General features: G+C 36.7%; 7 protein-coding genes across 14 annotated transcripts; 4 read left to right on the top strand and 3 right to left on the bottom strand.

Moving 5' to 3' along the window:
• The first annotated feature begins 923 nt into the window (after nt 1–923).
• On the top strand, nt 924–18,120 carry cactin (cactin, spliceosome C complex subunit). Of its 3 annotated transcripts, none has more exons than XM_085197429.1 (11): nt 924–1,151; nt 6,275–6,622; nt 6,866–7,103; nt 7,362–7,536; nt 8,541–8,674; nt 8,920–9,072; nt 9,156–9,279; nt 9,755–9,941; nt 12,741–13,148; nt 17,262–17,406; nt 17,796–18,120. In XM_085197429.1, coding segments are annotated over exons 1-11 (2,103 nt in total). In that variant the 5' UTR covers nt 924–1,149; the 3' UTR covers nt 17,985–18,120. The 3 variants fall into 3 exon arrangements, with proteins under 3 accessions (XP_085053555.1, XP_085053554.1, XP_085053556.1); XM_085197428.1 differs by lacking the exon at nt 924–1,151 and adding an exon at nt 1,994–2,151; XM_085197430.1 differs by lacking the exon at nt 924–1,151 and adding an exon at nt 6,063–6,205.
• Nucleotides 18,121–19,602: 1,482 nt separating this feature from the next.
• Nucleotides 19,603–20,592, bottom strand: ND-30 (NADH:ubiquinone oxidoreductase core subunit S3). The gene has a single exon (XM_085197431.1). It carries the CDS (start codon nt 20,486–20,488, stop codon nt 19,694–19,696), a length of 795 nt encoding a protein of 264 aa, XP_085053557.1. The 5' UTR covers nt 20,489–20,592; the 3' UTR covers nt 19,603–19,693.
• A 157-nt stretch (nt 20,593–20,749) lies between these two features.
• tej (tejas) lies at nt 20,750–37,294 on the top strand. 5 transcript variants are annotated; one of them, XM_085197426.1, is made up of 11 exons: nt 20,750–20,922; nt 21,063–21,279; nt 21,474–21,580; nt 21,966–22,158; nt 23,091–23,262; nt 23,515–23,626; nt 24,850–25,096; nt 25,936–26,126; nt 28,016–28,157; nt 31,392–31,739; nt 33,534–37,294. In XM_085197426.1, exons 2-11 carry the CDS (start codon nt 21,091–21,093, stop codon nt 34,467–34,469), a joined length of 2,637 nt encoding a protein of 878 aa, XP_085053552.1. In that variant the 5' UTR covers nt 20,750–20,922; nt 21,063–21,090; the 3' UTR covers nt 34,470–37,294. The 5 variants fall into 5 exon arrangements, with proteins under 5 accessions (XP_085053552.1, XP_085053550.1, XP_085053551.1 ...); XM_085197424.1 differs by having other exon boundaries at nt 21,042–21,279; XM_085197425.1 differs by having other exon boundaries at nt 20,750–20,969.
• Nucleotides 37,295–38,600: 1,306 nt separating this feature from the next.
• Nucleotides 38,601–45,679, top strand: LOC146531811 (uncharacterized). The gene is made up of 5 exons (XM_085197197.1): nt 38,601–38,759; nt 38,843–39,217; nt 40,817–40,990; nt 41,143–41,265; nt 42,140–45,679. Exons 2-5 carry the CDS (start codon nt 38,891–38,893, stop codon nt 42,287–42,289), a joined length of 774 nt encoding a protein of 257 aa, XP_085053323.1. The 5' UTR covers nt 38,601–38,759; nt 38,843–38,890; the 3' UTR covers nt 42,290–45,679.
• A 140-nt stretch (nt 45,680–45,819) lies between these two features.
• Nucleotides 45,820–49,064, top strand: LOC146531810 (uncharacterized). The gene is made up of 4 exons (XM_085197200.1): nt 45,820–46,291; nt 47,050–47,220; nt 47,573–47,674; nt 48,930–49,064. Exons 1-4 carry the CDS (start codon nt 46,190–46,192, stop codon nt 49,062–49,064), a joined length of 510 nt encoding a protein of 169 aa, XP_085053326.1. The 5' UTR covers nt 45,820–46,189.
• A 14-nt stretch (nt 49,065–49,078) lies between these two features.
• On the bottom strand, nt 49,079–50,309 carry LOC146531809 (uroporphyrinogen-III synthase-like). 2 transcript variants are annotated; one of them, XM_085197199.1, is made up of 2 exons: nt 50,253–50,309; nt 49,079–50,052 (listed from the first exon to the last, which is right to left on the bottom strand). In XM_085197199.1, the coding sequence occupies exon 2, from the start codon at nt 49,964–49,966 to the stop codon at nt 49,223–49,225; it is 744 nt and encodes a 247-aa protein (XP_085053325.1). In that variant the 5' UTR covers nt 49,967–50,052; nt 50,253–50,309; the 3' UTR covers nt 49,079–49,222. The 2 variants fall into 2 exon arrangements, with proteins under 2 accessions (XP_085053325.1, XP_085053324.1); XM_085197198.1 differs by having other exon boundaries at nt 50,144–50,283.
• A 45,821-nt stretch (nt 50,310–96,130) lies between these two features.
• LOC146531808 (trypsin iota-like) lies at nt 96,131–96,959 on the bottom strand. Its single transcript, XM_085197725.1, has one exon. The coding sequence runs from the start codon at nt 96,944–96,946 to the stop codon at nt 96,131–96,133; it is 816 nt and encodes a 271-aa protein (XP_085053851.1). The 5' UTR covers nt 96,947–96,959.
• Between the last annotated feature and the right edge of the window lie 24,937 nt (nt 96,960–121,896).

The following is a 121,896-nucleotide window of genomic DNA, read 5'->3' as shown; positions in this document are numbered from 1 at the left end:
CCTTATTTACACCCGTAGGGGAACAATTCTAGAAAACGATGAAACACGTGTTCAATTAAATACTTTTAAAAATCTACATTTCAAATTTTATAAAAATCGGTGCCTATTTAAAAAAATTTCCATACAAACTTTCAGCACCTATTTCACCCCTTTAGGGTTAAAATTTTTCAAAATCCCTTCTTAGTGGACGTCCAGATTACAAAAAAAAACATCTGTCCATATTCCACGTTTCTACGCACAGCGGTTGCGGCTGTGCGTACGTCATACCTCAGTCAGTGAGAACATGTCCTTTTATATATATGTATACTGTTTTTTGAAATACGTAAGAATAATTATGATTGTAGACCAACAGGAACTTTTCTAATTAAAGTTGCATTCATTTCATTTGTATTGTAAGTTCTCACTTTTAGTCAAATTTTATAATTGTAGGTCCACAGGCAGTACCCTAAAGGGTTTGCACGCGGTGAGTTTCAAACAAAATGCAGCAAAAATTATAATCACTCGTACTTTAAGATTGCGTTGGCTTTTCATTTTCGGAGTTCGAAGAGATCGTAAATCTGGTTATTTGATATTAATTTCAGTTTAACATATACGATACTCGATCTAGATATAAACAGTCTGGGCATAAAAACAGACGAAAATCGAAATGATCTTATTGGTTTTTTACGTACGTTAAAAAAATACAACGTGAACGTCGACAGCCGCAAAATTAAAAATGTTGCTAAAATTAATTATTTTAATTAATCAACGTTAACTTAATTATTTTTATAAAATAGATATTGAGCTTTAACTTATTTTTTTTACAAATCTAAAAGTAGTTGTATAATTGTTAATAAGTTAATGTATTTTACTGTTTTCTATTGTTTTTTAAGTTGCATATATGCTGTTTTTTGCTTTTCTGAGGCTGGCAACTCTGTTTGTCTATGATAAATTGACAACCTGTGTAATCGAGTAAATACGTCTATCATTTACTTAAAAATAATATAATATAAACATATAAGCAAATAACGATTTAATAAAAGTATTTTACTATTTACTGTCAGTAATATTATAATTGTAAATTTTAGTGTCCCTGTTGTTTAAAACTGGGAAAACTTTTACCAAAATTTAAGTTTTAGTTAATATAAATTACATTTTACGGATTTCGAAATGTAAGTGCTCACTTATGCAGTAATATTTCTGAAATGCTTTTTATTTCTTAATTTTTTTTCTATACAATAAAGGTTAAATAAAATTTCAACTAACAGATATTCATTGAGGTTATGTTGTATAGTGCGAAAGCTAGTAGTATAGTTCTAGCCAAATCTTTTTTGTATTTATATTCTAATACTAGCGGCCTGCCAGCGGCTTCGCCCTCTTGAACCACATGATTATTCAAATTGATGAGAATTGATGGACAGTCATATGTGTTGATGTCAATGACTAACTTAATTTACTCATTCAGGAGTAGCCTTAAATGTACTGTTATTGATTTGTGTAGGGATTTATAATAATCTTTGTAAAATAACTGTACTGATTGCATATTACAAAAAATACCCAAATTGAATCGAATAATCCAATATCAAAATTGAATTCAAAATATTTATATGAATCGTATATATTTAATTGAGAACTTATCCTTGTTTTAAAAGTCTATTAAAACTACAAATTTATCACAAACAAATACAGATATATTTTAAGTATAAGTATAGATATGGATTGCTTTATATCTGCAGGCAAGCTCATTGAGAGACTGAGATCATTCAAATGCCGATAACATGTTTTTAATGAACCCATTTTGATGAAACAAACTTTAGATGTTAAGTTGAGTTAAAACATAGCAATTGGTGAAAGTTTGAAGTAAATCGGTTCAGTACTTTTGAAGATTAGCGTGATCATACATACAGACAGACAGATAAGAAATTATAAAAAAATATTTTTGCTTTCTGTTATATATAATTTATAGTGGTAACATTGTGCACCTACATTGACATTTATATTTTATAATTGTAGTGTGGGGTACTTTGAAATAAATCAGTTTTGCTTCATACTTGAAACTTGTGTTATCATTTTATTGGCGATGAGGAAAATTAAATAGATTTTTGTGGAAATGGCGACTAATATCGCTAATATAGTATTTCCGGGACATTTTAACCCCAAGACAGACAAGTGGTGCGATTATAAAGAACAGTTGCAGTGCGCTCTCGACGCCGCGGGTGTTTCCGAAAGTGAATTTAATAATAAGGGACGTTCTCTGTTTCTATCACAATGAGGAAAAGAGACTTATTCGTTGATTGCATCATTGTTAGCACCCGCGAGACCGACTAGCGTGGAATTTAATGAAATTCTTAGTGTACTGGACAATTTTTTCGAACCAGAGGTTAACGAAATACTAGAAAGTGATAAATTTCATAAACGCCGGCAGTTACCTGATGAGACCGTACAGGATTTTGTGGCTGCTATCAGTTTATTGGGCGCTAAATGCAATTTCACAGACTTAAAGCGCCAACTGAGAGACCGACTAGTATTGGGTATACGAGACGAGCGCTTGCGACGGGATTTGTTGAAGACGAAGGAGCTGAAGTACGAGGCGGCAGTTTAGACGTGTCTCAACTATCAAGCGACGTTTCCGGATTTATACGGCAATACTGCGGGACTGAAGCAAACTCCGTCTGACGTCACAGTACCGATGGAAATCGGTAGAATTAAATCAAACGAGTGTCGGCATTGTGCTCGGGTGCACAAATCGGGCGAGCGGTGCACGTTTTCGAAGGCAAGATGCTTTTACTGTAAACGTTTTGGACACATCGCAGCGGTTTGTAATAAGAGACCTAACAAGGTGCACCAGACGAGTGATGAGGCACAGAACGGCCCTATTTGCAGAGAAGGGTTTTCAACTGAAAACATGATGGGTATTTACGTTTGTGCTGATAATTATAGACCTCCAATAGTAGCAGATGTTACTTTAGATGACGTCAAGCTGTCAATGGAAGTGGACTCTGGAGCTTCGAGGACAATAATATCTGAGGAGACGTATCACAAACTGTGGCTCACCCCCCCGCCTTTGAATTCTACCAATTTAAAACTCATGACGTGGACTCATGACCCCTTGAAAGTGTTAGGTATTGCGAATGTACGCGCAGTACTCGGAGACAAGGCAGCCCAATGTGAGCTCGTGGTGGTCTGCGGTCGTGGACCAAGCCTGTTGGGGAGAAACTGGTTTCAGGCATTAGGACTGCAGATTTCAGGCCTGTGTTGGTCCGCCGAGCAAGTTAGGCCTTATAAAGAAGAATTCCCTGATTTATTTATGGAAGGTCTAGGGATGTACAAAGGGCCGGAAGTTTCGTTAAATGTTAAGCCAAATATAACGCCACGTTTCTTGAAAGCACGCCCCGTTCCGTTTCCATTGAAACATCAGGTTGAAGATGAATTGCAACGCCTGGTGAAAGAAGGGGTTTTAACACCTGTCAGATTTTCGAAATGGGCCACGCCCTTAAGAATTGTCAAAAAAGATGATGGCTCATTACGTATCTGTGGGGATTATCGTTCAACGGTAAATACAGCTATAGACACGGATACTTACCCCCTACCAACATCAACTGAGGCTTTCGTGAAACTTAGTGGAGGGCGTGTATTTACTAAATTGGATCTGAAACAAGCCTATACTCAATTAAAGGTAGATGAAGAAACTGCGACGCTCTTGACACTCAACACACCTATTGGTCTGATGAAGGTGAATAGGCTAGCTTTCGGTGTGAGTGCAGCCCCGGGTATTTTTCAGAGAGTGATGTCGTCTGCCCTCGCGGGGATGGATGGAGTGGCATGTTTATTGGATGATATAGCCATAGCAGGAAAGACATTACATGAACACAATCAACGCCTAAGAAATGTGCTATTGAAACTTCAAGAGATGGGCTTGCGTCTTAACTTAAAGAAATGTGTGTTTGCAGCTGATAGTATAACGTTTTTGGGACATATGATTGATGCAGAAGGCCTGCACCCATCCCCTGCAAAGGTGAAAGAGATACAAGAAAAATCGGCGCCAACTAACAAAGAAACTTTAAGGGCTTTTCTAGGCTTATATAACTTTTATGAAAAATTTTTGCCAAACAAGGCAACCGTGTTGGAACCTTTATATCGCTTGCTTGAGTCAAAGAGGCCTTGGGGATGGGGTAAAAAGGAACAGGAAGCATTTGAGACGGCCAAGGGGTTACTGTCGTCGGATCGAACGTTGGTTGGCTACGATATCAACAGAGAATTACTCCTTATATGTGATTCGTCGGAGTATGGTCTGGGGGCTATCATAGCACATGTCATGGACGACGGTTCAGAAAGGCCGATAATGATGGCATCACGAACGATGCAAGCGCATGAAAGAAGATATGGCCAAATCGATAAAGAGGCACTGGCTATAATTTTTGGATTGACAAAATTTCATGACTACCTAGCGGGCCGGAAGTTCTCTATTGTGACGGATCACAAGCCGTTGATAGGTTTGTTCAACCGGGAGAAACCTATACCGGATCAGATTTCACCGAGAATGTTGCGCTGGTCTTTGAAGCTGGGGTGTTACGATTATGACATTAAATATAGACCCGGGAAGCTGATTGGTAACGCGGACGCGCTTAGCAGATGGACTGCGCCGGATACATGGACAGCGACTACAGACATTGTTAGAGACGTTTTACTTTTGGAAGAGCAGCCTAGGGGTTGGAATTTGGACGTGCGCAAAATTGCTGAACTCACCAAGAAGGATGCTATATTGAGAAGAGTTTCGTTTCATGTTTTACATAGTTGGCCAACACGTAATAGCGACCCTGTGCTGCAACCATACTGGACGCGGAGAGAGGCTCTTTCACACAATAAAGAGTGTTTATTGTGGTGCAATAGAGTCATTATACCTGCGGCTCTTCAAGACCAGGTACTTAAATTATTACATGCCCCACATGTGGGGATCGTCCAGACAAAGGCATATGCTAGAGGGTACGTATGGTGGGTAGGCATGGATAATCAGATCGAAAGAACAGTGAGTGCGTGTGAATTATGCCAGGCGGTCAGAAATAATCCACCAGCAGACCCACAAATGTGGATTACCTCAGACAAAGCGTGGAACCGTGTTCACATAGATTTTGCGGGACCATTCCAAGGAAAAACTTTTCTTGTGTTGATTGATAGTTACATCAAATGGTTTGAAGCTGAAATCATTCCCTCAATGAGTGCATCCACTGTGGTCGTAGTTTTGAGGAAAATATTTGCTGCACAGGGACTTCCAGAGGTTTTAGTGTCGGACAATGGAAGAACATTTTGCTCTGATGAATTCAATTCATTCTTATCTAAAAATGGAATCAGACATTTGTACTCACCGCCGTATCATCCGGCAACTAACGGGCAGATCGAACGTGCCATTCAGACGTTCAAGAATAAATTAAAGAAAATGTCGTCGTCTGAGATGCCTTGGAGTGAGAAATTGAGTAAAGCTTTATACTATCTTCGTACGGTGCCAAACAGCGTAACAAATAAAACGCCTGCAGAGTTATTGAACGGTCGTAGATATAGGACAGCGATATCATCTCTCCACCCGGACTCAGTACCCTCTACTACAGAGATGCAACTGGAAGCAGCGGCACACAGAACACCCGCTCGCACCTTTGCTGAGGGCCAACCAGTGCTAATACGGATGTATGGTCCAGGTGAGAAGTGGCAAAGAGCTACGATCGAGATGATTGAGGGTCCTAGCTCCTACAGGGTGCGAACGGAAGATGGTGAGCTGCAATGTAGACATGCTGACCAGATCTTAGCACGTACTGTAACATCACAAGTAATTGATCAGGATCCCATTGTTGATGACCGTACTGCTCGCAGCTCAAGATCTGGAACAGCTACACCGGATATGCCTATTGAGATACCACCACCAGAATTGTGGCCAGATATAATTGGAATCCCAAGCACTGATTAGATTAATATTTTGTAATTAATTATTTTGTTAACTGTTTGATTGTATTGTAATGATTATTTCAACATGTATTGGTATGGGGGAAAGATATGTTATATATAATTTATAGTGGTAACATTGTGCACCTACATTGACATTTATATTTTATAATTGTAGTGTGGGGTACTTTGAAATAAATCAGTTTTGCTTCATACTTGAAACTTGTGTTATCATTTTACTTTCCATTATTCTTTTTAAGTGTCCCTCTATCCATTTCAGTCAAAAATATTAAATGTACACACAAAATATTTTTAATGTTTTATTATATATAGAAATCCTTTAGTAAATATCTTATATTTTTAGGTCATCAAGACATGTAAATAGGTATCACGAAAATTCGAATAGCCGATCGTTGGAACGTGAAGATAGAATATCAGGTAAAGACAGATCTAGATCCAGTTCTCAATCATTTAAAAAGAAACCTAAATCTTCAAGTAGTGAGAGAAAAAAAGAATCGAAACATAAGAAAAATAGAAAAAAGAAAAAGAAAAGGTCCCACAGCAGTAGCAGTAGTTCATCAAGTAATACTGATAGTGATGAGGAAGAATTGAAATTGTTGAAAAGATTAGAAGCAGAACGGATAAGGCTGAAAGAAGAGAAAAAAAAGAAGAAAGAGATGTTAAAAGCAAATGAAACTCCTGAGGAAAAGAGGTATGTACTATTTTATATAGGTTTCTGAGTAAATTCAAGTATTTTTATACTTGAATTAAGTAATTAACAAATTAATTAATTAAAAATATAGCTTTAAGTAATTAACTATTTTACATTAAACAAATGAACAATATCACATTCTTATCACATATACATATAAATCTTCAGACGATTGTGTCAAAGTGGGAAAGTGTGATTGTAAACATGATGGCTATGTGGTATTCTAAAATTTTTATTTTACAGAACAAGGCGACTAAAAGAAAAGCAAGAGAAGGAGCGTAAAAGACGAGAGAGAATGGGTTGGGACAATGAGTACCAATGTTACACTAATCAAGACAATCCTTTTGGAGACTCTGCACTTACAAATACATTTGTATGGAACAAGAAGTTAGCAAAGGAGGGTGTTAAAAATGTATCTCATGATGAACTGGATGCTTTGAATAGGCAGAAGCAACTAGAGAATAAGATTGAGTTAGAAAAGGTGTGCTCATTGTGGTATTTTACTATGAAATTACTGTCCTGGTTATTGTTTTCTGTTCATATATGAAGTGAAATATTTTCTAATTGATTTAATAATTAAGTGAATGCACTCAATATAAGGTTACAGAATGTAGTTTTTTAACAAGGAGTACAATTTTCACTTGTATTATTTTGAAATTATGTAATAGTTAATAGTGAGATATGTTAATTCTAAAAAAAAAATTTTACTTTTTTATTACATATTATATACTATGTCCAGGTAAAGCAGCGCCGCCTGGAGCGCGAGGCGGAGCGCGCGGCACGCGAAGCGGAGACAGCGGCGGCGGCGCGCGCTCGCGAGTCGGCCCAGTTCCACAGCTGGGCGCGCCACGAGGACGCCTTCCACCTTCAGCAGGCCAGGCTGAGGTCGCAGATACGGATACGGGATGGACGAGGTATGCACGCTAACACTTAGTACGTAAAATTTAAACTACTTAATTATTTACTTAATACACTGAATTACCCCGAAATCGCTATGTATCTGCATTTTAAATCTGTAATATCTTCGAAAATATTTATTCTAATTATATACTGTAAAAGGCCATATTTATGAATAGTATAATTAACAATGTATTTAAGGTACCTCATTGGATAAGGATTAGGTATTACTTAAAATCGCTTCGAAAATTGGCCATTATTTCTCGTCAAAAGTAAATGACTATAAATTGTTATTGTGAGTTATCCATAAGACATAGACATATATCATTGCAGAGTTTTTGTAGGCCTTTACAAGGTGTACAATACTTAGTCGTTTATTTTGATAAATCTCGTAGAGTTCAGGCTCCATCTGAAATGTAAAGGGAAAACTGAAATTATTTACGAAATCACATTAGAAACCTTAAAAATAACTGTATTTCTCTACTATATAATCGCATGAAAATCCGTTCCGTAATTTTAAAGATGTAAGCATACATAGGCATAGACAGCGACTTCGTGATATACTATGTAGTGATGTAGATTACAGGTGATGAGTCCTGAAGTTGCCTGTAGATAGCTCCGCAGATTTCATTTTAAGATTTTTCTTCGTTTTATTATTTCCTTCTGGGTGAACAATACCCAAAAGTTCAGCCAATGTAACTTCAGGGCGCCCACGACTTACTGACCATACTGTACACATGCTCATACATACAACAAAAAAATAGTGACATTCTTATGAGACAGTGGAAAAATATATAACTGGCAGACTCTTCTTAACAGAATTCGATTGCTAAGCTGGGGGTAGAATTAATTAAGACAATCCTAACGTGTAAACAAAGTATCCTAAAGAACCAAAAAAAAAAGATGAAAAAGAAATCTTTCAAGTAAACGAAAGACATGTATTTTACCATATTTAAATGGTTATTTGTATTTAATTTTTAATTTCAACAAAGTACATAATTTTATTCTGATATGATTCCAGCCAAACCCATAGATCTGTTAGCATGGTATGTCAGCTCCGAACAATGTGTGGATGCTTTAGAAATGCATGAACCTTACACTTATTTAAATGGACTACATGCACAAGACCTAGAAGATTTACTGGAGGACATAAAGGTAGGTCATCTGTCTTATAGTCTGTATACAGGTTATTGAAAATAGTTATTGAAAATCATTGAATGAAAAACAAGCTAAACCAATAAAGGTGACCTAATTTGGGCATTTTTTACAAATTGTTGTCATCATTGTAAATCAAGGAACGTTATTTGGGGTTGTCACTATGTATGTATTCTACCGGTCATTTAAGACATCTCTTGAGGCTCTTAAGCACGTGTGTTCTATACAGTACGACGTGTGTGCAGGTGTACAAGGAGCTGGAGCAGAACGCGAACCAGGCATACTGGGAGGACGTGCAGACCATCGTGCTGGACGAGCTCGCCAAGCTGCGCCGCCTCGCCGCTCCCGGCGCGCGCCGTGACGGCGTGCACCAGGCCGTCGCGGAGGACGTTACGCAGGTACGCCCCCACACCCTACCACCCACCACCACCACTCCCCAACCTCTATTACTACATCTACATAAGGATGTTGCGCCTTACAGATCTTCAAGGGCAAGTCGGGCGGTCAGCTGGCGGCGCTGCAGGCGCAGATCGAACGCAAGATGAGCGCGCGCCGTGACGGCGTGGACGTGCCCTACTGGGAGAGCCTGCTCAGCCAGCTCAAAGGTAAAGCAACCCTTCTATTTCTTTTTGTCATATTAAGTACAAAAAAATTGCTTGGTATATTCTGTTTAACATTTTTTTTTTCGTTTTAACTTTTTTCCCACTCGAGGAAATGAAATATTTTTATATTCCTCGTTCCGGTAACGAGACATAGCGAGGCGTTTAGTTCCATCACTAAACACGAAATACTCTCAGAACTCGGCCGAAAGTGGGAAACCGAAGTGTCTTAAGAGTCAGCGTGAAGTTAAAAAAAATTAAGACTGCAAAATTTTATGGAAAAATAAATAAAATTTATTAGATCTTATTGAAATAAAGAATGCAGAAAAATATAAAAATAAAGAATGATTGACATGAAACATGACTATGAAACAAACACAGTTTAAAATACAGAATACTCTAACATTCCGCCCCAATCTTAAAACATTTGAATATGCAGAATATGCTAATTAAGTAATATGTATGATATATTGCACTACAGCGCACATGGCTCGAGCTCGTCTCCGTGACCGCCACCAACAGAACCTGCGCCGCAAGCTGCAGCTGCTCAAGCGCGAGCAGGGTGTGCAGCCCGCCGCCTCCGCCTCCACCGCCATCGCCACTGATGCTGTCACCACCACCATCACTACTGCAATAGCGTCTGACAGTGAGGGTGATGCTAAACCAAGGTACTTTTGGTGTATTAAAAGTTATATTTTACATTGTATTAAGACAGCAATTTGTATGTTTAAAATATATTTATGTACTTAAATCATCATCATATACAGAGTGTCCCAGGAGTCAACGATAAAACGAAAACAGGTGATAGACCAAGACATGACAGTTATGAGAAAAATATAAAAAAAATTCTGTGTCATGTATTTTTCATATTATATTGATTTTAAAAAATATCGGAAACACCGACACTCTGTGATGATTTTTCAAGTCCTAAGACTACAAATATTACTCTTTTTTATTTTTTTTTTCTGTAATGTAATCATGAGTAACCCTTCTGTGAATTACAGTTTAAGATTGAAACATACCTGCATCGCTTTTCAATAAATTTCCGTGTTTTTGCCAATCATTAAATTCAACATATTTAGTACACCCAACTTTAACCGACTGTACTATAAAAAAAATGTACTACACTGGTTTTGCAAGTTATTTTAAAAGTTGGCGCATTTAATCTGGATTCCGAAATGGTACGATACTTGCTGGATTACTTCTTTGTTGAAGAGAGAAAAATCGAAATACACGATAATCGGGATGACGTTCAGCGTTTTGGTATCTTTTCCGATACATTCTAGCTGCAGCATTAGCATTACATAACCACTCTCCATGAATGAAATGCATATTGGCAATGTATCAAAGACCGAGTATATGGCCTGCGAGAGCCCGGACTCGAGGACTATCCTTATAAGTCCTGGGCCAGCCCCTAAGTCGAAAAAGTTCAGGTATCTTAGATCCGTCATGCACGAGTCTGGAGGCATCGATCACGATATCCATGGTCGGATAAGCGTTGCCTGGGCTAAGTGGCGGGAGGTCACTGGTGTGGTCTGTGATTGCAGGATACCGTCCAAACCTTTTCCGACCTAGGGGCTGGCCCAGGATTTATAAGGATAGTGCTCGTCGGCTAGTCCGCGATCTCGCAGGCCATATACTCGGTCTTTGACGCATTGCCAATATGCATGTTATTCATGGAGAATGGTTTTGTAATGCTAATGCTGCAGCTAAAATGTATCGGAAAAGATACCAAAACGTTGAACGTCATCCCGATTATCGTGTATTTAGATTTTTCTCTCTTCAACAAAGAAGTAATCCAGCAAGTATCGTACCATTTCGGAATCCAGATTAAATGCCAACTTTTAAAGTTACTTGCAAAAACAGTGTAGTAGATATTTTTTATAGTACAGTCGGTTAAAGTTGGGTGTACTAAATATGTTGAATTTAATGTTTGGCAAAAACACGGAATTTTATTGAAAACCGATGCAGGTATGTTTCAATCTTAAACTGTAATTCATAGAAGGGTTACTCATGATTACATTACAGAAAAAAGAATGAAAAAAGAGTAATATTTGTAGTCTTGGGGCTTGAAAAATCATCACAGAGTGTCGGTGTTTCCGATATTTTTTTAAATCAATATACCTAATATGAAAAATACATGACACAGATTTTTTTTTATATTTTTCTCATAACTGTCACGACTTGGTCTATCACCTGTTTTCGTTTTATCGTTGACTCCTGGGACATCCTGTATATATCATAATACTCATTAATATTATTCTCACTTGAATTATAAACTTTTAACGATCATTAACAGTATGATTGTACTTGTGATTGAACAGATCTTAAACTTTTAATTGCTATAACCTGTACATATAATAAAACAGTAAAAATGGCGCGTCTGTACATTGAATATATTTACAAAATAATAATTGAGGGAGGTTTAGGAACAATAATAGAGCCCAATCCACAAAAAAAATGTCTATTTATTTGTACGCGCTAATCTGCGGAGCTACTGAACGGATTTGAATGAAACTTTTTTGTTGTATAGCTAAGTCTAGCCAACATATAAGCTACAATTTATTCTGAAAATCTCGATACCTGACGTGGAACCTTAAAAGTATGTCTAAACATAACAAACATTTTCTGTCCACATAATAAAAATTAAGATCTAAATCAGCTGATATGGAACCCCAACAGCCCAGCTAAACCTTAAGAGATATGAATATAATGGCTTAGGAATAGCTGTTCTGCGTTTTCAGTGTCGAATGAAATGAGATTATTATTCTGACCTAATAATTTAAAATATAATAACATAAGCTAGGAGTAACTCCACGTGGTGAAGTCGATAACAATTATTTCTATTTTATAATGATAAGTATATTATTCAAGACTTTGCCTCACCCTTGAAGATTAAGTACGATCTTTGATGGTCGCTTGTGCATCCCCCGATTAACACAATTCTATAAGATTCTTTATTAACACATAATAAAACATACATTACGAAAAGACATACACAACGGTGGACTTATCTCTAGAAGAGATCTCTTCCAGTCAACCCGTGGTAGTGGATAAGTGCAAAGTAGCTGGAAAGACAAGATAGTGCAGGGAAATTGTGAAAGACAAAAACAAAATAAATAATAAAATAAAACTAACAGTAATAATAAATATAAAAAAATTCTATTGCTTTTATAGTCGTTTTCACCTACATCTACCCTCTTTTACACGAGTTCGTTAACAGTATATTTATATTTAATTTATTAGTATAATAAATAATGAGCTTTACTTATCATTGCTCAATGTATATCAAGTATCAACATTGGACCTTATAGAAATTACAATAATGTAGAAAAAGAACATGTAAGAATTCAATATAGATGTCAGTCAATTCTGTTTATTAAATGAATAATCAAGTAGTTCAAGCGGGCGAAGCTACGGCCAGGTCACTAGTATATCAATAAAAAAGTGTTAATTTTAAATAACAGTGGATCACAACTAGCGGAACCAAAGACAGAAGACGGCTGCGAGGGCGGTGAGGGCGGCGGTGAAGAGTCCGGAGAGGAGGAAGAGGCGTGGGCGGTAAGCCAGTATGAGGCGGGCGGGTACTCGCCGCGCTACCTCGACGCGGGCGCGCTGGAGCCTGCCACACTGGTTGCGGAGGCGGCGCACGACGCCCAGCGCCTCGCCTACTTGCGCGCGCGCCTGCGCCATGCTGCCGCCCCCGCCCCCACCGTGCCCGCGGCCGCCGCCGGCCTCGAGGAGGCTGCGCGGCGCTCCATGGCGGCGGGGGGCGAGTCGGAGGGCGCGCAGTTCAGCGTGGAGCACGCGCTGCCCGACCAGCCGTGCTTGTGGGCTGATAAATACAGGCCGAGGAAGCCCAGATATTTCAATAGGTAATGTAGATTCTTTTCAGTTCGTTTTTTGCTTGCGCGTTTTACAATTTTTTTTAGCTTCACGTTGTATCCCGCACATAGAAGAGTAGGCAACGGGAAACTAGGAGCCTCGTGTCCACCGTTGCCAGATTTTTTCTATATGAAAAGCGGGACTGTGCAACATTTTAAATAATAAAACGGGACTATTTCACCAAAGGCAGGAAAAAAATAATTTTTAGGATTTAATTTATTATTTATCCATTTATTAAAGTTATAAAGTTTCCAATAATGATTTTAATATATTATATATAATTTTTTTATATAAAAACTTCACTATGCTTAAATACGATATTGTTTTGGTTTACCGTATGTAAGGCAATATAACAATAAGGTTTTCAGAAAACATAACTTAGAAATATACTTATTTGTATTTATATGAAACTAGTGGGCCCGGACGCGGCTACGCCCGCGAAAATATAAGCCTAAATAATTAAAATAAGTTAAAAAAAAATAAGTGGAGATTTATTATTAAAAAAAATATCTGAGTAACCGAAATGAATAAACAAAAGAAGTAAAAGTAACTAAAGGAAATTCTTAATATTAGAAAAAATAGGTACCTAAAGTTTGCCGTGCGCGCGTACTAAACATTTTTCTATATTAAATAATTATTAATTTTTGCGAACAATATTAAATAAAATCCCAAATGATTAAAATTATGATATTTTAAGTGTATAACATCGGTATAGATAACCGAACTGAGATAAATTAATTATAAGCAGCAAATAATTACATAAAAAATAATAGTAATTCGAAAATATATAAAAATTTACAACATCATCAAAGTCATCTGCCCGTTTGCGTCGGTCATACTATACCACTCGTAGGCTAAGTCATTTGGAATCAGTGACATCTCCTTAATTATTTATTAGAATGTTATACAGTAAACTATAATTTCCATCTAGATGAAATGCTAAAAGTGACTATTATATTTATTTTATAAGGATGAATATCAAAATATAAGTTCATTTTGGGTGAGGTTTTCTTAAAACAACAAACTTTGCAAGCCGTTGCTAAGCAACGCGTAGCGAGGATTGTTATTAACATGGAATAAATTGCATGTCAAATTATTTTTTTTAATATATGTATTAGTATATATCGAAAATATTACAAATATGAGAAAAAAAAGTATCCTATGTTCATCCCGAGACCCTCAAGTATCTCTATATGAGTATTTTATCACAATTAAATCAGCGGTTTGGGCCTGATTGCGTAAAAGACAGACAGACAGACAGACAGAGTTACTTTCGAATTTATAATATAGGTATGGATTATTACTATCTAATTAAAATCTTGAAGTAAAAAAAGATGTTTCACAATTAGTGGAATATTCCGTGAAAAGCGGGATAACGCCAGTCCCGATCGAGACATTTAATTTTTGGGCTAAAAATTGGGACGTCCCACCAAAATCGGGGTATCTGGCAATGCTGCTCGTGTCTGAACACAATTTCATGAAATTATTAAATATTTCATTTCCCCGATTGGGAATTGAATCCATAACCGTTGCGTTTACAATCGCATGCTTGTGCCCCTGACCACCACATCTTGATATCAAATAACTGTTTTTACAAAATGATAAATAGACATAATAGAAACTATAATTTTATTATCAACTAGCGGTCCCCGTGCGGCTATGCCCACTTGAAATATACGAATGTTTATTTAAGTGTATTTAAGAAGAAACCGTCCAAGCGCGAGTCGGAGTCGTTAACAGAGGAGTCTGCACCAATTTCAGGATGTGATTGGGAAATACCTCATAGGTTTTGATGATGCGGCGAATAAAATTAACTTAAGTCTACGGGAAGTACGGGAAGCGGTAAATTTCATACAAAATGAAGCAAAAAAGATCTATAAAAGGTCATATCTTTTGATAGCGTTGTATTAGAAGCTTAATTCTTGTGCTGCAAAAACCTGAAGTATAATGGTCTTCACAGACGGACAAAAAAGTGACCCTATAAGGGTTCCGTTTTTTTCCTTTTGAGGTACAAAGCCCTAAAATGGATTAATTATCTTAGTTTGCATAACGCATTAAATCAATCATAATTTAAGTGTTTTGGAAATTGATCAAAGCCACGCATTGCCTTGTTACCAAAGTGGAGAAATGAAAATTCTAAATCAAAACAAATTAAATCAGTATTGCGCTGTATCCTGCACACAGCACCCTGTTGTACGCACAGGGTGTGTGCCGAGTGTTAAGACACTCTGTTCCCTACGCTATGTCTCGACACCAGAGCAAAGAAAATGGAAATATAAATGTAAATAAATATATAAGTTTGTCGAGTGGGGATCGAACACACCACCACTCGCGTGTTCCTGTGCTACGACTGGTCTCAAAGTATTGATATTCAAATTCAAAATATTCTTTATTCAAATAGGCAATTATTATAAGCACTTTTGAACATATGAACAAAAAGCTACCACCGGTTCGGAAGGCAGTTCTGCTGAGAAGAGCCGGCAAGAAACTCAACAGTTGCTCTTTTTAAAATCAATGGTACAATCTATTACATTAGCTGGCAGCTATCCTGCCTGACATTCAATAGACATTAATTCCATACATGTTTGTCCTCTAAATATTCTTGAACAGTGTAATAAGCTTTACTTGTTAGAATTTTTTTTACAGATATTTTAAATTTTGGTAATGGCAAACTAAGAATACACTGCGGAATTTTATTATATACACGTATACTCAGACCCATAAAAGATTTATTAACTTTTTGGAGGCGAAAACTTGGAGTAACAATCTTATCTTTATTTCTCGTTCCTATCTTATGACTGTCGCTATTTTTTCTCTGACAATGTATATTTTGTCGGACAAAGAGAATGTTATAATATACAAATTGGGAAGCAACTGTAATAATGCCTGCATCTTTGAAAACATCTCATTCATCTTCTTAGATTATAAATATATCTCACGGCTCTTTTTTGGAGAATAAATATTGCAGCATTCCATAAGATAAAATACTATGAAGATAGCTAAAGTAGACTAATCGGTCAGTTTCAACGTCCGTCATTTGTCTTACTTTTTTATTGCGAACGCGGCAGAGTTGAGTTTATCCGCAATATATCAGGTAAGCGTGCTCCACCATCGTTCGCACTTACCACCAGGTGAGATAGCGGACAAATGCTTGCTTGTCTATCTACAATAAATAAATATATATATATATATATCCCCGAGTGGAAAGTGAACCCACAACTGTTGTGCTTAAATCACACATATGTACCACTGCGCTACGACGGCCTCTTCGAATAATTTAAGTCTTTTGAGAATTTATTTTATTTTGTTTAGCTACAAATTACTGTACTGTTATAGCAATTAGCAAATTTGACGATTTATGTACTATAAATTGACATAACTTTTTTATTTATGAGCCGATAGTAATAAAATAAGCTTGCCAGAATGTAATGGTGAAAACCGGATCTAAATCTTTTAAACCGATTCTGAGATTAGCGATAACGAACGGACAGACAAAAATTTTAAAAATAATTGTTTTGGGTTCTATTACGTTAATAAAGGTTCCCAATAACATTTCTTTTTTTAAATATCTTCCAAGTACAGATACCGACCTATAAACTAAATATTTTTACAAATTTGAAGTCGCAACAGGCTAAGCAAAGCACTGCCGTACCATCCTTTTCTGCAACAATTCTGGCGTATTTTGTGCTCCTATTTGTGAACGTCTGGATTGACGATTAGATTAGAGCTTTAAAATTTTTGTCTTTTAGTAAGCTATAAACACATACCAGAACCTCAAAATTTCAAATGTTATGCGAAAGCAAAGTTTCGCTATGACACTAATTCACTGGTCATCAAAATAGAACTAGTACTTCTCATAACTAGTAGCTCAAATTTGGTACAGGGCTTTATTGCTCACATAAGGAGAAGACTATCAAATATAGGAATTACAAAGAACTAAAGGACCTGGTGACGTTTCTGAGAAACTATAAGAGCCCAGTTAAGGTAATATAGATATCAACCCGCCTTAGCCTTAACCTTTGTAAAAATTTTTTAGCATAGCAACTTTTTTTTATGTAGCCTATTTCTATTTCACAAACATAAAAATGTTCCTCCTTCGACAGAGTGCACACAGGATTCGAGTGGAACAAGTACAACCAGACGCACTACGACATGGACAACCCGCCGCCCAAGATCGTGCAGGGGTACAAGTTCAACATATTCTACCCGGACCTCATCGACAAGCAGGCCACGCCTGAGTTCTCGTTGGTGAGTGTCATTTGTATTTGAAGCTAATTAATTCTGATTATTTTTTTATCCAATCTAAGATGTAATTATACCTAACATTTTGCATTTTTCATTGTATATGTATGAAATGTTAGCCATAAGTTCAATGTTTAGTTTTAAAGAATAAAGTAATAAGTCACTAAAAATTTCCATTATCTACTTGTTTTTATAAGGCATTGTATATTCTAAGTTTGATGGTTTGTTTGACTGGAACATTGAAAAGAAGAATTCTTGCTACAGTAGGCAAATGAAGATAGTCCACTCCCCCCCGTGGGGTTGAAACCACAACCGTCGTGTTTACAATCAGATACCCACTATGGCTTGAAAGCATAACTCAGTTGTAAAAGTATATACATATAATAATTCCTCAGAAACCCTGCCCAGAGAACCCCGAGTTTGCAGTCCTCCGTTTCCATGCTGGTCCTCCATATGAGGACATCGCCTTCAAAATAGTGAACCGCGAGTGGGAGTACTCGTACAAGCGCGGCTTCAGGTGCCACTTCCACAATAACATATTTCAGCTGTGGTTCCACTTTAAGAGATATAGGTATAGGCGGTGATTTGTTTTTGTGGGTTGTGTGTAGGCTTGCCACTACGGGGTTAAAGCTGTGGTTGAAAGCCAGTATGAATATAATATCCTGCAAGAAAATGTATTTTTAAAGTGGATATTAATAAAAGGATGTTTTATTAATGAGATATTAACTTTTTTTGCTTCTCCTTGATTAATAAAGAAAATATGCTTTCGGTCAGTAGGTCTGCAGCGGATATACAATTATCTTGAATAAATTTGATAAATTATTTTAAGCATTATTAAAAATTATCTTGTAATTTTTTGTCCTTTACTATTTCCAATATTTATTACAGTTAGCTATGCTGTGGTTGGCAACCCTAGTTGTGTTACTTCTATTTTGTTCAATACTATTGCATAAATGAAATAAAATTATTTATAAAAATAATTTTATATTTTGTTTATAAACTATCCTCTCAAGTGTTTTTCTCAAATATCAATATGATAAGTTACTTTACCTGTCAATACTGTTTTGGACTTTCATTCTATGATATATTATCTAAAAATGATGAAATAAATCATACTATTTATATGGAAATATATTTATTTCTCCTTATTGTATTTGTTGCCCTTATTTATAGATTGGTATGTAATTAAATAAATGAATTATTTAATTTATTTTGCACTAGGCATATAAAAACTCCTTACCTCTTACTTATCCATACCTATATTATAAATTCGAAAGTAACTCTGTCTGTCTGTCTTTTACGCAATCAGGGCCAAACCACTAATTTAATTGTGATAAAATACTCATATAGAGATACTTGAGGGTCCTGGGATGAACATAGGAGACTTTTTTAATCATATTTGTAATATTATCAATATATACCAATATATTAAAATATTTATTAATTTGACATGCAATTTATTCCGCCATGTTAATAACAACCGTCGCTATGCGACCGTTGCTAAGCAACAATTTGCAAAGTTTGTTAGAAAATGTCACCCAAAATGAGCTTGCTTAACGCATCCCTCTATTGAAAACTAAAAATTTTCTTAAATATAATTAATAAATATTCATATAGTTCAAGCGGGCGTAGCCGCGTTCGGGTCCACTAGTTATACAATAAAGTAGATAATTTAAAATAGTCAATATAATAGTTATTGATTATTTTAAATTAACTATTAGTCATTATGTAGGAGAAAAGAAATATAAGTAAATTATAACAAATGTATAATAATTTTGAAGTATCTTGACAAAAAACATATAGCTCAAGGTCTGAGAGCTTGGAAGGTTCCTGAGGGCAAGTGTTTAGTTCTGCTGTGTTCAAATATTTATACTTACATTATCTAAAATATTAAAAATTCTTCTCTCTGTAGGACTAACACTACTAACATCTCCATGTGACTTGAAAATTCAAAAGTGCTAGTGATAACCTAATAGAATAAATATTTTTATTTTCAATAGTAATTAAAATTATTTATTTAAAGGAAACAACCCAATATGCTTTTTGGGTGTTTTAGTCATTTTACCATATTATCATTTTTTATACTAAACTCTGGATTCATTATGAAATATGATTTATAGGATTAGATCTCTGTCTTTACAATTAAGATCAAGTGATTTAGTGGTACTCTGGTAAATATGAAGTTATAGAAAGGAAACTATATTCAGAGGGCTAATAGTTTTAAAATTTATAACTACATACATTATAGAATATGCTTTTGTTTATATACTTTATTAGACACATATTATTTTCACTACTCTTTCTTGGGTTCACCTGGACTGACAACTTCTTCAGCAACGGGATTACCACGGAAGTTAGGGAATTGCTCCCACGGAGCACTGAGTTCAAATCTTCTAAACTCTTGTGCCAGCTCTAGGGGTTCCACCACAACTCTCTTTTGCTCATCATCATAACGAAGTTCTACATAGCCACTGAGGGGGAAGTCCCTTCTGAAGGGGTGTCCTTCAAATCCATAGTCAGTCAGGATTCTTCTTAAATCAGGGTGGTTTGCAAAGAAGACTCCATACATGTCCCAAATTTCTCGTTCATACCAATTGGCAGCTTTGAAAACTTCGCAGGCCGAGTCAATGGGAGTTAATTCATCTGTATAAGTTTTAACTCTTATCCTAGCATTGTATCGAAGAGACAGTAGGTTGTAGATAATTTCAAATCTGTGGGCGCGGCTGGGCACGTCCATACCGGCGATGTCGACAAGGCTGGCGAATTGTGCGCTATGGTGATCTTTCAAAAATTGAAGTACAGGGATTACACCATCTGATGGGACCAGGACTTCTAATTCATTGCCAGCTGTTATTTGCACTTTTTGTACATATTTGGGCAAACATTCTGCAACATATTTACCGAAGTCAACCAGCTGAGATTTCTGTAAAGGGTCTAATTTAGCTACCGTAGGCCGAGTCTCAACTTGCGGTGCGGCCTGATCGGTTTTGGTAGCAAAGCGTTGCGCACCTGGATATTGGTTATTTTTAAGAATAGCGCAGCCGAGTTTACGGCCAGCACCCAGGGTGCGTTTTAGGAAAAAAGACATTGTTATTAAGTTACTTTGCTCGTTTAAACTTACGTAATTTACGTTTCAGTTTTCGATCGAATATATTGCAGTTCAATATGTCAACATGTCACTTGTCATTGTCAAATTGTAGTAAATCAAATAAATAAAAAAATATGTCTGTATATAATATTTGAATATATGAATATACTATTTGAATATATGAATATACTATTTTAAAAGAATACTATTTGTATTTTATATGTAAATAAAAGTCATGCTATAAATTTCATTTGTAATCTGTGGTTGAAGCATAACATCAACATTCAACAATGTGATATTTGGCAGAGTTAATTAAATTGTTTTCAGTTTTGTTTAGATTTATTATTTTTAGTCTAAGTACTTTAAATATTTGAAATTAAATATATTTATAAACTTGATATATATGTGACCGTGGTATATTTTATATTGTTGCCGTATGTAACCGTGGTTTATTTTGATATTGTTGCTAGGATCTTTTTATGTTGAGTATTTATCTTTTAAATAAGATATTTTATAAAGCACCTTTAAATTTAACTTTTTGAGAATGTTCTAGTTTTAATTATTTCTTATATAGTGGGTAGTAAATATATAGTGTAATAAGCATGGATGAAGAAATTAATAAATTGAAATCGGTGTTGAAGTCGCTAGTAGTGTCTAGTCCAACACAAGTAGATGTGCGTACATTAATGAAGGATTACAGAAACATGATAGGCACCCAATTACCTATATCTAAATATGGATACAAAGATCCTGTGACTTTTCTCAAAGAACGGTGTACTGATTGCTTTTTGGTAAGTACCCTGTGTTTATGCCACGTGCCTATATATATATATATATATATTGTTAGTATTAAGGTACAACTAACATTATATATTATATATTTTTTTTCCATGATATCAGATCAAAAAATATTTCTTCTATTTTATTATTTTGATGGTCAATATGTAAATGTTTGTATGAAAATTGTTTACTGTTTTAATTTTAGGTCAATGGCACTTCAACAAACCCCACATTGACATTAATAGTTACTGATTCAATAAAACACATTGATAAATTTGTGCAAAAACAGAAATCTACACCAATGGTTAAAATGTAAGTAGCTAATTATGTATGTCTAAGATCTTTAATGTATAATTATATAAAATCTATATTATGAATTACTTACGGACAGTTGTAGGGTAAATTCCCACTTGGGGAAATGCAATATTTAATATTTTAATTCCAGTGCTCCTTCTCTCCAAAGAGTGGCATTGAGTTCCACCTTTTATTTTTGTCTTTCTATAAAGTATTTCACACAACAAAGGATTTTCAATCATATGTAACAAAAATACAAAAATATTTTTTCTTTATTCATTTCTTAGTGGTACCTTTTTTTTTTCAAATGTACATAACAATAATTCAACATTATATACTTTTCAGCTTTCTAATATATTAGTATATTTAATCGTTTCTGCACAAAAAAAAATATATCTTTCAGGAAAGGGAAAAGAACTAGTATAGCTGAAACAAAGGTGAACCCTCCCGCAAATAATCTTATTGCCAAAAGTTTTATAAAAAGAAAGCTAGAGCAAAAAACTAAAGACACAAATGAACAGAATAAAGTTAATGGTAATATAAGGACTGAACATCCACTAACAGATAATATTGTACCAAACACTGTGAATGTACAAGTAAGTAAAAAAAAAGTCTTGCTGAGTTTTTTGTACCTAAAAAGAACTTTCTTAGGTTTGAGGCAGTAACATCAGTAAAATAGTATTGCATTATTTGACATTCATAAAATAAAGCTTGTAACTTCTTATAGCTTATTTAAAAAAGATATATTTGAATTTAAATAGTAAATTTTAATTAACTCAACTGTTTTGTATTTTTGTATTAGGATTTGGAGTTTACAGTTAAGTAAGGATTATACATAGTTTATATATATATATATTTATATATATATATGACGGTGCACTGCTATGTATTAGTTTTAATTATAATTTCGCAATTATTACATTTTGATTTTAATTGATTTATGTAATGGATTATATTAGAAGAATATTTAAACTGGAGCGGGTAACCCCGAATAGGGTAGTAGGTGTAGCCACGAGGAATAGCAGATGTCATGGGTTGACAGCTATGGTGTGAGATGTTCGTCAACTAACCTATTGGCTCCTAATCTATTGTAATTTTGTTAATCTTGTGATATTTATTGTAAAACTTTTATGTAAACGAATAATAAGACATTGTAGAATATAGCTGTGACTTTTATTTAAACATCACTGTTGCTACAATGCCCACAAATGAATAGTGACAGCCAAGACCGCTTTGAGGCCCCTTCTGATGCTTCTACATATATATATATATATATATATATATATATATATTTATTTATTTAATATTTGAAGTACTCACTTTATATTAATTAAATAGTAATATTTGAAGCTGTCACGGCAAAGAAGCACATGCAACTGTAAACCAAACAGAATGAAATATCTAATATTTTTATTTCCACACTAGCACTAGTAAAGCTAAAAAAAAGTTTTATTTATATTTAGTTACAAGCCAAGAGTAAATGAAATAAATACAGGTAATATTTAAAAAATGTATATTACTTTTCTAGATAAAAACTAACACTGAGTACAAAAGATATGATGTACAAGAAAATGACACCGGCACTCAAAGTGATTTACAAAACTTCCTAAAGAAGCGGAGTGCACTAAACAGTCAAAGTCAGTCAACCAGCGACGGATCCAGTGAGAAAGATGAACAATCTGGCAGACTGACCTCATCTTGTATGTATTGTTTTCTTTAGCTTCACACTGTATCCCATTTAAAAAATGAATAACGAGTAGTTCACTGTGACACAATGATCTACCTTGTCTTCTAATTTAGTTTAATAAACAATAGTTAAAGTTAATTATGAAGAATTTTGATTCCTTTAATTTGGAGCTAAAATCTTAAACTAAAATTATATTATCAGATTATGAACTATCTTATGATATTAAATAAAATCCATGTAATCAATTTATAAATTATTTTTTAAGCTTCAAGCAGTACCAAAAAGAGGCAATTAGAGGAATTAAATGAAAAAATAATGTATGTTATAAATGAACATCCAAATGGCGTGTGGTGCACTGACCTGCTGAGGTTGTATAGGTGTGGGATTTTTTTTATTTTATTCACTATGACTATACTGACATTTTAAAGTTTGTTAATGACTATTTAATTAATGTGTTATGGTACTTAATACTACTACTACTTAATATTATGTAGTTATCTTATGAGGTACTTAGGAAGATACAAAGGTTCAGCAGGAGGGTTACAAGATCACAAAATTTTATACTTAATTATTTTAAAAAAATATATAAATTAAAACTTAAAGTAAATACATTTAAGATTATAGTCTTTAATATCGGAAAAATAATAATTAATCTTAACCTAACTTAATATAAATATATAACTGTCGCATTTGACTCTCTGTTTTCTCTGGCTACCTCAATAGGGATACAGCATAGGCATGTAAAATATGTAGGGAACTATTATTTATATTTATAGTTTATTTAATATATTGTGTCATTGATATATTTCAACACTGTATTTTATTTATTCATCATTTATATACATACATACATTTAATAGAATTTCTATATTTTATAGTAAGTATTCATATTTAGTTTATTTATATGAGAGCACTCGCTGCCTTAGACTGAACCGGTGAGGAGTCGTAATATTTACGCCTAGCCCCTTGTCGCCGGCATATTTTATTATAACAGTCGATGCTTGCCATTCAATACGCTTTATACTAGCTATTTCTTAATATTGTAATTATCGTGTACTCTTTTATATATATGTTTGTGGTTGACTTTTGTATAAAGTGTTTTTATAAATCAATTATTAATATAATCCATACCTATATTATAAATTCGAAAGTAACTCTGTCTGTCTGTCTGTCTGTCTGTCTTTTACGCAATCAGGGCCAAACCGCTAATTTAATTGTGATAAAATACTCATATAGAGACACTTGAGGGTCTCCTCCCAAAATGTGCTTACTTAACGTATCTTTCTATTGAAAACTGAAAATAATTTCATTAATATATTTAATAAATATTCGTATAGTTCAAGCGGGCGTAGCCGCGTTCGGGTCCACTAGTTGATTTAAAAAAAAGTCCCGCCGAGTTTCTTGCGCCGGTAGTTTTCAGGTCTGAAGCCATAACTTTAGTGAACTGGTGGTAAATTATTTAACGTTCAAAACATGAAGCATGCAGATTCTTGTTTTGACTTAATACAGCTTGTGCTCGGCCGTCTGTTGTGTGTACTGAATATGTTAAATGATTTTTTATTTTGAAGAGATTCTTTAGGGTCAGGGTTTTATGTTACAGAGCGCGCTTCAACCGCGAGTTAGATTTCATCCGCTTCGGCTTCACGAGCGTCCTCAGCTTGGTGTGCGCGCTGGAACATGTGCGCGCGTCCCAGCGGGCCGGGGGCGATTGGCTGCTGAGCGACGCACGCCGGCCCGCGCCACCCCGCGCCCCGCCGCTTGCCCGCGCGCCACTCGTGCCGACCGCCGCCCGCGCGCCCCGCGCCCCTGTTGACCCCGACGACGCGTTGCCTGGCGACTGGGAGTGTGTGAGTACATAATATGTTATATTAGTCGTGGTGCAAAACACAAGTCTGCCTTGCCTGACTGTAAACGCGACATGTTGTGGGTTCGATTTCCTAACTCGAGAAAATGAAATATTAAATATTTTTATATCCTCGCTCTGGTAACGAGACAAAGCGCGACGGTGAGTTCTGCTATTCAACACGTAATGCGTCCAGAATACGACGAATAGTAGGTAACGGAAGTATTTTAATGGGGACAAAGTATGTTAACTAGGTTCATATGTTCCCTCTGCTTATTACCCCCTGCCATGTGTAAGTTATAATGTGAAGCTATAAAAAAATATTAATTAAATATACCAATACTGTATGATCTTAACTGTAACAGTCTAAACTAAAACACCCTGTTTGTAATGATCTACACTCACTGAAAGTTATAATAAGTAACCACTGCTACTAAATAAAAAAAACATTCCACCATTCAATAGTGCTTGTAATAAATTTATTAAAAAAACCGGTTAAGTGCGAGTCGTACTCGCACGCCGAGGCTTTCGTACTAATTTCAGGATGGTAGGTAAACAGGAAATACACTATAAAACTCATAAGAGTTTACAAATTTAAGTTTGTAATGTTTTTTTTCTGACCTGAAAGACCTGAATATTTCTTATAATTAATATATTTGATATAAATTTCAACTTGATACCTACGTATCTACATGTGTATGTGTTGTGTGAATGTAGATGCGATCTTGAGATAAATGATCTTGACAGACGGAAAACAACGTGATCCTAAGTAAGATAGGGTTCCGTTATAACTTGAATTTATTTAGAGACAACAATTCCCATTATCAGAATTCTGTTCACCAGCAGGCAGACACGTACCCAGTGGACTGTCTTCACTTCGTGGAGAGCATCCCCTCAGCGTCGGTGGAGGGCATCCAGGGCGGGGACATGGTGGAGGTGGCTGTGGCGGAGGTGTACTCCCCCTCGCACTTCTGGATGTTGCGCCTGGGGCCGGAGTACAGCATGGCCTTGGACGTCATCATGGATGAAATGAAGTTAGTAACTAAAGGGAAGGTTCTCTCTGATTACCCTGTTGTGTGCGGGATGCCGCGTCAAGCTGATGTGATTTTTTTATTTTTTTTTATATACCTTCCACCAAGCTGGTATCAAGCTTAAACCTAACCAATGTTTGCAATTAAACACTGTATAATTCCGTTTCAATGGCACCAATCAATATTAAACTATATCAATTTTATACATATTTTATAAAATTTACAACTGGATGGAACCAATTTGGATTCATACACTACCACTCTACCATAGAACAAGTTCACCGAGTTTGTGAAGTTATAAGAAACATCTTCGAAAATAAAGAATATTTCTCTGCGGTCTTCCTAGATATCCAACAAACGTTCGATAAAGTTTGGCACAAGGGTCTTCTCTGCAAACTGAAAAAATCAGTTCCACATAGCTATTTTCTGTTGATGCAATCATACCTGTCAGACCGCATATTCCAAATCAAAGAGGATGGAGAATTTTCAGATTTTTATAATATAAAAGCAGGCGTCCCAAGGATCTGTACTGGGCCCGCTACTATACACATTGTACACGTCAGACCTTCCAGAAACATATAATATAACTACCGCTACCTTTGCTGACGGTACCGCTATTCTCGCTAGTAGCAAAAACCCTTCTCTTGCATCTGCTACCCTCCAAAAAGAGCTTGATAGGATAAACGACTGGCTTCAAAAGTGGAAAATCAAAGCTAGTCCTACAAAGTCCGCATAAATCACTTTCACTCTTAGAAACAAAGATTGTCCACCAGTTAAATTAGGAAACAACTACTTACCTCAGACTGATACTATCAGATACCTTGGAATGCACCTGGACCGCAAACTGATTTAGAAAAACATATAAAAACAAAAAGAGATGAAGTCAACTTACGATATAGAAATATGTACTGGTTAATGGCGCGCAACTCAGTTGTATCCATGGATAACAAACTTCTAATCTATAAGACCTTAGCCTATCCATAATATCTATCCATAATATCGATATCTATCATATCTATCCTTAAGCCAGTCTGGACTTATGGTCTCCAACTCTGGAGAAGTGCATGCAATTCCAACCTTTTAATTATGCAGAAGAGCATCTTAAGAGACATAGCCAATACACCATCATGCTTTATAATAAATGCCGAAATATATAAAGCATTAAAAATCACACACAGTAAAAGATGAAATAAGGATCTCAGCTCAAAGATATAAACACCGGCTAAGTAATCACCCTAATATCCTCGCACAGCTCACCTCGACAAAAAATCAGCTTCATGCTGTATCCCACAGTGGGGTAGGCAGAGAGAACCTAATGTTAAGACGCTCTGTTCCTCACTTTCTGCCGAATTCTGGAGGCATTGCGTGTTGAGTGACAGAGCTCAACGCCGCTTGGACGCGACACCAGAGCCAAGAAATGTTGAGAACCAGAGCCAAAATATAAAAGTAAATAAATATTTTAATATTTCGAGTCCCCACTCGATCACAACCCAAAACCATCTTGCTTTCATCTTACAGTCACACTCTTGTGTCGCTGCGCCACGATGGCCATTTATCAATATTTAGTATAGTTTGTCTGAAAGTCCGTGCGCTTGTGCACCCTAATCTTGCAAACAAAACTACTACTAACTATTGGATTTTGGTAAACTTCTCTTAACACTTACTATTACTTTAATTTGAATCGCTTCATAAATAAAGAGTTATAACAATATTAAGTAGTTTCTTGGACAATATTGCTACAATTGGTTCAGCCAAGCCATCTTTAGTTTTCAATGTATAGATATTGTTTTTAAAATTATAAAATGTTATTTAATTGGAAAATAATTCAGATAGCGAAATGATAAAATAGTGTCTTCGAGTCGCTAGTAACATATACTATCACGAATTTCCAGTCTATACTACAAATGGGGTTCGGGCCGCGAGCGCGCGCTGTCGCCGGCCGCCGTGCGCGTGGGTCAGTACTGCGCCTGCGCCTACGACGGAGATTGGCACCGCGCCATTATTGTGAAGATCGTCGACAGCGACACTGTTAAGGTACTTATGCACTGTCATACTTATCTTACAATATTTTTTAATGATATATTGTTAGAAAACAGAATCGGTAAATATAAGAAAATTAACTACTTCTGAAGGTCTCATTCACTTGTAACATTAAATAACACAATAGGTACCATTAAATAGAACAGACTCACAGCATTACCGCTAACGACTTTCCCGAACCACAACTGACTTGCAGGAAGGGGAGCGGGCTGAGTGAGGTCCAGCATAGATGATGAGCCAGCACGCTACTGAGTGAAACGACGGTGGCGGGGATCGTCACCGCTCGCTCGCACTGAAATTTCGCTTTTAATATGATACTTGAGAATTGATTTATTTAAACACTTTTTACTTTTACCAATTCTATAAAATAATAAATGTGTTAAAATATTAAAAGAAAGTGGCTGAACCTTGGACAGGTGAGAATAATTCTAGTGACATTGAACGAAATATTATGCTTTAAGGTATCTTCTGTGTGAAGTGAAGTGAATCTGAAGGCCGTAAAGGGCCATTTTCTAGACGAGACCATTACATCAGTCAGAATCTCAGCCCCTAGCGCTAAAGCTATGGCACCACCTAAAGTCCCTGAAAGTCGTACGAGATGCGAAGTTAAAAATTATGGACTAGATCAGAGGAAAGGAGGGAAAATAAGAATACCTTGTGGTATTATCGCCGACGAAATTAGTTTTAGTTCGGCGTTAATTCGTCAACCTCGTTGGATTTGAGCATTGGCGGTTGCCAATATTTCCATTGGCAGTGGATGGTGTGCGCATCGATACAGAGGACGCGCTCTTTGACTCTTCTGTGGTTCCTACAAACTCAAAAGCTAAAAAGTCTCCCTAGTAAGTGAAAGTGAAAGAGATGAGAAATCAGGCGACGAGTGATATGAGGTCGTTTATCAAAAATAACCTGATGCTGTAGAAAAAATTTAACCGTAGTTTTGCTCATAGCTTTTGCGTAGCAGTGAGGACAGTCGAAGCAACGCTACAGGAAATAATGCGACGTGATGCTGTTAACGAAACTATACGTAGGTTGGACAAACAAAATCACGAATTGCGAGGAGAATTTTCCAGTATGGGTGAGGAAGTTGGTAAGCTAACATCAGAGACTAGTCACATGAAGAATCAAAGTTATAGTGGGCCTACCAGGGCACTCTATACGCCACGTTCCTTTGCCTTGTCAGCGCTGAACTATAGAGCGGGATTGCGGATTGGCAGATGTATACCGGGTATTCAACCCACTAAAATCTCAGCCTCCATAGCACGTTTCGCCAACTTCTTCTTGAACACTGGTTCAAGAAGAAGTTGGCTGGTCCTGGAAGACTGGAGGAACAGCCTCGATCTTCCTCCGGCCGGCGGGTGGTCCACAGGCGGTAGGATCCGACGCCCTTAACAGACCGGTCCCACGGCACGACTCCAGTCAGCATTCACCCGCCTTCACCGGAGATGGTCTAATGCGTGAAACCGGAAAAGCAAATAGGGTCTCTAATAGACCAGGAACTGCTAGCTTTAAATCCGATATTTTTCAGGTCATAAGACCTGCCTTGGGAAAAAATACTTCACCCCGCAAACTTCAGCTCGCTCTATTGTCATAGATGAGGAACAAATACAAGTTAACCTTAAGGTTAAAACAATACAGATATTAACAGTTCCTTATCGTAATTAGCTTACGCGTCAGATAGTGTGTGACAGGTGGTCGCAGGGAGCCCACGGGTGCTTAGAGGGAGGAAAGTATCCATGACACTGCCACGTCAACGTTAAGATACTAGACTACCATCTCAGTAAAATGGTCATATTTTGTCTATTTTAGATAATGTGTGTTTTTGAATTACTTCCCGTTATTTTAGAATTTAATTAAATTTACATTTATATATTTATGCTTAAAAATAAAAATACGAAATTTCTCTTCTAAAGAATAATCAAAACCTAACAAAGACTTTTTCTTCTCATCATAATGGAAAAATTTAAAATGATACCGCATCAGTATAATTCTAAAAATTAAGCCACATCAGTCGCAGAGGGTTAAATTCCTTGACATAAAATAGAACATAGAAGTCGAGGAGTCGCTTTATTGGCAATATGTTGGCAAATTTAGTAAATTGACTAGAAATAATCAAAATCTTTTATTTTTAGTAAATTTGTCAACAAGATAAAAACAACATATATTCTTAAAAAAATCTTATCTATCATACAGTTTAACATCAATGGGATGCGCCTTACTCACGTACGGTCGTTTGATCCCGATGCGAGGAGGCTATCGTGGCTTACAAGCGTGCAACTGTAAATGGTTGTGGGTTCGTTTTTTACTAGGTAAATCAACGATTTAATATTTTTACTCCCTCGTTCTGGCAATGACAGTAACAACTAACGATTAAAGCGTTTAGTTCTGCCACTCAACACGCAAAACCTCAATAATTTGGCGGAAACTGGGAAACGAAATGTCTTGATCGGGAACGAAGTGTCTTAACACAAGTGTCTGCAAGTTCCCTGTCCCTCTCCCACTGCTATAAATATATTTAGTTTTAATATTCTAAATAGTCATTTCTTGGGCGACAATAGATATCCATTGTGCATAGAAAAATAGGTCAGTAGGAAACATATAAGAAAAAAAAAGATTAAAACAATTATCAAAATTAATACATCCACTCCATGCGTGTTTTAGTCCAGACCAACTAATATTCGTCGCAAATATTGGCCAAATAATGAAAAATTTGTATTTAATTGTTTAATACTGATTTTATAAAGCACACTGACGCATTTTGGCACGTCCGCACGTCGACTAAGGTTGGACCATACTAAACTCGAATAAGAACACATAGTTCTCCGTGCTCGTATTTTTTTGCCGTTTTTTAGACTGTAATCCTTAATCTAGAGTATAATTGATCGAAGAAGTTGCCTTAATGATCGTCTAACTTCACAAGAAGATTGTACCTTAAGAAGAAGAAGTTATATGGTCTTGTAACGAAAACGTCAATGTAACTTTTATTCATATGTTATTTGTAATGTAATAAATGCACTTAGCATTTATTTAAAAGATCAACTGACGGGACGTCAGCAGTGTAACATGACGTCCAGCGTTTTTTCAATTAGCATTGAAATGTATTTTTGTGGTACTTGTCGATTTAATATTTTTTTGTATTTAGTAGTTATTAGGACTGCATTGAATTAGGAATTAATCGGACTCTTTTTAATTTGGGTGCCCCCATTAACCAAACATCACATTCCCTGGCAGGTGCGTTACATAGACTATGGTACGGTGGACCGCGCGGAGGCGGGTGCGCTGCGGCTGCTGCGACGCGCGTGGGCGGCGCTGCCGGCGCAGGCGTTGCGGGCGCGCCTCGCCGCCGTGCGTCCCGCCGCCGACGGCGCGCGTTGGCCGCGCACCGCCGCCGCTGCCTTCCTGCACCTCGTGCGCGACGCTCGCCTCGTGGCCAACGTGGTGGCGCGTCACGCCTCCGCGCTAGAGGTTGTGCTGGTCGATACCTCCGCCGCGCACGACCGCGTCATCGGCGACGAGCTCGTGCGCGCTGGCCATGCGGACGCGCGCCACGCGCCGCACGCCGCGCCGCACGCGCTCACGGTGAGTTCGTGTAATGAAACGTTCCGTCCCGCTCCGCCACTGTTGCTGCAGAGGCGGCGGGCGCTGCTTGATCTGTTAAAGTAGCGTGCGCAGATAAGATATACGTACATATCATGCATAGTACGCTTGGTTTTTCTTTATTTTGTTTTCAAAACTGTAGATATTATAAGACTGTATGGTGTTTTAGTAATAAATAAATCCAAATTTGATCTTTTTATTTTTAAGAAATAATTTTATATTATTTTGACAAAAGTTGCTAAATATTATTCTTTTATACACTACTTTCTAAAATACAGAAACACAACATAAGTCTTTATTATGTATAGATTTAGAATTTTTTTAAAAAAAATTTTTTTAATTTATATATTTTTACTTATTTAATTGAGGCAAAGCTGAGATATCCAATTTGTAATACTTTAATTTTCAATTTTGTTTTTTTTTTTTAATGATTGGAAACCTAATAAACCCATACCCATATTATAAATTCGAAAGTAACTCTGTTTGTCTGTCTATCTGTCTTTTACGCAATCAGGACCAAACCGCTAATTTAATTGTAATAAAGGACTCTTAAAAAAAGAATGCTTCAAAAAGTCCGCGATGATATATGTTTATCTCTGAAGGTTGAGCAAAAGTAACCATTTTAATGAATTTACTTTAAATTTATCGGGATTTGTTAATGTATTTTCTATAATTTGATATTCATCCTTATAAAAATGAATATAATAGTCACTTTTAACATTTCATCTGGATAGAAATTATAATTTATTGTATAAGATTCTAATAAATAATTAAGGAGATGTCACTTTCGGGTTCGGATTGACCTAGCCTCCGAGTGGCATAGTATGACCGACGCGAACGGGCAGATGAGTTTGATGCTTTTGTAAATTTTTATACATTTTCGAACTACCGTTAATTTTTATGTAATTTTTTTCTGTTTATGATTTGTACTTTTCTTTGGGTCTCTTCGAACTCTATTATAAGAGAACCAAAGTGCAGTTTAAAAAGCAGTTAATTTCTTGGTGCGGTGTAAAGTTTGGTCCTGCATGACATTCCCCACTACTTTTTATTTAATATTATTTAAGTATATTTAGGAAAGAACGTTTGGTTATCTCAGTTCGGTTATCTATACCGATGTTATACACTTAAAATATCATAATTTAAATAATTTGGGATTTTATTTGATATTGTTCGCAAAAATTATCCTACTTAATATAAAAAATGTTTAGTAGCGTGCACGGCATACTTTAGGTACTTTTTCTTATATTAAGAATTTCCTTTATTTCTTTTGTTTGTTCATTTCAATTACTCAGATACTTTTTCTACTAATAAATCTCCACTTTTTTCTTTTTAATTTATTTTTTTATTTAGGCTTATATTTTCTTACTAATTCTATTGAAAACTGAAAATACTGAATTAACTGAAAATTTCATAAATATATTAAATAAATATTCGTATAGTTCAAGCGGGCGTAGCCGCGTCCGGGTCCGCTAGTACTATTATATTTTAGTATGTTTCTAAATTATTTTTTTTTCACATTAAGTATAGGAAAATATTTTAGAAAACATACAAAGTTTGTTCTTCTGAGAGATGCTAACAACCAAATTAAATTATAACTAAGCGTATAAAAATTTCGACGTAGCTTCATGAGAGTGTGTTGCTAAGTGGTCGGGACGCTTGGACGGTTTCGAAAAGAAGTGGATTCGAATCCTGCTACGATCAAATTTCTATACGTTATCTATAATATTTAACTAGGCGTGTAGGTTCTCAGCAGTGGTACGTATGGCATGGTTGCAGAGGGCGGAGTGGTACCTGCACCCGTCGTTCGAGGCGCTGGAGGCGGCCAACACGCCCAGCTACGCGGAGCTCAACGCTCTCCTTCGCCTGCACCTCGCGCCTGACTGCGTTGACGCCTACCGCCTGCACGTGCCGCCCGCGCCTTTCTCCTCCCCCTCCACCTCCCCTCCGTCCTCCTCGTTGCCCTCCCCATTGCCCTCCCCGTCCCCGTCCCCGTCCCCGTCCCCTTCGCCCCCGCCACACACCACCACCTCTGAAGCTAACAGCTCTCTCCAGCTTCCGCAGTTCTCCCTCGCCAGCTCCGACCCCGCCAGCTCCGACCCCGCCATCACCTGTGTGTCCTTACCGCAGCCCCCAGTTGACCACAGGTACACGCCCCGCTTCAGCTCGCCCCCGCGACTTTCGCAAGCTCCTGAAGCTGACAGCTCCCCACAGTACTCTCCCCGCGTCGCTAACCAGCGCCCAACAACCTTCAACCGCGTGCCCCTATTGCCGACGCCCGACTCCTCCCTCCGCATGGAGCACAGGGTCGCCCCCCGCTGCGGCCCGCCCCCGCGATCCCCGCCGCTACCACCCGTACACGGACCTCATCTCATTCCCCACTTCGGCTACATGTCGCCTCCGTTCTATGTACCAATCGGTATGGAACCTATACCGATGTACATACCCCAAGCGTATACCACGAAGAGATCACAAACCCCGGGGGTTTGTCTATCTACGGCCGACTGTGAGGCCTTTACTGCCCTCAGTAGGGATAACCCTGCAGCGGCCCAAAAGTTTATGCTAGAAGCTATATCTAAGAACTTTAGAGTCCCCAAAAATAATGGAAACCATAACCTCAACAGTACTACACAATTAAATGTTCCTTCCACCAAATTAAATCCTAATGCGCTTGAATTTACATGTCCTCCACCTGGTTTTGAAAGTTTTAAATAAATGTCTTTTTTTTTTTGCTTTGCTTACTCTTTTTCAATTATATAAGATAAGAAATCTTATGACTTTTTTTAAACTTTCTCTTATTGGATAGGTAGGTATCTTGTATTAATTACTCATATATATTTAGAATTTTAGTTCTTTTTCTGATTTTGATTTTGCTTAGCCAGTGACATTTATCTTCTTAATCTTGATTATTAACTGACATAAGTGAGACTTATTAAAATAATTTGAAGGATACACGGATAAAGTAAATCTGAATATCAGTTTATATATCTAGAGATATTTTTTCGGGGAGCTGGACTTTGGTCAAATATATTCGTGTAAATATTGTTTTTTTTTTTTAATTTCGGGCAATTTTTGTTATAAGTAAAATTTATGGTGCGGGCACGGTCCACCACAGTCTCCTCCCCCCTCCCCTCCTACGCCCATGTATATAAATACACATATACGTATTATACATATTTTTAAAACACATATAATACATATTTTTAAATAAAATATGACAAATGTGTTAAATATCTCAGCTTTGTTTACATATTTACTTGAATTTATATATGTATTAATTTTAACAAGTGTAAATAAAAAAATGCAAGGAAAATATTTTATTAGCTCCACACGCTGTATCCCGCACATAGTAGGGTAGGCAAGTGGAATCGGCATTGCGTTTTATTCTACTGCGTGGGAATCGAACCCACAACCGTCGAGATTACTGAGTAAACATAGTGGCATGCTTGTGCCCATGCGTCACGACGACTTCAAAATATTACTTAATTATATAATTTAAGAATATATGAGTTAAGTGACTATTTTCGTAAAATTATTATATATACAGTAGAAACTCGATTAAAAAACTCGAAATAAACTCGATTATCCGGGCCTGAATTATACAGATTCGCGATTATCCGGACTATCAACCGCGATAACCGACCTTGTAAATGCGTACTTAATTTATTTGTTTATGTCACCGTAACATTATAAAAACTGTTAGTTCATAATTTAACTCTCGAAATTATAAACTATCGAAATATTGTAAACTCTTTAAACGCTGGGCCTGATTGGTCGCTTGCACAGCAAAATCCATCAATACGCGTTGTGACCACAGAGCTTAGAATCTAAAAAGGTGTCAATAAAATTATACTTTATTTATTACTAGCGGCCCGCCCGCGGCTTCGCCCGTTGTACTACATGATTATTCATTTAATAAACAGAGTTGACTGACAGTCAAATGTGTTGATGTCAATGAATAATTTAAATTACTCGTTCAGAAACAGCCTTCGATGTTAAATTATTGATTTGGGTAAGGATTTATAATTTTCTTTGTAAAATAACTGTAATGATTGCATATTACAAAAAATACCCAAATCGAATCGAATAATCCAATATTGAAATCGAATCCATAATAATTAATAGAATAAATGAATCGAATATCGAATCGTAAATATTTAATTGAGAACCTCCTCTTTGTTTTGAAAGGCGGTTGAAAATACAGATTTATCACAAACAAATACAGATTTTATTATAAGTATAAGTATAGATATGGATTGCTATATATTTGCAGGGAAACTCACGCCTCATGATTTTGATAAAACAAACTTTACATGAGTTAAAACAAAGTAATTGGTGAAAGTTTTAAGTAAATCGGTTCAATACTTTCGGAGATAAACGTGATCATACACACAGACAGACAGACAAGAAATTAAAAAAAATATTTTTTCTTTCTTAAGTGTATCTCTATTCATTTCAATCAAAAATACTAATTGTACAGACAAAATATTTTTACTGTTTTATTATATATAGAGATGTGATATAAAGTATGTTGTATTGAGAATATTTTCTAATATATTCGAAAATAAAAAAATAAACAATTAAGATTATATACTGTGACTTTGGTATTTATGTACTAACACTTCCAGGTAAACGGATATTTAAGTGCAGGCAGTGTTAGGTTAGGTTAGATATTTTGAAATTTAAAAGTTTCTAATCTAACCTACACTTAAAAATCGCCTAATTTGTAGCTGCGGTGGCGTTAGTACATAAATGATATTTTTTACTATTTACATATATTGAGCCTACTGGAGTGGTTTTTGACCTGTATGGTGAATTTTTGCGCTTGACAATGTCGGTTCACGGTTTTTATAATCTTACGGTGACATATATAAGGCGTATGTTGGAAAATGTATTTTTTTTTAATAAACGTTGAAATTCTTTTAATAGTTTGTCTTTTATTAGACAACAATTTTGTGCTACATGTGCACAAAACCAGATTTTCTTTATGCATTCGATTAACTGGATAACTAATGACGGACGACAATTAGTCCGGTTAATCGAGTTTCCATTGTATTTTCAAAATTGTCATTGTCTAAAATACTTTCAATTGTTGTTAAGTGTATGTGAATAGTCTTACTTGTAGAACATTATCCAAAGTTGTTCTTATATTTAATATGTAATTAAATAGATATTTTTGTATGCTAAGTATCATTATTAAGTGAAAAATGTATACTTCGGTGTACATTTATCCTATATAACTGTGTTAAGCAATAATAAGCAAGTGTTGCCATATATGAGTATTATATTATTACCTCATAAAACCAATTAATCTTAAGTTTTTACTTATTTGTACGTTGTCACAGCAACGTAATTCACTATCTCATTCCTTAAATTAATTAAATAAATTGCTAATTTTTGGTGCTTTTTGGCCAATGTTTAAAATTATAATTTGTTGATTTTCTGTGTTTAATAAAATTGATTCTGTGATAGTGCTAGCGAATCATAATGAGGATAACTTTGTTATATTTTTTGATCTTTGAATAAAAAGTTGACGAATATTGTTGCTTTTATTATCCTTATTGTTTTTGTCACTTGCAAATGCCACGTGCGTGTGAAATTATGTAAACACATAGAGATAACCTAGTAAGAATACTAGTTTTACCCATATTTGCCCACCCCTAGTTCTTTAATAAATGTTTTGAATTAAAAGAAAATAAGAAAAGGAAATATTTTACATATATGAAAGATAAATGATAAGCGAGAGTGCAAAATGCAGTTAGAATTTAGGCAGATCAAGAATATATAAATAAATCATATAAATCATGCTGTAACTGATTTATACCTGTATACGAGCTCGTGCCTACGAGATGTATCCCGCACACAGCACTGTAGGCAGAGGAGACTGTAAACGCGACGCGTTGTGGATTCGATCCCCACTAGAGGAAATGAAATATTTATTTAAATTTATATTTTGGTTTCTTCGCTGTGGTGTCGAGGCAAAGCGTGGCGTTGATTTTCGACACTCAAGACACAATGCCTCTAGAATTCGGCAGAAAGTGGGTAACGGTTTCTCTCTGCTTACCGTGATGTGTGCGGGATACAGAGTAAAGCTGATTTAATTTTAATTTAACTGATACATAAAACTTGTTCTTGTATTCGTGCATTTGTAAACATGCAATGAACACGTCCCAATTAAATTATAAGAAGTAGTTGTGCAATAATTTTTAGTTATTGTTTTGTGGCGTATAAAAAGTATAATACACAATTAAAGTAGTTAAATATCATCAGTCTTGCATTAAGAACTTCATCAACGGTTCACATTCAACGTAGTTCAACCGACGCCATTCAAACGTATTTATTCAGCCTCACGTTGTATCCCGTACACAGCAAGGTAGGCAGATGGAACCTAGTGTTAAAACACTCCGTTCCCCATTTTCTGCCGAATTCTGGAGGCATTACGTGTTGAGTGGCAGAACTCAACGACTCAAACGTATTTTGTTTTACTTTTTCCGTTTTTTATGTTAATTCAGGGTAAAACTTGTTTTTAAAAAGACAATAAAATAAAATTGTAGATTTGCTACAATATTGAAAGGACATGTTCTCACTGACTGAGGTAAGACGCACACACAGCCGTAACCGCTGATGGTAGAAACGATAAATTTGGACAGATGTTTATTTTCGTAATCTGGACATCCACTAAGAAGGAATTTTGAATAATTTTAATCCTAAAGGGATGAAATTGGGGTTGAAAATATGTATAGATTTTTTTTTAAATCTCCACCGATTTTAAAAAGATTTCAAAAAACGCTACAAGTATCCGATCGAATCATAGACTATGAGAAGTTTATATGTAATCTAAGCCGAGACATTGTTTAAAAAAAACTATGATAACAAACATGGCGTGCTAGCAGAGCGTCTTGGAAATCTGTTTACTATTTGACGTTTTTATATTAAATAATATCCGCGTTAACTTAGCATGCGGTTACAGACAAAATCCCGGAGACTCGATGTCGCTCGGAATAGGTAGATTTGAGTCGATCGAAGTGTAAAGCGTAAAATGTGATTGGTTGTATATTCGAGGTGTGACTGAGAGTGTGTATTTGCAGGAGAGGCCGGGGCGGCGGCGCTCGGCGGTAGAGGCCTCGGCGGGTGATATGCAAGCGGCGCCGGCGCGCTACGTGTCCGCGAGCGAGTTGTACTCGACCGACGAGGTGGAGCTGCTGTTGGAGGAGATCCGCGAGCTGGAGCCTACCAGCTGCCGCGGCGAGGAGGTGCAGGACTTCGAGATCGCGGGCAGCGGGTGTGCGGGCGCGGGCGCGGGCGGCCGCTCGCCCGCCGGCACCGACCTGACGGAGCGCTCCTGGGACTCGCACGCGCACTACTCACGCGCGCCGCCGCCGCGCCCGCGCGCGCTCGCGCCCGTGTACTGCCGCCTCGCCTACCTGCGCACGCCCACCGGCGCGCTCTCCCTCGTGCTGCTGGTGAGCAACACCAAGCTGTGTGCAATGTAACACTGCTACAAATTAGTTCACAACAATAAATAGGGAAGATAATGATGATGACCTTATTATATTTACAGTGTAACATTATCTTTTTCTTTTCGCCTTCTGTGTAACATTATCTATTTTTACCGTACAACCTCCTTGGTGACTTCTGCACACAATGTGATATGTGCTCAACTGGCATATTCAGATTACCATAATCAAAGAATCATGGCCATACTAATTTTAAATAATCATAGAAGCTAATACAAAACATAAATCATATGAGTGTTATTAATAGTTTTCATAAAGCTAACATAACAACACTACACAGCTACAAGATATGTACATAAATTAATCCTGTTACTGATATTAAACATGAATGTGATATGTATTTAACAGTCTGAGCCGGGAGCCTGCATACCTGTGCTGACCTACTTAGGGAACAATGCCTTTGTGTCTATGCTAGTATGTAGCTTATTGTTTAGACCTCTTCAAAGAGTGCACATTTCTTTTTGTCTATTCACGTTGATCCAAGGGTATCTACATTTTGATAGACTTGATCAAGAGTACTGATAAATTCTCTAGTAACATCATATCCACATCCACATCCACTGCCTGGCAGGGTAGGCTGAGAGGCTTTGTTCTCCAGTATCAACTCTTTCAAGAGATGTTTCTATGTTGAATGAATGAACAACATGCTTTGCCGTGCTCAACCATCCCACTCTGACCATAAACATTCCCTTGAACAGTTTGTTTTTATTTATCTCAATACTTACTGCAACCATCTCTCGAATATTATTAGAGGTCGTCATAGCATAGTGGGTAAGCTTGTGACTGTAAAGGTGATAGTTGTGGAAGCCACAAGCCTAACTACCATCCACACCATCTTGATATGTGACATCCCACTTCCTTCCATGTGTCACACAACTGTGGAATTCAGCAGTGTTTCCAGGTCGATTAGACATGAGACCTGACATGACAAGACATGAGACATGACCTTTAAATAATGCGTTTATAACTACCTTAAAGGCCAGGAACTTGTGTTACACTGGGTTGTGGGAGCCAGTGTTCACTTACCATACACTTGTTTGCCTTGTCTTATAAGTTCAATCGCCCTCAGACTAAAAATTACTTTACTAAAAATTAAGTTTGCTTTGCTTACTGGCAAGTTATCTGGTAAGACAAATTATAGTATTATTTTCCACTACTCAACACACTATGACTTAAATTGAGACAGAAAACAAATGATTTAAACCAATTTTATCAAAGTTCTTCTACATACATTTATTTCTATCTAAAATTGGTTAGTTAATTATTGTTTCTGTAAATGGCAATTAGTCCAATTGAGTTTCTGTTCTTGAGGCTGTCAGACACAGTGGCACCATGTGTCACTATATATGATGGTTATGGATTGAATCAGTAATAAGACAAAGAGTGATGTTGAGGTCCATCACTCAACATACAATGTCTGAAAATTTGGCAATGTGAGGGGGATGGAGACATTATGTTCCCACCGTGCTATATTTGCGATAGTGTGAAACTTACTTGAATTTGTACCATATATTACATATAAAGTCCAACATTATATCATTACAGTTGTGTTCACTAAGTATCTGCATATGCGTATGGGGAGCGCTAGGGCTGCGCGCCGCGTCCCCAGCGAAGCCCCTGCTCTTTGGTGCGTTGACGTCGTTCATGCTGCACACGCTGCTCATGCTGATGCATGTATCACTGCTGGACGCCTTGCTACCAGTTGATTGGAATAGACTGGTAAGATCAAATAGTAGAGAGTAGTATTAAGATTCCTCAAGTTTCTACACATTGTATACTCTCTCATAGAGAGAACTATATTGTAGATTTAAAAATTATAATTTTATATATATTGAGCAGTTATTATATAAAATATATATTGTGTACCATAGGGTGGTATCTCGTTCGCGTGGAGCGCGGCGTGGCTGTCGAGCGGCGCGGCGGCGCTGCTGGCGGCGCTGCCCCCGCACGCGCCGCAAGCTCCCCACACCGCCTCCATGCTCTACACTGCTACCGTGAGTGATGCACATAACACTACAATTTTCTTTTTTAATATTTTTATATCAACCTTTCTACATTAATATAATATTAATATTATATATGAAATGTATGTTAAAAAAAAGCATTAACAATTTTCCCAAAATTGCTGATGATCAAATTATTAATACCAGGAATAGGCTTAATCTTAGTGCACTTGTGACTCCAGTGCATTTTGTGTGAGTCACTTTTACAATAGGATCCCAGAAAACATCAGAGAACTTTCTATATCACAATTAAAAAAATTGTGAAAATATGTTTGAGTGTTAAAGGTTATTACCAAGTTAATGATTACATGAATGACGACACGCTTTGGGAATGAAATTCTCTCTTCAGTCTGTTTCAAAGTATCATTGTCAGAAATGTCAAATTGTATAAAATTGTTTTTTTTTTTAAATCGTCCCGCTGAGGTTCTTGTTTCTTGCGCAGGTTCTTCTCAGGTCTGAGGCATTAACTTTAGTGAACTGGTGGTGCAATATTTGACATTAAAAAAATTGAAGTATGTTATTTTTTATTTTGAATAAAATTATTGGACTTTTGACTTTGATATAGTTATTTTGACTTCAGTAAGTATTGTCTTATAATAATAAGTTAGTGGTAATTTGTATGACATTTATATTTAATATATTTGTAAATTTGTTAAATAAATAAGATCCTGCAAAGTGCAGTATACAGTATAAAGCTAAAAAAAAATCCTATCAGTGGTTGTGCTCCGGGTGTGCACTTTTACAATATTATGAAATGTGAAATTCTGTTTGAGTTCCAACAAGAGTAGATCTATTAGTATTTCTTTGTAGCAAGGGACTGAGTATAGGTTTGGTTCACCATTCGTACAATGGCGTCTCATTCCAGGGTCTGGGCCTGGCCGGAGCGCTAGCGGCGCTGGCCGCGGCGCTGCTGGCGCTGCGCGGGGGATGTGCGCGTCGCGGCTCGCGGGCCTCTGCACCCTCGCTCGCCGCCTACCGCGCCGTGCCGCAGCCCACGCGCGACCACGCGTTATAGTGACACAGAGAAAGTGATGCAGTGACCCCATGATAGTGAGATAGTGATATGATAGTGTTTGTTTTTGTGTTGGTGGACGGGTGAGTTTTGTTTGCTTTTTTTTAGTTGATTTGGATTTTGGTATTGATTAATGGGTTTTGGTCAGTGTTGCCACCTTGTTTGTAATGAAATTTGTTTTTTTTATCGGAAATTGAATAACAGGTCACAATATGTTTTCCTACTTCAAAAGACACTCACAATTATTAAAACATGTGTTAAACTTTGTATTTTAAAAAAATCTGTTTACAAAGTATACCAAATCTAGCAACAACATTGGCAGGGTGGCAACACTGGCTTTTGATATAAATTTCAACTTAACATGCGGGCAACATTTATCACAAAAATGTTATTTATAAAAATAAATTGGCACAAAAAATATTTTTTAAAGTCTCTTCGTTGCATTGGTGTCTTGATAGCTACAGACCTGAGGTCTTGAATTGATGTAATATAATGATAGAAGTTTTTAGAAGTGACTATATGTTAGGACCAGCAAGCACTGAATGACCCACATTTTTTTGTATTAGTGTACTCATTTTTGTAAACTGTGGTGGCTTTTTTGAAATATAGTGTATTATTTTTAAAGTTTTATTCGACACTAAGGATAGATCGATATTTTAAGAAACAAAAAAATTACGTAGCTGACTCCAACACACATCTCAGAATCGTCTTGGATAATTTCCAATATGCAAATTTTCAAATCCTGCTATGTTCAAATTATTATATGTTTTCTTTTAAAATATTTAAAATGTAGTTTCTTTACAAAGTTTTCAGTTATAGCATATGGACATTTCATAAATAACCTGTAGGCTGAACCTACAGCTATATATATAACACACATATTTTTTTTCATTAATATAATAGTATATACATTTATTTATAAAGCCATCACAGACTAAAAAGGTATGGACTGTTAAGTCGGAGGTTGTCTAATACTGCCACTAGATGTCGCCGTGATCACGTCCATTTTTTTAATATAGTACCCCAAAATAGATTGTCTAGTAAAATGAGTGACTTTTTTGTACTAAATATATTTTTTTAAATGTATGCAAAAACAATAGAACACATTTGAATAAAGATGATTATATTTAAGGCGGCAGGCAGAGGAGCCAGTTAGCCAAAACAGTGTTTTGTTATGCTATTCGTTAATTTTGTTTGATGTACATTGTAGTACTGTGTGAAGACAATCTATTTTGTGCCACTGTTCCACGCGTATTATTTCCTCAAGTCTGATTTTGATGCTAGTCCATTTAGTAATAAGTATTTATTTTATTAATTAATTATTATTATTATTATAAGATAAACAGCATTCCTTATGTAGTTTTTGCACAAATGTTTAGATTATGCATATTTATTGATTGTAAATTATTACTTTTGAGCTTGACTCCTATTACGTTGTAACTGCTCCCTGTGTGAGTTTTATATATACAGTCGTGCATACATACATACAACTTTATATATATACACAATTGTAAGCAAAGGGTAATTTTGAATTGTAACCAAAGGGTTTATTGTGTTAAGAGTTCTGTAGTTTGAATCATTATATTGTATTCATATTTACTATTTATTATCTATATTTGTAATCAACTGCTGCAAGTTTGAAGTAACTTTGTTTTTTTGTTTTTGTTTGGATATTTAAAAAAAATGTATATTTTTTTAAACTACCTTTTTTTATTCCAATTTTTCCATTTTTTTAAACTGATAATCATGTTTTGAGCCAGGCACATTGTCTGGCTGTAAACATGTTGATTGTGGGATTGATTCCCACTCAGCGATATAAATAATTTTCTCTTCCTCACTCACAAGACAACTGAATTCACAATGTCTTGAAAATTGAGTGGTGCATGGGAAACAGTGTTAACACTAAATTATCCCTGCTCTGCCCTGCTATATAAAAAAAAAAAAACTTTTTAATATAAACAAAGTTAGTTTCAACTTGTTGTTTTGTTGACATATTCAATATTCATTTAAGGTGACGCTTCTACATAGTTTGCATGATTTGTAACGTAACATAACACTGTAAGTAGTCTGTAAGGGGATTTCATATACCAATACCAATTAAGATGTTATAGGGTGTAATTTTATACTGTGTAGCCGTTACTCGCCACGTGCTTACACCTTTCTACCGTTTTACTTGCTTATTGCACTTGGACACTCGGTCGCTGGGTCACTAATTTCCACTTCTCTTGTACTCTCTTTTTTTCAGTTTTCTAACACAATATACTCTATAATGGATATTTTGTAAACATTTATATATTCATATATATGTAATATTTTAGTACTATATATATAGAAATGCAATGTTAGTAGGCGTTAGGACCAATAGGCCGAGTGGTCGAGTGTGAAACTGTCTGTGACCGTTATATAGCGGGATCGAAACCCGCGTCACTCACACAGCTGTCTTCCGACCGGGCTGTGGTCACTAGACACTATCTATGTTTTTTATTTACATTATATCGTACATATCACCAAGTTGTACTCAATTATTACGCAAACCCCTTGTGTGTGTTTTGCTCCCTCTAACTTTTTCACTTCTGGAATGTTGTCCTTCTTCATCCCTCTCACTTTTTGAGTGATTAATGGATGTTTGGAATTGATTATTTGGTAATCAATTAAGTAATTGAAACAATTGAATTACTAATCTTTTTAATTAATACTTGTATCCCTGAAGTGATATAAATATTTGTAATTTTATATTTATCTAAATTATTGTGTCCAGAATTTGGTATTATGTGAATAGATGTAGCTGGGTACACAGAATATTTGATCTTGAGTAGTAAAAATGGTTTAGGCTAGAGTATAGTCTTGAATAGTAAAAATGGTTTGGTGGGATATATTAAAAAAAATGTTTGAAGAGAGTCCTAGCTGCATCTGTGAAACGCACAAGCATTAAATTTTGTGTAAAGAGTTATATAGTAAATGTAACCTGTTGACCAAAAGTATCATAGAAACTATGAACTAATATGTGGTGCATTCTGTTAAGTCTCAAGAGTGGGTATTTCCAATAATTACTCTTATGTACCAAAACGCAGCAGTATTTCGTGCTTTAGCAACATTACCCTTGTAGATACCTATAGATATTAGGTGTGTTGATAAAGCTATTTATTAGAAATACTTGCTCCCCAGAGTAACCCAAATGTACCTTAGTAAAAAACAGTCCACTTTCATAAAAAATGTAAAATCATAATATTTAAATGGTTTTAGAAGGAGTAAGAAGGAAGGGGGAAGTAAAAGGGGTGGGGGGGAGTATTCTGGTTGACGCGGACGGTCCGTTATGATGATCTCGATATAACCTGTGCGAGTATTTTAATTTAATATTTTAATGATAATACATATTATATGGTTTTTATACAATTTTGTGTTTTTTTTGTGATCTTAGTTTGTTTTAGTAGTCGAATATATTGCTAAGTTATTATTTTATTCTTATGAAAAAAAAACCTAACTTTTTAAACAGTCATTAGGTTCGCAGGTTCCCGCATGCATACCCTGCTATAAGCGGGATACATCTGTCAAGTTAGGCAATTCTCTAGAAGAAGCAGTTATAAAGTAAGTTGATATGTATATTTATTTACACAGAACTGCCTACTGAAACGCTTAAAAGGTTTTCCTTGTCACCTCAATCGTCACCATCAATCTCACCGATACAGTGCCGGCAATAATTGATATTTTATCGCGATAATTGATATTTTATCAGCTCATCTGAATGAACAAACTATGACCAGAGATACAAGTAATAGTTGTATTTATAATTTAGTTAATTTTCAAATTGTTTTGTTAGCTGTCATCTAGTAATTAAAAAATAATAATAAAATGTTATAATTTGTTTGTATTAAATGAATAAAATATCGGTGTTATGAACCGGATATGGGTAGCTCCGAGAGGACGAAGCGTTCGATACTACGCAAGTATTATTTAGAAAATGATTACGTTATGTCCGCTGAAGGAATGTTTAAAGGATTTTCAATTGTAAGTTAAAAAAATTTTTATAATGTTTTTTAACGAGAACTATGTAAAAATATTAATATTCCTAAAATTATTGGTCTTATTAAAATTATTGGTCTCGTCCCGTCGCGTCGTGGCTTATGTTTTTAGAGTTCACGTCTATGTTTAAATACTATGATTGGAATAGTTTGTATTTAAAATGTTTTCATATTTTTGTAATACGCGGCGTTGAGCTCCGCCAGTCAACAAGCAATGACTCGAAATGTAAGCGGAAAGTGGGGGATAGCATACATACAGCATGAAGCTGAAAAAAAAGTTTGGTTTGGTTTGGAAATGCAGATGGCGCAGAACCAATGTCCGGATATAGACTCCGGGGTTGGTTCGGAGTGGAACCTAATCGAAGAAAGTGATGGAATTAAAATTATTTTACTTTCGTCGGTCTTATAATACAAAGTGACGCGTGTAACGGGAACAAGGGAACGGAATGTATTACCACTAGGATATCTGACTTATTTTTTACCTTCACGCTGTATCCTGAACATAGCAGGGTAGGCAGAGGTAACCTAAGAAACTAGCTTTAAGGGATTCCGTTCCCACTGAGACATTTCCGTTCCCAACTCTCCTCTAAATGCCGAAGGCATCGCGTGTCGAGTGGTGGAACTCAACGCCGCGCTTTCCTCCGTTGTCAGAGCTAGGATATTAAATATCTCATTTCGTCAAGTGCAGTCGTACGCTTGTACCCCTGCGACACGACTGGCCTCTACTTTTTACTTGTTTATCAGTTAACCTGCACAGTCACCTCTATTGTGTTCATCTGGGGTGGCGGGTGCTCCCTGACGGTCTCGAGGCTGGCAGGGGGACTGACCCTGGGCGCGGGGGCCTGCCTGGCGGTAGTCGCTGCGGTCAACGTGCTGTCGCTATCCGCGTACGCGCCTATGATATGGTTTTTTTGCGTAGGTTTACTTTATTTACTATTAATTTATATGTTATGTGAAATAATTTTGAAAGGATTAAAACGAATCAATTGGTATTGCTAATTGTATTCTAATCAAGTTACGTTAAGCATACCGTCTATTACAATATCGTCGGCGGTGCACGACATTGTAATTATAATTTTTGTGAAAATCAAGTATCTAGATACCTATTCCGTCTATTTTAAACTTTTAAAATGAAACAAAATCTTTAATTTGATTGTTAAAAACCGGCCAATGATTGCAACTGTTTCAGTAAAAATAACCTTAAATCTCAGGTTTTGTTTTCTTATAACAATAAAGAATATTAAAGTACAACAAAAACACTGGACAGGATCTCATAGTGTCGACAGTCCTGGGCTCAGCGCTGTTACTGCTGGCGGTCCTCGGCGTGGTCTTCTGTAATCATCAAAGTTTTATAGCATATACTTATGGGGTAAGAATACAAATAGCTTCTACCTGACATCTGATGTGAAAGGTTAGTAGCCTAGAGTAGTCCTGGATACGATTATATAATGTTAGAGGGCCTTTAATGTTTCTAATGAGGATGCAAACAGAATGTGTGCAGTAAAAGAACCATTATAAGTGAAATAAGTATTTATTTAGTATAATGTTTAATGGCATAATTAAATGCAAAGTAGTTCAAACGTAATTTTATTGTTCATATTCATGAATTTACTTTTTATATAATGTAATAAGCGACGTCGTCTTTATTTACCGACTTCAAGAAAGGATAATTTCAGTTTGATGTTTGTAAACCACTTAGGTTTCCAAGAATATATTTAAAATTTTTAAGTGTAAGCACGTCATTGTGTTTTTTCTCGGGAACTCAGTCATCGAGAAGATTGCTTTTAATTTACATGTAATACATTCCAATGTAGGGCTTTCCCTTAACTTGGACCATTATCTGAGTTGCTTCAAAATGTATTCAGTAGCTTTTGGCAAATGTGTACTTATCCACGTATTATTCCTAAGATAGCTAAAGAAAAGGATAGGAACATAGTATACACCAATATGTAGATAATATATCGGAATTGACCCCAGACCCACAATTATCGACTCGTGTATACAATCAGACACTACCCCACTGCGGCTAGGTGGTGTCAATGTCTCTTTTAAAATACTTGATTAAAATAACTAGCGAAGGTTTTTGAAAATTCAAATAATTACTTTCAAAATAAAAGAACAGCCAATATAAATATACAGGAAACGATTCAAGGCATTCGATTTTGTAATAACAACACAAATTACCAAATTTTATATTAATGTTCAAATTTGAATAACAATCTGTATATTATGTTAATATATAATATACATTTTATTGGGTCACACATATTTTGCTTATAGCAGATATATTGCAGGCGGAACTTAACGCCAGACTTAGTAATGCAAGGGCGAAGAAATTAAAGTAATCCCACGAATAAATGAATATTTCATATATTTAATATTATCATTTCCTCACTCTGATAACAAGTCAAGAAAGTGCAACATGGAGTCTCGCCACTCAACTGCAATGAATTAGGATTCGAAATGAAATTAGTGGCGAATAGAAACGTCTTAATGGGAATGGGGTGTTTTAAAACTAGGTTCCCAGTTTCCTCTATTTACCCTGGATACAGATATAATTTTCTATTCTGCTACAATCCTTAATATTGAGATAGTCATTTACTAATAATTTTATGTAATTTCAGCCCCTCTCACTTATAAATGGAGGGTTGGTAATAGTGAGTGCTCTGTCTGCATACATGGCGGTGACAAGTAAGTGGGATGCGGTATCTCTACCACCCACATCTCAAATACAACAAGAAAGTGAATTAGAGGTTTAATAAAAACAACATAAATTTATAATATCTTTGTTTTTATATAAAAATTCTACTAACAATTTTAATAAAATATTTAAATTTTGTTGTACTAAATTCGAGTATTACATCATGTTATATACACATTGACACCATCACCATTTTCTAATGTAACCTGGTACTAGCTACGAGCTAGAAGTTCTATAATACTGTTCAACACACTCAAGAATACTGTCAGCTCGAGGCTTTGTTGCTACTCCAGCAATTTCCACTCCTAAATTTTCAATCTTATGTGCCGTTGAGTTTCCAATGGCAAAATGTGGAAGAACTGACAACTTATTGTTAAAAGTTTGCAATTGTCTATAAATATATTCACAGCCGGACGGACTGAAGAATATTAAGCAACTAGGATTTACAATGTCATTTAAGTTCAGTAAATTACTTCTTAAATTTTTGTTCTCCTTAGTCTCATATACTGTCAAAGCGTCAACAGTGATATTTCTTGAGGATAAAGAATTAGGCAATGTCTCAGATCTCAAGTTGCCACACGGGAAAAGAAATTTAGTTTCCTCTGAATTTTCTTTGACTATAAATGATGCTAAGTTTTCAGCATTGCCAGTGTCACTGCCAACAGCTTCTAAACCTAGTAACAATTTAATTTTTTGTTTACTTGCTTCACCTACTGTGTATACATTTTTTGTATTCCAAATATCGAGTTTTGAAGGCGCCCAGCACTTTGATACTGCTTCGATGGCTCTCGGACTGGTCAATATGAGGGCATTGTAATCTTTCCTCAGCAATTTCTCACTCAGTTCTTGTAAGTTTACAAATTCAAATTGCAGTGGCTCCACAAATATAGTTTCATACTTGCCTCGGAAAGCCTGCTCATAGTCCTCTGACACACTTTTAAATAATACAACTTTCTTCATGTTTATGTATTTTAAGTCAGAAACGACATCAATGACTTATTCGTTGTTCCACTGCCCACTACTACATAACAATCTTGACCCTGAAACTATTAGAAACAAGTGAGAATAATATATAGTTATGGAATTTTTACGAGTTGTTAATAATATTTGTTCAACACTAAAACACTAAGTAATGACCTGTTTTATTCGAATAAAGGCTATAAATAGTGAGTGACCAATTGTTGTAGGTATAATTAAAGGACACGATATAAAATAATTATTGTTTTCCTAATTGACTTAAACTTACTTTCACTGACAGCTGACGTCTGGTCGCTGACATTGCTGACAGCTGATTCAAGGTCTGGGTGTTTGACGTTGACAGTTTTGCAACGATCGAATACTTTACACGCCAATATGCAACTGAAGCTAAAGAAAAGTATGTATGTAATATGTTAAATCTTACCGTACAACCTCCTTCGTGTCTTCTCCATACAACGTGACATTGGCGAAGTGATATGTGCTCAACTGGCACGCTCGGAACGCCAGATTTAAAGAACCATACACACCATATGTTAAAAATCATATATTATATTATAACCATTGAATAAAATTGTCAATGTGGTTTTTGTGGTATTTGATATGTGACGATAGAAACATGTTTTGATTTGCTTCAGTTAAAGATAAGCGTTGATGATACAGCCGACTCTAGGAGCGTTGTAGTGTGCTTACGCACACATTCGCGTAAGCACATATTTTCTGGGGGGGCCTGGACTTTGCCTTTGAACAGATATATATATTCATGTAAACGTAGTTTTTTTTTTAAATTTTTCGAGGCAATTTTTTTTATAACTAAAATTTCTGGGGTGAGCACGGCCTCCCGTTCTTCTTACGCCCATGTACGCGGTAGCTTTGGATGACTGGCCCTGAAGTCGGTTCCACAGATGAATGGATATAATATAATAGTTACCCTTAACTTCACGCTGTACACAGCATGATAGGCTAGTACTAAGACAGTCAGTTCCCTATTTCCCGCGGAATAAGAACTTATTTTATTTAATAAATATACTAACAGATATACGAAATTTACGACTGTAAACGCAACAGATTATAGGTTCGATTGACGATTCCCACTCAAGTAAATTATATATTTAATATTTTCATTTTGTCGCCCTTGCGACGAGGTAAAGATGAAGGTAAAAACATTTTATATTGCCAGTACATTTAAAAGAAAAAGGAACATTTTAGAAGTGGAAAATGAAAAGTCCTGTTTTAATCAGCAATAATCGCTACGTCTGAATTTTAACTGTATTTCGACGCGCTCCGGTTTTACCGATAAAGATAAGACTTACCTAGGTAACTGTATTTTTAATTATTTTTCTTCAGGTTATATGTTTTATAAGTTATATAATATTGGGAACCACAGGAATAAAAAAATACAAGGAAATATTTAATATGCTTTTTTTTATGTGTAAACTAGAAAAAATATATTTAACAATGGAATTTGAAAAGGTTAAAGTAATTTAATTTAATTACTTTAACTAATAAACTTCTATGAAAAAATGCTTAAAAATTCTTCATTGTAAATCTTAGGAAACTGAAATAATAATGTTTGCTTTGAAATTCTATGTCGATATTTACTTATTTATGACCATACGATATATTCTAATTTGCTTAATTAATAACCTTACATTGTCTCTAAAACCCTGGACATAGGCCTCCGCTAAAGATGCCCCAGCTAACTAACTCACAGATCTATATAAAATATTTAATAATTTGTTCCCTTTTATACGATAATACATTCAATTTGGCGAATTAACATGATTACGGAAGTTTATCTTTTGTAACGAGATTAGTTTATAAAAAACCTAAGTAATATAAAAATTCGCAAACTCGAAATACAAGAGGAGAGGCAAATAGCGATACATTTTAATAAAGCGCTAAGGGAGGACGGCGGCGACGCAAAGTTTTCTTTATAGGACGTTACAACTCATTAAAAGTAAGAAAATCGCTGTTTCCAAAATTCAGTAGGTATTCTTAAGCAACATGAGTGTAACTGAAATTTATTGAGGTGTTTTTTTGATAATTTTATTAAGAAAAATATACATTAATTCTATATTTTTTTGAAAATAATAATTTGGACATCCGTCACGTTGTTAACTGTTTGAACCACTACTCTTGAAAATCGTCTCTCTCTGATCACTAAGCATTACGATCTTATCTACTTGACTATGGCTTGGGTAGTTTCCAAAAGGTACAGGTTCAAATTTTTTAATTTTTTTTATAAGCTTTTAAAAAAGTAATCTTCTATCCTTAGTGTAGTGGGATAATACTTACTTTGAAAATAAAAAAAAATGTGATAAATTCAAATTCAAATTCAAAATATTCTTTATTCAAATAAACTTATTATAAGCACTTTTGAATCGTCGAATGAACATATGAACAAAAAGCTACCACCGGTTCGGAAGGCAGTTCTGCTGAGAAGAGCCGGCAAGAAACTCAACAGTTGCTCTTTTTAAAATCAATGGTACAATCTATTACATTAGCTGGCAGCTATCCTGCCTGACATTCAATAGACATTAATTCCATACATCTTTATCCTCTAAATATTCTTGAACAGTGTAATAAGCTTAACTTGTTAGAATTTTTTTACTGATATTGTAAATTTTGATAGTGGCAAACTAAGAATACACTGCGGAATACACTGCTTCTTTGAAAACATCTCGCAGAGAATCTCGAGCTCTTAGATTTCTCACGGCTCTTTTTTGGAGAATAAATAAATATTGATATTATATTAAATATATAAGACAACTTCTTAGAATTGGTCTTTACGAAATTATTTATGTCTATGAAATTCAGATGAATTTCGAGAGGCTATTCATACTGTCGTAGCACAGCGGCACGCCCTGAGAGTTACAGTATCTGACTGTACATAGGACGATGTGACGATGTCCACTCGGGACAATTCATTATTTCCACACCTTTGCCCACAAAGCACGGCGTTGAGTTTGAAAATTGAGTGACGTACGTAACATAAGATCCTCTCAACTCAAGCTTAGATTATAATATAATTAGAGGAATTTGTTTGGTTGAACGTGATAGAATTGAACAATCATTTGCGTGTTATATAGTCAATTCTTAAGGTAAGATATTATAGTGCTTTACGATAGGCATTTCGATGAACCTGCTCCTACTTCGGGCACTTGCGTGTCATGCCACATGTGTCACACACTACTCTTAGCTATTACGCTGCGAGTCGCGACGGACAGGCGTCGTTGGCGGCGGCCGGGCCGATGACAGCGGGGACGAGCTCCGCCACGACGATGCGCTGTACAACCGACTGGTTGTGGATTCGCTCCCCACTCGAAGAGATGAAATATTTATGTAAATTTATATTTCCATTTCTTCGATCTGGTGTCGAGGCAAAGCGCGGCATTGAGCTCTGCTCGAAAATTGGGCGAGGCGTGAGGAACGGAGTTTCTTAACACTGGGCACTCTACTAATCCTGCTAGCAGGAGACAGCGTAAAGGTAAAACATACTTTACTTTAGATTAGATAATTCATAAGTTATAACAAAACCTATTTAGATACAATGTATCGAGCTCCCACTGCGTAGTAACTGTAACGTGTAACTACTACGAGCACAGTCGTGGTTATATAAATTAAAACTTTGGGCTCTGAAGTTAAATTGCATTTCCATTTATAACTGCGAACTTACTTATATATACAATTGTACTCATATATTATGTGAACTATATTTGTTACTTTTACATCGTCATTGTCTTGCCATGTGTTTATTAAAAAGTTGACGACGGAAAGATTATGTAAAAAAATATCAATAAGGTTCCCGAACCTATTAGGAATTGATAATAATTAGGATAGCCTTTGCATTTTTATAACAAACAATTGTATAAATATTACCTCGCTTACCGCTTACAAGGTTCTATTACAATTACAATACCCCCCCCCCCCCCCACTTAGCAAAGAGATCTTAGAATTGTTACAATCTCATATATGAACCATCCCATAATTTTTCACCCAGTGTTTCAGTTAATGTTAAAAGAATTTAAAATAAAAACCACTCTCATTTCCCATGCTGAGCAAGGTCTCGCATAGCAGAGTAGATAGACGGAAACTAGGAATCTTTTCCCTTGAAGTGACTCCGTTCCCCACTTTCCACCGACTTCGTGGCATTGCGTATTAATTGGAGTAACTATATGCTGTGCTTGGCCTCGTCATCAGAGCGAGGAAATGCATATAATATGGGAGTAGCCCAGCCGGCCCAGTGGGAGAATTTATTTCATTTGGTTGTTGTTTCATTTTCTGCTCTGGTAACAAGACAAACTGCGGTTTTTAATTTCGCCATTCACCAACTAATGTCTGCAATGTGCGTTATGCAAACAAAAATAAATTAAAAATAAAGACAAAATCATGAATAATTTTAATGTTCCTTCATAAAACATTCCTCTTGTATAGTTTTAATAAAGCGTACTCAACGAATGGGCACCTCCTTGGGAGCTCGTCCTCGTCCTCCTCCTCGCGGCTTCTCGCGGCGACTGGAGCTATTCGTTATACTTGTAAGTGAAGTCTTTGTCTCGGGTAATTTATTTACCTCCGCAATGTCTCTGGAATATATACGAGCGCTGCGTGCGTCGCTACTACACCACGTCGCTGATGATAGTATGTTAGTTGGGGGAGTTCCTCGTTTTCATGTGCAATACTTACTTGCATTCTATTTTATCTGCGTGGTTGATTTGGACAAACAACGATTTTAATTTATGCAATTTTTGTAAATGTTCGGTCTTTATCTATCTTTATGTGGACTGGGTAGGAGAGGAAATCTAGTATTAAGGCACTCTGATTCCTACTTAAATTTTCTTTGTATGGCGGAACTAAGAAACTTTGGCGGCGCGGCGTTGAGCTCCGACATTCAACAAATAATGTCTAAGCTAGGGAAGATAAAAGAAAATAGCAGAGAGCCTTATTTCCCAAACGAGGGTATTAGTAAATAGCCAAAACACAGCATGATAGCGGATGGTATCGAGTATGTCGACGGCAGCAATAAGCTAATTCCCGATATATCCCGGAAGCACCAATAAGTACGCAAACGCGCCCCGGATGGGGGGATTACCGCCGCCGATATATGGCACTACGTCGGCATTGAACGTGTGTACTCGCGCATAGTTAGGCTTATTTACTTGCTCGCTCTGAGAGTAACGTTATTAATGAAATATCATTACTGATACGGCACATCTAAAGATAAAAATAAAGAAAGATCATCCATCAGGCGCAGTAAAGGCATCACCCCGTAATGAGGTAATAGCAGCATCACAGCGCGCAGCACTCCCAGACCTCCATTAAGTAAGCTGGCACTAGTAAATTGTTATAGTACTGGAATACCACCGCTCTTTTAAAATCTTTTATTTTCTAAACAAAATCTGGGGGAACTGGGTAGAATGTTTTAACCTACTATGGGAGAATGCAATTATTTAAGCTTTCATATGTGTAGAAAACTATTGTCTACGTATTTAAAGGTATACTATATTTAGCGCTTTGTTGTGGTCTGATAGCTAATACGATAGGATGGTATTCATTCTCGTTTAGGGTGACTAAGAATATTTTAGAGTATATTAAAATAATGAGTAGAGTTCTTCCACTGAACATGTAAACCTTTAAGAAATTGGTGGCAAGTGCGGAACGGAAGCAGTCTTAACATCAGGTTCCCAGGTTCACTGCCTACAATACTATATGACCGAGTTGACTTTGAGACGTATTTAACAATGTTGTTTATCAAACCACGCTATATGTACTCGCATTAAGAGGAATGGTATAATTCAGTAAAACAATATTACTTATCAAGTTCGTCGCGGCTTGGAAGCACGTACAGCGTCAGGCTGCAAAGAGAAGCTTCACAGTGCATCCTGCATATATCAGGGTACGCAGAGTTTAATAGTGTTACGACTCTCCGTTCTCCACTGTTCGTTAAATTTACGATACATCGAGTGTTGAGATACGGAACTCAACGCCGCACTTTGCTTGTCTCACCGCCGCAAACAAAACTATAAATGTCGTTTACTATCTGAAAATGTACCCAGGTTGATTATATTATGTACACAAGTCATATGAAAAAGACTTTATATGACTGTTGTATTAGTATACAGTTAGTATATAGATTCGTTTCGTAATAAAGGCATTATGTCTACTAAAGGCTTTTGAAGGCTTTTGTTCTTTCAACCGGAAACAAGTTTATGGAAATCCGCTTACAAAATTATTTTTAAAAAATATGAGCGGGAATGTATATTTTTCATTAGCATTGTTTATTGTGTACAGAAGAATGAGGAATCTCTCTGTTTGTTTTGTTCTAGTTTACATTTTTATTTGGTATCACAATGTTAGTATATTTTTCAATGTTAGGATTATAAACTTTTTATACGTTCCTCGTAGGCTTTTTTAATTTATTGGCTTTTGTGATTTCCTAAAGAACATATTTTTTATTTTAGTTTTATTGACATAGACGAAGAAATGAAAATATTAAATATTTAATTTTCTCGGCTGGAAATCGAACCCGCAACCCGTCGCGTTTATAGCTTTACATGCTTGTGCTCAGGCGCCACGACTGGCTTTTCAATATCAATATTGCTTTTATATAAAACCATTACAAAATATTTTTCTATTATTACATTCTAAGTCTAACATCCGGCTATTATATAGTATGGAACGTCCTTCGACCTTATTTACGAGGTATCGACTCCACTAGATCCCTTTAAAGCTCATTGGCCTGAAATTGATTGTTACGTCTCTATCACTGAAAATTATTTTCTATAAATATTCATTGTGTGTTTAAATAAAAAATGCTAGGGTAAGCAGAGGGATTGTTAAAGATTGAGGGAATGTTAAGACACTCCGTTCATCATTTTCTGACCAAGTTTTAAGACATCGCGTGTTGAGTGGAGGAATGCAAGTCATATTTCGTCGTCATTATAAACTAACAGTGTGTTGAGTAGTAGAACTCAACGCTTTGCCTCGACACCAGAGCGAAAAAATGGAAATATAAACGTAAATAAATATTTCACTTCTTCGAGTGGGAATCGAACCCACTACCATCGGGTTACAGTCACACCCTTGTGCCGCTGCGCCATTGGCAACGGGATCAAAGCCGCAGGGAATAGCACGCGTTTATTATACACTTAATATATTAAACGTAAAACCCAACGAATTAGTACAACTGTAGCATCGTTTTACTTTTTCTGCAATCTACAAGCAATGCTAGCCGTCAGCTATGAAAGTAAAGCTAGTATGGAAAATGCCTTACATTTTAGAATTCATCACACACTTCCACAGAGACGACGGAACGATTCCAATATTTGTGTAGCTTTTGAATTGAGCCCGCGCGAGCTTTTAACTTGCCTTTCGTAGCTACAGCGTAGACTCGTAGACCGAGCGTAGAACTAGAGTAATCAAAATAAAACATGTTTTTGAAACTTAATTTTATTTTTTTGTTTATTTATTAGTTAAGTCAGAGAGTTAAGTATCATAATTATCATATAAAGTCATATACATAATTATGTCAACAATAAAAATTCCTCTCGGGGATATAACTAACTTCATTAAAAAATGGTTGTTTTTGTAAGTTAAACCAAACCTTGTGTTGAGTAGCGCCACTCATCATGTGTCTGGAATTGGATAGAACATTTTTGTTACACTTTAAATGTAATAAATAAGTTAGGTTTAAGGTAAATTTAACATTTAACTGGTCTGATAAGACGAACCATGTCTTTAGGAGAACGGAATATCGTTGCGCTACTCTTTTTTACCTTTCTTGCTATAAATTCAAATTCAAATTCAAAATATTCTTTATTCAAATAAACTTATAATAAGCACTTTTGAATCGTCGAATGAACATATGAACAAAAAGCTACCACCGGTTCGGAAGGCAGTTCTGCTGAGAAGAGCCGGCAAGAAACTCAACAGTTGCTCTTTTCAAAGTCAATGGTACAATCTATTACATTAGTTGGTATTAGCTATCCTGCATTACATTCAATAGACATTAATTCCATACATGTTTGTCCTCTAAGTATTCTTGAACAGTGTAATAAGCTTTACTTGTTAGAATTTTTTTTACTGATATTTTAAAGTGAACACAGGGGGAACTCTATGCGTAGTACAAAATTTTAGGAACAGAAAGGGGAATAAACGTAAAAACTACAAGTTTTTTGAAATACCGTGTAACAAAACCTCGCTGGTTTTAAAGCAGAAAACTGATATTTTCATATTAATTCAAAAACTCGCACTGTACCGCTGACCGTTTAAAATAATAAAAATTGTTTTCAGTGACTTTTGAAATACGTCCGAATGTTCTGAATGCGACCTGTATGGAGAAAATGTTTGATACAATTTTTTTGAAAAATTGAAAAGGAACGACCGTTGCAACTAACCTCTTTACAAATTGGAAAAACTGTTTGAATAGTTATTTTAATTTGAACTACAATTTTAACTCAATTATATATACACACATACGTATGTTAGCGAATACTGTACGTTAAAACATTTGGTGAGGTTATCGTTACTAAGCCTGCAACAATATAGCGTGAAGCTGACAAAGACTGGCAGTTTTCCATTGAAATGATATTCAATAGACATTAATTTTCAATATCCTTCTTAGGATATATCCTTCTTTCTCCTTCAAATATCCCCGAACAGAGTAATATTTCATGGCTTTAGTTCGCGAGTCACGATTATGATAGCTCGTTTAAAACATTCCACCTCGCTCCGACTCCACACATATGTGTTTTATAACTGTATGACATGTTATTGAGCTATAAAGGGAAACAGACGTCTGGTACATTTTCCTCGTAGATATGATTTAAACTCCGTACTGGCAAATGTGATGTGTTCGACGTGTAAACGCGAAGGTAGTGGGTGCGATCGTCGTTTGTGAAAACGTGGGGGACGTCCCCACTTTTCGTATCCACCGTATGTTGGGGACATTGCGCGTTGAGTGAAAAAACTCAACACTGCACTTTGTCTTCTTAATAGAGCGAGGAAATTAAAATAATTCAATCGTCCAAGTGGGAATTGAACCCATTACCGTCTCGTTTACAACAGGACGCTAGGCCACTGCGCAACAACTGCCTTAAATATTCATACGAGGTAGATTAGTTTTAGTTTACTGAGATGCGAGATGCGGTCTGCGAGATGCGACTTCAAAATTATAAAATCTTTGTAAAATTATTTTTCACTTTTTAGTTCGTTTTTGGAAGTCTGTTTTTCCTTTTGTTAAAAATTAATTTATTTAAATATTAATTATTAACTGTGTAAATTCTTCTCTAACAACTCTACCACTGCTGCTCGCGTATATATGACACACTCCTATAAACATCAATTGCCTATTCTGACCTCCGCACCTCACACTTCTTTCCCCGTAGTAGGCAAAGAGAATCTGCTATCAAGATTGAAGATATCCCAATCTTCGCATTCTGTCGCACCTGTCGTTACTGAGTGACTGAGAAACAACACAAAGTACAAACTGAAAGACTTAGAAAGTTGAAATTTAGCACGTAAGGAGTGAATTAATGTTATGGAATGTAGATGAGCACTAATAAAGGCTTTCTCAAAATTTCTACGTGAAAAAAAAATGGAAAATTTGCATTACACCTCTTAGTAACTTTTAAAGTATTAAAGCATTAAAGTATATTCTTTTAATAGTTCTTTAAGCTTTATGTGTTGTTCCTATAAAATAAATAGTTCTTGTTAGTTCTGTCGTAATGATCGATGTTAGTGTTCGTTCCGGTGTAACGAATTACGGGGCGATGCCGATGTGTCGCTGTAGCGCACGCGACCTATTCATATAATGTCATACAAAATTAAACTTTCAGACAATGTGATAAGGTAGTTTATTCATTGCGAGCGGTTATCGTAGCCATTGCCGCAATTAAATGCGTATTTAGCGGTACACTCACCTGTGCCTATTGGGAATATATTTTTATACTAGCGGACGCGCGCAGCTTCGCTTGCGTATTTAAGGGTGAATTCTAATAACCCATGAAACATGTGTTCAATGAAATATTTTTAAGAGTCTAAATTTCAAATTTTATAAAAATCGGTGGCGATTTAAAGATTTTTCCATACAAACTTTCAACCCCTTATTTGCACCCTCAGGGGAAGAATTCTAGAAAACCATGAAACATATGTTCAATTAAATATTTTTAAGACTCTAAATATCAAATTTTATAAAAATCGGTGGCGATTTAAGAATTTTCCCATACAAACTTTCAACCCCTTATTTGCACCCTTAGGGGGAGAATTCTAGAAAACGATGAAACACGTGTTCAATTAAATACTTTTAAAAATCTAAGTTTCAAATTTTATAACAATGCAGATTTATTTTTTTTTCCGTACAAACTTTCAACCCCTATTTCACCCCTTTAGGGTTAAAATTATTCAAAATCCCTTCTTAGTGGATATCCAGAATATGAAAGTAAATATCTGTCCAAATTTCACGTTTCTACGCACAGCGGTTACGGCTGTGCGTGCGTCTTACCTCAGTCAGTGAGGACAAGTCCTTTTATATATATAGATAAACAATATATAAATAAAATAAAATAAGGGCTAATGATCCAAATTATTTGTTTTTGGCATTTTATAAATTTTGGATTATGTTACCTTTTACATGAAAAAAACAGGTACAAAATCAGTTCATTTGTTCGGGATCCAAAAGAGTCAAACTTATGTAATACCTACACTTGTTTCTTTACATAGAGGAAAGGGATTACTAAAACATTGCGCTCTTCACTTTCCATTGTTTCCCAGTGTTTGAGTATTTCTAATGTCTCGTAATTTCTGGAGCTCAACGCCGCGCCTTACGAAAGTAAGTAAATACTCCAAATATATACTCGTATGTATTTGAGTAATAAGATTGGATAAGTAAGTAGCTTTACGCTGTATGCCGCATATAGCAGGGTGGGTAGAAGAACCTGGGAACTTAGTGTAGACTGAACTAGAACTTGATTATATGATTATTACTTGTTTTCGCCACTTATCGAATATTCTCAAAGAACACAGCATGTGCAAAAACAAAGTCATTATAACTGATAGACCCTGTGAGCCTCATCGTGTATTCATAGCGGCGGTCGCTCTTAACGAGATTTAGTAGTCTCTGTAGTCTAAGTGTGCTGAAGGGGGGTGGCCACCTGTACTTGACGATAATAATATAGGTATGCAGTCGTGGCCGTCATGGCTCAGCGGTACTGATCGTTTGACTGTGAACTTAAGGGTTCTGAGTTCGATGCACATAAGCGGAATTACATTGAAACTTAATTAATTGCAATATTTTGATAGGAACTGGAACAGGAACCATTACTAATTACTAATTGGTGGTCCATTCTGTTCTAGAGGTACCAAATTTACATATTATTTTATAGCGACAATGTTTTTGTCTTGATATATTTATGAAATAAATGTCTAGGGCAGAGGTTTGTTTAACTAAGGTTAGGGCTTTCCCAAATAAACCTCATAAGAAGTTTTCTTCTAATAGAAACGTAAGAATAGGTCATGTTGTCAAGTAGTGGAAATCCTTTTGGAAGTAAGTAATTATTTAGACACTATTAGTATTCCGAAGACGTCACGTGGAGACATTTATAAAGTGCTTCTGGAACAGGCGACAGCTTTGAATTATTTGTGACGTACTCTGTGTTTTATGTTTCTTTTTACAAAAAAATAATCAATAAAAACAGTTTGGTTGAAATAATGTTATTCAAAATGAGAAGGTACATATTTCGTGAACGTCAAATACCGTACCACCAGTTCCTTAAGCTTACTGCCTCAGACTTGAGGTGAATTGGCTCAAGAAACTGAGGGGGAAAAGTAAAATATAGATAATATGTAAATATGAAGCCGTCGCGTCGTCTGACTGTAAGTACAAAGTTGTGGCTTTGATTCCCTTCTGGTAACCAGGTAAAGTGTTGTAGATTCTGTTTCTCGATGTCTCGAGGTTCCCTCTGGCAGGCTGTATGCAGTATATAGCGTGAAACATAAAATCAACAAGTAGTAGCTTTTGTTAAAAATCTACTCTTTTAGAATTTAGCTGAACTAAAAAAAAAACTTCGAATCCACTTAAGAGCCTGCAAAGTCCTAAAGAGTCTTCGTGTCAAGTTGAAATACTTGTACTTCCCGTGGACCGACAGTTATAAAATTTGGTACTGTATGTGACAACTTACAAAGAGAAATTTAGAAAATTTATAAGTCTTTCACGAAAAATGAAAATTTATTGAGGAACCGAACTGTCTTAACGGGAACAGGTGCCTTGCCTGCCTGCCTGCCTTTGCTGCCACTAAATTAGTACTTTGCGTGGTACAAAGAGATTCACATTTTCGATAATACATTTATATACGTATAGTACACATTGTCATAAATAATATCACTTGTTATTTTTTTTGAGTCACAGAGTAAAAAATGTATTAGTTTTCGCGAGTGACGGCTGACTCGCGTGTATTATGCACGTCGCGGCGTTGCAAGCTTAATATGCTTTTATTAAAATCGTGTTTGTAAAGGTTTTCCTGTTACAAAAAACTTTGCCTTGTGTTTTTTTAATGTATACGATATTTACATTTTAGGGTTCCGTGGAATGGCATAAAACGAAACTCTTATGGTTTCGTCATTACTATCTCTATGTCCGTGACAATTTTAAAAATATGTAGATGTCAATGAAAATGGATTCGGCCGAGATAACCTATGATTTTCGAGATAAGACACAATTTTATTAGTAGAAGACGAACTTATTTTTCCTGACGAAAATTGATACTGGATTTTGGCGTAGGTAATATAAGCTTGATACAACGGAACCCTTCACGAGCGAGGCCAAATCTCACTTTACCATTTTTATTTAAATATCATAAAGCAGTTGCAAGTTCTGGATATAGCGTTTGGAGAGACAGACAGTTCTTTAAAATATTGTTTTTAAGAGGTGTAATGTATGTATGTACGCAAGTATGAGTAGGGAATGGAATGTATTAACACGAGGTTGAATTCGACGTAAATACTACGATACGGAAATAATACGATTTCGACGGGCTATCCTGCTGTGTGCGGGATACAGCGTGAAGCTGATTTTTTTATAACGTAATATAATACCATTAATATACCATAATAAACCCGAAAATTGAGGTAGAACCGAACTAGAGCCATCTCAAGTACTGACAAGCTTTTACCCCATGACGTCATTATACATACATTTAAATATTTATATATAATTTAAATTAATGTAAATTATAGCTCTAAGGAACCCAATAATATATCACGACGATAAAAAGTAAGTAAGTATCTGATAACGTATCAGTTTTACTCCTCTGAATAATGGCTCGAGTGAACTCCAGACCCTCTGGGATTTATGACCTCGTTAGAAAACCACAACCTGTGGTTTAAATGGTTATACTGATTCAGAAACTCTTCCACTTGTTGCGTAGACAGCAGGTTTGACATCTGTCTGTACCGCAGCCTTTGGCGCTCCGTTGTCTCTGACTACCCCGCTATGGATAAAGCGTGAAGTGTAGTTAAGTTAACCGCTAAGCTATTACTTATACCGAGTATGTTGGGTTTCAAGTCGTGACAAGCCTTATATATTTGTGAAGCACACATACATACTTTTTTTCAGCTTCACATTATATCCTGCACGTAGCAGGTTAGGCGACATAGTGTTACGATACTCCGCTTCCCATTTTCTGCAGAATTCTTGAGGCATTGCGTGTTGAGTGGCATAACTCAACATATGGCGTAAGGCTAAAAAAAATAAAATAAAGATAAAAGAAGTATGCCTAAACAGTACCGTAAAACTCAGGCTTGCAAACGTATAGCAAAAGTGAATGAATGTTTATACTCTATTCGAAATATCATGTATTCACAAAGACGCACTGGACTGGACGATCTCTTAAAATAAACTATAATTCTGTATAAATACAAAATTGAAATAAATTCTCGGAGATTATAAAAGTTTTTGCAGAATATGGATTCTGCAAAAACTTTTATTTGGACAATTACGAATGCAAAATCCAAAATTAGAATAAATGATTAATGAGAGCTGTGTTCGTTCTGAGCTGCCTTCCGCTGGCGACGGACGTCTCAGCTGGAATTGAATTTGATTTTTAATTTTTAACTTATATTTGTTTCTATGCATATAAAAAAATCTGTTATGTAAATCTGTTTGTGATTTCTAAATGTACAACAATGTTTTTAAAGTGCATATAGTTATTGATATGAGGACATAGCCATTAACAATCTCAGGCAGCTGCTGCAACATATATACTACTTAGAATTCTAAAATCCCTACAAGTTCGGGATTTCCCTTTTCCGCGCAAAGAACCGCGCGTGTGAACCTAGATAGATATTAAGTAACGTTTAGTTATTATTTTTCTAATTAAGAACTAACACTATTAGTTCTTTAATAGAAAACAGTATCCGCTCGCGGCGTGAACTAAACGTAAAATAAAACAAACAATAAATGTTAAGTGAAGTTAGACAATATGTAATATTGAAAACTTAATTTAAATCAGCGAAGCAGTTTTTTAAACGTGTACTGTTCACAACTGCGTCGACAGGTATATATACATAGGTTTGCTCTGTCTAGAATAGGATTGTTTAGAAAATAAAAATATCACCTCGTCATAGTAATAAAAGCACGGCGTTAGATCCGCCTCTCAGCGTGCTCTGGATTTTGCAGAATATACTTGAAGCAAAAACAATCTGAGTGCTCCATCGAAAGAGAAATGCTCATTATTCTGACACTATTTGAGTATTGAACACTACTTCATACTTTATTAAGGACTAGCGGACGCGCGCAGCTTCGCTTGCGTATTTAAGGGTGAATTATAATAACCCATGAAAGATGTGTTAAATTAAATATTTTTAAGAGTCTAAATTTCAAATTTTATAAAAATCGGTGGAGATTTAAAATTTTTTCCATACAAACTTTCAACCCCTTATTTGCCCCCTTAGGGGATGAATTCTAGAAAACCATGAAACATATGTTCAATCAAATATTTTTAAGAGTCTAAATATCAAATTTTATAAAAATTGGTGACGATTTAAAAAAAACCTATACAAACTTTCAACCCCTTATTTGCACCCTTAGGGGGAGAGGAGTTCTAGAAAACGATGAAACACGTGTTCAATTAAATACTTTTAAAAATCTAAATTTCAAATTTTATAAAAATCGGTGCCGATTTAAATTTTTTTCCATACAAACTTTGAACCCCTATTTCACCCCTTTGGGGTTAAAATTTTTCAAAATCCCTTCTTAGTGTATGTCCAGTTTACAAAAGTAAACACCTGTCTAAGTTTAACGTTTCTACGCACAGCAGTTACGGCTGTGCGTGCGTCTTACCTCAGTCAGTGAGGACAAGTCCTTTTATACATATAGATACCCACTACTAATACTGTCTGTATTGAAGCCAAAAACATCCTTTAATGGTAGAACTTTGTAGAGCGAGGAAAGGAAAACTATTAATTTCCCCAAATGGAAATCGAACCCACAACCGTCCTGCTTACAATCAGACGCTTTAAAGTTTATTTAGTTCATTAATCGCAATCGCAACGTTAGTTAAGTAAACATAATAAATAGTTTGGATCTCATTTAAATAGAGACGCTCAATAAATTCTTGTATATTATCTCTAGTAGACCTCAGCGCGAGGAACTTGCAAACTTTAACCTCAGTTGTTCAAGTTACTTGAAGTTATTTCTAGGATCTCCTCCGATCAATTTCCAAATTATGGCGTTTATTAATGTTGATGGCCATCACAGTGTAGGCTGAGTAATGAAGATACTTGAGATTTGAAGCTGCGCCGCTAAGCCATGCGGTCTTGTCAAGCTGCAATAGTTTTCATCGAAAATAATATATACGTAACTATTTCAAATTTTAATTCCTAAAGCTCAGGACTCTATACTTGTTACAGACCTACAAATCTTATAGTTTAAAATAGTTATTTCATACAAAACGAATCAAAAACACACACTCCCCAAATGGAAATCGAATTGAAAATCTTGTTAATGAATGACAAAGTAATTGAACATTGCATATACTTAATGACAGAATAATTAAGCTTCGTTACTACGATTTTATTTACGTTAACGAACGTATCACACGATTTTTTTACGATCACGCTGTATCCCGTATATAGCAGGATAGGCAGCTGGCAGAAGCAAGATTTAAGGCACTCTGTTCCCTATACACCATCTAGTTTTCGAGGTACTGTGTCTTGATTAATGGCATGCTTGAACGCAAATGCTTTTTTGTACTCTAATATGTTTGGAAATCATCCTTTCGAATGAGAAACGAACCCGCAACCTTCCTGTTTACATTTAGACGCTTCCCGCGACGCCGCGTTAACTTAAATACAGTTTTGGTTATTTACTTTAGGAACTATACGAAAATGAAATTAACGCGCTCGCTGACGAGCATCGGGTCACACTCTATAGTAAAGGCTCTATAATTAATGCCCAATAATTGCTCGCGTCCACTCTATTAGCGCGAGAGTCTATGTGTATATTATATATATATTTATACTGGAAATTGCTTTTAATACCAATTTTGTATAAACGTACTTGGGAATAGGTTCCCAGGTTACATCTTAACAGTATGCTGTTAAGACACCATTAAGATACTTCCTTTTTCCACTTTCCGCTTCTATTGTCAGAATTCCTATACGGTTATGACTTTTGTCGTTACCCTCTCTTGTCTGTTTATTTGCAGTTCATCTATATCATGGAGCGTTTATTCTGTCAAATTGTTTCTTCATAAATTACCGAAGTCTCATTGTAAAGTAAGGAAGGCAAGACTTGGGTGTTTGCGTCATTCAGGTCAGAGCTGCGCCTCGACCTTGCCTTAAACGCCCTCTAATTAGAAACGAGCGACTCAAAGTAGGCATTAAGCTTCTATTGTAAAATACATGTTGAGTTTTTAATTTGTGGAATCTTTCAGGTATGAAAGAGAAAGTCTCGGTGCCGATGTTTTAAATACAAATGTTTCTTTTGTTTTTCATTTCGACTCGGCAGTTTTGTTTGTTTTGATGTGAGGCACCGGGCGGAACTGATGTTACGTTTTGAAAAAGAATGCTTAGCAACAATACATTTACCTATAAGTATGTATATCTACGAGGCCAACCTGGCGCAGCGTCACAGCGTCTGACTGTAAATGCAACGGTTGTGGATTCGATCTCAACTCGACTCTCGCTCTTTTTAGGAGGAATTACATGCGTTGAATTGCAACTGCAACTCAACACGCAATTAGCGTGAAACTGAAAAAAGGAATTATCATGACTCTAAATTCCCTCTGCCTCCCCTGGAGTGTGTATGTCCGTATACGTTAGACTATGTAAGCTTTAACAACTTATGTTGTAATGTATTGTACGAGTATGTGCTTTGTTCAGTGTACTCGTATATTTCTATATCAATGTAAAATGTTTCTAACTTTGACTTAACAGAGGAGCATTTAATCTCTTTTCCTGACTTTAGTAAGGCACAATTAAGCGCGGTGTTCAGTTCCGCCGTTCTACATGTTTTGAAAAAGTAGATTTTGATTAAATTTGGCCCTGAAAGCTTCCCTGGAACTAAAATATATTACATTTAATTTTAAAAATCATCTTGATTCAACTTTATATTTCCGAGAAATATTATGTCGATAAGCATCCCTTTTTTGAAATAGGGTCAGTAATTAATATTAAAAAAACAATATTTTCTATACATTGTATAACAAAGATTTCAACACAGCCTCAGGACTGCGCTCTCAGAACATAACTGGTGAGGCGGAGTCGGCGAGTCGAGTCGGACTCGCGGAAACTCGCGTTTTAAAATACCAAGAAAGCTCTCCGCCGAGAAATATGCAACTCCACCAAAGTTATGATGGAACTAACTATTTTATGGAATGCTACTTAAGAATAAATCGGGCTTTTCTTTTAAGTTTTTCTATTGTATATTCAACTGTTGTAATTGTACCGTACCCTACACTCGCAAATCTATATGTTATCTAAATGTTACATTTCAATTTTATAAGTCAAGTAAGGAACACTTTTATATACAGAGTATTTTTGTGAGCACTTTAGATGAAAGAACAGTTCTACTCTATGAAAGCCTAATACAATTAAGTTAAAAAAAGTTAGTTAACTTTTACAATCTAACCTCATTGTAAATTGAACTCATAACCAATGTTTTCACAGTCAGATACTCGCCCACTACGTCACGACGGTTTTGCCTCATCTTAATGATATTCAGTATATTCATAGCTTATTTTCCCTAAACGGCTTCTTTTTACGAGAACTGCCAGCTTTTATGTCGAAATAACAGTTCTCTTAGAAACCTCTCCTTTACTTTATATGTAAAAAAATATATTCCTCCGAGTTATGATTAGCATACTAATTAGTTTGTTTTTTAAGAATATTTTAAGGGTTTGAAGTTGCAGTAATAAAATAAAATACAAGCAAAGTAAATTATATTATAATAATTTTCATTTTCTCGCTTCGGTAACGTAGACAAAACGTAGCGTTTAGCTCCGTCAGTCAACACACAATGTTCCGAGCATTGACAACTGTGCATTTAATATATGCTATTGAGATTCGATCAGCATACACTAATATTTTGATATTTATATATGTAATAACTACAAAGAACCCTACTTTGACTCTTTACGACCTAAATAAGGTCGCTGGGGAGCGCTAGGATCATGTAAAATCAAACTCCCGTGAACTCCCTGAACCACTCTCTAGTGTTGTTTAGTGTTGACGGAATCTATGCTGAGAGAGAAGCCGGGGACAAAAGAATATTAAATGTATATTGTTAGCAGTATATATACTCTTATAGCTGTTATACAGCGTGTTGTATTTTATATGAATAGTGTGCGACAAGGTTTTATTCAACAACAAACCTTCTTTGCGTTTGAAGGTATTTTTATTATGAAGAAATTTGTTATGACACCAAACGTGGCAGAGGGGTACATAAACGCGACAGATTGTGGGTTAGATTTTCACTCGAGGAAATAAAATATTTGATGTCCACTGAACACGTAATGTCTTTAGAATTCGGCAGAATATGGAGAACAGAATCTCTTAACACTAGGTTCCCTCTACTTACGCTGTTGTGTGCGGGATACAGCGTGTAATCATACGGGCTTTATATCGTAGCCCGCTAAATAAACACACGCTGTATTAAGAAGTTGTTTATATTACAAAAACAACAGTAAGCTCTGCCTGGCTGGCCTGGTCTCCACGTCCCCTCTAAGCCTCCAGTAAGCGTAGTTATCGCTCACAATCAAATTGTGCGTCGCCACGATCAAAGGGGCTTTGATTAATTATCGTCTTAACTCGGGCGAAACATAAAATGCGGAAGATCAAAGTGTGTCCTGTCAGTGAGGCCTCCGTCCCCGCTCCCTCTCGCTGCTCCCCCCCACCCCTATTTGTTAGATAAATAAACAATATAAAGTACAGGCCGGCAGGGTCGCATCCTTTGTTTATATAAAACTCTACAATTCTAATATAAATTGGGAAGGTTAGTTTTGTGGTCGTTGAATCTAATTGTTTTATTTTTAAGCTTCATGCTATATGCTGTACATAGCAGAAGAACTTTCCATTCACCGTCTCTGTCGAACTCAACGCCACGCTTAGCCTCCACACCAGAGCGCAAAAATGAAAATATTAAATATTATTTATCTGAAAAAATGGGAAACGGAAGTGTTTTAAAGAGAATGTATTCCCACGAGGACACCAGGTTCTCCTGTTCCCTCTGTCTGTGACTTTGTTAATACAACTTTAAGTTATCATTATAGAGAACTTTAAATATCATTTATCAATACATTTATATCATAGTGGTACATGTTCTATTGATTTAAGATTAAAATGACATTTTCGTACAACGGCAGACCCATCGTGATCGTTTATCATTTAGAGGCAATCGGGTCGTCCGTCGGGAGACAGCCCTTTTGCGTCACTTTTAATGCTGAATAAATAAATAGAACAAGAAAAGGAAAGGAGCTGGAAAAGCTCAAATATTATGCTAACGACGAATGTAGGGAAGTAGCTCGTTGAGTGTCGCTAACTGGGGCGGTGGTGACGTCACTCTCTGACGGCTCTTTATTGATGTTCATATATATTATGTTTTCAGCTTTTGTACACAACACACTCAACTCTTAAAACAATTAAATTGTGTTATAGTTTTTTGTGACACTGCGTGTAAATAATTAAATTCAGACTTTTAAAAATATTACACGTGTTTCATGGATTTTTAGAATATACCCCTAAGGGTTCAAATAAGCAGGCGAAGCTGCGTGCCTACACTAGTGTAATATAACCATAGAATATTCGCAGTGATCTTGAGTGGAAGCTTTAAAACAGTTCGTTTTGAAGAGCTTTTACAATCTACTTATAATAAAATAGTAACTGATCGGTGTCTGTACATGGAAGATATAATACAAATATACATATTATTACTCATCTAACACGGCAACATATACATATACATATGCACGTGCGGTAACTTGGACAGAGTATCTTAAGAACATTATTTTATTTCTATACCCTTCAACTAAAGCTGGTTCCTCTCTTCAATAGCGATGCCCCTACACTACTACACAGGGATTGGAGCTCTCGGAAGTGTGAAGATGAGGTGCTTAAGAAATCGGGATCGTCTTATCTATTGAATTTTCCTTTCTCAGTATATTTTTATGAATACCTAACTGAAGAATATTTTTAAATTTCTGCGATTTTCTTGGAACTACCCAAATTTTTGCTTAAGTGCTGTTTACTTTGGATTAAAAAAACAGAGTGCTATGAGATAGGGAAAGTAAATGGAATATTAGAATCCGAATGTTTTGCAAAACCTTTGTTCTCAAGATATTGATATTTTGTTTATAAAACATATTAGCATAGTATAAACAAATAGCTAACAAATAACTTAATTAAAAACATAATTCGTTGTTTAATTTGGTAATTGACAAAAACAAACGGCCCACCAAAGCGTGTGTTTGTTTAGCGCGCTGCGATGTAACACATATTCTTGTATACATATAATATACGTACAATTAAAATAAGCAAACTAATAGGGCTCCTAATGGGGAATAATATTGTAATTTTAGGAATAATAGGAAATACTCATTAAAATGATGTCTGTTTTATGACGGCAGCTTTACAACATTGTATTAATTTGTTAATAAATATTAAATCCGAGCTCTACCGCGCAGTATGCAATGAGTTACTAAATAAAAAGAAGAGAGAATAAAGAAATTCATGAACAAATTCTCTTTGTGTGTATCGTAAGAAACTGATTTCCTACTGTGTCAACTTTGCCACATAATAGAATATTTCGTTATACTATTCATATGAACTAGAACACTCTGTATAATATATACCGCCGCCTTCTCCGCCATCGTGGACTCCGTAAGCACACGGCGCTGTCGAGGTCGAGGCTCAATAAGCACTAGAGAGTGGTTCAGGAGTTCTCAGGCGTTTTATTACACATGATGATACTTTCTCATAGTTTGTGTGAACATTAGGATCCACCTTTTGAGCAAGGCCCCCTATAACTAATTACTCCTTGATAGTAGTAAAAATTGTTGAAACAAGGCTTGTAAACACTTCATTAAAAGTTGTAGTTATCGAGGAATAACATTCACACCAAAAACGAATTTGTTGTGGACCAAGTAATTTTGTCAAAAATTGTGTTGAATGATTCTACAAGTTAAAGAATAATTTAGTGAAAAATTTAAATATCTGCATTAGCTCCTTGGCGCCGGTTTTATTTCACGCCTGAACTTTACAGCACTTACAGCTGTCGACGGCGCACCGCGCACGTGGGGAATGTCATTACTGATCCAACAGAGAACCTAAATAGCCTTTAGGTTATTCTAGTGATATTATTAATGTTGCTTTAAAAAGCCAAAATTTCTGGATCGGTGGACAGGCATATTTATTTTTTTATTTCACAGTAATGTTATATGAGGTCTACTTGGCACAGGAGTATTGAACAGAGTTGAATGAGATATAGTGTTCGCCGGTGTGCGGTGCTCGCGGTCAGCTGTGGTTTGTATTGAAAATTGATTATTCACGTGGTCTCTATGTTGTTTTAATAAAAATTGGCTTAATAATAATTAATAAGAATTGGCTTCTATTGTTTTAGATGAGTATATTTTTTTGTAAAGTAAGCTCCACTAAAAATATAATAACTATACGATATTTCAAAGGACTGTAAACGAAAAAAATATGGATTTAACGACTGATAATGAACCATTTTCTTATTCTGATAGGCAAAATGGCCACTTACTACATCTAGTCGCATTATATTGCTGTAAACAATATATAGTTTGCCTTTCCCGTTACATATAACGAGATAAAGCAAGTTATAACTTTAACAAACAAACCCGTTAATTGAATCCGCAGATTTTTATAAAAATGTAATCAATTTACTCTCAACGAAGCAGATTAATCGAATAAAATCTCTGAGGCAATTACTCTCGTATAGCGGACATTTGTTAAATTACATTTAAAAGTATAATAATTTTCATTTTGCTATGCACTCTATAATCATGTGTGTTCGCATGTGTGGATGTGTAACTACGTGTGCCATCACATATATGAATGTGTAATAGTGTATGTATGAAGGTTACTATATCTAGCAACTATTTAAATACGACTTTTCTATATTCACAATGATCATGAACAATGCGTAGCAAGATAATTCTTTTTTTGTTGTCTTTTTAGCTTCAAAGCCGGCCGGCCTCCTCAAATGCCGCACTTAGCAAACTTCTCTTCGACCATCACGCACAGGAAATGACATATATCTTCGTCCTTTAAAACCCCCCGTCTATCTCCACTTTAAGGACCGGCAACTCACCTGTAGCTCCTCTGGTCTTGCATGAAGGCGTGGGCGGCGGTGCACCAACAAGTGACCTGAACGCTCGTTTGCCTTGTCTTTTCCCATAGCAAAAAAATATAGAGCGGTAGACAGAGGCAGCTTAAATTCGTCACGCACCAACCACCACGCCCAATTGTGCATGTTACCGGAGTGATTTAGTGAATATATTTCATTCCCCTCAGTTGGAACCGAGCCCACAACCTCGTCATTGCAGTCAGATGGTGACCTTGGCTTTAAATCTGGAATTAAATCCATATCAACGTCAAACTCCAACAAACAAAATAAACACAATCCACAGTATACATTTATTTCTGCGGCCGGAAGCCGGCAGGCCCCGGCAGGCGGAGGCTCCCAGAATAATGGCTGTAAGCTCCATTGTCTGCTCTGAATGGCTTATTATAAAGTAAACCCGCTCATTGTGAGCGGCCTGTCACAATACCGCCACACTCCCGCCTGGAGCCGCCTGGAACCGCCTGGAACCGCCTGGAGCCGCCTGGGACATCTTTTGAAAATGATTATTGAATCGTTTCATGTTCACAACGCCTGAACAAATACACATGTTTACATTCATTTAAAGCAGCTTTATTCATAATTTTTGTAATTTTTAATAATAATATGTATCACTGTAAATTTTGCGTTTAATATGCTGCGTTAAGCTCCGCAAGTTTATATGCGGCTTCTCTAAAAGTTGTGGAAAGTAGTGTGTGTACATGGTACATAGTTACATAGATATTTTCCTCATAGCTGGATAAGCAATATGCTCTGATTCAATATATTGCGTGTTGAGCAGCGGAACTAAATGCTGCAATTTGTTTTTTCAGGGAAAATGAAAACAATTAATTTCCTTGAATGGAAATTGAATTGACGACCATAGTTTACAGTCACACCTTAGCTTACTGCACTAGAACTCCAAATAATATTTGAATACGTTTATTTCATATCCAAGTTATTTAAATTTAAACTTAAATAATGTGCTTTTGTTAGAAGTATGTTACAATAAATTACCCATCACGCATAAAATACATAACCATTTAGTTGGTAATTTAGTAGAACACATAAAACACGTGCCCCGTCCCGGCGTGGCGGGTGATACATCTAAACTTACACCTGCACACAGAACAGATTTATTGCACAAATCGCTCGTCCGCGGCGACGTGACGTGAGGAATGACCTCGTATTTCTTTACACGTGCTTCTACAATACCTTATATTAGATTTGTAGTTTCTAGTCTTTCTTATATTAAGTTTCTTAAGTATATTTTTTGATTTACTGCTGTAAAAATATAATGAGTCACTTCGATCAACGATATTTCTCTTGACTAATTTCGTGTTTTTTTCCAGTATCCTGCTGTCCAGCCATAAGGAAATTTATTTTAAGATTTATTCCATGTTCCGCTTAATTTTCGAGACATTCGTGTTGAGTAGGTAGGAAGAAGTGCCGGTTCGAGTCCCATTCCCGGGTAAAGTTCAGAATTGAGTACATTTTTTAAAATATTTTTTTATCTTTATTGTGGAATAACATAAAAAATTTTTGAAAATGTAATACTTATACAGTTTCAAAGAAGAGAAATAAAAAAATATCGATAAGTTCAAAGTTTTATACGTTTTCTAAAAAAATATATATTTTCTTTCCTAAGTATGGAACTGCACAATAATAATAATAATAAAAAAATAGTTAAATTATAATTTCTTTGCACACCTACGGTATCTCTAAGCGTTTAACTCAAATTAACATATATACCATACATGTACTACACGCGAGTGCGGCTCTAACTTCCACTTCTACTTAATTAACATTGAGCTGGAACTCGGTGCGGTTACTTGAATACTGGTGAAGGCAACCATTTGTGGTTATGAGGAACGCGATTAAGCCTGTCTTGACTATATCTTACATTCCTATTTATTTTTACGTCCCTGATCCGGTAGATGAAGCGCGGCGTTACTCCGTTGCCTAATCTTCAGATGGTCGGACGGCCTTAGCTTCTAACTTTGTTTGAAAGGTGATCTAATCCGTAATTGAGAGTGATAGTCGTTTGTCATTATCTGTTCTTTGCCATTATTACGAAAGTGCTGGAAGAAAGAATAGCACAGCATTACTTTGTACTAAATTATTATTTTATTTTCTTTTGAGGTCGTTGTGGAGCACGGGGACAAGGATTGTGGGTTGTGTTCCGCCACGCAATCCTTCAAGAATTCAGGGGAAGGGGGTGACCGAAAGTGTCGTAACACCATGTTGCCACGTTTCCTCTCCCTATTCTAATATGTTGCACTTCGCAACTGTGCCAAGATAGTATATTTCCTCATTATGAACGCTGAAATATTTCGGAAATAGTTTCCCTCGAACTATTCGACCGCAGAATAAAGTATACAAAAGCTAAGCCAAGCTACCACAGCTGGTGTTAGCTAATGCTCGTATATCGCCAGCTCAGACAGCTTGTTTACAGTTCGCTGTAATAGCTAATAAATTGTAACTAAACATGTATTAAGTAATCAATTCAGCGGTAGTGGGAGAACGTGTTGATGCTAGTAATGTACGGACGAGGCACTATTGGTACAGATGGACGGATGGTTATTTAGATATTATATATTGAAATTGCGTTGTGTGACTATAATCGTGATGTTTGCAGGTTCGATTCACATTAAGGGGAATGAAATCGTGTGATTTTATTGCTCTGATAACAAGACAAAACGCGGAGTTAAGTTCCGGCACACAATAGATAATATCTCGAAAATTCGGCGGAAAGTAGGGAAAGGAGTGTCTTTCCACTAGGTTTCCTCGACTTTATTTAAACTGTGTATAATATTTCGTATAAATTAACTGTTAAATATGAATAGAAATTTGTTTTTAATTATTTGAAAATTTCAATGTCTCTAATTCGGGTGGAATGTGGTGAAGGAACTGTCTGGACACTGGGTTCTCTTCGCGTTTCCTATGTCATTTTGTATACGGAACAGCGTGATGCGAAATACAGCGTGTACTTAGAAAATGTGTAAAATTACTTATATGTCACAGATACCTAATGTTAATATCTGTAGAAATCGTTAGGCAATTTGAACCCGCGCGGCGATATCTTCAAATAAAATGAATAAGCTACCTATATACTTATGTTCTAAACTATCTACCGACTGTTCGACTTGTAGTACATAGAGCTTTCGTATACAAAATGTGAGGTAAAGCACTTTAAAAATAGACCAAAACAAATATAAAAGTGGTAAACGAAATGACGGCGCGCTTAGTGCGACGTACCGACGTAGTTTACCGCAATCCAAACCAACTCTTTGCCAAATGCCGCTATAAAGTCGGCCTTTAGCGCCGCCCGCCTTGCGCGCTAACTACACTCAAATGAGATACTTTATATATAATGCAGTCGTTTTGTTTGGATGTATGCGCTAATCTCGGGAAGTATGCTCGAGTGCACATCGAACCTAAAGCCTCCGTACACAATGACATGCTTCCAAACTGAGCTAAGAGCGTTGTATTGTATGAATACAGCAATGATCGTATAAGCAATACGAATAATTATGTTAATTTTGATAATGTACTACAATATCTGGTCGGCCGGCGCGTGACGGGTGATGGCGGGGCAAGCTGATGATGACATCGTGTATTAACAATGTGGACAATCACCGTCAGTGGACAGATTATTATGTAATATATCGTGGCGCAGTAGGATAGTGTCTGTGAGTAAAGCGACGGTTGCGTGATCGGTTCCAACTCCGGGAATGGTGGGGAATTGTCATGCAATGTGTGGGATTCAGGCAGAGACAAAGAAATGAAATGGTTTGACACTCGGTCTATGTATATACTTTGCTAATTAGGAAAAAAGTATGGACCATAATAGTTATATAGAATGTGGTCTGCCTTGAACCCCCGAGGGAAGGTTCCGCGTTCCACAGGGCGCAGGCGTTCCGGGAGTTGGGAATTTGAGACGAGGGTCAAGAATGCTGTGATGGTTTAGTAATTATGTTAGTTTATTTGACTTTGACTTGACGTTATACCTAGTGACCGCCGCCGTGACCTCGAATAAAAAAAAAGATTTTAGTGGAGAATGATTATATTAATGCGAAAGCTTTCCTTATCTATCTTTAGTTTCATGTTATAACCCGCATACAGCAGGGCAGGGCAGTACTTATTAATCCGTTAGGAATATATTTTTTTTTTTTTTCAATTTATTGTTTTTAGTATCCTCTGTTTAATTAATGAAATAACTTATCTATCCAATTTATTATTCAGTAGAGTTAGAGGCAGTTTCTATTTTGTTCCTCATTAATATAGTATTTATTGAATGTATTGCTCACGTATTCACATATTGAATATTATAATTATAGAAGTAAATTTCTAGTAGTAATTAACAGTCTCTTTACTGCGCAATACTTATATACTAAGCTAATCTCCGAGCTTGGTCTCAGTATTTGCTAATTCAACCCTCTAAGTCCACATTCAGTACAGATCTCGATTGTTTTGCTCCACGAGTATGTTGAGGCATTGGATCTGATGCCCTAATTGTTCTATCGTCGATTTACCTTTGACTGAACTACACATGTTCAGGTGCTAATTGGTTCCTTGTATTGAATGTTTCTTCAAGGGCTCTCCCCGAGTGCTGTGTTTTTACATTTTATGACATAGGTAATAACTGTATACAATTTTATATTAGGTTTTCTTAAAATAATAATAATAAAAAATATCGTTTAAAAATTAACTTTTATAAAAAAGTAAATTGTACTAAAATAAAAATATGAGCACAAGAAATTAATTGGTGGCCAGTCGTGGCGCAGGCGCGCAAGCGTGTTACTGTAAAGAAGACAGGTTCTGGGTTCAATTTTTGTTTGGGCGAATGAAATATGTAATATTTTAATTTCTTCGCCTTGGTAAAGAGACAAAACACTGTGTTGAGTTACGCCACTATACACCCAATGTCTCCAGAATTCAGCAGGAAATGAGGAACGCAAGTGTTTTAATGGGAACGGAGTGTCTTAACTCTAGATTCCCTGGTTCAATCTGCCTATCTTGCTACGTGCGAGATACAGCGTGAAGCGTTTATTTAAATTGGTGTGCTGTGTGTGGGAGGACATAACATTGTAGGCAGACCTACCTAGTGGTAAGACATTCCGTTTCCCATATACCACCGAATTCTTCGGGCATTGTGTGTTGAGTCTATAATAAAAATACATCATCACTTTGATAATAATGGCATTGAAATCAACTATATTTTATTAGTTTCTACCTAAAGAAGTTCCATTATAGGCAAAATACAAAAAGTGGAAAAAACATCAATGAATCCCTTTGATGTGAGATGTACTTTTACGAGGCTATCAAGTAAGGCTAGCGATCCATTACTACAAGATAATAGTAAGGGACCATCCCTGGACCAGTCGTTGGTAGCAGTTTACATAACACAGTAGACGCTATAAAAACAAACGCTGTAATTTGCTAAAAGATCGTTTCTTCAGTCTAGATAGGCATATAAAAAATTATATTTAGGCTTTGAGACCAGTCGAATGTAATCAACAGGTCGTGGATTCAATTTCCACTCTAGGAAATTAAATATTTAATATTTGTTTTAGTGGTCCACTTGAGTTTCTAACTTCATGCTCATGCGCAATGTCAGCTTTCTAAGTTTAATAATCTCGTTGTCTGTTAGTTAGTCACTATTGGGACGAGTCCTGCTATTTTGTTTTAACGAACACGAAATATTAAATATTATTACACATAATAATAATAATTGTGATGAAACGACTGAAGTAAATATTGATAAAAATTAGTTTGACGCTAGGCTTCATAATTGAGATTGTTCTCTGTGTTCGATGAACAACAGTTCCCCCGAGATAGTAAACTTTCTATGAAGTTACTAACGTCATTCTAAAATTCGGTATCAAAGCTGTCTTCAAGTAATGCTGTTAAATTAAGTGTGGATTTTAGATTCCGTCATTTTATGATAGTGGTAGGGCTTGTTTGGCTCGCTCTAAATAAAAAATGTCCTTTCAGTTTGAATAAATAAAGTCTTTTTTTAACGTGTTTAAGATATATGTTTTAGGTAGTATTTTATTAATATAATTTCAAAAAACAACCCACGAAAATTTAAATAATTTTCATATTTAATTATTTCCCAAGCGGAATTTGAACTCGCTATTACAGTACATATCAGAGTCATTATTCAATCCAAACATGTACAGTGTACCTTAAGCTGTGATTTCGTAAGCGAGGTGCACTCCGCTGTTTGTAGTTAGTGCAACGAGTTTGCGAACACGCGTCTAGCAGAGTTGGAGAGCGGCGAGTGCACTGTCACGGCGCGGGGGCACGAGCGTGTCATTGTAAATGCGACAGGTTATGGGTTCATTTCTCACTAGAGAAAATAAAATATGTAATATTTTTTATCAAGCACGACGTTAAGTTCTGCCACTCAATACACGAGGCTCTATCCTTCGCCGAGTGGCATTGAATAGAAAGGTCGCGTTAACAGTCTGCGCCGGTGTACGGTGGTTCCATTACTTTAATTATATAAAAGCACATAATACAAGTACTTATTACATATAAATAACTTTATAAATCCACAAAATGACACATCATAGTGAAACATAAAATAAAAATAGAAACCTCAGCTAAGCCCTCTCGTACCGCAGGTGCTCGCTCGTACACCACGCAAGTAATACAAACAAACTTATTATACATATTTCGAATATCCGTATACGATTCTATTGTTAAGTATGAAAACAAATGAGAAAAACATGCTATAATAACACAAAAGTTATTTTTAGGGTTCCACATCTTTATAGGAAAAAAAGGATATCTTTATGGTCTCTCCGTCTCATTGTGTATCTGTCAAGACCAATGCTTAAGATTGCGTGGAAAGGTATCCAAATTAAATGTATTTCATATCCAGATCCAGATCTACAGGCCTTTAATGCGCAGACAAAATATTTAATGAACTTGGTGCATACCCTCCGGTGGCCGACACTGATTTGCATTTAAAAAGTTGCTTTTTCAGTTCTTATAATATCAATTCCAATATTCCATAAATGTAATTTAAACTGGTGATCCATTGTGCAAGAAATAAATACGTTTCTTTCTACGAACAATATATATTGATCTAATTTATAAGTACACCCAGTCTATTGATAAGGGGTCCTCTCATTCTTAACATATACCCTCTTTCCGTTGAAGAGAGAGAAGTGACAGCTCCCTCCGGCCTGCACGAGTGGGGGTCAAGAGCGATTCATAGTTCGTGACCATAATGAACCAGGGAAATTGATTTTTCTAATTCTCATTTAGTGTATTTTTGCTGAGAGAGTCGTGGCGTAGTAGACAGCGTTTGACTATGAATGAAATAGTAACGTGTTCGATACTCATGATGTATTGACGCTGTGAACAATACAAGCGAATTATAGATAAGTGGTTAACTGAATTCCTTATTTTCTTTTATTTTTATAGAAAGGTATAGAAGCTTGACAAGTTCTCTGCACAATGTTGGAACACTCCGTTTACCACAAATTCGTGATATAGCGTGTAAATATAATCATTTTGTTCGACTGCGGTTCGAACGCACAATCATCGCGTTTATGAAGGTGTCATGTATCTAAAAATAATATAATAAATGAACATATAATAAATAGTAACATTCAATAAACACAGCTAATACTAAAGACCAAGACTGACCGTGCAAGATTTGAGCAAGAACAAGACATAGCCTGCAAGGCTCTTGCGTCTTGCAGCTAGGACTTAGCGCTATTTCACTGAGTAGTTAGGTGTAACAGTTCGGTGTATAGGTAGGTACGCTTAGGAATTCTATGAGACGCAAAAAACTGTAGCAAAGAATATGAAAAACTGGACCTATCTATTAAAATCAGACTGAGTGCATGCATAGTTATGTTTTAACCATCGGCACTTTGATAACGCGGCATCAAAGGTTTTGTACTTACTTCTCAAAGAAATTTGCCGCTTTTCGGAAGTACATGGTTATGATACACGCGCCGGCGGCTTCTTTTGAAATCTAAAACAATCGTTGCCGCCACGCCGAAATCATAACATTTGACACTATTTGATTGCCGCCATAGGGCGTAGGCGTAGGTATACTCATGCAAAATAATTTCGAATTTTAAGAGTACCTACAGGCGCGGTAGAAAGCAAGGAAACGTACTAATAAATAAAGGAATTATTTTAATTCCAGTCATTTCCAATTGAGCTGTGCTTCGAGTCTAACTTAATAATTGTTTTTACTAATTCTCGTTGTTTTCTAAAAACGTATCACGTGTACAATTTAATATGAGTGACGAAGATTCAAATTATTCTAGTCCGAGTAACGAGAGTTTGAGTCACAGATCTAAAAGACCCAAAAGCAAATTTGAGGAGTTTTTCGAAATAATTCATGCATCCCAAACTGCCTTCTGTAAATTGTGCCAACATAAAAAAATTGAAATAAAAATGAAAAACAGAAACACTTCAGGCTTAAGGAAACATCTAATATCTTTCCACAAAAAGGAATCAGAAATATTTCTTCCTGTTAAACCAAAATTAAGTGGAGATATCACAAGCTTTTTAGTAACCGCTGGAAGAAGTGGACAGGTAAGAATATTTTTTTAACAGTTAAAAGAATTATAACTCTGCGTAGCTATTCATGCGATACTTTCAAAAACGCCATTAACTTACGTAAGTATTTTTGAGTTAGTGGTGTTTTCATCTAGGGGTGCGACATATTAAGTATGTAATTGTCGTCTTAAATATTTTTTATAAACACCCATATTTTCATTTAATCGGCCAGTAACAACTAAGTACTTTATTTTGGTAAATTACAGTACAGTGCAACCTTAATATAACAAATATCAATTTAACGATTTTCTCGATTTAACAACAACAAACCTCCTCCTCTTATGCGCTCAAACCTAGTATGTTTTAAATAATAACACAAGATTTATTGTTTTGGTTCAGTCGGAAAACAGCAGTGACAACATCACGACAGCTACAGTTGATTGGGTGGTGAAAAAATATCTTCCCTTCTCATTTTTCGATGACGAAGCTACACAAGTATATTTTCGACGTATTTGCCCTAATATGGTGTTTCCTAAAAGGTCTACACTTAGAAGGAAAGTCAAAGAGCGATTTGAAGAGCTCCAATTGAATCTCAAGGAACGACTTCAACAATTATCATCTAAAATGTCTTTTACCATTGATGGGTGGACGTCAATTGCTGGTAGGAGTTACTACGGGGTTACTATTCATTATATAGACAACGAATGGAAGTATCAATCTGTAGTTCTTGATTTTATACCATCACGCGGTCGACATACTGGGGAAGATATTGCAACGATTTTCCATGAATGTTTATTGGAATATGGCATAATTGACAAAATTGGTAAGGTATCACGGTCGACAACGCAACTGCAAATACCAAATTTATGTATGAACTGGGCAAACAGCTGCCGCCACACTTTGATTCAGACAATCAACATTTCCGGTGCTTTGCTCACATTTTAAACCTTGGTGTATAAGATTTATTAAAGACCTTAGCATTACACTATGAGTCTGACACTAACGCGCAAGATCAGCAGTACGAAGACTATGCAGACGAAACTGAGGATGAGGAAGATGAAGAATCTGCACCAAATATTGCTGACTCGCGTACATCTGTAACAAAGTTACGCAGTATTTCCAGTAAAATAAAAAGAAGTGAGATAGTGAAGGAGAAGTTTCAGTCTGCTTGTGAAGCAGCTGGCGTGCCATCAAATCTAAATGCCATTCTTGACTGTCCAACGAGATGGAATTCCACACATGATATGATTGGATTTGGTTTAAAAGTGAGAGCGGGCATTGACATATTGTGCAGTTCTGTCACCGAATTAAATGATTTTCAAATCACAGCTAATGAATGGCAGGTACTCGAAAAATTACATAAATTTCTAATAAACTTTAAACTTTTAAGTACAAAACTTGGTGGAGACAAATATGTTACATTACCGCTAGTCATTGTATCATTCAATCTCTTGCTAGATAAAATTGAATCTATGGTAAAACAGTTAGATGAGAAACCTAATCGATCTGAAGTGGATAAAAGGCTCATTCTAGCTTTCCAAGCAGCTCGAGACAAAATGCTTAAACATTACAAGAAGAGCAACTGGATTTATTGTACTTCTTTAATTTTAGACCCAAGGCATAAGGCTCAGACTTTTGACCTGACAATGTGGGGGAAGCAACTTAAAACAGAAAGTCTGCGCAAGTTCAATGAACTTTATGAAGAATATAAAAGTCTACACTCACTGAACAAATCTCTGGAATTACCAGAAAAAGAAAATAAAGTATGTGATGAAGATGAAGACGTAATAAACTTTGATAAACTCTATGAATGTCCCTCGACGTCATCTGGATCTTGTCTTCAAGGCTTAGTGATAGACGAGTTGGAGGAGTACCTGAGAAAACCAAGAACTGCCAGCTCGGAAGACATTTTAGATTGGTGGAGGACGCATGAGACAGAGTATCCGATTTTATCGAAAATGGCCCGTGATTTTCTCTCAATACCTGCAACTTCAGTACCTGCTGAGAGGTTATTTTCTAAAGCATCATTAGTAATTAGAAAACATAGAAATAGGTTAAATGATGAGTCAGCCAGATGGTTACTTTGTATTAATAGTTGGTCAAAAAAATTGATATAAAGTATCATAACCTAATGATAAAGCTGTTGATTAGTGTTGTATTTTATTTTTTGTTCAAATAAATGATAAATCGTACAAATCTTTTATTAAATTTCTTATAAGTTGAGGGTTCAATCTCTTTCTAGACAGATAAGTATTGTTCTTTAAAATACAGTCAAGTTATTGTAATTAATTTGTTTTTTTACATGTTTTAGCAAATGTAAGCTTATAAATCATAAATGTTTATTAAGAAACAGTTACTTCCATGGAAAACGACATATAGGTCAGTTGATTTTTCGAATTTCTTATCAAATCTTCAGTTATTTATTAATCTGCTTGATCTTTACTATGGCTATGTTAATTCAAGCTCACAATGTTCCAATTCTAATACGTTTTTTAAGATTTAAAGTAAACTTTAATAAATAGTAATAGACTAATAGGTAATTGCAAGACTTGCAAGACTCTTGCTGCAAGACCAAGACCAAGACCAAGACCAAGACCAAGACTGGGAGCGCAAGACCAAGACCAAGACCAAGACCAGGTGTATTGGCGCAAGACCAAGACCAAGACTGGCTAAGTCTCGTCTTGTTCTTGCATTTGGGCAACACTACGTGAAAGTAATTTGAAGTCAGCGCGGAGTTCGCAGGTACGTATACCTATATAAACTTATGTATATATGCTAGTATGTTAATTTCTGACGGTATAGCGAGGTAGGCAGAGAGTCTGAACTCCGTTTCCCACTTTCCGAGACACTGCGTGTGAGTGGTAGAACTCAATGCGACGATATGTCTTTTTATCGCATAAAATGGAAGACGGAAGTGCCTTAAAGGGAATGGAGTGCCTCAACACTAACTTACTAGATTCCCTCTGCATACCCTATGAGAGGGATACAGCGTAAAGCAAAAATATATTAACATTTAAAGTGAAAACTAAAAAATTATTTTACAAGTTGGTGATAAGGGACATGACAGCAAATTAATTTCGTCTTTAAACTGCAAATTGACTAACTAACACAAGGAGCTGCTCCTCCTCCTCCTCCTCCTCCGGCTTCGTGAACAAACACGACGCGAGAACCAATTTAACTCGGCGTCCTATAATATTGAATACACAGTGTTCGTAATTAATTCCACTCGGCTCAGTGGTTATATTCATATAGTTTGATATTTATATTTTCATGTATATTATAGGGATCGTTCGTTTTATGTAAGGTCGTATGCTCGTTTGCTTCGTCTTTTTCCATAAAAAAAGGAGTAATAGTTACGACACCTTACCGGTTCAGTCGACACAAGGAGATTTGGAGATTCATATAAATATACTAAATACGAATACTTGGTATAAAATATATAAATTCTATTAAATATATGTATATAAATGATAAATAAATTAATTAGAATATATAAATATATAAATGACACGTATTAAATGAACTATAAATATAAATAATAGTTCCCTACATGTATTTACTTGGAGTTCCATTTTCATTTGTATTTCACAAGTGACTTTATCTGTTCGCCAAAATTTTGTGTTCAAAGGGATTTTATTGGATTTTATGATTATTAATATATGACTATAAATATTTATATCACATTTACAGATATTGACATGTTACGCTATGCTATGCTACGCTTGTTATGTGACGTAACTCAACACCGCGGTTTGTCTACCTGAGAGAGGATATGAAAAAAGTTTAAATATAATAATTCCAACGAGAGGTAATCGAACCTCAACCGTCCCTTCATGTTCGCAAGGCGGCACTGCTCCACGGCGACCTGATCTTTTCCTTTCTTCTTGTATCTAAAGTGAATTTTCCAAGTGACCTACATTATATTCGATCAGTGGTTATAATTCGATGTAATGGAACATTCGAGAGCAATTGTCTCCGTAATGGACGGTCGTGGGCGTGCGCGTCGCTCGCAGCGGCTTCTAACGAGGTTACCGTCTTTAAAATTTACTTCTGTTTAATAAACGTGGAGGAGAAAAGCTTTACTTGAAGCTAAATATACCGAACGTGTGAAGGGGATGAATGGTTCATACAAGTTTCTAAAGACCGATTGAATGATTACAAATTCGAATTTTATCGTCGCCAGAGTTTGTGTACTTATCTATATATATATATATAAAAGGACTTGTCCTCACTGACTGAGGTAAGACGCACGCACAGCCGTAACCGCTGTGCGTAGAAACATGAACTTTGAACAGATGTTTACTTTCGTAATCTGGACATCCACTAAGAAGGGATTTTGAAAAATTTTAACTCTAAAGGGGTGAAATAGGGGTTGAAAGTTTGTATGGAAATAAAATTAAATCGACACCGATTCTTATAAAATTTGAAATTTACATTTCTAAAAGTATTTAATTGAATACGTGTTTCATCGTTTTCCAGAATTCTCCCCCTAAGGGTATAAGGGGTTGAAAGTTTGTATAGATTTTTTTTAAATCGGCACCAATTTTTATAAAGTTTGAAATTCAGACTCTTAAAAGTATTTAATTGAAAACATATTTCATGGTTTTTTAGAATTCTTCCCCTAAGGGTGCAAATAAGGGGTTAAAAGTTTGTATGGACAAATTCTTAAATCGCCACCGATTTTTATAAAATTAGAAACTTAGACTCTTAAAAATATTTAATTGAGCATGTGTTTCACGGTTTTCTAGAATTCACCCCCTAAGAGTGCAAGTAAGGGGTTGAAAGTTTGTATGGAAAAATCTTTAAATCGCCACTGATTTTTATAAAATTAGAAAGTTAGACTAATAAAAATATTTCATTGAACACATGTTTCATGGTATATTAGAATTAACCCCTAAGTAAGTAAGCGAAGCTGCGCGCGTCCGCTAGTATTTTTATATTTGTTAAGTGGTATACTACACCTCGAAAGGAAAAATATGTACTTACTTATTTATACTTAATGTTATAAAAAGTGATAAAAATGTGAGTTGAAAACTCTTTTTGAAAGAAATATTGCTTTTTGCGAATTGATTTTTTTTATCTAAAAAGGAAAGATTATATTATAACATAACGTTACAGTTAGAGTATCTGCAGTTAGAGTTACCTCGGGTCTAGCGCGATTTCACTATACAGGCAGAGTTGTAGGCTAAAGCTAGTATAACTATATTTAAAAAAAAAACAAATAAATTTTACCCACATTATAAAAAATGAGTGCCATTGTGGCATATACCATTAAATGATCTCTGGTTTTAGGATATTTCTGGTGAGGACACGTAAAAATAGATACCTATATTGGCAGGTGTTTGCTGTTGATTATATTGTTTTTAATTAATTTTCTTCTTATTTATATAAAAGTTATGATATATATAAATTAAATTTATATGAATATATAAACGGTCATGACCAAACTAATTTTGTTACTTAAGCAATAGCTTGAAAGGTTTAGGGACTTCTATCCGCTATGAATTATTCAATACATTCTAAAATTTCTAAGAAACTTTATATTTAATATGGAAAAGTTTGCCGCATAATTAAAGTTCATTTTAAACTTACTGCTAGAGCTGTATTTCGTAAGTATCTTTTTATCCCAGCCTCACACTGTACGCACGTAGCAGGTTAGGCAGAGGGAACCTGGGAACCCAGTGCCAAGGCAGTCCGTTCTCATTAAAGTGCTTCCGTTTCCCGCTTTCCACCAAATTCTCTATACATTGCGTATTATTTATACGCCACGTTATATGTACTAGCGGTATTTACTAGAATTATAGTGATATATACTTTGATTTATAGTGTCTCTAAATAATTGAAAATTGAAAAACAGAATGTTCCATTCCCTTTCCTCATACATCACAACAAACTATTTCATAAAAGAAAATATTACACATATTGTACATAGGGAAAATCCGAATATGACAAAATAACACGAGTCTATTGATAATATTTTCACATTAAATATCAAAGCAAATACAATGAAGCACATATTTGGAGTAGTTTGTCCCGTTTCGGAGGACAAGGATCGACATCAAATAAAAGAAGTAACGATGACTGACGCGGACGTGCGGAGGAGGGGGGAGGGGGTGGGGACAGGAAACAGACTTATTTTGAGTAATATACATTTTGGATAGAGCATAAACTTTTTATTTCTTGGTCAGTTTTTCTTAGTTTCGCGCTACATCCCGCATATAGCAAGGGAACTAGTGACTCCTATTATATAGTCCTTCTGTGATATGGTCTCACATTGATGTATTGCGTCGCAATACCGTGTATCTGTATATACAATACCGCGTACATACAGTAAAATACTGAGAAAACAATAAGCAAGTTAACGTCGATAAAGTCGATAGAGCTTATTTGTGGTCCATTGATAGTGATTCATTCCGTCCTCTAGTGCCGTTTGTTATCGTTTGAGAGCTCTTTGTCTCGACTAGAGTAATGTGACATTAAGAATATTTGCGAATTTCTTTTATTTTCATTGTTTTCTTTTTCTTTCGAAACAAAAGAAATTCTCCTTCATTTTGAGACTGTGATATGTGTGGGTTCGATTTTCAATCGGGAGAATGATAATATGTATAGAAAATTGAATTTATTTTTCTACTCTGACAAGGTTAAGCGTGGCGATGAGTTCCCACCATTCAACGGAAAGTAGAGGAGTATCTTAACGTCAGGTTTTGCTTGCCTAAAAAGTAAAATAGAGTGTATACGAGTAAAATAGTGAAGCTAATCAAAATATACTTTCGATGCATTGCGTGTTCAGTGGCGGGAACCAACGCTGCACTTCGTCATGTTAGAGCTCGAAGCGAGGAAACGAAAACAGTTTGTACCGCAATGAGATTCGAACCCACCACCGTCGAGTTTACAGTTAGACGCGGCGTCACGACGACGACCAAACATTATATGCTGATGATGCATTAGATATCAATAATAGGTACACATATGCAAACATGACTTGGTAAGTTATTTATATTCATCAATTTCATGAACGTAAACTAGAGGCCACTGTAGCGCAGTGGTAGTGTGGTAGTGTCTGACTGACAATGCGATGGTCGTGAGTTCGAGCGCTACTCGACGCAATTGATTTTCTCATAATTGACACTCAACGCGCAACGCCTTGAATTCGGGTGAAAGATGTTGAACGGAGTGTCTTGACACTATCTTATCTCTATCTACAACGTTATATATGGATGGTAGAGATGAGGGCTCCCTTAATGTCAATTTGCGAGTTGAAATAAAAACATTTTCATATAAAGTGCTTTTAAAACGTCCTGTTTCATTCGTATTAATGCAACGAAACCTGCGCTTTTAAATGTAATGCAGTATTACGTGTAAATTGCGAAGCTGTAATGCTTTAAATATTATAAAGTCGTGCCAGCCGTGGCGCAGAGGCACAGGCGTGTGTCTGTACACGCCACAGGTGGGTGGGTTGAATTCTTCGCTTTGGTATAGCGAAACTGAAAAAAAAAAATCGCTTTTTCCGCATGAAGCAGGGTAGGTAAAAGTAGCCTTGTGTAAAAACTTGTTTACTTTCTGTCCGATTTTCAAGGCATTGCAATCATATCGTGTTTTTTTAGCATCACGCTGTATATGAGCATTGTTTTAATTGTAGGCAGAGAGAACCTAGGAACCTTTTATTGAGACCCTTCCGTTTCACACTTTCCGCCAAATTCTCAAGGCATTACGTATTAAGTGGCGGGATTCAACGCATTCAAATAAAAATATTTAATTATTTAATTTCCTCGAGTAGGAACCGAACCCAGAATCTGTTGCTTTTACACGCTCACGGTTGTAGGACTGGCCTGCGCCGACTGGCCTCAAATTATTCATTTACTTACATATTTTTATGACAACATATTCCTGCCAGCCGCGCAACGCAAATATAGATAAGTCAAACATTATCTCGTTCTGTCACTGATACATGTAATATATTTTTTAATTATTTTTTTTTTCGGATTTAATTGTTTTTTTTTTATGTTTACATAAATTCCTTTTGTTGTTTTAAACATGTGTGATGAATCATAAAGCAGACGATCTCCTCTACGGCATACTCTATGTGCTGCCTTAAAATTCTTTTCACAATTATGTTTTTGTTTCAATTAGTAACTCCACAAAAACATATAGAAATAGGTTTATTGAATTTTGATATGATGACAAGACATTCTTTTGGCTACAATGCCATGTGCAGAATACAGTATGAGTATAAAGTGTCATGCATAATATAGACTATATTTAAGAATGCTTGCGTCCATATTCACATATAATTAGATATTTATTCGAACCTGATGTTCTGTCTATGATATCTTCATCTTCTATTCTTATCAAAATTTTGGACATCTCTTAACACTTCTACAGCACCTCGCACTCTGGGTCCGTCGCGGGTTATTACGTGAGACACGTCCGTATTACGCTCCTCATTAACTTCATAAACGTTGACAAGGAAAGCTCACCGCTTTTAAAACAGGGCTTTTTTTTTTTTTTTTTTTTTTTTTTTTTTCGGACTTGACTTTAATGCTGTTAGCCTTACTGGCCTTTACAGCGACACCGGGTGGGTAGGGAAGAGGGTACTCTGTCCCTGAAAATATGCAGGCACTGTGTGGCTGCCTGTGGGGAGTGCCGACGACGCAAGGGCGCCCCCTGCGGGGCTCGAACCTCGGCTTGCGGTCGTCGAGCGGACTGGGAGTTTCCCTATTCTAAGCAAAGCCGGCCGCGACACAGAAGCCGCGACCGGGGGATAAAATTAGACTAATCTAAGGGAGCTAACGGTCCCTAACCGCTGGACCCGACGGCGCCGAGGCCGCCGGGCCGTGAGATAAGCTAGACTACGTCGTCGTACGTGTGTGTGTCGTGCGTGTGTAGTGTGTTTCCTACCTACGTACGGGCCGTTTGCTACGGTAATGGCGTCATCGGGGTCTAAGAGGACGCTACGCGGGCGTCTACGAATCGCGTGAGGCGTGTAATTACACGCCTCGGCGACGGGGGGGTTCGCGTGCGAGCCTGCGCGCTCAAAGTAGCGCTTCGCTAAGCGTTTGCAGTGCTCGTGAATCGATTCCAGTTCAAAATCTCTATGTAGGTCGACATTACGCACGTACCAGGGGGAACCTGATGCGATACGCAGGAATTTATTTTGCACTTTTTGCAAGGGAGCAAGCTTGGTGTGCGCGAACGCAACGCAAGCGTAAGTAAGGACAGGTCTAATACAAGCTTTGTATAGTGTCAGCTTATTTCTAAGTGACATTTTACTTTTCTTGTTTATGAGATAATATAATCTATTGAGAATGTACTTTGCTTTATTGCAGACTTTTGTAATGTGGGGTTTGAAAGTTAATCTAGAGTCTAGAGTGACACCTAGATATTTGACCTGTTTTTCCCAGGGAATGGGTTTGTCTAAGAGATGGATGGTAGAGACTCTAATATTTTTATTGAGAGGGAAGAGTATTGCTTTACTCTTCTCGGGATTGACTTCGATTCTCCATTGGCGGAACCACTCACCGAGTGCGCGGGCCGCTTTCTGGAGTCGATCTTTTAATAAGATAGTACAACGCGAGGTTGTGAAGAGGGCTGTATCGTCGGCGTACATAGCCAGGTGAACACCCGGAGTGAGCGGGATATCACTGGAGTACAACGAGTACAGGATAGGACTAAGCGTAGAGCCTTGTGGCACGCCTGCGCGGAGGAGGCGGGGGGAAGAGAGAGTGCCTTCGACTTTATAGCGAAAGTACCTATTCGAGAGAAAGTCCCGCAGGATGTGTACGAGACAGTCTGGCAAGCCGTAAACGGCGCGCAGCTTGTAAATCAAGCCGTTATGCCAGACTTTATCGAAAGCTTTCGCTATATCGAGAAAAATAGCAGCTGTATTGCTGTGAAAAGGATCCCTAAGGTTGTGTCGAGCTATATGCTCTACAACACGGTGGACTTGATGTATGGCGGAATGTTTCTTTCTGAAACCGAATTGCTCATTGCAGAGCAGAGAGTCGGCCTCTACCACCTCTGAGAGTCTAACGAGAATGATTCTCTCGTAAATTTTACCTAAACAGCTGAGAAGGCTGATAGGTCGATAACTGGACGGGATATTCCGCGGCTTATTAGGCTTGGGAATGCCTATGACTATGGCCTCCTTCCATTCGTCGGGGAATGAGCACGACTTAAGAAGGGAATTGAAGATAATGACCAATAGAGATATGAACTGAGCCGGTAGGGACTTGAACATTCTATTAGACAATTTATCGGGCCCCGGGGCCTTCCTATCTTTGAGGTTTTTGATAATGACTTTGACCTCGTCTTCAGAGGTCGGGCGGAGCGGTTCCCCTTGCGGGGGCGTCAGCGCCCATTCTGCGACCGCGGAATCCACACGCGCAATGTGGCTCGGATCGCAGGGCTGACTACTCGGGGTACATTGAGCCTCTAAACTGTCAGCGAGACATTCCGCTTTTTCGGTGTCATCGGCGGCAATTGATAAATCTGACCTAACGAGAGGAGGCATAGTCGAGAGACAATCGACTCTAAAAGCTCGCGACAGCGCCCAGAATGCCTGGTGCGATGGAGCGAGCCCCTCGAGCTTCTTATCCCACGATTCACCGCGCAGAAGTTCGAATTCGAATCGAACTCTCCTCTTTAATCTGTAAAATTCCCTACGATTGTTGTCAGTCGGGTAGGTATCGTGTCGTCGCATAGCTACGTTCCTGCGTCTAATCAATCGCCTGAGCTTTTCTGAGATATCAAACCTACCGTCGGGCAGGTTTGTTACCTCTTTCGAACAACTCTGGATTGTATTTAGAATATAATCGGTGAATTTATTCGCCGCGTCTATCGCTAGCGCCGCAGAGTCGGCGATGCCAGGTATTAACTCCTTAAGAGGAGATTCATTTGAACGAAGGAGCTTTGCAAATCTCCTCCAGTCGACCACTGTTTTGGTGGGAGGGCCTGAGGGGCGCTCGTCACCTAACTTGAGAATGACAGGACGGTGGTCCGAATCTAGGTCGAGAATGGTATCCATTGAATGTTGCGACAATGCAACGTTCGAAAGTATGGCAATATCGAGTACATCGCCTGTGCCGAGGACACTATAGCGAGTGGGAGAAGGCGGGCCTATAACACAAGCGTTATATTTCTCTGTGAAGGCTAGAAGCCTCTTGCCGCTGACATTAGTCACCGACGAATTCCAAAGTGTATGTTTACTATTGAGATCCCCGATCAGAAGGACCGAGTCACCCATACTAAGTAGCGCCAAAATGTCGCTTTCTAAAATTTGCCTTTTAGGCGAACGATAAACTGAAGCTATAATTAAAGGCTGATGGCCTGTGAGGAATACCTGACACACCGACGCCTCGGCTGCTTCGAGAGACGGAGGGTCGAGTGGTATACAGTGTAAATTCTTCTTGTAATAAATCATAGTGCCTCCACCTTTGGTGGCTCTATCATTTCTCACAATCCTGTAGTTCGCAATGCCAGGACTACGAACAGCAGGTTTAAGAAAAGTCTCCTGTATACATAAGATATCTAATTGGTAGGCGTGCGCGAAGGCGCACAAAGCCTCTTTTTGGCGTTTGACACCGTTAGCGTTAAAAGTCGCTATTGACAGGGCTCTAGGTTTAATTCGCGCGAGTTGCGAGTCAGCGGGCCGTGGGGTAAATCTATTTATGACCGCCATTGGAAAAATTTAAACCGCGACGAAGCCTTGAATGGCTTCGATGAGATCTATATGATCTATAATAACCTGAGCGCGATCGTCGGAACCGTTCGTGTTCCTAAGTTTCGCCGCGAGGACTTTGATTTCTTTAAAATCAAAACGTCTAGCGAAACTTAGCACAAGTGCTAAGTCGCTAGCGTTAGAAGAGGGGGCGGGCGCGGCGCGGGAATGCGCGGGCGTGGGCGCGGCGCGGGAAGGCGCCGGGCGCAAGTGCGCGGTCGCGGTCGCGCCGGAAGGCGCGAGCGCGGGGCGGGGAGCCGCTACCTGAGGGGTAGGCGGCTGAACCGGTGCCGCGGCGAGGGCGACGACCGGTGTAGGTGCTGGTTTGAACCACGCATTCTCTTTAGGGAGAGGGGCGGGCTCGTACTGAGTAGGAGCCGGCTCCTTTTTATTGGAGGTGCGCTTTTTGCCTCCGCGCCTAGTGCGTCTGCGCGGCGCGCGGGAACATCCGCGATAGTTCGCGGGATGGCCCTGCGTCTCGCATAGCACGCAGCTTGGGGGCACAGCGGGATCGGGGACTTTGCGGGGACAATCCGTAGTCGCGTGATCGTCTAGGCACTTGACGCACCTAGGCCGCGCGAAACAATTGCGGGCAGAGTGCCCGTATAATTGGCAGCGATAACACTGCCCTATGAGGCCCCTCGAGTGTGGGGGCTCGACTCTGATGCCGGTGAGAGAGCACACCGACCTCAGGTTGAAAATTTCCTTTCCCTCCTTAGTGAGGTCCAGGATAACAAGAACAATGTCGAATTTCGCTTTAGTGCGAGAATTGTATAGACGGTGCGCCTGGCGCACGGGGAAGCCCTTGCTTTTGAGATCGTCAAGGACGAGATCGACTTCGATCTCTTTTGGAATGCCCTTAAGGACGACGCGCAATTGGCGCTCGTCCTCCAGGGCGTAAGAGTGGTACCCTATCTGGTACTCACGAAGGAAAGAGGTGAGTTGTCGGTGTTCCGACGAAGACCTGACCTGGATTTTAATACCTACCTGCGTTAAGCGCGCGGTAGTGTATTGAATATTGTGGCTATTAAGCCACTGGGATACTTTTCCCCATTTGTGCTTCTCTTGCACATAAATGGGTGGCGGCGGTTTAATACGGGGGGCGCGGGGCGCGCGGGGGGAGTCGTCCTCTTCCCGCTCAACCGCAGAGGCGGGGGCAGGGGAGGGGAAAACCGTTAACTCGTTCGCGCGGGAACGGCGGCCGTCGGGTTTATTCGCCTTTTTGGGCGGGGGGGGCCCTTAGGGGCCCTGGCCTTACGCTTGGCCGAGCGTGATCCGACGGTCTCGAACCCGTCATCATTTTCCGTATCAGAGGAAGGGCAATTGCCCACCTCCATCTCTTCACCAGACTGGATCGGTGAGGGGTCGCGGTTTTTAAGGTCTTTATCTCAGATAATATCAGACTATAATCTATTCTAAATGTTAATAGAAACGGTTGCAATTTGCTGGTCCACTTAGCGGGGGATGTCTAGGAACCTTCATTATATCATTTTTTAATATTTTTCAATAGGATTATAGTATTAAAATTTTCATTTTCTGTTTAATTTTCCGAAGACATTGGATGGCAAGTGGAGGAACTCAACGGCGTTCCTTGTGTAGGAAAGAGGTGAAGAATATTTAGATATAATCATTCCTCAGTCACTCCAGCGGCCACTAGTGTTATATATTTATACACAAATATACTAAAACCTAATTAGTATATTTAAAGATATTCCCCAAAGCGCTAAGTGAAGAAATTTTCTATAGCCATTATGTAATCTTTACCATTTTTAATTTAACAAGAATTTGTAAAATATCCTTTTAATGGAACTGGACGTAGCGATTTTGCAAATTAAAAACTTCCTTAATAAGGCAAAACCAGCCCGTTGTACAGCGCCCGTCGTCATCTCTAACTAATTGTCATTCTAGGTACTTGCACGACTACTTTTGTAGCACTATCTAAGACTTAAGTCTTCTTTCTATCTCCAAGAGCAAGATTAAACAAATTTAAATACAAACTTTTTTTTGCTTCACACTATAACCTAGCAGGGCAGGCAGAGGGAGCCTAGGAACCTTATTAGGTTACTCCGTTTCCATTAAAACACTTCCGTTTCCCACTCTTCGCCGAATTCTGGAGGCATTGCGAGTTGAGCGGAACTCGACGCCGCGGTTTGATTACCGCCGTGCGTATCTACATCTCTGTTTCTATTAAGACACTTCCGTTCCCATGTTCTGTCAAACTTTGGAGGCATTGCGTGTTAAATGGTGGAACTTAAACTTTTTTTTTTATGGAAAAAGACAAGTCAAACGAGCGTACGGGTCACCTGATGGTAAGTGATCACCGCCACCCACAAACCCGTGTAAGGAGCTAACGCGTAACCCAGAGGAGCTACAGGCGTATTGCTGGCCTCTAAGGTGGAGATAAACGCGCTCTTTAAATGAAACCAGGTCGTATCGACTTGGAAACACTGCCGCAGGGAGTCCATTCCACTGTTGCGTGGAGCGTGGAAGGAAGTTCCTAAGTATCACCACGATGGTGTGGATGGTACTTGAGTTTGTGACTGTCGCATTCACAGTCACACGCTAGTGCCCCTTCGTTACGACTGCCCCCCTGGTTGATACGAGAATATTATAAAGACAATTATGGTACCTACTCTAAATTGTTTTGAATCTTTTGTGAGGATATGTGCTCGGACGAGTATACACTAAAGTACTTATTTTGACTTAATTTTAACATAAACACAGTTATTACATTATTTATTTTGAAAAATAAACAAACAAGAATAATGAAATAATTATACAAGAGATCACTAGTTTTTTGGAAATGTATAGAAAAGGCACATTAACTGTTTGTCTTATTGTTCTTCGATACGTATACACGTGTGGGTTTTAATTCTAAAGGAATATCTTATATCCTCCTATTTTTCGAAGTACACATGCTTGACGAGATACGTAGTAAATTGTGTACTCGGGCTTGTGTCTGGTCAAAATATGTAGTCGAAGAAAGATGACGGTTAGAAATCCGATTTAAATATAGTTAAGAGCCTTAATTGTTTTCAAACATGCTATAATAATTTGACTTTATATTTTACTTTGGTTTTGTCTTGTTCGAAATAACTTTCTGTATCCAATCTATATAGGGACTAAGCATGGCGACTATGCTCGCCGAGGCGCCGGGCGTACGCTCCATGTTCTTAGTGTCTTCATCACAGTCATCAACGGCTTGGGAGTTCACGCCCACCACTTGAGACGACACCAGCACCGGTCCTCCAGAGTCTCCTCCACAGATGGTCGCAACTAGTTCGCAAGATGGAACAACGCACAACGTGTACTTACATTTTTCTGTTTCCTTGTCGCACTTAGAAAACATACCCTTTAAAACTTGTAAAGGCTTCTCTAATTCAGACGCATTGGTTCCACCAAAGCCAAGGATCGTTGTTTCGCGACCGACGAATGTTGTGTAGTCAATAGAACTGATCTTTACAAATGATGCAATTGATAATTTTTCGCAACGAAACAGAGCTATGTCGTCTCTGATGGTATAGTGCACACTGTCGTAACCAGGGTGGACGTGAAATTCGAGAAGCAGAGATAGTTGTCCCCGGTATTTTGGAAAATAACTGTTATACCTTGCATACTGTTTGACTTGATTTTCGTGATCTTCTTTACTGTAGCAATGAGCAGCTGTTAAGATCCAGGTTGGGGCGATGGCAGCGCCCGTGCAGAACTGGTGGTATTGTTTTAATTTATTTGAACCCTCCTCTTTAACTTCCAAGCGAATAGCGAAAGGAAATTCGTCCTTCAAAGCGTCCCTGCCACCCAAAATACGTAGACTGGCCTCAGCATCAATGTAGAGTTCATAGATTATACTCGTAACTAAAAACAAATATACTGGAGACTCCATGGCACCGGACACAATATGTAGAGTATTTATTTCTTGTTTTATTTATTTTCCATTTATTTTATCTAAAGTATTAAAACATAAATAATATTTTTACGATGTAATAAATTTTTCAATATAAGATAAAATAAATGTGAATATAATACGTAGAACAAAAGAAGTCCAAAGTCTATTTTAGATTTCTTGAGCTTCACATAGTGGGCGGCGCCTCATAGCAGAGTAGACAGAGACCACGTAATGCTCACAGACAGTCTTTTCTCCATATTCCGATGAAGTTCAGGATATTCCTATTGTTGAGTGCCGCCACTCACTCAACAGAAACTTCAACAGAATGAATCTATGACTATCTCGTTTATAGTCCTGTCCTATTGCGTTATGATGGTTGATGACGATTGTTATATTTCTAGTGTGAAGACCAGAATACTGTGAACCTACAAACACTACAAATAGGTAAGTACACAATGACATAAAATAGCATCAGCAAAAACATATAATATCCTATCCTATCCTATCCTATATCTTATAAAACAAAGTCGCTTTTCGTGTCTGTCTGAACTTTCTAACTCTTCTTCTTCTAAACCACCCAACGGATTTTAATGCGGTTTTCACCATTAGGTTGAGTATTTCTCAGGGAAGGTTTATATATAGTTTATTATTTGTACATTCTTATGTAAATTAACATAAATACGATAAATGTGTATAAAGTCCTACCCGTTGAGACACTTTCGCGCATGCGCTGCTTTAATGGTAAGTACTACATGAAAATAATGTACTGGAGTATTGTTCCTCTTAATAAGATCTACAAAAAAGTCCGCGAGAGCATATTTTTATCTTTTAAGGATAACGTGTAGTGATCATATTTCTGTCTAAAAATAGTAATTTCAATATATTTTTTATTGTGAGGGATATTTTTCCGTAATGGTATTAATCCTTATCCTTTAAAATACTTTATTAATTTTCTACGTTAAATGAAGATAACATTTGCTTTTTACACTATTTCGAAATTGCGAATATTTTTAGAGAAAAACGCATTTAATTGTTGACACATCCCGCCGTTGACTCATCAGCTGTGCCGACTCAAGTTTTACTTATCCCTTACTCTCAGCATATAAATAAGTACATTAGTTACGTTGGCCATTTAATGTAGATCAAAACTGTCTTTTACTGTTTTTAAAAGCTTTTATTTAACTTGCAATGTATGTATGTGGGTTCGGGTGAAATCTTAGAGCTCAATTTTGAAGTAGATATCGTCAACCGATTGAGCTGAAATTTTGTATACACGTTTACTTTGGATGACAATGCACGATAAAATATGTGACGTCATTCTAAATGTAATATGGCGGACCATGCAAGATGGCGGAATTGTTATTTTTAATGTACTTCTACAATATGGGTATCAAATGAAAGAGCTCGTTGAGAGCAACTTGAAAAATAATGTGATGTCACTCTAAATCCCATAAGGAGGATATTGAAGATAGCCGAGTATCTATTTGGTCTACTTCTACAATATAGATATTAAATGAAATGGGTCGTTGACCGTAACTCTAAAAATAATGTGACGTTATACTAAATCCAATATGGCGGAACATCTAAGATGGCGGAATAGTTATTATTTATGCACTTCTGCAATATGGGTATCAAATGAAAGATCTTGTCGAGAACTATTAGAAAAATAATGTGACATCACTTGAAATCCAATAGAATCGTGCCGATTCAAGTTTTTTGTGCTTTCATATAATGAAAGGTATGTTCGTACGATTGAGCTGAAATTTTGTATACACGATTGGTTTGGATGACAATGCACGATAAGGTTTGTGACTTCATTCTAAATACAATATGGCGGACCATCCAGGATGGCGGAATAGTTATATTTCATGAACTTCTATAATATGGGTATCAAATGAAAGGGCTTGTTGAGAGTAACTAGAAATATAGTGTAACGTCATTCTGAATCCAATATGGCGAACCATCCAAAGTAACAGAATAGTTTTTTTTGATGCACTTGTATATTACGGGTATCAAATGAAAGGGCTTCTTGAGAGCAACTTGAAAAATGATGTGACGTCATTCTAAATCTAATAAAGCGGACCATCCAAGATGGCGGAATAGTTATATTTAATGCACTTCTATAATATGGGTATCAAATGAAAGGGCTTCTTGAGAGCAGCTTGGGAAATAATGTGACGTCATTCTAAATCCAATATGGGGGACCATCCAAGATGTACGAATAGTTATTATTTTTGCAATTCTGCAATATGGATATCAAATGAAAGGGCTCATTGAGAGCAACTCGAAAAATAATCTAACGTCATTCTAAATCCAATATGGCGGAGCATCCAAGATAGCCAAATAGGTAATTTTAGTCTACTTGTACAATATGAATATCTATTGAAAGGACTCGTTGAGAGTAACTCGAAAAATGTGACATTTTTCTAAATCCAATATGGCGGAACATCTAAGATGGCGGAATAGTTATTATTTATGCACATCTGCAATACGGGTATCAAATGAAAGAGCTTGCCGAGAATAATTAGAAAAATAATATGACATCTAGTGTGAGAAACCAGAAGGTTGAAGGTTGAAATGCCAGGAGGAAGAATCCTCTTGGCATTAATCCCGGCTATTGCCAGGGTCTGCCTTCCTACTCAACCTACTCCACTTTGCACGATCTTTTGCGTCCTCGGTGGTTAGACCATTGGCTCTCATGTCCTGCATCACGACATCCAACCAGCGCTTCCTTGGGCGTCCGGGAGGTCGCGCCCCAGGAACTTGTATAGCAAGGCACTTGCGTCCGACATAGTTCTTAGGCCGGCGCGTAACGTGGCCAAACCATCTCAAGCGACGCTCTTGGAGCTTATCCGCTACGTCACGGACCCCAAGACTACCTCGAAAGAATGTGTTGCGTATGCGGTCAGACCGCGTTACGCCGCACATCCACCTCAGCATCTTCATTTCCGTGACGTGAAGCTCCTGAGTGTGCCGAGATAGTGCTGGCCAACATTCGCTGCCGTATAAAAGAACCGGTCGTATGATGCTCTTGTATATCAGTCCCTTGAGCTTGGCGGTTTTCTTCGGTCACAGACCACACCAGTGACCTCCCGCCATTTGGCCCAGGCAGCATTATCCGGCCATGGACATCGTGATCGATGCCTCCAGACTCGTGCATAACGGATCCAAGGTACCTGAACTTTTCTGACTTAACGGCTGGCTCAGGACCTATAAGGATCGTGCTCGAGTCCGGGCTCCCGCAGGCCATGTACTCGGTCTTCGCCACATTTAGTTTAAGACCGTGGTTCTCAAGCGTACCCTTCCAGAGGTTCACTTTACGCTCCAGCGTCAGTCGGTTCTCGTCAATGAGTGCTATGTCGTCAGCATACATCATCAGCTATGGAGGCTGCACTACATTGAATAAGAACGGACTAAGAGTCGAGCCCTGGTGAACCCCCACTGTAATCAGGAAGGGTCTAGTGTCGCCAACAGCATTCCTAACCATAGAAGAGGAATCGTGGTACATGTCTCTAGTGTGAGAAACCTAGCCAGTGGTAACTAAAAAGTAAAAAATAAATTATAAGCAAAAAATCATTTTTAGAAAAAGCTTTTATTTAAACGCTTTAAAAAGGAGAAAATAATTTTTTTCTTTTAAATTTTAACTATCAACTCATAACCTCATTGTACACAATTTATATGATCATAAAAGCTTGTCGCGTTAATCAATATTTAATTAAATTGAAACTTTAAAAATTGAAACTTAGCAGATTTTACATAATTAAATTAGCACTAGTTTAGTTACACAAGTAAATCGCGCGACAAGCTTTTATGATCATATAAATTGTGTACAATGAGGTTATGAGTTGATAGTTAAAATTTAAAAGAAAAAAATTATTTTCTCCTTTTTAAAGCGTTTAAATAAAAGCTTTTTCTAAAAATGATTTTTTGCTTATAATTTATTTTCACATTATCTTAAGTGCTTTGCAAACATACATTATATGAATAATCCAGTAGTAAAAGCGGGCGAAGCCGCAAGGGGGTCGCTAGTAATTAATTATTATTAATTACTACAGTACATTCATACACAACAACTTTGTGTCAAGACACTCCGTTGCCATTTACCGCCAAATTCTGCAGGCATTGCGTGTTGATTGGCGGAATCCGCGGCCGCACAGAGCGAAGAAATGAAAATATAAATCTAAATAAATATAAAATAAGGAATGGTAAGTAAACACCAGATAAAGCAGGAGTGTTATATAACATTCAGTTTATCCTCTGTCCACTAACTGACTAAGTTAGACACTTGCAAAGTACTCTGGATTTAGTGCAGTTAGCTTGCAGTTAGTGCGTCGCGTTTAGAGACGCCCAGTAATTTGAAGTAACAAAAACTCTTGATACGATACATTTAACTCCCACTGAGCTTTTTAGTTACTGCTTTATGTAAATTTGGAACTTTATACAAGTTACGTATATATATATATATATATATATATATATATATATATAGAATAGTCGTCCGTACTTTTGTTTGAAAACCTTCGTAAGCACAGTATGAGAGAGAGAGAACGAGACTAGAGGTTCATTATACTCGCAGCGTCCGTCGCTCCGTTCTCTCTGGCCCCCTCGCTAGGAATGGAGCGTGAAGCTATAAGTGTTAAACTCTGCTATTAACGGGAGACAGAGTGAACTTAAAACATACTTTACCTTAGATTAGGTAAACCTATTTAGATACAATGTATCGGGCTCCCACTGCGTAGTTTTGTAACTACCACGAGCAGAGAGTCGTGGTTATATAAATTAAAACTTTTGGCTCTGAATTTAAATTGCATTTCTATTTATAACTACGAACTTACTTATATATACAATTGTACTCATATATTATATGAACTATATTTGTTACTTTTACATTGTCATTGTCTCGCCATGTGGGTCGACACTCGCTTTGCTGAATGTTTATTAAAAGAGTTATTTACTTACCTGTTATATCGCGGTTTACGTGCGGTTAGTTTTATTAGTACAATATGTAAGTATGTAACACAACAGACCGAGAAAAAATAAATAACTAGTAAAGAGATGAGGCCAGTCGTGGCGTAGGGGCACAAGCGTGTCTTCTTCTTCTTCTTCCTGGCATTAATCCCGGCTATTACCGGGGTCTGCCTTCCTACTTAACCTACTCCACTTTGCACGATCTTTTGCGTCCTCGGTGGTTAGACCATTGGCTCTCATGTCCTGCATCACGACATCCAACCAGCGCTTCCTTGGGCGTCCGGGAGGTCGCGCCCCAGGAACTTGTATAGCAAGGCACTTGCGTCCGACATAGTTCTTAGGCCGGCGCGTAACGTGGCCAAACCATCTCAAGCGACGCTCTTGGAGCTTATCCGCTACGTCACGGACCCCAAGACTTCCTCGAATGAATGTGTTGCGTATGCGGTCAGACCGCGTTACGCCGCACATCCACCTCAGCATCTTCATTTCCGTGACGTGAAGCTCCTGAGTGTGCCGAGATAGTGCCTGCAGAACAATAGCAGAGAGCCTTATTTCCCAAACGAGGGTATTAGTAGATAGCCAAAACACAGCATGATAGCGGATGGTATCGAGTATGTCGACGGCAGCTGCAATAAGCTAATTCCCGATATATCCCGGAAGCACCAATAAGTACGCAAACGCGCCCCGGATGGGGGGATTACCGCCGCCGATATATGGCACTACGTCGGCATTGAACGTGTGTACTCGCGCATAGTTAGGCTTATTTACTTGCTCGCTCTGAGAGTAACGTTATTAATGAAATATCATTACTGATACGGCACATCTAAAGATAAAAATAAAGAAAAATCATCCATCAGTAAGGGCATTACCCCGTAATGAGGTACAATAGCAGCATCACACGTACAGCGCGCAGCACTCCCAGACCTCCATTAAGTAAGCTGGCACTCGTAAATTGTTATAGTACTGGAATACCTCCGCTCTGCAGTTTTAAAACTGTTTATTTTTCCTACCTAAAACCTTTTAAATCTTTTTTTTTTAAATAAAATCTGTGGGAACCTACTATGAGAGTACAGGAATGCGATTATTTAAATAAAGCGTATTGGTAGAAGGCTAGTACGTACGCATGTAAACAGATGCTATATTTACCTCTATGTTAAGGGATATTGTAGTCTTTTCTCGTTTGATGTAACTTAATAAGGCGTAAACTTAAACAAGGTGTTCTGTTATTCAACACGCAGGGCCTCAAAAAATCGGCAGAAAGTTAAGTCTTAAAACTAGGTTCCCAGGCTCTCGCTGCCTACGCTGCTGTATACAAAAGTAGTGTGAAGTTAAAAAAATGGAAAATATTGATATTTTACCGGTCAGGTCAACAAAGTGTATCAATACATTCGCTCAATAAATCCATAGAACGCTAAGAAACTTCTATTTAAAGACCAAGAGATACAACGGCATCATAAATTTTCTGTATCCAAATCCAGTTCAGTTCAGCTTCAGGTTGTTTTTACAAAATAAAGTTTATTTTATATTTAGTGAAGTACAAAACGCAACGACGTTAAACGACGCTTCATTTAATATTCAAAGATGCCTCAAAGGGATCCAAACCGAGTTGACTTTGAGACGTATCACATTTACGTATTTAATAAGATTTTATTTATCAAACCACGCTATATGTATAAAGAGGAATGGTATAATTTAAAAAATATTATTTTTCAAGTTCGTCCTGGCTCAGCAGCACAGCGTCAGGCTGCAAACAGGAGTATCACGCTGCATCCCGCATATGTCAGGATAGGCATGCAGGCAGTTAATAAGTAAGTTAAGTTTGTGTTACGACACTCCGTTTTCCATTTCCTGTACCGCCGCGCCGCAATAGCCCCAAAGCTTTACCTACGTATGTTATATAAATACAAAGCTATCGTATTATATTACGTATTTTAAAAGACTTTTTATATGACTGTTGTATTAGTATACATTAGTATATAGATTCGTTTCGTAATAAAGGCATTATGTCTACTAAAGGCTTTTGAAGGCTTTTGTTCTTTCAACCGGAAACAAGTTTATGGAAATCCGCTTACAAAATTATTTTTAAAAAATATGAGCGGGAACGTATATTTTTCAATTTTATGTATTTCATTTGCATTGTGTATTGTGTACAGAGGAATGAGGAATCTCTCTGTTTGTTTTGTTCTAGTTTACATTTTTATTTGGTATCACAATGTTAGTATATCTTTCAATGTTAGAATTATAAATATTTTCTACCTTATTTCATAGCTTTATCTTTTTTAATACAAAACTTTTTTTTTCATCTTCACGCTTGTATGTAACAGTGTAAATAGAGGAAAACTACTGTTAAGACACTCCACTCCCCATTTTCGGTCGAATTCTGGTTGCTTTGCGTCGACACCAGAGCGAAGAAATAAAATTTCAGTTCCTCGAGTGGAAATCGAACCCACAACACGTCGCGTTTACAACAATCAATATTGCTTTTATATAAGAACATTTTATATAAACAAGGTCGAGCATCTTCTATAGATATATCACGTGAGTATGTTATATCAGTGTATAGGCATATACATTCTAAGTCCAACATCCGGCTATTATATAGTATGGAAGGTCTCCCGAACTTATTTACGAGGGATCGACTCTACTAGATCCCTTTAAAGCTCACTGGCCTGATATTGATTGTTACGTTTCTATCACTGAAAACTGTTTTCTATTAATATTTATTTTGTGTCTGTGTAAAAGAATGACGGGGTAGGCAGAGGGATTGTTAAAGATTGAGGAAAGGTTAAGAAACTTCACTTCCTCATTTTTTGAACATGTTTTGAGATATGGAATGAACCAGCAACTGTCGCGCTTACAGTCCTGTGTCCTGTGCTGCTGCGCCACTACACACTAGATACACTCTAGATACATTTGAATGTAAATTGTTCTGTAATATTTTGAGTAGAAGCAGTAGCATCTCTGCAGATCTGGCCAACCTGTAAGTTTTTCGGGCCTTTATATATTATTTTCACTAGTTGTAAAACAAAATGAAAATATAAAATATTTAATTTCCTCAAGCGGGAATTGAACCCACAATTTGTAGCGCCTATACAACCGTCACAACCGTCGCGTGTACGGTCGGCCCACGACTTGGCCAGCCCTGCCGTACACGTTGAAGAAGACACCAGCAATTAAATTAAATTGCTCTCGATTGAGCCTCGAATATTCAATATGTTTAGTTATACTTAACGAAATACTCTTAATTTATGTTATTTTGACTTCAGTTACTTTTTAGACGTAATTGGATCATCATCTTCGATTTCTTAATTTTTGTTGTCTTAATTATATATCGTTAGTTCAATAGAAATGATATTTTTTAAAATATTTTTAACAGTAACAGTTTAATTTAAAAGTGCTATAACACGCTAAGAATTAGTTCGAATTCTTATGACTCGTCCCTGTATTAGAACTTGCATCTTTTAGAAATCGTTGTAGCGTTTTGACGACTGAGCTATACTCTTATAACAAGTTGGAATTATCTTGAAATCTAGTATAAAGACTAGTAATTAAAGCCTGGTGTTTGTCTCAAGGCTAGGTTAGGTCTACCCTACTCCGTTCTGCAGTTTCCGCTTTTGTTGTATATTAGGAAGCGTGTATGCGGAGATCCAAGTTTCATCTCTCGCGACTGAACAAACTGATCTAAGACGGAAACTACCCCTCGTCACGCATTCACTGGCTCGTCCTCACGAGAGCCACCTCGCTCGCCGCTCATCAGATACGCTTCTCATTTTGTAAATAACTTACATACATTACTATACTATTTAAAATATTTAAAGCAGTGTAAGAGTATTCAAAAGATGGATCCCGATGGTTAATCTGAACATAAATAGAATTGTAAATAGAACTGTATTGGCCTCGTTTGTTTCTTTCTAATTTTATGCAGCCGGGATATATATATTAGTGTTAACGACATTATATGAAAATAATATTTAATTTAACGAAATGGTTTTTTGCGTTGAATTAAGAAAATAATTTGGTGATAAGCTTCCTCTTAAGAAAAAACAAAATATCGTATTACAAGTGCTACAAGCACTTGTCTTTGTCGTTTAAGTAATTGGCACCTGTCCAGCTGGCCGCGACAGATTGGCTTTCCTCAGAGGATAACTCCGATAAGCCTCTTCGGGAGTGCGCACTTACGTACGAGTGTGGAGCAGTCGTTACCTACGACGACTAACGACGCGGAGTGTGATATGTACAAACAAGTACACAAAGGTCGTTATTACATTCCCCGCGGCGCGCGGGGTCCCGCGAGGCGCGATAATATCGACTGCCTACTTGTACACATATGAATTAAAATAAACAGGTATACAGGGAACCCTGTTCCACGAGGCCATCGTGGCCTATTGGGTCATAAGAAATATAGACACAATGAGTTCCATAAGAATGTAACCTTAATGAGTTTCGTCTGTACGGTTGTTTGTTTGATTCGGAGTTTCTCTTTGCGAGATATATATAATGTTTAGTAGTTTTTAAAATATAATTATATCGTCTGATTTAAATATTTTATTTGTTCATCAACATCAAATAAATTTTCTCGATTGTATTACAACATTTCATTAAATTGTATCGACAACACAATATCCACAGCCTACATTCAAGGTCGCGCTCAGAGACAAAACTCTAGCGTAATCAAATACGCAAACAAAGAAATAAATATTGTTTATTCAACTAAATACTCTATAAACTAAGACGGTTCGTGCGGGACGGTTTCTTTGATTTTCATAAAGTAAGAGTGGTTAATTGTAATATTTACTGGTTTCTTTCCCCCGCCCCGCCCTGGTAACAAAGAAAAGCGCGGCGTAGAGTTCCGCCAGTGAACATGTGTTGCTCTCAGAATTCAGCGGTGAATGAGACAAGAAATTGTCTTAATTGGAACTGAGTGTCTCAACATTAGGTTTCTAGATTCCCCTGCATACTCTGCTAAGAGCGTTAATTGATCTATTCTAATTCATTATAAGGCCTACGAATGTATTTGCTTTGATTCGAAGTGAAACAGCTTCACGCTTTATCCCGCACACAGCACGGTAGGCAGAAGGAACCTAGTGTTAAGACACTCCGTTCCCCACTTTCCGCCGAATTGAAAAAATATATTTTTGTTCGATAGTCCTTATATACAGGAAGGACATAGTTTATATTATATCCTGTTAATTATTTGTGTTTGTAACCCCCTGTACCTTATTATGACTCGCACTTAGAGTGTGTCTTAGTATGTCATTCCATACGCCATTTGGCAGCGCGGGCGAAGCCGCAGCATCATTTTACTTTCCCTGCAATCTACAAGCGATGCTAGTCGTCAGTAAATTCCAGAGACGATAGAACGATTTCAATATTTGTGTAGCTTTTGAATTAGGCTTTCGAAGTGAATTTCGTAGCTACGTATTGTTTTTATAAGGGTAAGCAAAATAAGGTAAAAATCAGTTCATTTATCAGCATCACACTATATCCCACACATGCCATCGTAGACAGAGGGAACCTGGAAACTTTGTATTGAGACACTTTGTTCAAAATAAGATACTTCCATTCTCCACTTTCCGCTGAATTGTAACCATTGCATTTTGACTGGCGGAATATAACTTCGCGTTCCTCGTTCCTCGTTAACAGATCGAGGAAATGAAAATATAAAATATTTATTTGTTCGAATAGGAATCGAACTCACAAGCAGGTCTCAATGTTCCCTTTACCATCAAAGACCACACTACAACTTGGGAATATATACACATATTACTTGCTTCTCCTGCTTTACGAATATGAAAGTCACAAAACAGTCGTCTTCAAGAACAAAGGATATGCAAAAACAAAGTAATTATAAATTATATAAATTATATAGAGTCGTGAGCCTCATCGTGTATTCATAGCGGCGGTCGCTCTTAACGAGATTTAGTAGTCTCTGTAGTCTAAGTGTGCTGAAGGGGGTGGCCACCTGTACTTGACGATAATAATATAGGTATTCTGTCATGGCTGTCACGGCTCAGCGGTTAGGTTTCCTCCTCATATCCTGCTAATTGTCGGATACAGCGTGAAATTAAAAAAACAGAAATTCCTTGAAAGTAAAGTGACCAGTCCTTATTAGCTAACTTAAGATTTTGTTAAGAACTGGCCATTACAATATTCTAGTGGTTTTTTGAATTGCTAGTTGGTGGCCAGTTTTATTTTGTAGGTGCCAAAAATAAATCTTATTTTATAGCGACAATGTTTTTGGTTTGAGAAATTTAAGAAAATAATTTCCAGCATAGGTTTAGCTAAGCTTACCCAAACAACCCGTAAGAAATATTTTTCTAATAGAAATGTCAGAAGTCATGTAGTGGAAATCCTTTTGGAAGTAAGTAATTATTTAGACACTATTAGTATTCCGAAGACGTCGCGTGGAGACATTTATAAAGTGCTTCTGGAACAGGCGACAGCTTTGAATTATTTGTGACGTACGACGTGTTTTATGTTTCTTTATTTTTGATAAATTCACCATATTGCTTCTATTTACGTATTTGGTGTTAAATTTATGTACATAACGAATTCTGCATGTTGTCAAAATGTTTATATAAGGAAAACTTTGTATAAAAAATAATAATTCAAATTCAAATAATTGTAATCAAAATAAGAAATTACATTATTTATGGACGTCAAATAATTTAACACCATTTCACTGAAACTGAAAAACCGAGAAACAAGACAAAGCGCACTATAAAGGTTCTCGACGTCTTGATAATTAGGAGTGACTTAACACTAGGTTCGCTCTAGCAGCAGATAGGCCATGTTCATGCAGGACACACCATAACACCAATACAAAAACGAAAACAAGAGTAGCTTTTGTTAGAGCTTCAGAATTGAGCTGATCTAGAAAGAAATATTCGAACCCACTTAACAGCCCGCAAAGCGTCTAAACTTTGGTGGTCTCATCGGCCCTTATTATTTCCGAGCGCGTGCTTGGAATCGCGACAATAGGTCAAGTGCTCTCGCCTCTCGCCTTCGAGGGAATACAATTTTGCTTGTTTTCACTTTCTTATGGCGTGTTTTCATTTTGGGTTAAGACGTGTATTGAATATTTATTATTTTGTATCATATGTTATGAAATGCTTAGGGAGAGAAAATTGTGATTATTTGTTACCTTTGTTGGTCATCTGTCTGTCTGTCTGTCATTTATCTCGCGTCGCGTGGAGGTGTCGAGCTGAAATTAATAACTATCAGTTCTAGGATTCCTCATCAAAAGATTTCTGGATCGTGTTTGCTACATTTTGTATGAAATTCGTCTCGTAATCAAAATTTACGGGGAACTTCCCGCGGACATACAGTTATCAAACTTGGAACCGAGTGAAAACGACACAAGTAAAGGAAACTCAATAAAAAGGTAAAAATTATAGATATTTTAAAAAAAAATCTTCACAAACTAATATTTGTAGTTACTTTTATACAAGCCGAGGGCCCGCAAACTCAAGTTCGTCAACTTTCTTCTATCCGTAATCAAAACCTAAATTGTATTTCCTGCAGACTTCGCTCACTTATAGTCGCACAGTTGTTTGTCGGACTTGTGAACCAGGATGGACTCATCGTCTTCATAATTTGCGTGGACTTTAAGATATGAAATGGAAAATCTTATCTTCCCGATTTCGTAGGTATTCCAAAATATATTTTCTTTTTTTAATTTCAACTTTTTAAGTCGTGTAATCTGCGCATTATTTAAACAGACAGCTCGTCGTGCTCCGGTAGCACATGAGTGTGACTGTGGATCGGTTGTGGGTTTGATTCCCATTCGGGGGAATGAAATATTAAATATTTACATTTCCTCGCTCTGGTAATAAGGCAAAGTACGGCGTTGAATTTCGCCACTCAACACGAGAATTCGAAAAGTGTCTTAATGGGAACGGAGTGTTTTCACACTAGATTCCCACGTTCCCCCAGCCTACTTTGCATGAGGCTATAAAAGTTGGACATTTTCGATAATTATATATAGATAGATTATATATTAAGTATTGTCATAAATAATATCACCTGTTATTTTTTTGAGTCACAGAGTAAAAAATATATTAGTTTTCGCGAGTGACGGCTGACTCGCGTGTATTGTGCACGTCGGCGTTGTGCGTTGCAAGCTTAATATACTTTTATTAAAACCGTGCTTGTAAAGGTTTTCCTCTTACAAAAAACTTTGCCTTGTGTTTTTTTAATGTATACGATATTTACATTTTAGGGTTCCGTGGAATGGCATAAAACGAAACTCTTATGGTTTCGTCATTACTATCTCTATGTCCGTGACAATTTTAAAAATATGTAGATGTCAATGAAAATGGATTCGGCCGAGATAACCTATGATTTTCGAGATAAGACACAATTTTATTAGTAGAAGACGAACTTATTTTTCCTGACGAAAATTGATACTGGATTTTGGCGTAGGTAATATAAGCTTGATACAACGGAACCCTTCACGAGCGAGGCCAAATCTCACTTTACCATTTTTATTTAAATATCATAATGCAGTTGCAAGCTCTGGATGCAGCGCTTCCAGAGGCAGACAGTTCTTTATAAGAACGTAAACGTTTCGTAAAAGGTGTAATGTCACATCTACTACGTGTGTATGTAAGTTTGACGCCGTTCCGTCATGTACTTATAAACAGAGCAAATAGAAAATCATTTTCACAAACCTAGGTGACTTTTGAAAAGACTTTTGCAGGCACGTTATGTTCACGTTTAGCACATTTAGAATGTATACGAAGAAAAAAATCGTCGGTCTTTTTTACTTTAATTATTTTTAGCTTAACTTTGTATCTGGTATATAGTAGGATATATTGAAAGGTCCTAGTGCTAGGACACTCCGTTCCCTGTGCAGCGCCTAATTTTCAAGATATTGCGCGTTAAGTGAAGAAATTCAACGCCGCGCCATGTCTTGTTATCAGAGCAAAGAAATGATAATAATTCATTCTCCTAAACGGTAATCGAACACGCGACCGTTAAGTTTACAGTCAGACGCTGCGCCAAGACGGCTTTACTTTTGTTTGAATAATATGCGAAATCATTCTAAACATAAACTGCCTACAAATTTCTATTCAAAAATCACCTTGGTCTTTTATTAGAAAGTGACTAGGTTTCTCAGTCTATAGTCTACAAACCAATAAAATGAAATGAAAGCAGTATTCGATAATTAAATAGGGTATAAAATAATGATTATACTCACATATAATATATGTCATATGCATACACACATATATATATTCGTCCCCGCCACCCCGTAGTAGCTACCCTGTCCTACAGAGACCACCCTGGCTACATTAATCACGTGGGAATGCCAGCTGCTCGGATTTTTTATTTTGTCCATGCTCGTCTATTTGTCTCTCTCGCGTGCCTGGTGCTGGTGCTGGCTCCATGGGGAACCACATTGAATACGCTGTTAGTTAAATAGATTTATAAAAATAACAGTGACGCCGCCGTAATGTCATCGTGGCGCAAATGAGTTGGTTGTGAGTTCTATATCAATATGGTGGTGCCTTTTATTAGCTTCACATTGTATTCTGCCTATGGCATGAATACTAATACCGTATGAGGATCTAGTGTCAAGACACTCTGTCTCCCACATTCCACCCAGTTTCTGGATAATACGAGTGGAGTGGCACTTATAATCGCGCTTCGTTTTGTAACCAGAGCGAGAAAACAAAAATTTACTCCCTCGAGTGGGAATCGAGCCGACAAACGTTGTGTTTATAGTTCGGCGCCGTGCCATCGCACCGTGACTTTAATGGATGATTGGGTTGTTTTCCGTATTATTGGTCGGATGAGGGCAGTTTGTCTTATCGTAATTGATATGACTCGATAGTGTAGTGTTCAAGTCCCACTCGGGGGAAAGAATATGTCCTAGACATTAGGTTCTCTTTACGCTAAACACGGTACAGACATGTTTTTAAAATATTGTTATATAGTTTCCTAGTAATAAAGTGAACATTTAGTAGGTGTGACCTATAACTTAGGTACTAAGTAAAGTATCTAGCACTTAGTTAAAATGCAAACAACAACGACGCGGCGAAAGCAATTTGTACTTCGAATTGTAAGTACATTTAATGAAATAGCTCTTCTTAACAACTTACTGCAGTCGTTTTGAGAGCTTTATGCGAATGTTCTAGTTTGTATGTAGGATTTGATTTTCAAATTTTCTTGTATATACTATTTTGTTCACTAAGGAAATATTTCATTTCCTCGAGGAATCGAACCCACAACCAGTCGCATTTACAGTCAGACTTTGTGCCCCTGCGCCACGACTGGGCTATATAAGTTAACTTTTTTTAGTTTATCCACTTATTCGACATAATGACGTAACAAATATAAAATTAGATTGTTCCTTCGGGAAGAATTATTAAATCAAACCTGCGTAACCATCTAACAATCTTCTAAGCCAGGACGCCAAGACTCGTGGACTGTACTGTGATTCAATTACAGCACTACGCCAAAAGTAGACTCGTTGCGAAATGAATGGCGGTAGAAAGAGAGGTCCGGAAAATGGAGTCGTTAATGCACATTTTAAACGGGAATCCTTAACTCGCGCAAGCCCCAGGGACTGCTGGGTGCTGCACCCGACAAGTGCTAATGACACACTAAGGATAGAGTTCCAAGCTCCCAAGAGTCGCGAGTTCGAGTCCTGTAACTTTATTTTTTTGTAGATTTCTAAATATAGTTTTAATGTATTAAAAGTTGAGGCCAACTGTGATGCAGAGGCACAAGTGCGTGACTGTGAACACGGTTGGTTATGGGTTCGATCCCCTCTCGAGGAAATGAAATATCCTGCAGAATTCGCAAGGCTTTCAGAAATCGACGGAAAATGGGTAACGGAGTGCCTTAACACTGGGGTCCCTCTGCCTATCCTGCTGTGTGCGGGATAGATAGAGCGTGAAGCTGGTTTATTATTTTATTAAAAGTAATTTTTCACACGAATACTTTTACTACGACTACTTTTGTTTTTTTTCATCAAATATTGCCAATAGTCTCGTATAAAGTGACTGTACATTTCATACAAACCCTATATATGGAGATTGTAAAAAATAAAAAGGGAAATAAAATAATTTGCGTTCGGTTTGAAAATTCATACGTTTTTGTATATACCGTAAATAAAGTGTGTTTATTTAACACAAATTGCTAACGACGTTGGTCATTTTTTTTGTTATTTTGATTAAATTTTTGCCTTTTTCGTATATTGGTTTGTAAGCATTGCGGCGTGATGAGTATCTATCTATACTGACACTATAAAATACAGTTTACTAAAGGCCAGGCGTAACGCACAGCGCAAGGGTGCGACGCATCGATCCATGCGGGAGGTTGTCGGTTTGATTTCCAATCTTGGAAATATAAACAAGATATTCGCTATGGTAATGAGGCAAAGCATGGCATGAATTCATCACTCAACACGCAGTGCCTCATGTATTGGGAGTAAAGTGGGGGAACGGAAACGTGTTAATGGGAACAGAGTATCTTAACACTAGGTTCCAGTAGGATACGGCGTGAAGTTAAAAAAAAGAGAATGTAAGATACGGCTAAACACGTTAATCTTAGAAACTAGTGGATTGAATTGGAAAATTATTTTTGTATTGCTAAGTCCATTTATTCAGGTTTATCTTTTAAGTATAGTTTTCTGTATCTGTGTTAAAAATGAACCTCCCGTACTGGAACATGACATGTGTCAAACAAAACACTTGCACAATCAGCAGTGAACCACAGGGATGAATGCCAGCGATTATTGAAAAATAGCGGTAATTCATAAATATTGTAAGGAGTGGAGTGGAGGGAAGCCTTAATAAAAGATGCTGCATTGCCTCAAGAATTCGTCGAAAATTGAGGAACTAACATTTCTATCTCCTGTCTGTCTTAATTTATAAAAAAATATAGTTATTATAAATATCTGAAGTTCTCGCGTTTTATGGATCATACAGAGAAAAATTGTTGATAAAATCCTTCTTTCTTCACTTTTAATACATTTTTAAATAATTACAATATTTGTAGTAGCTTAACCCAGTATAATAAGTACGATGTGAAGGTGCCATTATAAACCCAAAAATCGAAGTAAAATTGAACCTGTTGCCATCTCACGTACCGGCAAGCTTTTTCACTCTCTGACGTCAATATTTCATTTAAATATTCATACAATGTTTAAATTAAAGTATATTAGAGCTCCAAGAACCCAATAATATATCACGATGATAAAAAGGTAAGAGGACACGCTACCCCTATCTGATAACGTATCAGCTTCACTCCTCTGAATAATGGCTCGAGTGAACTCCAGACCCTCTGGGATTTATGACCTCATTAGAAAACCACAACCTGCGGTCTATTGTTATACTGGCGTAGAAACTTTTAAACTCGTTGCGGAGGTGGTAGGTTTGATATCCGTATTTATTACAAGTATTTTTTTAGTTTCACATTGTGTCCCGCACATAGCAGAGAAGGTGCAGTATTCAAACACTTCCGTACCCTACTTTCCTCCAAATACTCGAAGCATTGTATGCACAGTTAAACGCTGCGTTTTGCCTGTTTACCAGAGCGAAGAAATGCAAAATTTTAAATATTTCAGTTCCTCTAGTGGGAATCGAATCCACAACCTGTCGCGCTTACAGCAGAAGTGAAGGGGCACGCTTGTGCTCCTTCACCGCAACTGGCCTCAAAAAAAAAGAACCAATGCATACTACTATGTATGAAAATAAAAAAAATACATATTTTCTATTTCCATTGAAACAGGAACTTTTAATTAGTTAAAAAAACCAGTAACGAACACAGAGTTCCCCTTTAGAGCCACTTTAAAGTAGTTGATTCATACGTCGCGAGTCCCGAGTCGATACACTTAGGACCGCCATACATCAACTAACAACTTTCATATTTCACATTTTGATAAAAATAATAAAAAAAATTACTATTGTTGAGTTCGACCACCTAACAAGCAATGTATTGAGAATTGGGCGGTGTTTGGAGAACGAAGTGTTTTAGTACTAGGTTCCCTATGCCTTCCTTTCTATGCGGCAAAAGCGGGAAGCTGTTTTACCCACTTAATAAAAGGAGGTTCTCAGTTCGATCTGTGTGTTTCAATGAAACGAGTTTGATGCGACTTCCAAGAAAGTATTTGTTACGCGCAGGGAAAGATTTTGGTATTTTAATCCATTAAAATCCTTTTTTTGAGTTATTAATAATTTTATTTTTTTCAAAATTATCTTAAAATAAGTTTCATATTACGATATTTGCATTATCTGTGATAGACTATGAATAACGTTTCAGTACAGTGAGAATATTTTTTATAAACAGGTCTCAAGGCACACCCCTGCCTACATAGGTTACCGTATATTATTATGTTTGTTTCTAACAAAGTTTATTTTCGCTTTCTGGCCGTAAAAGATATATTTTATTAGGGAGAGCAATGTTGTGAACAGTTTGTAATTTCGACTCCACCTCGCGGAGAGGCGACGAGTGCCCGCAGGTGTGCGAGTGGGGAGCGACGACGTCGATAACCTCCTAATATAAACTATTTTCACCCGCGTTATTGAAAATTTGTATGTTCGTCGTTAAGTTTATTTTTACGTACATGCTTTTTTTGCTTAAGCAGCCAGAGACCTTGATTTTTCTAGATTTACTTGAACTCGCGACTTTGATACCAAAATTTGCCCCTCTTATTCTTGCTATTATTTTTTAGGATTTAATCATTAGTACAGTCTAGATTTTTTCCTGAACTATTACTACCTATAGATGCTCGCTGCCAAATTTCATAATTCTATGTCAACCGGAAGTACCCTATTAATTTTGATTCCTTTTATAGTAACGCAACACGCGTATTTTGCGATATAAACGGCCATATCTTTTTTTAAGTAAATGTAAAAATACGTTCTCTCACGAAATAATGGGGCCGTAGATCTGAGTATATGGTTTCAATTCGATATCTCCAAGCGTTTCTGAGATAAAGGCTCTGGACAGACAGACAGACAGAGAAACGGACGGACCACAAAGTAATCTTATAAGAGTTCCTTTTCCTTAAAAACTACACAATTCCCCTATGTAATGATCACATCACAAGTTGAGTTCAATTTAGTATGAAAAATTATAAACAATTTACATTTACACCGCAGGTAGGTAGACTCAATAAAAGTAAATAAAACGTATACGGCGTCTGTCGGAGCGAAAGTCCGTGTAATTGTAACGCGATTAACGATGTTTCAGCCTCAACGAGCCCAGCGAGGGCGCTACAGCCCTGTTTATTACTTTCTGATGGAATTAATTATACTATTAGAAAAGTTATTGGTTTTACAAATTGTACAATATTATAAACCTGACATCAGTCGTGGCACAGAGGAATTCCCATTCAAGGAAATACGCAACATATAACGTCTCCAGTATTCCGTGGAACGTGGGAAAATCTTAATGGAAACGGAATGTCTCAATACCAGGTTCCCAGGTTTTTTCTATCCACCTCGCTAAAAGCGGCAAACAGTGAGAAGCTAAAGAAAGTGACATTCTCTAGTGATGAACTCACAACCAATGTAAGCAACCCTTCTATAATATTATTAGAGAATATATTCTTTTATTTTTATACCTTTAATATCCAAATTGTAGCCCGACTGTTCTAGTTTCAGCTATATTTGGCAATCATATTATAATGACGTCAGCGACCTTAATGGATGAACCGATTTATGTCAAGTCAACCGCTAAGGGACGAAATCGACCGTTACCTCGGCAGGAAACATTACTTATTGAGAGATAGGCTTCTTGTGTTTGAAATCGTGACAAGTTCTTTATTTTGGTTAAGCACGCTGTATCCCGCATACGTTTGCCTCGCTACTAGAGCGACGAAATAGAAAAAAACAAACATTTCACTCCCCCGAGTGGGAATAGAAACCACAACCGTCGCGCTACCTGATTGAATTTGAAAATTTTACCATTGATTATTTCGTTCGCGTTTCTTCGTTTTAAATTTTAAAACTAAGATTTTAATTACGTGAGCAATATTACCATTTTATAAACAAAAAAGTTACCTAACTCGTGTAATACATTGGATATAAATAAAAGCCAGCAAGCCAGAGTAGCGGATATAAAAACAAAGCGAACTGTAAATAAATAACGAGCTCCATATAAAAATGTAAGCCCTTACTTCATATCGCGTTCATTTGCTCTTTGAATCGAAATAATATTTAATATTAAGGTAGCTTGTACACTGTACGGCTGTTTCAATTTTAATAAGAGCGGCGCTTTGGCCCTTTACCGTTCTGGTAGGTAATGTGCTGCGATGAGTAGCGCCACTCAACAAGCAATGCTTCCAGAATTTAACAGAAAGTGGAGAATGAAAGTGTCTTTATGGTAACGGAGTGTCTTAACATCAATTTCTCGGGTTCCCTCTAATATTATGAGAAAATAGGTAAAGTGGGAAGCTAAAACAAAGATCCTTTAGTATCACTCTACAAGTCAAACCGAGAACCTCAAACTTTATCATTAAAATAAAAAATTGAGACGTTTTATCTGCCAGTGCGACGTAATCCTTGAGTGTCGTCCAAATTGGCATATCAGTATTGTAATGTGTACTCAACGGAAATGATTATCGTAGCTTGATGATTTAATTTAATAATTAACATGATAAAAGAAAAGTGCTTGAATATATTATATTTTGATAGCTTCACGCAGCTTCCCGCATATAGCAAGGAGTAGTATCAAGTCGCTAAGTTCTTCCCGCAATGCACAATTCTCGAAACATTGCGTCTTAAGTAGCGGAACTCAACTACACGACACGAGAGTACAATTGGGACGTAAGTACATAATATGTACATGATAAATCATTACACTTAACAAATAATGTGTCAAAATGTACTGAAAGTAGGTAAAGGAGAGTCTTAACACTATTTTTCCTCTGGCTACACTGTTGTATGCGAGATGTATAACATGAAGCAAAAAAAATAAATAAAGGAAAAACGTAGTAGAATGTAAAATATAAGTGTACGTGTACGAGTTCCGTTATTTCCGTTATAAAAAATAAATTTTTTTCCTAAAAATGTTCTTTATTTGTAATAGAGCTACTAATATGTAAGAAAAACATATTTTTGCCTAAAATAACAAATAAAAAGGAAAAAATATTCATAAATTCCGTTATGCAATGTAAAAAAGTTTGGAGAGATTTCAAACATTATATCTACTACGTATAGGTGTAGTCGTCGTCGTCGTCGTCGTACACTCTGCTATTATATAAATGAGATGAAGTCCGTGAAGTGTCGTTTGTATGAACAAAACAAGTCCCTGGACTCTACAATCGGGAAATTTAACAAATAATTTATAAATAAAGTTTTCTTTATATAAACATAGCATTGTTCGACTATTTTCAAAACTTTCCACGACACAAAGTCAACGTAAAATAAATGTTTAAAATGAACCTATAACTGTAGTCGGAGGTTCCTAAGAGGAATATTAAAGAAGAGATTTCTACAGGAGCAGGAAAAACAGTATTTTCCATTTTAAATTTAGTTCACAGAGCAAAGGTAACGATAAGTATGATAATCAAGAACTTGTGCCGCCGTTACTGCTAGTCCACTACAATAGACTATTACAACAATGTCTCGATACAGAGTGCAGCAGCTAGTAGCAGCTGGGGGGTAGTTCGCAATCAAGGCACACGCCTCGTACGGTACGTATCGTATCAGTAAACGTTGTCTGTTAGCAGGCGGAATGCTAATGAGGGGTTGAGGAGACCGCACTGTCAGTATGCATAGGAACCTGGTGGCCTGGGTGACTTAGTGGTTGCGAAACGTAATGAAGTATTGCAAGCTTATATGAACAACGCACTTGAAATTTAGAAAATCTTTTGAGTAATGAAGCTGTATCATTTATTTGATTTTTTATGATTATAGTGATAAATTATCGATATATAGTGATATACATATGTCCTCGTCTATTTGCACATGATGGTTGTGGGGTCGAACACCAGTTGGGAAAATAATTATATTATTATATGTTTAATTAATAGTGGTAATAATTGGCATTTTGTTTCGGAATTTTTCAATTTCGTTTAAGATAATGTCTAGATTTTGTATAACATGATATTCTTATATTATGTATGTTCAGGCCTTCTTAACAAGATATAAGTATTTCTTTATTTTCTGATCCATAAAATGATTACGAAGGAGGAAAAACAACAAATATGTGACATCTGAAAGTAAACCCGCTCATGTAACAATGAGTGACGTGACAGTATCACGCTCCGGGGACGAGGCGGGTTGCGCTAAGAGGCTTACCACTTAACATCGGTGCCTGCAGGCAAATACGGCTGGCAGTATAATGCGACATATTTTTTTTGTTGAAACATTAATGGAGAAAAAATGAGTTTCTAGAAGTTAAAATAAAAGTTTTTGTTCTTTTAGTTAAAACTATAAAAGTACCTTAGAAATTTAAGTTTTCTTTAATAAAGAATCATGATTATATGAATATGGGTAGGTACAGAGTTTGTTTAGTATTCACATGCATCTATGCATAGTACCTGTGTGCACCTGTGTTGCGGCGGCCCAGTGTCAATTATCTCTTTTTTACGTCTTCTTAATAAGTATTATTTATTTACTATTCTGAACTACTTTCGTGATTTAATAATATTGTCATTTTAAAGACAATATCTACATTGAGTATCAATCTATTTAATAAACAGTTGTTTTCTAACAATTTTGTCCAATAAAATACTTCATAGTTATATATATAAGATTGGTTGTTAATATTAGAATTGGTAATGCACAACGCAATGTGATTCATCTAAAAAAGAGATTTTATTAGATATTACATTATTGTTATACAAATATAAAACTCAATGAAAGATTAACAATAAAACTTCTAACCTAAAAAAGAGAATCGACAATTAAATGTCCATGCACTTATTCCTCTTGTTCATGCTTTTTCCAATTATTGCACTGAATCACACACAAGAAATAATTATAATTAACATCAATTCTTATATTCAAATAATTTAAAAGAAAAGTTTGTTAGGAACATCTATTTTTAAAATGGCGGCGGCAAGCGTCTATCTCCAATCCTTTATTGACAGTGGCGCCATCTCTCAACTAAGCAACCGATACGGTGCTTACATAAATTTTATATTTATGAACCGATTGAAATAATACAAACATTAAATATTAAGTGAAGTTAGTCTCTCTCAAGTTAGAATAGTGAAAACTGCATTTAAATCAGTTAAGCAGTTTTTGAGACATTAAGAGTGCACAACATGACATGTATGGACAAACATACAAAAATTTTAAAAGTAATTGTTTTGGGTTTTGTTATAATCCATTGAAAAATGCCCGCTATAAAAGGGTTTGTTATAACAAATTAAGGGTTTGTTATAACAAATTAATTAATAAAATCTGTAGCTACACTCGTACTTAGTGGTCGGTGTTCAAGAAGGCTCCGGCTTGTCTGGTCGATGTTGTGGATTCATTATGACTTATTTAGAATGTTTACGTTGATACAAGGCTTACATAGTTGTAAGCATACTTTGGTTAATATAGTTGAAGTGCAATATTTCAAAAATTTGGAAGGAAAATAGGGAATGGAGTGTTTTAACACTAAGTTTCCTCTGCTTACCTTGTTATCACTGTATTCACTTCCTCATAAAAAACGCGTCGTGAGATTCCGCCACTCTACGTGTGCCAACGCTAGTATTGCCTATCCAAGAAAAAAGCTCTATGAATATTTCCTCTATAGACGAGTGTTGTTACGATCCATACTGTAAACAAAATGTGTAGCTTAATAATACAAATAATTAATAATAATTTATAATATTATTATCTTATAAATAATCGTTTAAATCAGTTCTGTTCAATAGGTAGATACGCAGATAAAAAATATACTTATTAAGATACAAGTACTTACTTATAAAAAATAATTTGAAAATTATAAGTAATCATTATGTATTATATTTAAAAAAAAATAATACCATAATTAATATTCTAAATATTGCAAAATATAATGTTGGCTGAATAAGCTACTGTCAACGACAAAGTCGAAGAAAAAAGAAAGAAAGAGCGGGGAAATGGCGGCCGCGTCTGGTGATGGTTGTTATATAAATGTTTAAAGAAGTTTTATATATTAAGAACTGAACTGAACTGAGAAGTTTTATTATATTATTAATACATATTTATATTAAAAAGCATGAGTGATTTTGAACAAAATAGTGATATAGTGATCCGAGACTGCTAAAATAAGTTATAAGTGCTTCCACTATTTACGATTGCTGTTTCTGGAAACTTCGTCGGTAAGTTTTTAGAAGATTATTATTAAAACAAAGAAAAGTAATATTAATGCATATAACGCCATTAATGAACAGTGATAAATATTTCATTATTAAGTGGAAATAAATGCATGAAAATGCTTTATGAGGTATGTAAAATTACAATTTTAATAATATACGATGAAACTTTTATTTTTGTTAAATGCGTGTATGTGATTGTGAAAATAAAGTTAAATAGGTTTGGATATAGAATGATAAGTGTAACGTTTATATATATTCGTAAATATTTAAAATATTAATATAAACGGAAATATTATTATTAGAATCCCACGACAAGTCGTAAGATATAAGCATCTCGATGACGTAACAAGTACCTTCAGAAAGATCACACACAAACGTCCCGGAGAGTTCACTAAGACTGTTGCAGCCTGGCAAGCGGTCTGGCAGGTACCGTGTAGGGGCGCGGCGGTGCCCTTGCGCTTTCTTCCTTTTATAGTAACGAACGATTCTGGACCGTTATAATGGAGAGGATATCTTCGAGTTATGATAAAGCAATATTGTCGAGTTTCTGTTATTTAAATTAAGTTCTAATGGCAAATTAAAACCTAAAATTTAAATTAGAACCTTCTGATGGCATTATTTAAAATACGTGTGATTCACAAATATAAGTTTCTTAACACTGCTACCTCTGAATTATAGAAATAGAAATTAAAGTATATAAATAGTTCACTTTTCATTTAAATAG

The sequence above is a fragment of the Heliconius melpomene genome, chromosome 14 (genome assembly GCF_056956725.1).
Source record: "Heliconius melpomene rosina isolate 202511_hmr_F chromosome 14, ASM5695672v1, whole genome shotgun sequence".
Classification (NCBI taxonomy): Eukaryota; Metazoa; Arthropoda; class Insecta; order Lepidoptera; family Nymphalidae; genus Heliconius; species Heliconius melpomene.
The sequence above is the reverse complement of the archived record's forward strand: the minus strand, read 5'-3'. Positions and strand labels throughout refer to the sequence as shown.

What these genes read in the sequence shown, in the direction of transcription:
- LOC146531811 (XM_085197197.1), top strand. Translation starts at nt 38,891, where the DNA reads ATGCAAGCGGCGCCGGCGCGCTACGTGTCCGCGAGCGAGTTGTACTCG. An exon ending in CGCTCTCCCTCGTGCTGCTG is followed by an intron (nt 39,218 to 40,816) that starts GTGAGCAACACC and finishes ATATCATTACAG; the next exon opens with TTGTGTTCACTAAGTATCTG. An exon ending in CCATGCTCTACACTGCTACC is followed by an intron (nt 41,266 to 42,139) that starts GTGAGTGATGCA and finishes GTCTCATTCCAG; the next exon opens with GGTCTGGGCCTGGCCGGAGC.
- LOC146531808 (XM_085197725.1), bottom strand. Translation starts at nt 96,946, where the DNA reads ATGGAGTCTCCAGTATATTTGTTTTTAGTTACGAGTATAATCTATGAA.
- ND-30 (XM_085197431.1), bottom strand. Translation starts at nt 20,488, where the DNA reads ATGTCTTTTTTCCTAAAACGCACCCTGGGTGCTGGCCGTAAACTCGGC.
- cactin (XM_085197428.1), top strand. Translation starts at nt 2,090, where the DNA reads ATGGCGACTAATATCGCTAATATAGTATTTCCGGGACATTTTAACCCC. An exon ending in GAAACTCCTGAGGAAAAGAG is followed by an intron (nt 6,623 to 6,865) that starts GTATGTACTATT and finishes TTTATTTTACAG; the next exon opens with AACAAGGCGACTAAAAGAAA. An exon ending in ATTTACTGGAGGACATAAAG is followed by an intron (nt 8,675 to 8,919) that starts GTAGGTCATCTG and finishes ACGTGTGTGCAG; the next exon opens with GTGTACAAGGAGCTGGAGCA.
- LOC146531809 (XM_085197199.1), bottom strand. Translation starts at nt 49,966, where the DNA reads ATGAAGAAAGTTGTATTATTTAAAAGTGTGTCAGAGGACTATGAGCAG.
- tej (XM_085197426.1), top strand. Translation starts at nt 21,091, where the DNA reads ATGGATGAAGAAATTAATAAATTGAAATCGGTGTTGAAGTCGCTAGTA. An exon ending in TGGCAGACTGACCTCATCTT is followed by an intron (nt 23,263 to 23,514) that starts GTATGTATTGTT and finishes TTATTTTTTAAG; the next exon opens with CTTCAAGCAGTACCAAAAAG. An exon ending in CCGCGCCGCACGCGCTCACG is followed by an intron (nt 31,740 to 33,533) that starts GTGAGTTCGTGT and finishes GCATGGTTGCAG; the next exon opens with AGGGCGGAGTGGTACCTGCA.
- LOC146531810 (XM_085197200.1), top strand. Translation starts at nt 46,190, where the DNA reads ATGGGTAGCTCCGAGAGGACGAAGCGTTCGATACTACGCAAGTATTAT. An exon ending in CTATGATATGGTTTTTTTGC is followed by an intron (nt 47,221 to 47,572) that starts GTAGGTTTACTT and finishes AACACTGGACAG; the next exon opens with GATCTCATAGTGTCGACAGT. An exon ending in TTATAGCATATACTTATGGG is followed by an intron (nt 47,675 to 48,929) that starts GTAAGAATACAA and finishes ATGTAATTTCAG; the next exon opens with CCCCTCTCACTTATAAATGG.